Genomic DNA, 144179 nt, shown 5'->3' with positions numbered 1-144179 from the left:
TTGAGGGAATGACAACCGCCAGCACAACTAAGACAATCGGGGTGGCCACGGTCACCAGCACGCCAAGCACTCCACATGTGGCCATGCAGACCAAGAAGTCCAACAGCCTCTACGTCATTTGGGCAACCACAAGTCGCAAGGCCCCAGGCTGGAGGTCCTTCTGCGGGGGGTCAAGGCCACCGCAGAGATCTTGGTGAACTGCCCATAGTCGACCTAAGGCAGAAAATCAACAAGGGCCATGACGCTCGAGACATAATTGACTTCAGACACTTCGAGCGCGGAGGTGACCTCGATGACATCAACGATAGTGACCCGCTTCCCAGCTTTCTGTGGCAGAACCGCTCGAATTATTCCGGCTCAAGTGCGCTATTGATCGCCGTACAACTGCAATCAGCTTAACGCACTTCAAACGGAACAATCCTTTGGTCTGTCGGGTCTCCGCCCGATTCAACCACGGTTCAGCAGGATCGAAGCAGGTTTACCTCGCACGAAGGCGAGTTCACATCACAGAATAGCTCATCCACTTTTAATTTACAGCCATACATACATTATTACAAACCGAGTTCAAAGATAAGTACATTTTATACAAACCATGTTCAAACCGACAAGCATAACAGCTTGTCCAAACTCACAGCGGAAGAAAAAGTTTTACGCGACTACACACGTCGCGAAGACGGACACCAAGCTTAGCCCAGGGCCTGGTGTCACTCTGGAGGGTCAGTGCCGACCGGGGACGGGTCCCACTCCACGGACCAGCCAAAAGGAACGGACGTTGGCCACACAAGGTTGTCCGTGGGATTCTCGTAGGTTATACCGAAAACAAATATTGGCAAGGCTGAGTATTCTAATACTCAGCAAGGCTTACCCGGGGTTGGGTATACTTAGCCCATAACTAGACTCATGAAGGCATTGCAAAGGCTTTGGGTTTATTTTCAGCTGAAAAGTAACAAAGAGTATGAACTATTTTCAAGTTTTAGCTTTCATTTTCTAGTTGAGTATTTATTCTAGATTAGCACCTACACTAAGCAAGCAAGGTAGTGATTATCATTCATCAAGATTATCCATCATTAGTTCCACTTCTTACTCAATGTGGTAAAAGGGATAAGCAATCTCAATCTTCGTGAGAGGCGGACGATTCGAATCGAATTTAACCTTGCAAGGTAAACCTAACACACACGCTTGGAAGATCCAACGATCATTCCGAAGCAACCGTTTGCCTTTCATTCCGGTTCATGGATCAGGTCCACCACAAGCGACTGCAGGACCGTACGCACACCCAATGTGTACAGGACATACGTCTGTAGCGCGACTACAAAACCCGTATTCCTGTCTGCCTTGCAGAACGTACTCCCGCACATCGGTGCGTGTAAACATAACATAAAATCGAGTGGTGGGAGGTATGTCCACTTGCCGGGCCGATTGGTTACTAGGCTTACCGCTTACCATATTTCGCGGCATGTGGCTAGTACTTTCAAAAACTTAGCCACCACTACCACACATTTCGACCTTAAAGCTTTTATCAAAACAGACAGGGTAAAACCTCAGGTCATGATACAACACATGACCCTGTCCGTCATCCTTATAGTTGTTGCAGAAATGTAAACATGCAACTCCTATATCGCGCGAGTGACAGGAAATCACTCGACTTCTACCGGTCCTATTAGCGGAGCATCTATCCGATAAGGACTCGGGAGCATTACATTGGATTCCTAGGATTCATGCATCTAGGGTTTCACTTCAATTCCTAGACTTAATGCAAGATATAATATAGATAAACATAGATTGCAGTGTAAATAAAGTAGTGGGATATGTCCGGGGCTTGCCTTCTGGAGTGGGGGTGAGGGCAGGAGTGTCAGAGGTTTCCGAACTCGGGTTCGGAGCTTCAGTTAGTCCTTCGACGACTTGCGCTGGATCTTCTGGAAAGCCTTGGTCTTGTCCTAAAACCAGTTCGTAATCCCCGTCGTCGAGTATCGTTGATTCTATATGAGATGCAATAAAGTAAATAAGGTGGAATTTAAATTTAGAATTTCATATTTCAAATATTATAACTCATTCAATTAACACACAAACATACATAAAATATAGAGGTTTTAGATTTAAAACACTATTTATAAAGATATGGTAGAGTTTATTGTAATACAAATTAAATATTTGTATTAAATTTGAAATGAACTAAATTTGAATTCAAAACTTTAAATAAAAGATCATAGAAATTTGATTATACCTTAAGCATTATAAAATATCACATTAGGGGATGATGAAAGATTCCAATTAGAGAAAGGTTATATATTGGGTTTGTTTTAAATTTAAATGTTTCAAAATAAAAGAGGTTATGTTTAAACCAAAGTTAAGTTTGTAATTTGCACAAAGCTATTCAGAGTTCATAGAATATTTTATGCAAAATTTCATAAGTAACCAAACATGAAATGACAATGTTAAGTGTACATTACCCCTTAATCTTGGATTTACAATACAGGTAGAATTATTTTGTTTCAAACTAAACTCTATTAACAAAAGTCATAGAGTTTGAAATCTATTTTCTAACAGAACTAGTTTTTCTATTTTTGGATTTTTCTATGATTTGTTACGGATTTTACAAGACAGAACATACATACACATGAAATAATAGAAGCTTTAAGGGGGGGTCTCGGTAAAATTGCATTAGGGCCCTTAGACTAAAATGCCTAATTGCAAAAGGGCCCTTGCCCGGCCTCGACATGGCTGGAGGCTCGGCCTCCGGTGTGTTCCCACCGGCGGCGAGGTCGCCGGCGGTAAGGGGCCGGTCAAGCACGACCATTCGGGGGTGAGGAACGCAAAGAGCCAAGAAGAACCCCTCTGGTAGAAAGAAATTCCCACCGACGGCGAGGAGAGGCGGCGGCCGTGGCGGCGCGACGCCGTTCCCGGCGAACGGCCGGCGAACATGGAGACTTAAAGCACGCACGAGCAACACTGGAGCACGGGGAAACTGTTTCCATACATGGCTTGATCGGAGAGGCGGCGAGACGGGCTGCCGACGGTAGAGCCGAGCTCGGCGGCGCCAATGGAGGGGCGGCTCGGGGTGGAGCAATTCCGGCGGGAGAAGAGGTCGGGGCTGGGCGGGATCAGGATGTAGGACAAGGGGAGGAGGTGGGGAGTCTCTGGGTCAGCGGGATTTGGGCAAGGTGGAGTGTTTGCGGCGTATGCCGGTGAGGAAAGCGGGCGGCTCCGGTGACGCAGGGAAGAAGAAAAGGGGAGAGACAGCCGTGGACCGGGGTTTGGTAAGCGATTGAGCGAGGGAAACAAAGCAATGTAGAGTTGCGAATCCCACTGAGTAGAAGAGAGGGAAGGATAGGGCAAGCCGGTGGAGAAATTGCGGCGGCGGCAGACACTCCGGCGTGCAGTGCTGGCAGTCGGGGAGAACGTGGCGCTCGGGTGGGGCGCCAGCAGCAGAGGGCTAGGGCTGTGAGGAGCAGGAAAGCAACGCGTGGACGGGGAGGCTCAGGAGATGGCCGGCGGTGAGCCAGAGCGGCGCGTTACTCCGGTGGCAGAGGAACCAGGGGAGGCAGAGCAGGGGGAGCAGAGGCGCCTGGAGGAAGAAAAGGGGATGAACTGATTTGTGGACTGATCTGTAAAATCAGAGAAAGGCAGGGACCTTACTGTAAAGGACTTGCAACTTTTAAGCCAATGCTCAAATGAAGATGGTCCAAAAAGCAAAAGTGCATGGTTTTTCAAACTCTACAACTTCTCTTTAAGGTTCATCTGCATTTGAGCAATAGTTTTTAGAAATAAAATAGACTTAGTAATAATTTCATATTTTATGTAAATCCATAAGTAAAGTTACTTTTACACATATACCCTATTGTAGTTTCATATATATTTTTGAAATTTTACCACAGATATCACTTTTGCAAACTAACCCATATGCTTTTTAAACTCTTACCCCATCTCCATCTATTTTGCATAAAAGGACCTTTCGTTAATATTAATTACATAAACATCCCTTCTTCCATAGCATTGCATACATAATATACACATTTACCATACTTAAAACATACAAGCATACCAAAACTCTAATGTGTGACCCAGCTAATTACCTGAGTGTCACAGCCTTCCCCCCTAAAAAGAATCTCGTCCCGAGATTCCGAAGCAGGATAGGATAAGAAGATCAAGCTCGAGGTTGGCTCGGAAGAAGTCGGGAAAATTATGTTGGAGATAAGATTCAGTTTCCCATGTTGCTTCTTCTTCTGTGTGATGGCTCCACTGAATCTTGTACATTCTGATGGTTTCTCTTCAGGTACTTCTCTCTTTAGTGTCTAGGATTCTGATTGGATGCTCTGTATAGGTCAGATCTGGTTCGATTTCGATAGCTTGGGAATCGATGATTTTGGTGGGGATCTTAATACACTTTTTGAGTTGGGATACATGAAAGATATTATGGATAGCTGCTAATTGAGGAGGAAGTTGGAGACGATAAGCTACAGATCCACAGATTTCAAGGATCTCAAAGGGTCCGATGTATCGAGGAGCAAGTTTTCCTTTTACACCGAATCTTTGAACACCTCGGGTGGGAGATACTCGAAGATATACGAAGTCTCCGACGTGAAACTGTAATGGTCTTCTTCGTATATCAGCGTAGCTTTTCTGTCGAGATTGGGTGGCCTTTAAATTGTTCCGGATAAGCCTAACTTTATCCTCTGTTTCCATAACTAGATCGGGTCCAAAAATTTTTTGCTCGCCGGTTTGTGACCAACTCAAAGGAGTTCGGCATCGGCGACCGTACAATACTTCAAATGGGGCCATCTTAATACTTGTCTGATAGCTATTATTGTAAGAGAATTCTGCTAATGACAAGTATTTATCCCAGTTTTTGTCAAATTGGAGTACACAAGCTCGGAGCATATCTTCCAGAATCTGGTTTACTCGCTCAGTTTGCCCATCCGTCTGAGGATGATAGGCAGAGCTTCGAATTAATTTAGTTCCGAGAGCATCATGAAGCTGCTCCCAGAACCTAGCAACAAATTGTGCTCCACGATCAGAAATGATCGTTTTAGGTACTCCATGAAGACGAACAATTTGATCTAAATAGATCTCGGCATACTTCTTGGCAATATACGTAGTATGCACGGGAAGGAAATGTGCAGTCTTGGTTAATCGATCAACGATTACCCAAATAGAGTCATGCCTCCGAGAAGTGTTGGGCAAGCCAACAATAAAGTCCATACTGATATCCTCCCACTTCCACGAGGGAATGGGTAGAGGTTGAAGGATACCAGCAGTCTTCAAATGACTGGCTTTGACTCTTTGGCAGATATCACATTCTGACACATATTTGGCAATCTCTCGTCTCATACGAGTCCACCAAAAGTTCTGTTTCAGATCCTGATACATCTTCGTACTGCCAGGATGTATAGAGAATTTGGACAAGTGGGCCTCGTCCATTATTTGCCTACGGAGCCTATGGTCCTTGGGTACAACAATACGTTCGTTGAACCATAAAACCCCTTTAGGATCAACTCGGAAGCATTTATACTTCCCTTCTCCTTGTTTTATCTTCTGTTTAATGATTTTGATCCCTTTATTACGCTGTTGCGCTAGAACAATACTATCTCTAAGTGTGGCTTCAACCGAAAGATGGTTTAAGTCACCTTGGGAAATGATCTCTAAGTTGAGCTTACTCATTTCCCAACAGAGAGTTTCGTCGAATGCTTCAATGGATAGGCAAGAACAATGCGCCTTGCGACTAAGGGCATCTGCAACGACATTGGCCTTGCCCGGATGATAATGCATTTCCAAATCATAATCCTTGATAAGTTCTAGCCAGCGTCTTTGCCTCATATTCAGATCTGCCTGGGTAAAGATATACTTGAGGCTTTTATGATCAGTATAAATATGACATTTCGTACCCATCAGATGATGTCTCCAGATCTTTAGGGCATGAATAACTGCTGCGAGTTCGAGATCATGGGTGGGATAATTTTGTTCATGAACCCTAAGTGCTCGTGATGCATATGCAATTACTCGGTTGTCTTGCATAAGTACACAACCAAGTCCAGTTCCCGATGCATCACAGTAGATGTCAAAAGGTTTTGAGACATCTGGTTGAGCTAAGACTGGAGCAGTCGTAAGATGATTTCTGAGAATATGAAATGCATCTTCGCATTTTTGATCCCAGGAAAATTTTACACCTTTCTTTGGTAGTTCAGTCATAGGTTTGGCTATTCTGGAAAAGTCAGGAATAAAACGGCGATAATAGCCAGCTAGACCGAGAAAACTACGAATTTGATGGACGGAGGTCGGAGGTTTCCAGTCCATCACTTCTTGTACTTTACTGGGATCGACGGATATTCCGTCACCAGAAATGGTATGGCCCAGGAATTTGACTGTATCTAGCCAAAATTCACATTTAGAGAATTTGGCATACAGGTGGTGGTCTCTTAATCGCTGAAGGATGACATGGAGATGCTTAGCATGATCTTCTGGAGTTTTAGAATAGATCAAGATGTCATCAATGAAGACCACGACAAACTTGTCGAGCTCTTGCATGAAGACGGAATTCATAAGGTACATGAAGTATGCTGGAGCATTAGTGAGACCAAATGACATGACAAGATACTCGTATAGACCATATCGAGTGGAGAAGGCTGTTTTTGGAATATCACTAGGCCGAATCTTAATTTGGTGGTAGCCGGAACGAAGATCTATTTTAGAAAACACCTTGGCTCCGGCTAGCTGATCGAAGAGAATATCAATGCGGGGTAGGGGATACTTATTTTTAATAGTCACCGCATTGAGAGGACGATAATCCACACATAGCCTTAAGCTATTATCTTTCTTTTTCACAAATAGGGCTGGACAACCCCATGGTGATGCACTTGGACGAATAAAGCCTTTGTCTAAGAGATCTTGGAGTTGGGTTTTTAACTCGGCTAACTCATTAGGAGGCATTCGGTAGGGTCTCTTAGAGATAGGGGCTGTACCAGGTTGGAGTTCTATGATGAACTCGATATCCCTGTCTGGGGGCATTCCAGGTAAGTCATCTGGAAAAACATCTGGATATTCACAAACGACTGGAATATCCTCAAGCTTGACCTTAGATGCAGCATAGGTGCAAGAGTTAAAGGATTTTGGTTGTGGAAGATAGAGGATGGTAGGTTCGTGTTCGAGTGAATCTATCTCCACAGTGCGAGAAGAGATATCCAAAGACACATGGTGCTGCGCCATCCAGTTCATTCCTAAAAGGACATCCATTTCCTTTAGGTCTAACAGAAGTAAATCTGCTTTTATCACCTGACTACCCAATAGAAGTGGTACTTTCATACAGATTTGATTTGATAGGGTTTTCCCACCAGGAGTGATTATCTTATAATCTTCTTTAGTAGGGTAAATATCCAATCCTACTTTACTTCCACATTCTTTACTGATAAAACTATGGGTAGCACCGGAATCAAAAAGAACAATAACGGGATGATGGTTAATAGAAAATGTACCCGTCATTATCGGTGCCCCTTCAGGGAGTTCGGAGAGTGTCGTAGGTTCACCCTCCCTTGACGGACCTGCACCACTTGCTTCTTACCCTTGCCCTTGTAGTTTGGATTAGATGTTTGCCCTTGGAACGATTTCCTAGGTTGAGGGCAATCCTTAATGAAGTGGGACGGGCTTCCGCAATTGAAACAACGATTATTGTTGTTTCCTGGAGTAGCTGGCGGAAAGCTCGGCCGCAGACCTTGTTGGGGTTGTTGTTGAGTTTGGGGCAGAGGTGGTCGGTTGAATTGTGCTTGCTGGGGAGGTCGGGCTACCCATCTGCCAGGTAAATTGCCTCGAGGCGGAGCTCGAGGAGTGTTGCTTGGAACCAACCAATACCGTGGCGACTGTGGAGTTGCAGGCCCTGTGGGTGCTTTTCGTTTCTTTTCCGCTCTATGGGCGGCGATGCAATCTTCCTGAGTAATGGCCATGTTGACCAACTCATTGAAATCGTTGGCCTTCACTAAATTCAACCTACTCATTCGGATGCAAGAAGATAAAGGAAGATAACAGACACAAGATTTGGGTTACTACATAAGCACTGGTGATCCTTATGTCTTACATTAGTACCCCTAGACTACTACAAGCTATCACTTAATTATATATGCCACATATACAACAAGTGGCTCCAGACCTAGACAAACTACAAACTACCTATTTTACACTTTTACTACATTAAGTACAACTGGACTGGCACCCTCTCAACTTAAAAGTCTTCTAAGTTACCTACTGATGACTGGCTACCAGAAGAGATATGATGGGGACTGATAACAGGGTCTCTGTGCTTAGAGTCCATTTCGGAGACTCTTTACTTTGCTGAGAAATCACAAGATAAATGGAATAAGATAGTCAAGTCTGATAACAACAAAGGCTAGAAATCAGATGGATACCTAAGATTCTATATAAGATACCCAACTTAAAACTATCATTAGAACTCCATTAGCCTATTCCTAAGGCAAACAACATATCCTTTATTCATGAAAATTCTTTTGTTAACAGATGATGCATGCACGCACTACTCGTCCTCACAACCAAAACAACTGCCGAATATGTTCGGACTTACGTAATTAGTTTCGGTGGCATAACCATACGGCACTCCCTATATATAACTAATCGATAACCCTACGCATCCTAATAGCGTAAGCGTGGTCAGTGTACCTTCAAAAGAATACACAGATATATATATATCTCATGAACCTTTCATGGCAGCACGACATGAAAGCGTCCCCAAGCATTATTGTTCACTATAGAAACAGCATCTGTACAATTACCGCCATACAGACAACGTTAACATACGTCATCGAAACAACGTATTCACGGGGGGTACCGCAAAATGCGGGGGTATGAACAGCGATCGCCATACCCTGCGCCGAACCATATACTCCCAATATAATCAACCTAAGTTGGTATATTGGCAGCATCTCAAGTAGGCCACTGCTTGAGAAACAGCGTTCGGTTCGCATCACTGACGGGAAGGCCAAGCTCCCTCAGTTGGCTGAGGATCCTTACCTTCTTACCTCCGTACGTAGATGTCGTTACAGGAAGTAAGGTTGGATTGTGCAGGAATTTAAGTTTTGACGGAAAGTAGTGCTGCAAGTCAGATCTATATATATATATATAGATACTATTAGCCACCTGATACTTTCCCATATAAACCCCTAGGGCTTTACGTTCTAATCATCAACCTTAACGGATCCAACGTACTTTATAAATTCATTTGTTGGCAAACTTTTATCCAGAAAACACTTTTTAAGAGCTATTCTAGATGTAAAGATAAACCTACAGCTCTGATACCAGCTGTGGCAGAACCGCTCGAATTATTCCGGCTCAAGTGCGCTATTGATCGCCGTACAACTGCAATCAGCTTAACGCACTTCAAACGGAACAATCCTTTGGTCTGTCGGGTCTCCGCCCGATTCAACCACGGTTCAGCAGGATCGAAGCAGGTTTACCTCGCACGAAGGCGAGTTCACATCACAGAATAGCTCATCCACTTTTAATTTACAGCCATACATACATTATTACAAACCGAGTTCAAAGATAAGTACATTTTATACAAACCATGTTCAAACCGACAAGCATAACAGCTTGTCCAAACTCACAGCGGAAGAAAAAGTTTTACGCGACTACACACGTCGCGAAGACGGACACCAAGCTTAGCCCAGGGCCTGGTGTCACTCCGGAGGGTCAGTGCCGGCCGGGGACGGGTCCCACTCCACGGACCAGCCAAAAGGAACGGACGTTGGCCACACAAGGTTGTCCGTGGGATTCTCGTAGGTTATACCGGAAACAAATATTGGCAAGGCTGAGTATTCTAATACTCAGCAAGGCTTACCCGGGGTTGGGTATACTTAGCCCATAACTAGACTCATGAAGGCATTGCAAAGGCTTTGGGTTTATTTTCAGCTGAAAAGTAACAAAGAGTATGAACTATTTTCAAGTTTTAGCTTTCATTTTCTAGTTGAGTATTTATTCTAGATTAGCACCTACACTAAGCAAGCAAGGTAGTGATTATCATTCATCAAGATTATCCATCATTAGTTCCACTTCTTACTCAATGTGGTAAAAGGGATAAGCAATCTCAATCTTTGTGAGAGGCGGACGATTCGAATCGAATTTAACCTTGCAAGGTAAACCTAACACACACGCTTGGAAGATCCAACGATCGTTCCGAAGCAACCGTTTGCCTTTCATTCCGGGTCATGGATCAGGTCCACCACAAGCGACTGCAGGACCGTACGCACACCCAATGTGTACAGGACATACGTCTGTAGCGCGACTACAAAACCCGTATTCCTGTCTGCCTTGCAGAACGTACTCCCGCACATCGGTGCGTGTAAACATAACATAAAATCGAGTGGTGGGAGGTATGTCCACTTGCCGGGCCGATTGGTTACTAGGCTTACCGCTTACCATATTTCGCGGCATGTGGCTAGTACTTTCAAAAACTTAGCCACCACTACCACACATTTCGACCTTAAAGCTTTTATCAAAACAGATAGGGTAAAACCTCAGGTCATGATACAACACATGACCCTGTCCGTCATCCTTATAGTTGTTGCAGAAATGTAAACATGCAACTCCTATATCGCGCGAGTGACAGGAAATCACTCGACTTCTACCGGTCCTATTAGCGGAGCATCTATCCGATAAGGACTCGGGAGCATTACATTGGATTCCTAGGATTCATGCATCTAGGGTTTCACTTCAATTCCTAGACTTAATGCAAGATATAATATAGATAAACATAGATTGCAGTGTAAATAAAGTAGTGGGATATGTCTGGGGCTTGCCTTCTGGAGTGGGGGTGAGGGCAGGAGTGTCAGAGGTTTCCGAACTCGGGTTCGGAGCTTCAGTTAGTCCTTCGACGACTTGCGCTGGATCTTCTGGAAAGCCTTGGTCTTGTCCTAAAACCAGTTCGTAATCCCCGTCATCGAGTATCGTTGATTCTATATGAGATGCAATAAAGTAAATAAGGTGGAATTTAAATTTAGAATTTCATATTTCAAATATTATAACTCATTCAATTAACACACAAACATACATAAAATATAGAGGTTTTAGATTTAAAACACTATTTATAAAGATATGGTAGAGTTTATTGTAATACAAATTAAATATTTGTATTAAATTTGAAATGAACTAAATTTGAATTCAAAACTTTAAATAAAAGATCATAGAAATTTGATTATACCTTAAGCATTATAAAATATCACATTAGGGGATGATGAAAGATTCCAATTAGAGAAAGGTTATATATTGGGTTTGTTTTAAATTTAAATGTTTCAAAATAAAAGAGGTTATGTTTAAACCAAAGTTAAGTTTGTAATTTGCACAAAGCTATTCAGAGTTCATAGAATATTTTATGCAAAATTTCATAAGTAACCAAACATGAAATGACAATGTTAAGTGTACATTACCCCTTAATCTTGGATTTACAATACAGGTAGAATTATTTTGTTTCAAACTAAACTCTATTAACAAAAGTCATAGAGTTTGAAATCTATTTTCTAACAGAACTAGTTTTGCTATTTTTGGATTTTTCTATGATTTGTTACGGATTTTACAAGACAGAACATACATACACATGAAATAATAGAAGCTTTAAGGGGGCGGTCTCAGTAAAATTGCATTAGGGCCCTTAGACTAAAATGCCTAATTGCAAAAGGGCCCTTGCCCGGCCTCGACATGGCTGGAGGCTCGGCCTCCGGTGTGTTCCCACCGGCGGCGAGGTCGCCGGCGGTAAGGGGCCGGTCAAGCACGACCATTCGGGGGTGAGGAACGCAAAGAGCCAAGAAGAACCCCTCTGGTAGAAAGAAATTCCCACCGACGGCGAGGAGAGGCGGCGGCCGTGGCGGCGCGACGCCGTTCCCGGCGAACGGCCGGCGAACATGGAGACTTAAAGCACGCACGAGCAACACTGGAGCACGGGGAAACTATTTCCATACATGGCTTGATCGGAGAGGCGGCGAGACGGGCTGCCGACGGTAGAGCCGAGCTCGGCGGCGCCAATGGAGGGGCGGCTCGGGGTGGAGCAATTTCGGCAGGAGAAGAGGTCGGGGCTGGGCGGGATCAGGATGTAGGACAAGGGGAGGAGGTGGGGAGTCTCTGGGTCAGTGGGATTTGGGCGAGGTGGAGTGTTTGCGGCGTATGCCGGTGAGGAAAGCGGGCGGCTCCGGTGACGCAGGGAAGAAGAAAAGGGGAGAGACAGCCGTGGACCGGGGTTTGGTAAGCGATTGAGCGAGGGAAACAAAGCAATGTAGAGTTGCGAATCCCACTGAGTAGAAGAGAGGGAAGGATAGGGCAAGCCGGTGGAGAAATTGCGGCGGCGGCAGACACTCCGGCGTGCAGTGCTGGTAGTCGGGGAGAACGTGGCGCTCGGTTGGGGCGCCAGCAGCAGAGGGCTAGGGCGGTGAGGAGCAGGAAAGCAACGCGTGGACGGGGAGGCTCAGGAGATGGCCGGCGGTGAGCCAGAGCGGCGCGTTACTCCGGCGGCAGAGGAACCAGGGGAGGCAGAGCAGGGGGAGCAGAGGCGCCTGGAGGAAGAAAAGGGGATGAACTGATTTGTGGACTGATCTGTAAAATCAGAGAAAGGCAGGGACCTTACTGTAAAGGACTTGCAACTTTTAAGCCAATGCTCAAATGAAGATGGTCCAAAAAGCAAAAGTGCATGGTTTTTCAAACTCTACAACTTCTCTTTAAGGTTCATCTGCATTTGAGCAATAGTTTTTAGAAATAAAATAGACTTAGTAATAATTTCATATTTTATGTAAATCCATAAGTAAAGTTACTTTTACACATATACCCTATGGTAGTTTCATATATATTTTTGAAATTTTACCACAGATATCACTTTTGCAAACTAACCCTTATGCTTTTTAAACTCTTACCCCATCTCCATCTATTTTGCATAAAAGGACCTTTAGTTAATATTAATTACATAAACATCCCTTCTTCCATAGCATTGCATACATAATATACACATTTACCATACTTAAAACATACAAGCATACCAAAACTCTAATGTGTGACCCAGCTAATTACCTGAGTGTCACACTTTCATCCGCAACATCACCTCCCGCGACTGCACAAGGGAGTTCAAGCCAGTTAGCATCACCAAATACGACGGCAAACAAGACCCACGGCAGTGGATTCGCTACTACTCCACCGCCATTGAAGTGTCGGGCGGCTCCAACACAACCAAGGTTATCTACGTCTTGATGCCGCTAGAATCCGCACCGTTCACCTAGCTTGAAAGCCTCAAGCCAGACTCCATCAACTCCTGGGAGGACCTAAAGAAAACCTTCATCGACAACTTCCAGGGCTCCATGCTCCGTGTAGGTATTCGTCCTGACTTGCCAAAGGTCAAGCAGGAGGAGAACGAGACTCTAAGGTCCTACACCAGTCTCTTCTTAAAGATGCGCGCCACCATCGCCAACATCACCGATGAGGACGTCATCCACTGCTTCCAGAAGAGCCTCACCATGAAGCATGTCTACCATGACTTCGGACGCAACCGCCCTAGGACTACGTAGAGCTTCGTGACGTGATGCAGCAATGGGCTGACCAGGAGGATGAGGAGGACGAACACTTCCACAAGTGCAACAACGACAAGCGCAACAACGACAACTACTCTAACTAAGGCCAGCAGAACTACTCTAGATCCTCCTAAAAGCACAAGCCAGATGACCTAATCGTGACTGTCGAGCGCAATCCGCACGGCAAGAAGTTGGGGAGCCAGCAGGACCAGTTTGAGAAGATCCTGCACAAGCAATGCCCAATGCACCCAAAGTCCAAGCATAACCTGTCAGACCCGGGGCCACCGGGCTGGGCATGTTACGAAGTTTAAGAGATTAAGCCCGTCTTATCTCTTATTCATTTTGTTTATCTCTTGTTTATCCCGTTTAAATAGGAGATAGAGCTAACCAACACGGAGAGGATCTACTCGAGATCAGTTCTGGTGTGATCCCTCGGAGGGGGTTGGTTAGCATCTTTGTAACTCTGACCCCTCGGATATATAAGGGAGGTCAGGGACCCCCCTCAAAACAGAAGATCATTAGGTCATTCTACATCAAAGGCAATACAAACCATACAGGACGTAGGGTGTTACGCTCCGTGCGGCCCGAACCTGTCTAAGTCTTGTGTTCCTTGCACCTTCGAGTTCCTGATCTCGGCGTCTCCTCACCCAAAACTTATCGCCTTGGGCATATCCCTCGGGGGGCAGCCGGTTAAACACCGACAGCTGGCGCGCCAGGTAGGGGAGCGCGTCGAAGATCCACCGGCGAGCTCGATGGCATTTTTCAATTTCGCCAGGTCAGTTCCCTCTCAGGGCACGACATTCGTTTTTGGTTCATGGGTCTGCGTCGCAGATGGTGCGGGCAGTTTCTGACGATTCCTCGTCGACATGAAGCCAAAGACCTCTGTTGCGGATCTCCGCAGCGACCTCGACAAGTTCGTCGGCGGGCTCGACAACTTGTCGCTCCACACTTCCGCAGCACAGATCGAGATGGAGTCCGCTCCATCCTCGACTTCTTCTGGTGTTGCGGCAATTCCCCCTGGTTTGGACTCGTTCCAATCTAGGGATCTGCATAACCGATTTCAACTCGGCTTGTGCGAATCGGCCACTGATCTTCAGGAGGCCAACGCCTCTGGGTCCCTCTCCATGTTAGAGGAGGACCTGGATTTGCTACTCCGGGTTGGAAAGCCTGAAGTCACCGCGTGTCGGGGGGCTTCGGGTTGTTCCGGTACCGGTGATTTGGTGGTCACCTCTCTGTCGGAGGGGCACGTGGCGCACTGGAGGGGCATGACGCTCCCCAATCTACTCGAGGCAGAGGTTCGACTCGTGGCCCACCTTGAGCCCTTGACTTTTCAAGAGGGCAGGCCTTTGGCCACCATGGCGGGGGGGTCGACTGAACTAGTCGACGAAAGTTCTCATGAGCTTTCCTCCCGCCAGGTGCTGATGGCCGAAGAAGGCGAGGGCGATGGGGACCTCCTCATCATCAACTTTGAAGCGATCTCTGAGGATGAGATCACAGCCGATGCTGTTGACGAGAACGACGCTGATCGTGAAGCGCGGAGGGCCAGGAACAGGGCCCGCGCGATCCGGCGGAGGAGGGCCAACGAGCGAAGGCGATCTATGCATCGCGAGCTCAACCCTGAGTTTGCCGCCGTAAGCGAGCGGGGTTTCCGGACTCCGGTGGCCAACATCGCCAGAGTAACAGCCATCCTCGAGCGCAGCCATGATCCGGAAGTGCGTCAAGTGCTCCTTTATGCACAAAGGGCCTGGATCCAGTTGGATCAGCACAACCCGGCGCCCACCATCAGGGACGAACGCGTGGGTGAGAGCCGGAGCCAGGCTCACAGCCGAACGGCTGGCGGCCGTCCTCGATACCAGCCCAGCAACGACAACGCTCGCGGGAGCCAGACCCCGGACGGGAGGCAGCAGCCACCGCGAGGGGGTCAGCCACAACAAGCCAATCATCGACTTCCTCTGGAGGATCTGCGCCAGCACATCAACGAAGGCCGCGATGCGCGGACCGTGATTTCTTCCAGGCGCAAAACCCGCGAAGAAGTCAAAAATGAAGGTACTGATTGTAGCAATCGATTCCCTGCTTTCTCTGCACGATTCAGCAGCTACAAGTACCCGGAGGGTTTCAAACCCATTGGCATCACCAAGTACGACGGCAAGCAAGCTCCTCAGCAGTGGCTCCGTTGTTACTCCACGGCTATCGAGGTAGCAGGGGGCTCCAACGTCACCAAAGTCGTCTACTTCCCGATGGCTTTGGATCCTGCACAGCTCACTTGGCTGGAGAGCCTCGGCAGCAACTCCATCGACTCCTGGGAACGACTTAAGAAGGTCTTCATCGACAATTTCCAGGGAGCGATTGCTCGTGCAGGTACTCGACATGATCTTGCCCAGTGCAAGCAAGAACGCAACAAGTTCCTGCGGTCCTACACGCGTCGCTTCTTCGACGTCCGCGCCACCATCGCGAACATCTCGGAGGAGGACATCATCGACTGTTTCTACACCGGCATCACGGACCCGAGCATATACAGAGACTTCGGGCGGAACAGGCCAAAAACTGTTGCGGGCCTTCGTGATATGATGCATGATTGGTCCGAGCAGGAGGAGAAGATGCGGGAGCGATTCCTGCGGCGCCACGATAGCAATCCGCGGCGCCCAAACGACAACCGCAGCGACAAAGGCCAGCGGGACTTTTCTAGGCCACCCCGGAAACGAAAGCCAGATGATGTCATCGCGGCTATCGATCGTCCTTCGCGGGGCCAGAAGTCGACAACTCAGGAGGAGTTCGAGAAGGTCCTGCAGAAGAAGTGCCCGTGGCACCCGGGCGCCAGCCACGCTGCCATTGACTGCTACCACCTTCGGAGGACGTTCAGCAACTCTGGTGGTGGCAAGAAGAATAAGAAGTCTGCTGACAAAGAACCCGAGGATGATGATCAGGAGGATCACGGGCGCAACCCGAAATTTCAAGGATGCGTCCAAGGTGGTCAACGTCATCTTTGGGGGGGACGAGGATTTCTGTTCTAGGCGGGATCAGAAGCTGCTCCTCCGAGAGATTTTGTCCATCGAGCCGGAGGTACCACGACCGCTCCGTTGGTCGGAGGTCCCCATCTCGTTCTCTCATGATGACCAGTGGACGAGCTTTTCCGAGCCCGGTAAGTTTCCCTTGGTCCTGGATCCTGTGGTGGCGGAAGTCAAGCTTACCAAGGTACTGATCGACGGCGGGAGCGGGCTCAATCTCATCTTCGTCAGCACTTTGAAGAAGATGGGTCTGGATTTCAAGGATATGTTGGTTCCCAGCAAGTCCCCTTTCTACGGCATCGTCCCAGGTAATGCAGCGCACCCGCTTGGTATGGTGGTCCTCCCAGTCACCTTCGGCACGCGGGAGAATTATCGTACTGAATTCATCAAGTTCGAAGTGGCTACTTTTGACTCTTCTTACCATGCAATACTGGGTCAGCCGGCACTTGCCAAGTTCATGGCAGTGCCGCATTATGTCTATCTGCTTCTTAAGATGCCAGGACTCGGTGGAGTGCTCACCCTCCACGGCGACTTGAAGAAGTCGTACGACTGCAATCAGGAGGCGATCCAATACGCCTCGACTACTCGCGTGCCAGATGCTTCGGGAGAAGTACTCGCGGCCGCACAGCAGCTTTCCCAGACCGGGCTGGAGATTCCCTCCAAGAAGGCCAACAAGTCGAGCATCCAGTCGACTGATGATGTGGCCCTCAAGACGATCCAGCTCCAGGAGGGAGATTCATCCAAAACCGCCATCATCGGCGCGGGCTTGGGTGACAAATAGGAACTCGCGCTCGTCAGCTTTCTTCGGGCTAACCGAGACATATTCGCATGGAAACCAGCGGATATGCCAGGGGTGCCCAGGGAGTTGATCGAGCATGCCTTGAATGTACACCCGAAGGCTACGCCTAAGAAGCAACGCCTGCGGAGGTTTGCCCACGACAAGCGTGAGGCCATTAAACGGGAGATAGCTAAACTTCTCGCGGCTGGATTCATTAAAGAAGTAATCCATCCAGAGTGGGTAGCGAATCCCATCCTTGTAAAGAAAAAGAACAATGAATGGAGAATGTGTGTCGACTACACCGATCTCAACAAGCATTGCCCAAAAGATCATTTTGGGCTGCCGCGCATTGACCAAGTCGTCGATTCGACGGCTGGAAGTGTCCTCCTTTGTTTTCTTGATTGTTACTCGGGGTATCATCAGATTGCGCTCAAGGAGGAGGACCAAATCAAGACTGCATTCATCACCCCGTACGGGACTTACGCCTACAAGACAATGTCCTTCGGGTTGAAGAACGCAGGAGCAACATATCAGCGTGCGATCCAGATGTGTTTCGCGGATCAACTGCATCGGAATGTCGAGGCCTATGTGGATAACGTGGTCGTCAAGACCAGGGACTCCGATAACTTGATCGTAGATTTGGAGGAAACATTTAGTAGTCTACGTAGATATCGGTGGAAACTCAATCCCACCAAGTGCGTTTTTGGAGTACCTTCAGGGAAATTGCTCGGGTTCATCGTTAGCAACCGGGGCATCAAAGCCAACCCTGTAAAGATCACTGCCATTACTGATATGGAGGCTCCGGCCACAGTCAAGGATGTGCAGAAGCTGACAGGTTGTATGGCAGCCCTGAACAGGTTCATCTCCCGACTCGGGGAGAGAGGACTACCTTTCTTCAAGCTCCTAAAACGCCAAGACGAGTTCCAATGGATGGAGGAGGCCGAGCGGGCTCTACAAGACTTGAAAACTCACCTCCAGTCGCCTCCGATCCTCACAGCTCTGCTACCGGAAGATGATCTACTACTCTACATCGCGGCGACAACCCACGTTGTCAGCAGTACTATTGTAGTCGAGCGAGGCGAAGAAGGCCATGCATTTGGAGTGCAGAGGCCTGTCTACTTCGTCAGCGAGGTCCTCTCCGAATCAAAGGTACGGTACCCAGCTGTTCAAAAGCTCTTATATGCAATTCTAATTACATTAAGAAAGTTGCATCATTACTTCGACGAGTACAAAATCACTGTGATTACGGATTTCCCGCTGGCGGATATTCTCCATAATCAAGATGCCACGGGACGCATATCTAAGTGGGCAGTGGAACTGGGGGCTTTGTCAATCGACTTCAAGCCACGCACTGCAATTAAGTCACAGGCTCTAGTCGACTTCATGGCTGAATGGAGGGAGAATCAAGTCCCAACCCCAGTGGACAAGCCAGAGCACTGGACCATGTATTTTGATGGGTCCCTCAAGCTCGGCGGCGGGGGCGCTGGTGTGTTGCTTATCTCCCCACGTGGCGAACAACTGAAGTACGTCCTTCAGATCCTATGGAAGGTATCCAATAATGAAGCCGAGTATGAAGCCTTGCTTCACGGGCTTCGTTTGGCGATATCAGTAGGGATCAAGCGACTACTCGTATATGGCGATTCTCTTCTTGTTGTTCAGCAGGTCAATAAGGAATGGAACTGCAACAAGGAGACAATGGATGCGTACGTACAGGAAGTGCGCAAGCTGGAAAGCAAGTTTTCCGGCTTGGAGGTTCACCATGTGTTACGGGAGCACAATGTTGGTGCAGACATCCTGTCCAAGTTGGGGTCAACGCGCGCTCAAGTCCCGCCGGGGGTTTTCGTCCAGGAGCTCAATCAGCCATCCATCAAGCCTTCTCCGCAGGTAACCATCGACTCGGGTCCCCAACAACCCGATCGAGAGGTTATGGTGCTGGGGGAGGACTGGCGAGCGTCCTTTATCGACTTCATTCAAGACCAACGGCTACCAGCGGGAATTGACGCCAAGAGTGCAGAAGCGGTACGCATCTTGCGAAGAAGCAAGGGCTTCGCCCTGGTCAACGGCAAGCTCTACCGGCGTGGTGCTCGGTCAGGAGTTCTCATGAAGTGCGTCACGAAGGAAGATGGTTACGACATACTGCGGGAGATCCACGAAGGCGTCTGCGGCAACCATGCGGCTTCAAGAACGCTGGTTGGGAAAGCATACAGGGCCGGCTTCTGGTGGCCCACTGCAGTCACCGACGCGGAGGATCTCGTGCGCAGGTCCCAGCTCATAGCCTCATCACCATACTGCCATCCTGGCCTTTTGCCTGTTGGAGCCTTGACATGATCGGGCCCTTCACGACGGCACCAGGCGGCTTCACCCATGTTCTGGTGGCTATCGACAAGTTCACTAAGTGGATCGAGTACAAGCCGATAGCCAAGCTCACGCCAGACCGGGTCGTCGATTTCATCTCAGATATCATGCATCGCTTCGGCTTCCCCAACTCCATCATCACGGACTTGGGGTCAAACTTCACGGTGAACCAGTTCTGGGAGTTCTGCGAGAATGCTTGCATTGAAGTCAAATATGTCTCGGTTGCACACCCCAGGGCCAACGGACAAGTCGAAAGGGCGAACGGCTTGATCATTGACGGCCTCAAGAAGAGACTGTATGATGAAAACAGCAAGAAGGGAGGCAAATAGGTGCACGAGTTGCCGCATGTCGTCTGGGGGCTTCGGACTCAGCCGTCCAAAACCACAGGACAAACACCTTTTTTCCTCGTGTATGGATCCGAAGCTATTCTACCAGCCGATATCATGTGGAAGTCGCCAAGGGTCGAAATGTACAGTGAAGGTGAGGCGGACGAGGCGCGGTAGCTAGAGCTTGATTCTGTGGAAGAAGCTCGCTGTACCGCCCTTGTTCAGTCAGCCCGGTACCTGCAGGGGATCCGGTGATACCATGATCGCAACATCAGGGAGCGGTCATTCAGCGTCGGTGATTTGGTCTTGCTCCGTATTCAGGACGAGTCCGGCCTCCACAAGCTCAATTCAAGGTGGGAGGGCCCGTTCGTCGTCAAGCAGGTCACAAGGCCAGGGTCTTATCGACTACAATTCCCCGAGGGTCGCGAAGTCCCGAACTCCTGGAACGTTCAGAACCTGCGCAAGTTCTACCCTTAAGTCGAGGCCCGGTGCTCGCTAATTCCCAGGGGGCCCAGAAGATCTCCTTCTCCCGAGTCACTTCGGGGGCCATGAGCCACACGACTCAGGTCGTACATGCCTTCTTACTTCCACGATGGCCAGTGTCACGTGCAAACATATATATATCGACTTCTTGTCACGCATGACGCGGGGGCTATGGCCACGGTCATCCCCTTTCGACATTCGTTTCCCACAGAGCCCTCGGCTCCGGCTAACTCCTCGGCATATCTGTGGCAGAACCGCTCGAATTATTCTGGCTCAAGTGCGCTATTAATCGTTGTATAACTGCAATCCGCCTAACGCACTTCAAACGGAACAATCCTTTGGTCTGTCGGGTCTCCGCCCGATACAACCACGGTTCAGCAGGATCGAAGTAGGTTTACCTCGCACGAAGGCGAGTTCACATCACAGGATAGCTCATCAACTTTTTAATTTACAACCATAAATACATTATTACAAACCGAGTTCAAAGAATAGTAAATTTATACAAACCATGTTCAAACTGACAAGCCTAACAGCTTGTCTAAACGCACAGCGGAAGAAAAAGTTTTACACGACTACACTCGTCGCGAAAACGAACACCAAGCTTAGCCCAGGGCCTGGTGTTACTCCGGAGGGTCAGTGCCGGCCGGGGACGGGTCCCACTCCACGGACCAGCCAAACGGAACGGACGTTGGCCACACAATGTTGTCCGTGGGATTCTCGAGGGTTATACCTGAAACAAACATTAGCATGGCTGAGTATTCTAATACTCAGCAAGGCTTACCCGGATTGGGTATACTTTAACCCGTAGCTAGACTCATGAAGGTTTTGTAAAGGCTCTAGGTTTATTTTCAGCTGAAAAGCAACAGAGAGTATGAACTATTTTCAAGTTTTAGCTTTCAGATTCTAGCTTGTATAATTATTCTAGATTAGCACCTATACTGAGCAAGCAAGGTAGTGATTAACATCCATCCAGATTATCCATCATTAGTTCCACTTCTTACTCAATGTGGTAAAAGGGATAAGCAGTCTCAATCCTCGTGAGAGGCGGACGATTCGAATCGAATTTAACCTTGCAAGGTAAACCTAACACACACGCTTGGGAATACCGGCAGGGCGTTCCGAAGCAACCGTTTACCTTTCATTCCGACTCGTGGGCAGGCCACCACAAGCAACTTGCAGGACCGTATGCACATCACTCATGCAGGACATACGTCTGTAGCGCGACTACAAAACCCGTATTGCTGTCTGCCATGCAGAACGTACTCCCACAGGTTGGTGCGTGTGAACATAACATAAAGTTCGAGTGGTGAAAATATACCCACTTGCCGGGCCGATCGGTTACTAAGCTTACCGCTTTACAAATTTTCACGGCATGTGGCTAGTACTGTTCAAACGCTTAGCCACCACTACCGTACATTTCGGCCTTAAAACTTTTATCAAAACAGACAGGGTAAACTTCCAGGTCATGATACAGCACATGACCCTGTCCGTCATCCTTATAGTGGTTGCAGAAATGTAAACATACAACTCCTATATCGCGCGAGTGACAGGAAATCACCCGACTTCTACCGGTCTTTAATTAGCAGAGCATCTAAACGATAAGGACTCGGGAGCATTACATTGGATTCCTAGGATTCATGCATCTAGGGTTTCATTACAACTCCTAGACTTAATGCATAAATATAGATAAATAGACATAGATTGCAGTGTAATAAAGTAGTGGGATATGTCCGGGGCTTGCCTTCTGGAGTGGGGGTGAGGGCAGGAGTGTCAGAGGTTTCCGAACTCGGGTTCGGGGCTTCAGTCAATTCCTCGACGACTTGTGCTGGGTCTTCAGGGAAGCCCTGGTCTTGTCCTAAGACCAGTTCGTAGTCCCCGTCGTCGAGTGTCGTGGACTCTATATGAGATGCAATAAGGTGAAAATTAAATTTAGAAGTTCACATTTCAAATATTATAATTCATCCCATTAGCACACAAACATGCATAAAATAAAGAGGTTTTGCATTTAAAATACTATTTATAAAGATATGGTAGAGTGTATTGCAATAAGGACTAAAATATTTAAATTAAATTTGAAATGAACCAAATTTGAATTCAAAAATTTTTACATAAAAGGTTATAGAAATTTGATTATATATTAACATTATAAAACATCACATTAGTGAATACTAAAAGATTCCAATTAGAGAAGGTTATACATTAGGTTTATTTTAAATTTGAAAGTTTCATAATAAAAGAGGTTAAGTTTAAATTAAAGTTAAGTTTGTAACTTTGCACAAAGTTATTTAGAGCTCATGAAATAATTAGGTCAAACTTCATAAGTAATCAAACATTGAATATCAAAGTTATGCATAAGTTATTCCCTAATCTTAGGTTTAAAAATAAAGATAAAAGTACATTGTTTCACACTAAACCTTATTAACCAAAGTTATAGAATTTGAAATCTAGTTTCTAACAAAACTAGTTTTACCATTTTAGGATTTTTCTGTGAATTACTACGAATTTTACAAGACAGGGAAAGCTCTCACATGAAATAACAAACATCCTTTATACAACAGCCCTGACATTTAGCAGAAAACCCCCTGGAAGAAAAACATTCCAAGCAATTGGGTTCAGGCCATGGCCGGCGGTTGGGGGGGTACGGGTCCAGCCAAATTCGGCCGTAGGGGTCGCCGGCGGTGAGGGGAAAAGAGAGGGGGAGCACGAGGAGGTCCTGTGCTACCTGTGGGTGGTCTTGGGGAGGCTTGGGGTGGCCGGAGGCGAGCTGCCCGCGGAGGGCCGGACCGGCGGCCGGAGGCACACGGCGGCGGGGTGGTTCCGGCGTGTGGGGAAGGGGAGGAACGGGCTGGGGAGGTACAGTGGGGCACGGGGGAGCTTACGGTGCGGTCAATTTAGGGAGGAAAGGAGCGGAGGGACGAGCTCCACGAGGGACCGAGCTCACGGCGGCGCAATGGGGGGGGGGGCGGCGGGGCACTGGCGCGCGCGAGGAGCCCCGGGCGGCACATTTATAGCCAAATTGAGAAGAGAGGAGGGGGCACGGCCGGGCAGGGCTTCATCTGGGAGTTGCTACGGGGGGGAAAGACTTGGAGAGCACGGCGAGCGGCCGGGACACCGGTGGCGGCGCGGCAGTGCCGCAGGCGCCGTGGCGCGCGGGCAAAACGCCAGCAGGGGAGAGCTGAAGCGGTGAGAGGGTGGGGCGGCAACGCGTGGCAAGGGGGGGGCACGGGCGGTGGCCGGCGGTGAGCCAGAGCGGCGCATTACTCTGGCGGCAGAGGAACCAGGGGAGGCAGAGCAGGGGGAGCAGAGGCGCCTGGAGGAAGAAAGGGGATGAACTGATTTGTGGACTGATCTGTAAATTCAGAGAAAGGCAGGGACCTTACTGTAAAGGACTTGCAACTTTTAAACCAGTGCTCAAATGAAGAGGGTCCAAAAAGCAAAAGTGCATGGTTTTTCAAACTCTACAACTTCTCTTTAAGGTTCATCTGCATTTGAGCAATAGTTTTAGAGATAAAATAGATCTAGTAAAAAGTTCACATTTTATGTAAATCCACAAGTAAGATTACTTTTACACATATACCCTATGGTAATTTCATATATATTTTTGTAATTTAACCACAGATATCGCTTTTTGCATACAAACCCTTAAGCTTTTAAACTCTTCCCCCATCCCCATCCATTTTGCATAAAAGGACCTTTAGTTATTATTAATTACATAAGCATCCCTTCTTCCATACTATTGCATATATAAAATACACATTTGCCAAACTTTGAACATACAAGCATACCTAAACTCTGAGGTATGACCTAGCTAATTACCTGAGTGTCACAATATCGAATCCCGCCGCGACCTTCGATGGTCGCACACGACAGCAGTCGCACTTTTTCCAACACAGTCGATCCGTTCGACTGGCCTACACCTAGTACGTTGGAACGGCTCACATAAAGAGCTACATCGACTACATTCTAAGTGGCTGCACTCAGAACAGTCTCGTTTTTGCCAAAAAAGAATGGCAATCTCGCGGCACTGCCCGCACCCGCTCCTTGCAAGTTTGATCCGTCTGTCCGGGTCTTGCCTAGCTTGCGGAGCACGCTCACAGAAGGAGCGCTCCTCGACTACACTCCGAGGTCTCGTACTCGGGGTAGTCCCCTCTTTGCCCTATGAATGGCAACCCCGCGACGTTGCTCGCGTTCTTTCCTAACAAGTCTAGACCCGCTCGATCGAGTTGTGGCTACTCTGTTAGACGAATTCTAGCTGCCCTCCGGGTCGTTGCACCCAGGGACACGCCTACTACTTGAGTCTCGTAAGCCTGGATCCCAATTCAGCTCAGATATGCAAGCAAGTAGAGTTGTCGAGGGAAGCATTTACATACGAGAATGATTAAGTGTTTCATATACCCTAATCCTGTAGTACATTATGTACAATTTGTTCTGCTACAGGTTGGGCCTCTAGTAAGTACTCTTCGAACCGCTCGTCCGTGCAGTCCGCCGCCATCCCTTGCGCGAAGATGCTCAGCTGCGCGTTCGGCACGAAGGACTTGACATAGGCGAGCGCATTGCTCACGCACGCGACCGGAGCCTCGGATAGGAACTTGAGCACCTTCTTCGGGGCTTCGCGGAGTCACCCCAGCAGGGGCCGCGGGCCTGCATCGCCTTCTTCTGGCGGATCCACCATGTCCACCAGCTCCTGGGCGGCCCCCCGGAGGTCCTCCAGCTCCTTGCGCTGCTGCTCGTCCTTCTCGCTCAACGCTTTGACTTGCTGAAGGCAGTCGACGAACTGACGTTCAGTGTCGCCGATCACCTTCTGCAGCCTTTCGACATCATCTGTACGTCGATACAGCATATTCTTCACATCAGTAAGCAACTCCTCTTTGTGTTTCGTTATTTTCCTAAGCTCTGTGATAAGGGTACTTCAGCATCTAATGGGGAATTACTGAGGGAAAGTACTCGAGTGGAGCCAGGGCCTACCTTGGTGCGCTTTCTTCTCTGCCTTGAGCTGCTCCTGGTACTCCGCTTTTTGCTCCGTGAGCTGTTGTTGGAGCTCGGAGTTGGCCTTCTCCATGTTTTTCAGGTCGTTCTTAAGCAGCCAGGTCTCTCGAGTCCTTTCTTGCTTCAATATATCAAGCTCTCGCTGCAGATAGCAATTCTTCGTGATTTCCTCGGAGACGCGCTTGTCCAGGGCAGCTAGCTCTCGTGCGTCACTCACGACCGCGCGGAGTTTCTCCGACTTCTTCTGGGATTTGGTGATCACATGCTGCGCAAAAGGGGGAGAATGAGTCCTCAACAACTCTCTAACGTGCACATCTGGAGCATTACCCGAGTATTACCATGGAGAAGTCGTATAGCTCCTTGAAGGTGCTCTTGAAGGTCTTCAGGTTCTCTGCCGACAGCAGGAGGTCATCCACCAGGTCGGTGGTGATGATGTTCTGGTGCCCTGGCCCGGCCCTCAACACCTCACGGGGGCCCCCGAGGGTCCGGCGGCATCTCCGAACGGCGGCGGCTGGACACCTGCAAGCACACAACGTGGTCAACACATTATGCCCAGACCTCGGCAACCAGCCGCGGGCGGGTAAGCGCGTACCTGTACCATCAGTATGAGCGGCATCAGGGATTTCGACTTGTTCCCCGCCACTGGGCCCAGCTCCCTCTCGTCGGGGCTCGGGAGGCGGCAAGTCGGAGAGCGCCGCATCTGCTTCAGGGGCCACCTCCGCGGGTACCGGCTCCTCAGGCGCTGGGGGCTCGGGGGCTGCAGCAGCCGAGGCAGGCGCCGCAGCCGTGCCTGGTTCCAGCTGGAGTTGCACGGTGCTCGCAGCCCTGGTGACATCGACAACATTGTTATCCAAGTGAGCACGAGCAGGATCTTCAAGCGATCGAAAGAAAACTCACAGTGTCGACTTCTTCTTGGCAGCCTTCTTCACCCGCCAGGCCCGTCGGGGAACGCCCGTTGCTGATGGCGAGGCCTAGTCGGCCGATGGAGGGGTCCCTGCCACGGCGATTGTCACCGCCGCGGCGGCAGAAGGGCCTGCCTCCACCACTTCGGACTCAGTCCCGGGTGGCAGAGCAGGGAGACTGCAAGGGGACGCTGTCAGTACTCAGCATTATGGAAACTTTGCAACTGGCCAAAACAGCAACTCAGTACCTGGAGGACTCGACTTCTTGGGCCTTGTGTTTGCGCACTTGTCGCTGGCCCTTTGGCACCGGAGGTAGAGCGCCGGCCAACTCCACGCTCTGGTCGGAGGAGTTGTCCCGGTGCGGTTCGCCTTCGGCTCCTTCTTCCGCATGTGAGTCCACGCATTCGGCGGACTCGCTGCTACCTTGGGCCGCGGCAAGGCGAGCCTTCTTGGCCGCCGTGGCTGCAGCAGGGCGCGGCCCTTCTTCGGCTTCTCCTCCCGCCTGCGAGTCCACGCGCTCGGCGGACTCGCTGCTGCCTTGAGCTGCAGCAAGGCGAGCTTCCTTAACGTATCACTGTTTAGCCCGTATGCCACGATTTTTGGACCCTTATCTCCAATTTTGTGGGATTTGGATTCAAGGCTCGGGGGCTGCGGGGTACGTGGCATCGACTACTTATTTTTCAAATTTCTTTGAAGGATAAGGAGGGTTACAGATTAATGGGACCCTCAGCCTAATTCTTCAATTCAACCTAAGGCTCGAGGGCTACTCCATATGGAGTGTGATTTTGCAATCGCACACCATAGCAGGAATGAAATTCGGGGCATGAGCACCTTGTAGCTTTGATGCAGCCAAAGGAGTACTCGAAGAAGGGCTTCAAGACGAATCATCAGAGGAAGTTGAAGACTGCTTCGAAAAGTACTCGATAAGCCTGCAGTACTCAGCTACGAAGAGCTCGGGGGCTTGTCAGACCCGGGGCCACCGGGCTGGGCATGTTACGAAGTTTAAGAGATTAAGCCCGTCTTATCTCTTATTCATTTTGTTTATCTCTTGTTTATCCCATTTAAATAGGAGATAGAGCTAACCAACACGGAGAGGATCTACTCGAGATCCGTTCTGGTGTGATCCCTCGGAGGGGGTTGGTTAGCATCTTTGTAACTCTGACCCCTCGGATATATAAGGGAGGTCAGGGACCCCCCTCAAAACAGAAGATCATTAGGTCATTCTACATCAAAGGCAATACAAACCATACAGGACGTAGGGTGTTACGCTCTGTGCGGCCCGAACCTGTCTAAGTCTTGTGTTCCTTGCACCTTCGAGTTCCTGATCTCGGCGTCTCCTCACCCAAAACTTACCGCCTTGGGCATATCCCTCGGTGGGCAGCCAGTTAAACACCAACATAACCTTTTCTAGTGCATTAGCCTCCACAAGTCCCTCAACACTCCAGTTCCTGACCTAGATGAAAAGGGGAAGGTCAAAGAAGATGAGGACGGAGACAAGTCGGGGTGCAAGGTTAGCAACACCCGGCCAATGTCATCAATGTCATCTTCGACGGTGATGGCGTCTTCCCAACCAAACATGCACAGAAGCTTTCTCTGCGCAAGATCCTGTCTGTTGAGCCATCCATATCGCGGCCCTTGAGATAAAGTGAGGTCCCGATCTCCTTCTCTAGAGAGGATCAGTGGACCAGCTTCTCTGAGCTGGGAAAATTCCCACTTGTTTTGGACCCTGTGGTGGCCGTTCACAGCTTACCCCTATCCTCATCAATGGCGGAAGCGGTCTCAACCGGCACTTCACCAATACACTAAAGAAGATGGGGCTCGACATCTCCAAGATGCTCACCCTAATGTAGCACTAGCTTGATCTTCCAATTGGTATGGTAAATTCAATTGGTGGAGTCTCGACGTTGGTGATCCGGGCTTCTAATCAGTCACGATTCGAACCCTTGCAACAGTCACACTACTGCTCCGTTGGTTATCAAACAAGCACAATTTGATTGACCTCACCAAAAACGCTATTCCCTGCAAGCGAATCAAAAAACACAAGCAACAAAGTATAAACACGCAATCTGAAATTGTAGATGAGTATGAAGCAAAGACAACTATGGGGTTCAAGCTCAGATCACAAAAGGACTACTCGCCACAGTGGTGAAGAACAAGAATGGAGGCCCTAATTCACAGCAAAAGGACTCGACGTCACATATACAATAAAAAAAGTTTATTTCTCATTGGAAAACTAGAACTAAACAAAATCCAAATCCTAATATAGTTTTGGCTACTGAGTTTATAGCAGAAAGGGAATGACCTAGGGTTGGGGGCGACCAGGGGGGTTGCCCACAACATGGGCTTAAGGCCCGACACGATACAAAGGCCAACTTGGCTCAAAATAGGTGATGCAGCACATTGTCATGGTCACATAGAATGATCCGCAAATGTTCTGGAGCTAGGACTAGAACCAGAAGAAAGTTTTCATCGTTAGCTTTCCAACGCATCAAAGAAAACCTCTGTCGAAGGAAATCTCCAACCGAGTGGCCGAATGCACCTGCCTAATCCTAGTTTAGGATGAGTTTGGGGGAGACTTAGGAATGCTTGATCAAAGGGTGGATGAACACAGAAAAGGCACAGGGATTTGGAGTGGTTCGGGCCGCCGGAGCGTAATACCCTATGTCCACTTGTATGTTGTATTGCCTGAGAAAGCTTGAGAAAGCTTGTGAGTCCTGTCAGTCCCTCAGAACTTGTGTTCTAACGAGCGCACTCTCCTTTTTATAGACTAAGGGGAGTGCAAACACTGAGCGGGGCCCCGACAGGTGGGCCACACCGACTGGAGCCTGTAATACGAGAGATATGGAGATCTTCCTCTCCAGCTCTTCCCTGTAGTCCTCTCGATCGAGAAGTTGATGTGTGTATCTACAGCCAGGATATGATCATGTGCCGCCTTACCGGCATAGTGCCTGCTGTCAGTGCTACGCACAGTGGAAGACGTGCTATCACTATTGGGCTAGTACCCTCTTACAGGCGAAGGGGCTGCGCTGACCCGCCGTGCCGTCGACTCCACGCACACTGTGTTAGCGCACGCCTCAGCTCTCCTGCAGCAGACCATCATCACCCCTTGCTCACACGCGCGGCACTATGACTTGACTGTGCGCCGCCTACCCGCGCACAGTGCGCAGTGATGCGACACGCCACCTTGGAAACAGGCGGGCTTACCGTGGTGTCAGTATACCTGCCTAGTGTGTCAGTGGGCAGGCCATGCCCTGTCTTGGGTGCGCGCAGCCCACCTATCCGTATTTAATGCGGTAGTTGGGCTGGCGACCCACGGAGGGCCTTCTACCATGGGCACGTGGCAGGGCTGGCCCTGCAGTCGCCTCTTTGGCCGCTTGAGGCGGCATGTGGTGGCTCCGGACCCCTTCCCGGGGAAAAAAGAGGTCCGGGCCCCCGAGGCCAGTTCGGATGGACAGGCCCATTGGGGTCTGGCTCCCACGCGTGGCGGCGCCGAACCCCCCTGGGGGGTCCGGGCCCGTGGAGGCCATTCCAGAGCACCCTGCCCTAGTGGGTACATGGAGACACCGGACCTATAACAGCACGGGGTGAGGTCCGGAGACCATGATCATAGCTGTCAGGCCCGGGCCGTACGACTCGTCATCCAAAGGGCAAGGGTGAGGTCACGGATAACCTTGCGCCCATCTAGTTGGACACTCTGTCAGACGACTTACTGACAGACGAGACCCGCGGAGAGGCAGATCTCCTCGTAGCGGACTACCATGACCTTCTGGTCGTTGAGTAGCTCCTTAGCTATGATCAAGGAAAGGTGGCCGAGCATGTGGTGGCGTGTGTCCACCACGGCTTAGCGCACACGCCGAAGCCGGACACCATCGCGCCCTTACCTATGAGGCAGCAGCGGCGTGCAAAGGGTTTGGAGGTGAACACCCTAGTAGGAGGTACCCTTGTCCGTATGTACCGACAGAGGCCCCCCAAGCCCACCTCGGGTGAGGAACGAACCCGCAGGGGGCCATATCCTAGCGTTGCGCCAGGTGGACAACTTGTGCCCGTCGTGTAGGGGCAAGAAGGACAAATCCCCCAGCAGGATCTCTGATGGGTCATCCTCCATCCGCGTTCTGCGCGTCAGACGGTTTCAGCTTCTTGTCTTATTCGAGCCCGTCCCGCGGCACTGGCGGTTCGGATTCCGCCTTTCCCCCCGCCTCCAGCGACCGCTCCTTTGACTAGCGGGCCTGGGCCCATCGATCATAGAGGGTGAGAGACGGGGGCCTGGTGTAGGCAACCCTTCGGCTTCTCCTCGGTCGCCGTAAAGTTTGAAGAGGTGACCAGCTTTACTTAAAGGCACGCGCCGTAGAGATCAGCTACCTTTTTGCACTTGCCTTCTCCACACGCCACAGCGCCCCTTCGTCTTCGCACGCACATTTGCGATCTGCTTTTTGCACTCGGCATTTTTTCTTCCATCCACATCCTTGCAATCTGACCCTAGGCAATCACGGCAACCATCATGATGTCTTCTCTTTGTCATCCCCGCCGCTTCCAGCGAGAGAGCCAGCTTGACTCGGTGTGCCGTCTCCTGTGGTGGACCACGCCGGAGCTCATCGGGAAGATCTGGGCAGGCTCGACTCCCCTCAACAACCTGGTCGCGGGGAGTTCGTTCTCTTCAACTCGTATGTTATGTGTGGGCTGGTGCCGCCGATCTCTTCCTTCTTCCTCCTGCTCCTGGAGGAGTTCGGCCTTCAGCTGCAGCACCTCACCCCCCACTCCGTCCTCCTCGTGGCCGTCTTCGCCCACTTCATGGAGATGTTCGTGGGCGTCCATCCCTGCATCACAATCTTCAGGCACTTCTATGCCCTGGTCGGATCAGGGAGGAGCAAGCGCAAGATCGGCGACTACTACTTCCAGCTCCGGCAAGGGACGGCCGTCTCCTACATCAGCGGCTTCTCCAGTGCCAAGTGGGAGGACTGGCGTGATGGCTGGGTCATCGCCACAACCGATGCCAATGACCGCCTGGAGCTGCTGACAAAAGGGCCCCTCAGCGATCGCAACAGCTAGAAGGCCAAGCCATCGCTGCTGGAGGAGCTCGACCCGATCCTGAACCGGGTCAAAACTCTGGCGAGGGGCGGCCTGATGTCCATGATGGTGTTGGGCGATTTCCTGAGGCGTCGCATTGCTCCCCTGCAGCAGCGGTCCAGGATGGCCTGCATGTACACGGGGTCGAACGACTGCTGCAGGATCGTGTGCGGGCCCAGCACAGATCTGACCCATGCTAAGTTGGAGGTTTCAATCCGGGCGATGACTGGCGAGACATACACCCCGGAGTCGCTGGTGCTCCCGAGGGGAATCAAGGCCCTATGTGAGGACTAGGCAATGCGGTTGGCGGTCCCGGCGTCGATGCCGAACCTCGACGAGGGCGGCCTGGCGGTCCGGCAGGTGGGAGGTGACCCCAATCATGGGATCTAGATCCCCGGCACCTCACCCGACCGCCAACAACGCCCCTACCAGGGTCCCGGCGGGTCCAGCCACGGAGGTCCGGCCCCCACCGGGAAGGGGAAAGGAAAGCACAGCATGGGCTCCACCCCGACCCGGAAGGGCGACAAGGCCCAGGGAGCGGCCACCACCCAGCGTAGCCAGGCAGAGGAGGCCGGGTCATGGAGCCTCCACCGCGGCGACAGGTCCTTCGTGGGGGAGCCAGCCCCCAAGCGCCAGAAGACGGCAGAGCCAGGGAGCAGAGTAGCACCCAGGCACCACCTCCTTCGTCACAACGCGTGCAGCCACAGGGGAGGCTGGAGGAGGCGCGGCGGTCTCCACTGCAGCAACACACTCCACCACCGTGGCCGACACCGCAGCACCAGGCGACGCCGCCAGCACCACCAAGACAGCCAAGGCCGCAGACCCAACCTCCGCCGCCAGAAGAGCCCTCAATGGGGGGACCCCACCAGACGTCCGAGACATCTTCCTCAGGAAGGAAGGGTACCCCGGTCACCTAGTGGAAATGGGGGTGGCGCGACTTTGAGTAAGCAGCTATCTCCTCATGCTTTCCTTTGTTCTATTTTATTTTTGGATTCTAACCTCGTTGGTATATGCCAGGACCCCTTGCCCTAACACGACCTATGCCAGGACCCCTTGCCCTAACATGACCTCTGCGCCCACCAGTGAACCACCAGCCGGGGGGTCCGGCCCCTAGCCAGCTCCATCAACCGCCACCGGAGGTCCGGTGGCAGCACCAGCAACTCCAATTGCCCCATCATCCTTGCCTACATCTATTGGGGCCCAACCCGGAGGTCCGGAGCCCGAAGCGACGCCCCGGGAGGTCGAGCCTGTACCCCAGGAGTCCGGGAACGCACCTCAGGGTGAGGCAGCCCCTTCCGACTGGCGGAGAGCCGGAGGCCTTCGCTGCACCCGGTGCCATGGTGGAGCCCTCCTCGACTGGGCCGACAGTAAAGGAGGCTGCGGCAACAGTGGAGGCAGCCACAGTAGAGGTCGCAGAGGCCCCCAGCTCCGACCCGCAGCTCGCGCAGGAGGACAAACCAGAGGTGGTGTACGGGAGGCGCCTCCTCCCGAAGCCAGTGAAGGTTCCATTATTCCGCCTCATGGCCAAGGGCCAACGGGTGATGGAGGAGATCGAGGAGGGCCTCCTCCAGGAGTGGAGGAGCTGGAGGTAGAGCGCCTCCGACTCTCCGACTGGGAGCACCGCCTGGGGGACCGCATCGAGATGGTCACCTCCCGCTACGCCGAGGAGCAAGCCCAGCTTGACCGGGAGCGTGACGACCTGCAGGAGCAACCGCATAGGACCCTCGAGCGAGAGGCTGCGGTTGCCCGGCGGGAGAAGGCGGCCGTCCAGCGAGAGAAGGTGGCGATCGAGAGGAAGCTCATGATGGAGGAGAGGTCGAAGGCTGCTCATGACATGGTCGAACACACCAAGGCTGTGTTGAAACTGATCGAAGAGCAGCGCGCCGACCTCCAAGAATGGGAGTTGGCCGTGGCGTAGGAGAAGTCCAGCCTCGCCAACTACCGGATGGACCTGGCGAAGCGGGCATAGGGCCTCAAGGAGCGGGAAACTGCCCTCCAGGAGAGAGGGACAACGCTCCACGAGAGGGAGATGGCGCTCCAGGAGAGGGAGGCCAAGATGGAGGAACTCCTGGCGGAGCGGAGTGCCGGGATCAACCGAGATGTGAGGTGGGTTAGTGAAGCGAACCCCTCCCTGGATGTCCTCGGGCTAAGTCCCATCCAGGTCACCGAGGGCCCTCCATCACTTGGCGCCGTCCTCCCGGTGCTGGACTCCACCGCAGAGCGGCTGCGACACATGGAGTCCACCGTCCATGACCTCCTAGAGACCGAAGGGTGAGCGGTTGCCCGGGCGATGGCGGAGTACATCCTTACCTGCTACCGGAGCCGCGACCCCGCCATTCCGCTGACTCCAGTCATGGTTGGTCCCGTTCGAGCAACGGCAGCCGCCGCATGGGAAGGAGTGCAAGAGGCGGCGGATATCGTGGTGTCCCGCATCGAGCGCTGCCCCGGCCCTGGACCTGCAAGCGGAAGGGACCCCTCCGGACCACCAGAAAAATAGGAGTAGTTCCTTCTTTTTTAAGTAATGTAATGTTTTGTACATGATAAGTAATGTATTTGCTTTGCAAAAAACAAGACTTAGCCATTTTATGTATCTGTTTTGCGAGAAAACTTAGCTGTTTTTCCGATTGCCGATTCTGTCATGTCCTTTTAGGCCTACCAAGGTCCCTTGGACCTCTGGGAGGTAGTCGCGATGGATCGGGACTAGCTACCATCAAACCAAGGTGCGACCCTACACATGGCTTAGAATCGTTGCTTAGCAATCTTTCCCACGGGGTCCCAGACCTTGCCAGCGAGGGGTCTCTAAGGTGCTTAGTGAATCTGGGCACCAGGGCCTATGCTTAAGGATCAGAGGGGTCCGGGCTTCCGTGGGCATGGTCCAAGGTACTACGGCGCTTATCCTAGGGAGGTAGAGCGTGTAGGCTTAGGGTACGGAACCAGGATAAGCGGCTACACAACTCTGGACCCCGCAAAGGACGAGTGCGTTTCCCTGAAGCCAGTTCCCGGAAGGCCGGACCCTTCCTTCCTGTGAACATAGGTCCTGGGTGAAGATACAATGTAGCAGCTCAAAGCTGGCCTCGAGTACGGTATGGGAATAAGGGATCACGAGGGTTTTAGCAAAGCAAGAAACAAGGGAAAAACAAAATCACATAAGCCTTAAGGACATACTGAGAATAAATTCTTCCTTAATAAATTGGTACAGACAGAACATGCGATGGACGATAGGGGCCGGGTTTACAAGGACGGACCTCCACCGCCCTGGTCCGCACATGGATGCTACCATTTACAAAGGAAAGAATTTTCTCTCAGCTAGACCCCTAAGGGTAGAACTTACGGAGGTGCTCAATATTCCATGGATTGGGTAGCTGCATGCCTTCCTCTGTAGCCAAGCGAACAGATCCGAGTCGGCACACCTTCGTTACCTTCAAGGGACCCTCCCAGCTGGGGGAGAGTTTGTGTAGACCTTCTCGGTTCAAGATTCGCCTTAGGGCTAGGTCCCCGACCCGGAGCTCCCTACTATGCACGAACCGTTGATGGTAACGCCGGAGCACTTGGTTGTACCGTGCATTTTGGACTGCTGCTCACCATCTTCGCTCGTCGACGAGGTCCACATCTTGACGACGCTGCTGCTCCTGCAAATCCTCATCGAAAGCTTGGACTCGTAGCGAGCCCAAGGTGATCTCCGGGGGAAGGCATGCTTCGGCCCTGTAGACCAGGAAGAAAAGAGTCTTCCTAGTTGCTCGGCTGGGTGTGGTCCAGTTCCCCCACAGCACACTTGGAAGCTGGTCAAAGCATTTTGCGCCATATTTCTCAAGATCATTGTAGGTTCGGATCTTGTGCCCTTTGAGGATCTCAGCATTAGCCCGCTCAACTTGGCCATTGCTCCTAGGATGCACCACGGAGGCGAAACAGAGCTGGATACCAATATCTTTGCAGTACTCTTGGAAGTATTGGCTTGTGAACTGAGTCCCGTTGTTAGTAATGATCCGGTTCGGGACCTCGAACCGACACACAATTGACTTGAGAAAGGTAGTTGTTGATGCCTTGGTAATGTTGACCACAAGGGTTGCTTCCGGCCACTTGGTGAACTTGTCGATGGTGACGTAGAGGTACCAGTACCCGCCGACGGCCCTAGGGAAAGGTTCCAAGATATCCAACCCCCATACAGCGAAGGGCCCTGAGGGTGGAATCATCTGTAGTGCCTGAGCTGGAGTGTGTATCTACTTTGCATGGAACTGGCATGCTTTGCAGGACCTTACCAGCTCAGCTACATCCTGGAGCACTGTCGGCCAGTAAAAGCCATGCCGGAAGACCTTACCAACCAACGTGCGGGATGAAGAATGACTTCCGCACTCGCCTCCATGGATCTCTGCGAGCAAGTCACAGCCCTCTTCCCGGGTGATGCACCGCATGAGGATGCCGTTGGCTCCACGGCGGTAGAGATCCCCTTCTACCACTGTGTATCGTTTAGCCATCCGAACTATACGCTCAACAGATGCCTGATCTTCAGGAAGAAAATTGTCTTTTAGGTAGTCCCGGATATTGGAGATCCATGCATCGGGAAAATCCTGAGAAATTGGGTGCGGCTCCCGGAGGTCTTCGGGACCCTCGAGGGTGCACAGAACCCTTGGCGGGCTCGACGGATGGAGCGCCACCAGGACCGCTAGCTTCGAGATGCTAGACTGACCCCCTTCGCCCAGTCCGGTAGGGTGGGCGAAAGGCTTCAGCAGCCATATTTGGAAGATGCCCTATGGCTTGGGTGCCTGAGTCGATGCCTTCGCGGAGAGTGCATCCGCCGCTGAGTTACCCTCACGTGGAACGTGTTGCAGTTCCAGCACATCGAAGTCCTTCTCCAGCATCCTCACGTGGATGAGGTATGCTGCGAGCTGGGGATTGTTGCAGCAACACTCCCCCCGGACCTGCCTGATGACGAGTTGGGAGTCTCCTTTAACTAGGAGTTCCCGGACCCCCAGGGACAGGGCCACCGTGAGTCCGAAGATTAAGGCCTCATACTCTGCCATGTTATTGGTGGCCTCAAAGTCAAGGTACACCATGTACTTCACCTGCTCGTTGTTTGGGTCAATGAGGACCACGCCAGCCCTAGCCTTCTTGTTGCGTGTGGACCCGTCGAAGAAGAGCATCCAGTAGGGTCCAGTGAACACCGGAGCCCTAGCTTCTGGAGGTGGGGGGTCCGACCCATGGTCCGGACCCCCTAGGACACTTGGTGCTGGTATCCACTCTGCAACAAAGTCAGCAAGGACCTGGCTCTTGATGGCGTGGCGTGGCTGGAAGTCGAGTTGAAATCCAGCAAGCTCTGCTGCCCACTTGGCGATATTGCCTGTGGCGTTGAAATTGTGGAGTATGGCCCTCGGAGGATAGGAGGTCACCACCACAATCTTGTGGGCCTAGAAATAATGACGGAGCTTTCTGGACGCAATGAGTATAGCATAAAGGAGCTTATGCGTCTCAGGATACCTGGCCTTTGCTTTATGAAGGACCTCGCTGATGTAGTAAACCGACCTCTAGACAGTCTTGACTTTGCCAACGTGACTGGGTCCTTCTGCTTGAACTGGAGACTCGTCAGACCCTAGGCCACCTGGTTCTTTCCTGGGTCTGGACCCGGCCAGACCCTCCGAAGCAGGGTCGGTTGTCACACTGGTGGAGGCCGGTCCTCCACCTCCTACAAGGGGACCACGGGGGCCCCCTGCAGGAGGTGCTGTCACACCCTAAAGTATTTAATTTTAGGATGTGACTATCTCTTACAATATGTTCATCGATCAATAGGATTTTCCGAGAATTTTAAAGATTTTTCTGGCAATTATTTTATTTATCCAAGAGCTAGATCCATTTTTTTTACTTGGAAAGCTCTAAAATTCCTTTTCATCAGCTCCAAATATTTTATTTGGAATCCTCATGACCCAAATTAACTCCCGAGTTTTTCCTCAGAAAATTTTGGGATTCTTCCGGATATATATTTTTGATTTGAAATATTTATCTGGACTTTTCTAGATTTATTTTAAACTTGAAAATGTGTTCTGGAAAATATTTCTATTTTTGATTTTCATCGCAGTCGGACCGAGCCATATCTTTGTTGTATGTCCTTTTAACCTTATCCTCTCTGAATCATTAAGAAGTTCCGTCGAGCTCCCGATCCTCTAACCGTTTCCCCCGATCAAGTCATGCTTGAAAACGATGCCTCGTGGCTCGTCTTCAGTATTTTTTCGACGATGTTTGATCACCATCAGCTCCATCGACTCGGCCTGATCCTTTCCTTGTCTTTTCGCGCTCCTGAATAAATGGTTCACGTTCAATCAGCTCTGTCAGCTCATTTTCATGTTCAGCCCTCACCCGATCCTGTCTCAGTCCATAACCGAATCCCTCGGCCTCGCACCCACTTGCTGCCGCACCGCCTCCCTCCTGTAGCCGCAGTCCCGCCCCTGCAAGTCCCCAGGTGCGTAGCATGTAGCCGGCCCTACCCTTCGTGACCCCGTATCCTTTTCTGCTGTGCCCTATAAAGGGCAAGCGCTCGAGCCCTGTTCCAATTCGTTCCTGCTGCACAGCCGCCATCACTCCCTGCACACCCAGTCTCGTCTCCCGTGGACAATCCGGACTCAAGAACGAGCCCTAGTCCGATGCGCCACCTCATCCCAGCCTGCCAAATCCCACATCTCCATGTTCCTATAAATTGTGTGGCCTCCTTTTTCCCTGTTGCCCGCTCCCACCTGCAGCCAGCCGCCACCGTGCGCCAGGCCTGCCCAGCGCCACCCCTGCCCAGAGCGTCACCATCAGAACGTCTCCATCCCCCCTGTGTGCCAGCCTTGCCCAGCCCCCAGGCGCCCAAGCCCCTGCCCTGCTACAGCCAGCGCCGCCCCTTCCTCCTGCACCTTCACGCGCCACCAGAACGTCGCCAGCTCCCTGTGCGCGCGCCCCGCACCTTCTGCGCGCCTGCCCTTGCCCCTGCCCGCTCTTCCCCCTACAGCGCCGCCCCTCTCCTGCAGGCCGCCGCTAGGAATAGGAGAAGAACCACCAGGAACAGGAGCAGAACCGCCTGGAACAGAACAGACCCGTACTTGCATCTTCCTCCACGAAATTCGATCTCTACGATGCATCCCCGTGGTAAGTTAGGTATGAAATCGAATCCTCTCGTCGTCCTCTTTCATTTGCACCGCTCCTTGCGCTCTCCCATGCCCTAAATCGACGGGAATTTGAGAAATTGCAGCCGCCGGCCACCATTGGGGCTGTTTCAAGTTTTTTTGCAGATTGGTCCCTAGAAGATTGTGTAATTATCGTGTAAATTTTTGTGTCTAGTGAAAATTTCAGAAAACCCCCTAGATCTTTTCCATCTTTTCAATCCAGCCCCACCATGGAATTTTTCAGATCTAACCCTAATCTTTTCCTGTTTTGCAAGCACTATTTTCTGTGTCTTGTATTTCTTTTCTGCTAACCCCTAAAGTGTATAGTTAATTACGTATAGGTCCTTGCAGCCTTGTTTTATGCGTAGTTTCCGCGTTTTAGATCCGTTTTGATCCGTTCTTTTTGCGTTAGTCATCTAAAACCCTAAGCTATCATTTAGTAGCATTGTTGTGCCATAATTCCTGTTTTTAAAATTAGATATCAATTTAATTTGAATAATATCCTCTCATCTAGTTTCCCGACATAAAATCCAATTAAGTCTTTACTCCGGTTTTCATAATTAATTTTAATTTGATTAATATCAACTTAAATGTATCTGTAATTTAATTTGTTTAGTTCAATTCGAATCATAAAGTTATGGATTTAGATTTTCTCACAAGTTTTCTTTTCTAATTAATTATTTAATTAGTGTAATTTATACATAGAGAATTGTATATAAAATTTAACTAAGTGCTATTTCGTCTTTATAAATGCAAATATAATATGTGTCAATTATAATTAGGGATATTCTCGTTTGAATATCTTTTACATTAGTTTTCTAAATTAAAATAAATGGAAGCCTACAGTTCTTTTATTTCTTTTATAATATAAATCTTCCGATAGCTGTATCTTTTCAACCCTAGCTCCGTTTTCCGCATTTCTTTCTTTCTCGTGACCGTAGCAACGAGCCCTATCCTTTAGTACATTCTTTTAAAGCTTTTCTTTTATTTGTTGTATCGTTCTTAGTCGTTCTTGTTTGTTTGCTTGTTTGTATGCTTGGGCCCGATGCTTGTGTGACGTTAGAAGGAGCGTGATTGAAGAGTTTTGAAGATTTAGAGTTTCAAGAACAAGAGTTGAAGACTCTGAGCAGCTATTCTCTAAAAGAAAGGCAAGTGTTTCCTTGATCATGCTTTTGTTCTAATAATCACAATAAATACAACATTTTCTTTATATGCATGCATGTGTCCTAATTTTGATGGATCCTAATTAAGGATATGCTTAGTCTTTATGATCATTCCTTGTCAACCTGGGTTTTATCTTTATTGCTGGGTAGCTATTGCTTAGTTGCTTCAACTGGTTATGGTTTGGGAATAATATATAATCATGATGACAACAATGATGATGTTACACCCGTTTTATCCATGCTCACGCGCTATGTGTTGTTAATACAAGATTATATGTTTACTCGGAACATGGAGAACCACCCAGGAAAACAGTGCAACCATAATACTATCTGGCTCTGGTCTTGGCTAATTAATTAGAAACTTGAGCTTGTGATGATCTTACCGAAAGGGCAAGAGGGGAGTGCGTTGATGGGGTATAGCCCGGTCCTCTTGAGGCGTAGATATGTTCCTGGGTAAGGCATCTTCCTCATTAGGGAGGGTTATGACCACGGCGGCCTGAAACCTTAGCGGATTATCATAAGTTAGGGAATCTTTGTAAAGGCCTCGTAGTGAATCCCTTGCCACTCACCTCGGAAGTGTTTAAGAGGCTAGCTACCTCGGGCAAATCGGGAGACACGAATTGTGGGTAAAGTGTACAACCTCTGCAGAGTGAAAACTGATATATCAGCTGTGCTCACGGTTATGAGCGGCTTGGACCCTCACATGATAATTGAACTTGAAGATGAATTAAATCGTGGACCATGGTTATGGTTATGGTTATCGTGGACCATGTTTATGGTTGTGGTTATGTTTATGCTATATCTCTTCTCTCTCTTTTAATGTGGATTTTGGTATGAACTTATACGTTAGTAATTAGGTGCTAATAAAACTTGACCAACTAAAATTGCTTATCGCAGTAAGCCAGTCAGCCTTTTCTTGATTTTGGCCTTCATGTCATATATTTCCCAACACTTGCTGAGTACCAACCATAAGTGTACTCACACTTGTTATAATTGCTGCTCAGAGGAGAAAGTGATGTGAAGTCTTTTGAAGATGCTGCTGAGTCCTAGGCCCGCGGAACCCCTGGTCGATTGCCTGTGAAGTTTGGAGTCTTCGTTTCCAGGATAAGCTGTATAACTCTGATAATCTCTATAGTCTTTTAATTCTTTTTTCGTGATACTATTGCTGATTATTCACTGATGAAGTCACTATATGTATGGAACTTGATACTGGCATACATATAGTTATGCATTCGGTTTTGTCTTTAAAAAATGGGTGTGACAGGTGCTCTGACCTCTCAGCGACTAGCACCATGCTGATCACTTCAGTCGTCGCTGCAAGGTAAAGAAACAGCGTCTCACCTGGGTCCGGTGCGACCAGGACCGGCTGGGAGGTGACATACTGCTTCATCTCCTAAAAGGCTTGTTCTGCCTCATCAATCGATATGAATGGACCGCACCCCCTCATCAACTTGAAGAAGGGAAGGGCCCTCTCTGCCAGCCTCGAGATGAAGCGGCTGAGGGCTGCAAGGGACCCCGTCAATCTTTGCACGTCCTTGAGACGCGCAGGGGGTCTCATTGCCTCGATTGCCCGGATCTTGTCCGGGTTCGCCTCGATCCCCCGGTGCGACACCAGGAAACCGAGGAACATCCCCGCCGAAACGCCAAAGATGCATTTCTTGGGGTTAAGCTTTGTGGAGGTCGCGCATAGCTTGTCAAAGACTTGAGCTAAATTTTCCAGAAGGGAATTCGATTCTCTAGTCTTGACAACGATGTCATCAACATACACCTCAACTTTATCTCTAACCAAATCACCTAAAGTGATGTTCATTGCACGAGCAAAGGTGGATAGAGCATTAAGCAGTCTATATGGCATTACAACATAATAATAAAGACCATCCACTGTTACAAAAGTGGTATGCTTCCGATCTTCTTTAGCCATTTTGATTTGGTGAAAACCGGAATAGGCATCTATGAAGGACAACAAGTCACACCTGGAGGTGGAGTCTACAATTTGATCTATTCGAGGAAGTGGACAAGAGTCTTTTGGACATGCCTTATTAAAGGTTGGTGTAGTCGATGCACATCCAAAGCTTCCCGTTAGCCTTCGGGACGATGACCGGATTGGCCAACCACGCTGGGTGGTAGACCTCTTCGATGAAGCCAGCGCGTAGCAGCTTGCGGACCTCTTCATGGATGAAGTTCTGCCACTCGATGGACTGCTTCCGTGGCTTTTGTCACACTGGCCTGGCATCAGGGCGGATCTTCAGATGGTGCTCAATCACCTCCGTGGAGATGCCGGGCATCTGTGTTGGTTCCCAAGCGAACACGTCGACGTTTGCCCAGAGGAAGGCGATGAGCGTGCTTTTCTATTTCCCTCCAAGGTTCCCGCGGATGCGGGTGGTCTGGGAGGCCTCCGCTCCGACCTGGATGGTCTTCATGGGAACATCATTTGTATCAGACGGACGGACACTGGGTGCCTTGGTCAGTGCCTTGGCATGAGAGGATGAGGGGTCGGACCCCTCGGGGCCAGCTGTCGGGGCAAGCCCGGCTGCCAGCGCATGCAGCTTCTCAACCGACACCACGGCAGCGGTCCGGTCGCTCTACATGGTGAGGACACCTACCGGGGATGGCATCTTGAGGACCAAGTACCCGTAATGGGCAACGGCCATGAACCGGTACAGAGCCGGTCTGCCAATGATGGCATTGAAGGGGAGGTTCACTTCCACAACTTCGAACTGGACGTTCTCCGTGCGGAAGTTCACCTCCATCCCGAAGGGAAATGGTCCCCATCGGGTAAACGGGATTTGGGCCCACTCCGAAGAATGGGCGCGACGGGGCCAACTTGGACTCCAGGATTTGCAGGTGCTTGAATGCTGCATAGCTGATGACGCTCAGGCCAGCGCCTCCATCAATCAACACATGGTGGAGCCTGACGTTGGCAATGGTGGGGGCGGTGACGAGCAGTAGCACCCCAGCCCCCGCCATGTTATCAGGGCAGTCGGACGGCCCGAAGGAGATGGTAGTGCTCTTCCACTTCTGGTGGGGCGCCGCCCTTGGCGTCCCCGGCTTCACCGAGAGACGAGCTCCGAACTGCCGCCGTACATGACGAACAGCTTTTTGCGGCGCTCGTCGCCCCCGGACTCAGAGTCAGACTGGTGGAAGAGGCCCTTGAGGTCCTTGTTTGGGGTCTGATACCCCAACTCCCTCTCCGTCACAGCTGCATCAGCATCGGAGGCCTTCTCCTTGCCGGGCCGCCGCGGAGGGGAGGAGCCTTCCCTGGAGGCTTGGTCGCGCCTATTGCTAAGGCGCTCCACGAGCTTCTGGATCTCGTGGCACTTGGTGGCACTATGGCGAGCCCCAAGATTAACAAGGCACGACCCGGGGTCGGCACGCTGTTGACATGGGCGCTTGCCACGGGAGTTCTGGCCCCCAGCCGCTGCAGCTGCAGCGCCCGGACCCCCAACTCGTGGCTTGTCGAAACCACAGTTCTTCTTATTCCTTTTCTTGCCACTGCCAGGGGCAGCGACACTGGGCCCACTCATCTGTGCGGGCCCTCCTTGATGGGCAGAGTGCCATGCACGACCCTCTGCTGCCCTGGCGCATTTGTCCGCCAAGGCGAACAAGGTGGTGATGGTCTCCACCTGGTGTGTCGCCAGCTTCTCCAGCATCTTCTCGTCACGGACCCCTTGACGTGATGATAGACGCATCGGAGATACGTGGAATGGTTCCACGTACCTTGGTGAAGCGGGAGATGAAGGCCTGGAGGGTTTCCCCGTGTTGCTGCCTCACGGCGTGGAGGTGGGCCTCCACACCATGCTGCTGGTACGCACTGGCGAAGTTCGCCATGAGCTGCATGCAGAGCTCACCCCAGGACTGGATGGATCCTAGTGTGAGGTTCATGAGCCAAGTCCGGGCTGGCCCAGTCAAGGCTACATGAAAGTAACTTGCCATTAAGGTGTCGTTACCCCCAGCCGCCATGATGGCAGTGATGTAGACCTGCAGGAATTCTGACGGGTTGGTTGACCCGTCGTACTTTTCCGGCAGGTGTGGCCGAAACTTGGACGGCCAGGCCACCACACGAAGGTGGTCTGCGAGTGCTGCGCAGCCCACCCCGGCCACTGGTGCCTGGACAAGTCCCTGCAGCTTCGGTAAAACCGCATCAAGTTCGGCCCCGAGGTTACGACCCTCGATGTTGTGCTGGCGGTTGTGCACCCGCTCGATGGAGATGCGGGCATCCTATCCCGCACATCTGCGGTTGAGCTCCGCCCGCAGGTCCTCGGTCCGTGCACTCCTCACCGATGGAGAGTGCACAGAGCCGGATGCGCCGCCCTGACGACGGCGCTGCCTAGATCCAGATCACGCCATTGCCTCTGTGTGTCGGGCGAGGCCGCCGCACGTGGCGGGTTGCAGAGCAGCTCCCTGGCCACCACTAGCAGCCTGTTTGGTACGGGCTGCGATAGGGCCACGGAGTGTAACACCCTAATTTTGCAAAGTACAAAAATAATTTGAATGGCATGATAGGTTAAAGGGTTACCTGATTTTGATAAGCAATTTTCTTAAAAAGTATAAAATATATGTAAGGAAAATATATGTCATGTGCATTCATGCTCTTTGCATTGTTTCCTTGGTTGTAGTTCATTTGGATTTAAGTTTGAATTCTATTTTTTTTTGTTTCAAATTCAAAAGCAATTGTTCTCCTTCTTTCTTTTTCCCTCTCCCTCTCTTCTCCCTTGGGCCCAGCCCAGCCGGCCCTCAGCCTCCCTCCTTTCCCTTCTCTCCCCTGCGAGCGCGGCCCGCTTCCCTGGCAGGCCCAGCCGCGGCCCCTCTTCTCCCTTCTCTCTCCCCTCGCGCAGGCCGCCAATCCCCGGCCCAGCCGTTCGCGGCCTTCTCCTCTCCTCCCTCCTTCTCTCGCGCGCGCGGCCCACTCTCTTTCCTCGCCCCGGCCCAACCCGCTCCCTCCCCCCGCGGCCTCGCTCCCTTCTCCGCTCTCTCTCTCTAGCGCTGATAGGCGGGGCCCGCCTGTCAGGCCCTTCCCCTCCCCCGCGCCCGAGCCGGACCCGAGCTCGAGTCCGAGCTCGGTCCGCCCCTCCGCGCCGTCCCCGGCTTGGGCCCACACGCCCAGGTGCCCGCGGCCGCCCCCTATTTAAGCGCCGCTAGCCCTCCCGCCTACCCTAAACCCTAGCCACAGCCGCCGCCCGCTCTAACCCTAGCTGCCGCCGCCGCCGTGCCGTCCTCGCTTCGGGCCGCCGCCGCACCGCCGATCCGCTGCCGCCCGCCGACGTTTGACCGCCCCCGGAGCACCACGTGGTGGTGAGGAACTTCCCCAGCCGCTTTTCCCTCTCCCTCCCGCTCTCCCGTGCCCGCGCGAGCTCGCCGGAGTCCCCGAGCCGCCCCTCGTCGCCGGCCGCCGTCTACGGCCGCCGCCTCTCCCTCTTTTCACCCTAAATCAGTTCCCCTCGTCCCCCTCTACCTCCCCGTCCAGATCCGGACCCGAACCAAGCCGGGAAACACGTTTTCGTGTTTTCTCCGGCGAGTCGCCGCCGCCTCCAGCTCGCCGCCGGCGCCCCGCCGCCGCTCCCGTGCCGTTTCCCCCGCCAGCGTGATCCCCGCCGTCCGATCGAAATCCGACGGCCCAGAACAGATCCAACCGCGAGTCAATCAGTTAGATACCGGTCAACCCGCGCCCCTTTTGCAGTTTAGCCCTTTCAGTTTCCCGAAATCAACCCGCACTCCGTCTCAGTTCAAAAGTAATTGCGTTTCAGTCCTGATTCTTCTGTTTAGGCCCCTGAGGTTTTTCAAAATCAAACCCGCCGTCCAATATCTCTAGATTTTGCGTTCTGACCCTTCTGTCTAGGGTTTAATTACGATCTAGCCCCGAGTTTCTCTGTTTTAAGTCCTTTTAGATCCAAATCTTCGCAGATAAGCCCCTGAAACCCCGTTTTAGCCCTAATTTCTTCGTTTTAGCTCCGATTTCATCGATTCTTGCGCTCACGCGATCCTTACGACTTGTACAATGTTTTTAAAATATTATTTTGTTCTGTTTTCAATGATTGGTGTACTGTTCTAATTTTATTTTTGTTTGCTTGTTTGTATGTGCTTGTGTGCGACGTTAGACGGTGCGCAGTTCGAGGATCCGCAGGGGCAAGACTTTGAAGAATTTCCTGAGCAGCAGCAGTTTGCTAACGAAGGCAAGTGGTCCTTGATCATGTTTCCGTCCTATTAATATCACAATTATACCTTTACTTTTATGCATGCATGTGTCTAGAATATGATGGAACGCAATTAAGGATATGACTAGATTTTATTTAACTTCCTTGTTTAAACCTGGATTGTTTTATTTATGTTATAGCTACGCTAGTTGCTTATTAATAGTTTTTGGATGTTGGAAATCATGTTACCTCCTATACCTTTCATGTCCTTTGGAATACTGTTATTGCGAAGAATAAGATTATCGAATGAATTGGAACATGGAGAACCACCCAGGAAAACAGTACAACCACAGTACTATATGGCTCTGGTCTTGGCTAATTAATTAGAAACCTTGGCTTATGATGATCTTACCGCAAGGGCAAGAGGGGTTGCATCGTCGGGGTATAGCTCGGTCCTCTTGAGGGTGTGATATGATCCTGGGTAAGGCGTCCACCTCATTAGGAGGAGTTATGACCGTTTTGACTTGAAACCTTAGCGGATTGTCATAAGTTAGGGAATCTTTGTAAAGGCCTCGTAGTGAATCCCTGCCACTCACCTTGGAAGTGTTTAAGGGCCTTGCAAACCCGGGCATCAAGGGAAACACGAGCTGTGGGTAAAGTGTACAACCTCTGCAGAGTGAAAACTGATATATCAGCCGTGCTCACGGTTAAGAGCAGCTTGGACCCTCACATGATAATCGAACTTGAAGATGACTTAAGCTGATGTTCTTTATTATTGTTGTTGTTTATTTACTCAGTCTTTTATATAAGGGTTGGTATAAACTTAAACCTAGTTAATGCTTGCTAAATAAAACTTGACCAACTAAAATGCTTATCGCAGTCAAACCATGTCAGCTTATCCTTGATTTGGCCTTGCATGTCATATTGTTCCCTCCACTTGCTGAGTACCAACCATAAGTGTACTCACGCTTGCTTTATTAAAATAATGCTGCTCAGAACAAGATCATTTCCCGGAGTTTCCTGAAGACATTGGAGATTTCTAGGCGTATGTCTCCCAGTCAACTGCCTGTGAAGTTGAAGTCCGCTGCTATTTATCGACGCTTATTTATTTGCTTAAGATTAAGACTGTCGGTCATGTAATAAAGTACTATTATACTCTTATTCGTTAATGCATTGTTCGGATATTCGCTTGTGACGTCTACTGTATGTGCGGAACTTGATCCTGGCGCACATATGGGATGCATTCGGTTACTTTTTCCAAACCGGGTGTGACAGAAGTGGTATCAGAGCAGTGTTGATTGTAGGACGTTAGCCTAGCTAGTAATGGTCGAATTTTAAGTCTCATCTTGCTTAGAAACCAAGCTTCCGCCTGCTAGCTTTTGAAAACTGCTTAATTCTTTATTACATCACTATCCTTTCTCCTTGAACTCATGCTTGTCTCCCAAGTATGTTGATGTTTTACCAGAAAATGCATTCTTGCTTTAAGGTCACTCATAGCACTCTACTAAATGTCCTCTATCTTGCGCTGCCCTTACTTCTGTTGCAGATGGTCAGGACTAGGCATACTGCCCGTAAGCGCACCCGTGGACCACCGCATCCGATTCATCACTTGCAGGAGGTGTCTGACCCAGAGGATGACCACCGCTTCGATCATTCCAATGGGGGATGGGTGGAGACCGACACAGAGGAGGAGCCCATGGAGTTGCCAGACGACCATCCAGAGGTCTCAAGTGGTAGCAATGAGGGCCCTGCAGGAGGAGATGGTGGTGATTCAGGTGCCGCAGATGGAGGCAAGGATGGGGGTGCTGATGATGATTTCGATGCACCAGGGGATGATGACGACGATCCAGATGATGATCCAGAGCCAGCTGTCGCCACAAACCCACCACCACCTGAGCCTCGCTATGAGAAGCAGATACTTCACTTGGACTCAGTTGAGGGTCCATTCCCCGCGCTTCTCTGGAGGGCTATGCAGAAGATTGGCTTTCCGCGGCAGCCGCATTACGAGGCTCACTTGTTCAGGAATGCCCAGCAGGAGGAAGAGTGGTTGGTGTCAGTATTGATTTGTGTCCCAGATGAGAGACCTGGCTGCTGGGTGGAATACTCCAAGCACTTTGACGCGGTGCCTAGGAAGACCTTGGAGGCAGGGACTAGTGAAGCTGCCAGGAGGGCACTCTACTATCTCTGTCACGCTTACAAGTATGATCTTCAGGGCACGGAGTTTCAGCAGTTCCCACGGCGCAAGAGAGGAGCTACTTGTGCGCAGATTCCTGCCCCACCCTCTGGGGAAGGGAGCCTACTCATGGATACTACGCAGGAGCTGGTCGCTGCACTCAGCACGGATCTAGATGCAGCCGGGATAGAGATCCTGGAGGTCAAGGAAAAGTTGCTGAAGACTATCAGGGAGAAGGCAATTCTGGAGGCTCGGCTGAGAGGAGATCCAGTGTTACCTCCAGAGTACGACAGTGACGAGCCGAGGGAGTACCTGCCTGAGTCACCCCCTCGCAAGCGCGTGCACTACGGAGAGCCCGGCTACCGCACCAGCTATCGTTAGAGGATAGATTTAGGAATTAAGATAGGAGTGTGTTTCTTGCTAGGAAGGAGTTTCTAAGAGTCTTTTGTAATCGATAGTACGAACGATCTTAATAGTGTGCTAAATTAGAGGTGTGCTTGGTTTTGTGACAATGATATGATTTGGATCTTTGTAATGATTGTGATAGGATGTGGAGTGATGGCCACAACCATATCAAGCTATTAATATAAAAATATAGTTAGTAAGATGTTGGGGATGTCTATTTCTTTGCTATCTTTACCTTATCCTTGTTCCTGTCCTTTTTCCATGATTGAATTCATGAGTCTCCTTTTTTCTAACCCAATCAGATGGTGAACACCAGGTCCGGATCAGGAGTTGATCAACCTGCAGTGCCGCGTCAGAGGGCGCGCAACAACACCAACCCCGATCCACAACCAAGTCAACCACACCAGACGCCACCCGCAAGGATGGAGCAGTTCCTCGCCGCCCAGACTCAGCTGCTGACCAACATGGCGAACACCATCGCCAACATGCAGGCTCAGATGAACCAAGCTCCACCACCTCCACCACCACAAACAAGGGACAGACACAGGGAGTTCATGAGTCACAAGCCTCCCACATTCTCTCACTCACCGGATCCGCTTCAAGCTGATGACTGGATCAAGACCGTGGAGAAGATGCTCAATTTTGCCCAGTGCACCGACAGGGAGAAGGTCCTTTACGCCTCAGGCAGACTGGAAGGGACCGCCGCAGATTGGTGGGATGCATACACAGCAGCCCACGACAACCCCGACACCATCAATTGGCAGGAGTTCAGAAGCAGGTTCAGGGAGCAGCACATACCCAAGGGCCTGATGAAGCTCAAGAAACAAGAATTCCTTGCATTAAAACAAGGGACAATGTCCGTGAGTGAGTATCGGGATAAGTTCATTCAGCTATCTTGTTACGCCCCTGCAGATGTCGCAGATGATGAGGAGAAGCAGGATCACTTCAGGGAGGGTCTGATTGGTCCTATCAAATATCAACTAATGGTGCACACTTTCGACAGTTTCCAGAAGATGGTGGATAAAGCCATCATGGTGGAGCATGCTCGCAAGGAGATGGGTGAGCAGAAAAGGAAATACGAGTCACCATTCAGAGGATGAGGCTACCTGGGAACGAGAGGATGAGTTACAAGCAGATTTTCCCCAGCTCCTTGCTAGTCCAGCCGAATCTCGAGGACGAGATTCCTTTTAAGGGGGGTAGGTTTGTAACACCCTAATTTTGCAAAGTACAAAAATAATTTGAATGGCATGATAGGTTAAAGGGTTACCTGATTTTGATAAGCAATTTTCTTAAAAAGTATAAAATATATGTAAGGAAAATATATGTCATGTGCATTCATGCTCTTTGCATTGTTTCCTTGGTTGTAGTTCATTTGGATTTAAGTTTGAATTCTATTTTTTTGTTTCAAATTCAAAAGCAATTGTTCTCCTTCTTTCTTTTTCCCTCTCCCTCTCTTCTCCCTTGGGCCCAGCCCAGCCGGCCCTCAGCCTCCCTCCTTTCCCTTCTCTCCCCTGCGAGCGCGGCCCGCTTCCCTGGCAGGCCCAGCCGCGGCCCCTCTTCTCCCTTCTCTCTCCCCTCGCGCAGGCCGCCAATCCCCGGCCCAGCCGTTCGCGGCCTTCTCCTCTCCTCACTCCTTCTCTCGCGCGCGCGGCCCACTCTCTTTCCTCGCCCCGGCCCAACCCGCTCCCTTCTCCGCTCTCTCTCTCTGGCGCTGACAGGCGGGGCCCGCCTGTCAGGCCCTTCCCCTCCCCCGCGCCCGAGCCGGACCCGAGCTCGAGTCCGAGCTCGGTCCGCCCCTCCGCGCCGTCCCCGCCTCGGGCCCGCACACCCAGGCGCCCGCGGCCGCCCCTATTTAAGCACCGCCAGCCCCCCCGCCTACCCTAAACCCTAGCCGCAGCCGCCGCCCGCTCTAACCCTAGCTGCCGCCGCCGCCGTGCCGTCCTCACTTCGGGCCGCCGCCGCACCGCCGATCCGCCGCCGCCCGCCGACGTTTGACCGCCCCCGGAGCACCACGTGGTGGTGAGGAAGTTCCCCGGCCGCTTTTCCCTCTCCCTCCCGCTCTCCCGTGCCCGCGCGAGCTCGCCGGAGTCCCCGAGCCGCCCCTCGTCGCCGGCCGCCGTCTACGGCCCCCGCCTCTCCCTCTTTTCACCCTAAATCAGTTCCCCTCGTCCCCCTCTAGCTCCCCGTCCAGATCCGGACCCGAACCGAGCCGGGAAACACGTTTTCGTGTTTTCTCCGGCGAGTCGCCGCCGCCTCCAGCTCGCCGCCGGTGCCCCGCCGCCGCTCCCGTGCCGTTTCCCCCGCCAGCGCGATCCCCGCCGTCCGATCGAAATCCGACGGCCCAGAACAGATCCAACAGCGAGTCAATCAGTTAGATACCGGTCAACCCGCGCCCCTTTTGCAGTTTAGCCCTTCGAGTTTCCCGAAATCAACCCGCACTCCGTCTCAGTTCAAAAGTAATTGCGTTTCAGTCCTGATTCTTCTGTTTAGGCCCCTGAGGTTTTTCAAAATCAAACCCGCCGTCCAATATCTCTAGATTTTGCGTTCTAACCCTTCTGTCTAGGGTTTAATTATGATCTAGCCCCGGGTTTCTCTGTTTTAAGTCCTTTTAGATCCAAATCTTCGCAGATAAGCCCCTGAAACCCCGTTTTAGCCCTAATTTCTTCGTTTTAGCTCCGATTTCATCGATTCTTGCGCTCACGCGATCCTTACGACTTGTACAATGTTTTTAAAATATTATTTTGTTCTGTTTTCAATGATTGGTGTACTGTTCTTATTTTATTTTTTTTGCTTGTTTGTATGTGCTTGTGTGCGACGTTAGACGGTGCGCAGTTCGAGGATCCGCAGGGGCAAGACTTTGAAGAATTTCCTGAGCAGCAGCAGTTTGCTAACGAAGGCAAGTGGTCCTTGATCATGTTTCCATCCTATTAATATCACAATTATACCTTTACTTTTATGCATGCATGTGTCTAGAATATGATGGAACCCAATTAAGGATATGACTAGATTTTATTTAACTTCCTTGTTTAAACCTGGGTTGTTTTATTTATGTTATAGCTACGCTAGTTGCTTATTAATAGTTTTTGGATGTTGGAAATCATGTTACCTCCTATACCTTTGATGTCCTTTGGAATACTGTTATTGCGAAGAATAAGATTATCGAATGAATTGGAACATGGAGAACCACCCAGGAAAACAGTACAACCACAGTACTATATGGCTCTGGTCTTGGCTAATTAATTAGAAACCTTGGCTTATGATGATCTTACCGCAAGGGCAAGAGGGGTTGCATCGTCGGGGTATAGCTCGGTCCTCTTGAGGGTGTGATATGATCCTGGGTAAGGCGTCCACCTCATTAGGAGGAGTTATGACCGCTTTGACTTGAAACCTTAGCGGATTGTCATAAGTTAGGGAATCTTTGTAAAGGCCTCGTAGTGAATCCCTGCCACTCACCTTGGAAGTGTTTAAGGGCCTTGCAAACCCGGGCATCAAGGGAAACACGAGCTGTGGGTAAAGTGTACAACCTCTGCAGAGTGAAAACTGATATATCAGCCGTGCTCACGGTTAAGAGCAGCTTGGACCCTCACATGATAATCGAACTTGAAGATGACTTAAGCTGATGTTCTTTATTATTGTTGTTTATTTACTCAGTCTTTTATATAAGGGTTGGTATAAACTTAAACCTAGTTAATGCTTGCTAAATAAAACTTGACCAACTAAAATGCTTATCGCAGTCAAACCATGTCAGCTTATCCTTGATTTGGCCTTGCATGTCATATTGTTCCCTCCACTTGCTGAGTATCAACCATAAGTGTACTCACGCTTGCTTTATTAAAATAATGCTGCTCAGAACAAGATCATTTCCCGGAGTTTCCTGAAGACATTGGTGATTTCTAGGCGTATGTCTCCCAGTCAACTGCCTGTGAAGTTGAAGACTGCTGCTATTTATCGACACTTATTTATTTGCTTAAGATTAAGACTGTCGGTCATGTAATAAAGTACTATTATACTCTTATTCGTTAATGCATTGTTCGGATATTCGCTTGTGACGTCTACTGTATGTGCGGAACTTGATCCTGGCGCACATATGGGATGCATTCGGTTACTTTTTCCAAACCGGGTGTGACACGGAGGCATGCTCCGCAGCACGCCGTGGTGCAGCACGTGCCACAACCCTGGATGGGGGACAGCGTGTGGCATGTGGCGTAGATGACACCACTTCCTCATCCATGAGGTGATCGTGATGCTAGACCTCCTGCGCCATCGTGGTCTTGAACTTTGACCAAGCGCAAACCAAACCTAAGCCCCCTATCTGGTGCGCCAAATGTCGGAGGAAATCTCCAGCCGGGTGGCGGAATGCATCCGCCTAATACTAGTTTAGGATGAGTTTGGGGGAGACTTAGAAACGCTTGATCAAAGGGTGGATGAACACGGAAAAGGCACAGGGATTTAGAGTGATTCGGGCTGCCGGAGCGTAATACCCTACATCCACTTGTATGTTGTATTGCCTGAGAAAGCTTGAGAAAGCTTATGAGTCCTGTCAGTCCCTTAGAACTTGTGTTCTAACGAGCGCACTCTCCCATTTATAGACTAAGGGGAGTGCATACACTGAGCGGGGCCCCGACAGGTGGGCCGCACCGACTGGAGCCTGTAATACGAGAAATATGGAGATCTTCCTCTCTAGCTCTTCCTTGTAGTCCTCTCGATCAAGAAGTTGATGTGCATATCTACAGCCAGGATATGGTCGTGTGCCGCCTTACCGGCACAGTGCCTGTTGGCAGTGCTATGCATAGTGGAAGACATGCTGTCACTGTTGGGCTAGTATCCTCTGACAGGCGAAGGGGCTGCGGTGACCCGCCGTGCCATCATCTCCACGCACATTGTGGCAGTGCACGCCTCAGCTCTCCTACAGCAGACCATCATCACCCCTTGCTCACACGCACGACGCTGTGAGTTGACTGTACGACGCCTGCCCGCACACAGTGCGCAGTGATGCGACGCGCCACCTTGGAAATAGGCGGGCTTACTGTGGTGTCAGCATACCTGCCCAGTGTGTCAGTGGGCAGGCCATGCCCTGTCTTGGGCGCACGCAGCCCACCCATCCGTATTTAATGCGGTAGTTGGGCTGGCGACCCACGGAGGGCCTTTTGCCATGGGCACGTGGCAGGGTTGGCCCTATAGTTGTCTCTTTGGCAGCTTGAGGCGGCACATGGTGGCTCCGTACCCCTTCCCCGGGGAAAGGGAGGTCCGGGCCCCCGAGGCCAGTTCGGATGGACAGGCCCATTCACTAGAGCATGGCCTTTTTCTTGCAGTTTAATAGTTGTGAAAATCCATTCCACGCGTGGCGGCGCCAGACCCACCTGTGGGGTCCGGGCCCGTGGAGGCCATTCCAGAGCACCCTACCTTAGTGGGTGCGTGGAGATGCCGGACCTAAAAGAGTACGGGGGGAGGTCCAGAGACCATGATCCCAGCTGTCAGGCCCGGGCCGTACGCCTCGTCACCCAAAGGGCAAGGGTGAGGTCACGGATAACCTTGCGCCCATCTGGTTGGACACTCTGTCAGACGACTTACTGACACACGAGGCCCACGGAGAGGCAGATCTCCTCGCAGCGGACTACCACGACCTTCTGGTCGTTGAGGAGCTCCTTGGCTATGATTGAGGAAAGGTGGCCGAGCAGGTGGTGGCATGTGTCCACCACGATGCACTTGGAGCACACGCCGGAGCCGGACACCATCGCGCCCTTACTTGTGAGGCGGCAGTGGCACGCAAAGGGTTTGGAGGTGGACACCCTAGTAGGAGGTACCCCTATCCGTATGTACCGACAACCTCATTTCGATGTCATATGAGGGAGTTGTGGCCGATTCCGTTGAGGATGGTTTGATGAATCCGAACCGAATGCGGGGTCCAAGTTGGTGATGACTTGTAACTTGGCGAAGGCCATGGCTCATGCATATTCACCTTGGTGATGTCCTCATCACACCCCCAGCAAGGCTCCATTTTATGGTATCATCCTAGGGAACGCGGCTACACCGCTCGGTTCGGTGACCCTGCCAGTTACCTTCAGGACCTAAGAAAACTACCGCACGGAGTACATCAAGTTCGAGGTGGCGGATTTTGAGTCATCATACCACGCCATCCTTGGCAGACCCGCCTTGGCCAAGTTCATGACCATGCCCCACTACGTCTATCTACTCCTCAAGATGCTGGGAAAGATGGGGGTACTCACCTTCCCCGGCAATTCGAAGAAGTCGTACGACTGCAACCAAGAGGCAATTGAGTTTGCCTCAACTACATGCGTGCTAGAACCTTCAACCGAAGTCTTCGCGGCCGCACAACAGCACTCCCGGTCGGAGATGACGATTCCAGCTATCCCCCATAGAAGAAGCTGTGCCAGTCAATGGTAAAGCCCAACACCAACAACGTTGGCGTGAAGACCATCCAACTTCAGGAGGGTGACCTGTCAAAGACAACACTCATCAGCGTCGGGTTGGATGACAAATAGGAACTCATGCTCATCAACTTTCTTAGGGCCAACCGAGACATATTTGCTTGGAAACCAGCAAATATGCCAGTGGTGCCCAAGGAGTAGATCGAGCACTGCCGAAAAGTCGACCCAAAAGCCACCCTGAAGAAACAACGACTACGTCGTTTCTCCCCCAACAAGAGGGAGGCCATAAAAAAGGAGTTAGCAAAACTACTCACGGCTGGTTTCATTAAAAAAGTGTATCACCTAGAGTGGCTCACTAACCCTGTACTTGTCTTGAAATAAAATAATAATGAATGTGTGTGGACTATACTGATCTCAACAGGCACTGCCCAAAAGACCCCTTTGCGCTCCCACGCATCGACCAAGTCATCGACTCAACTGCGGGCTTTGTCCTTCTCCCTTTCCTTGATTGCTGCTCACGCTACCGTCAGATTGCCCTCAAGGAAGAAGACCAAATCAAGACAGCGTTCATCACCCCGTTTGAAGCATACGCATACAAGACTATGTACTTCGGGCTAAAGAACGCATGAGCTATACATCAGCGAGCCATCTATCTATACCTCACTGATCAGCTACAATGCAATGTTGAAGCCTACGTGGATGACGTGGTCATTAAGACCATAAACCATGAAAAGTTCATCTTTAACCTCAAGGAAACTTCAACAGCTTGCGCAAGTTCTGGTGGAAGCTCAACCCAACCAATTGCATCTTCGGCGTACCGCAAGGGAATCTACTCAATTTCATGGTCAGTCACCAAGGAATTGAAGCCAACCTGGAGAAAATTACCACCATCACGGACATGGGAGCCCCGTAGACGATCAAAGACATCCAAAAGCTCAGAGGGTGCATGGCGGCCCTTAACAGATTCATCTCACGACATTGGGAAAGAGGATTACCTTTCTTCAAGCTTCTAAAGCGGCAAGACAAGTTCCAGTGGACAGAGGAGGCCGCACAGGCACTGGATGATCTCTAGCATCATCTACAATCAACCCCATCCTCACGGCTCCATTACGAGGCGAGAACCTGCTTCTGTACATTGCCGCGACTACTCACGTCATCAGCACAGCTATCGTAGTGGAATTCTCCGAGGAGGGCCATGCCTTTATTGTGCAGCAGCCAGTGTATTTTGTTACTGAAGTCCTCTCTGAATCTAAGGTTCATTACCTATCAATTCAGACACTTCTCTACGCTATACTCATCACATCCAGGAAGCTTCGCCACTACTTCAACGAATACAATATATGAGTCATCATTGATTTCCCAATGGGGGATATACTCCACAATAGGGATGCCACTGGATGTATTTCTAAATGGGCAGTGGAACTGGGGGCCCTCAGCATCGACTTCAAGCCTTGCACCACCATCAAATCGCAAGCACTAGTCGATTTTATGGTGGAGTGGTGAGAAAATCAAGTTGCTGCTCCAGCGAACATGCCCGAGCATTGGGTCATGTAATTTGATGGTTCTCTCAATTTCGGAGGCGGCGGTGCAGGAGTTCTCTTCATATCCCGAACAGGCAAACAGCTCAAATATGTTTTTCAAAAACTATTAGAGGTCTCTAACAACGAAGCCGAGTATGAGGCATTATTGCATGGGCTCCGCCTGGCAGTCCAACAAGTCAACAAGGAATGGGACATCAACAAAGAAACCATGGATGCGTATGTTGCTGAGATACGCAAGTTGGAGAACAAGTGTCACACCCGATTTATAAAGACATAAACCGAGCAATCATATATGCGCAGGATCAAGTCACGCATATATACAACGAAATAAAAGCGTATATATTGTAAATGAATTTTTTTATTACAACCGAATCAAGAATTGGTTCAAGAAGTGCGGAAGCGTAAAATAGACACATGAAGAGCAGGGCACCATAGGGATGTCGGCTGGGAGACAAATGCCTAGAAGTCGTCAAGTCCGCTGATGTAGTCCTCCACGTCGCCTGGTACTAAGCAGCAGTCGAAGATATCCCAAAGAGAACAGAAGAGTAGAGAAGGCAAGTGTGAGTACACAACTTGTACTCCACAAGTATAACACGAATTATGAGACTCTACGGTTAGCTGACTTAACTGCATTAGCTTTTAATCTTGGCAAATTTTATTAAAGCTATTTACTACAAGTGGATGAATTACCATGAACCCAAGTTATAGAATAATTAATTAAACTTTCTCATGGGTCTACTGAAATCCAAGCCAAACCACCAAAGTTAAACCCCACTAATCAGATGGAGGATCTGGGCCGCTCATGACTGTGAGCACGGCTAGTATACCAGTTTTACACTCTCGAGAGGTTGCACAACTTTACCCACAAGTCGTGAGCTACGCTAGTTGTTTATCACACTTCCTTAGGTGAGATGACTAGCAAGCGCACTACGAGACCATTACAAAGGATCATGTTAGTAAGGTGTAACTGTCACACCCAATTTATAAGAACAATCATATATGCGCCAGGATCAAGTCACGCATATATACAACAGAATCATCAAGATATCACAACACGTATCTCGAAATAAAAATATATAAATTATAAATGATTATCTTTATTACAACTGAATCAAGAATCAGTTCAAGGAATGCGGAAGCGTAAATAAATACATGAAGATCAGGGCGCCACAGGGACGTTGGCTGGGAGACAACGCCTAGAAATTGTCAAGTCCGCTGATGTAGTCCTCCACGTTACCTGGTACTGAGCAGCAGTCGAAGATATCCCAAAAGAGAACAGAAGAATAGAAGAGGCATGTGAGTACACAACTTGTACTCAACAAGTATAACATGAATTATGAGGCTCTAAGGTTAGCTGACTCAACTGCTTTAGCTTTTAATCTTGGCAAATTTTATTAAAGCTATTTGCTACAAATGGATGAATTACCATGGCCCAAGTTACATAATAATTAATCAAGATTAAACATGAGACTACTGATAAACCAAGCCAAACCACCAAAGGTAAACCCCACTAATCAGACGGAGGATCTAGGCTGCTCATAACCGTGAGCACGGCTAGTATACCAGTTTTACACTCTCGAGAGGTTGCACAACTTTACCCACAAGTCATGAGCTACGCTAGTGGTTCATCACACTTCCTTAGGTGAGATGACTAGCAAGCGCACTACGAGACCGTTACAAAGGATCACGTTAATAAGGTGTAACCGCTAAGGTTCCTGGATCAGCGACGATGGGGCCCACCTCATGGGGGTACAAGCACATAGCATAGACCAAGCCGGAGGAGCAGGGACCATTGAAGCTTACCACCCCTCTTGCCCCGCAGGTAAGTTACTCCCGAACCAAAATGACCTAATTAGTAAGTCAAGACCGTCCCATTCCAGTCTTGTGGTTGCGCGGTTGTCCCAGGTTGTCGCTCTATGAACTGGTCCTTATGGAGAGTGGCCAACCAAGCACTAAGCACCGTGCTGGCCCCCTAAACCATGTTTCTAACAAAAACATATTTTAACGAGACGTGAGCCGCTCAAGCACACAGCACGGACGGCCACTCTCAGGATTAAGTTGCATATAACCATTAATCAAATTTAATTACAAAGGACCATTATATGTGAGAGCGCAGCACCTAGCACAACTAACCAAAATGCAACCCAAGGTATTTATATAAGGGATAAAAGTGGCTAGGAAATCCTTATAGGTATACAGTATTAAAATGCAGTATGAAATTGTATTTAAAAGTGATAGGATGTTCATGTTATACTTGCCTTCCTCAAAGTTCTCCTGCTGCTGCTCAAACTGCTCTGCAGAAAGGGGCTCCTGGTACTCGTCCAAAGGCTCAACGTCTACTCACGATCGCAACGCCAAAACATGGTCCAGCACATACACATACATGCAAACAAAGACAAAAGATAAGAAACAGTACAACATTACATAAAAACAGCACACAAAACTATGATAGAACTATTCTATGCATTACAACAATCGTGTGAGCGCGAAAACCAACTAAATCGGAGCTAAGACGCGAAAACTAGAGCTAAAACAAGGTCCAGGGACTTTTCTGCGAGAAAACAGAACTTCCAGGGGGTTCTGGGCAAAAACCTGGGACCTAAACCTAATTAAAGGTTAGACACAGGGTCTAACACGCAAAACTACCGGCGCTAGACTACGGGTTCGATTTCCAAAGAGCTCAGGGGCCTAAACAAATAAAACAGGACCTAACTGGAATTACTTTTAAACTATAGGTGGACTGCGGGTTGATTTCTAAGAACTCCAGGGACTCTTTAGCAAAAGCGCGAGCGTTGACCGGTATCTTCGGTCGTAGGCCATCGGATCTGGATCCAACGATCCGGACCCCTACTTGTTCTAGATCTAATCCTGCGCGTTGAACACGGATCGGGCGGCTCACGAGGTTTGGGCGCGCGGGGCGGCGGCGCTTGGTCGCTGGCGACCTAACTCCGTGGCGGCGCGGCTCGGGGCTCACCAGAGTTCATCGCATTCAATGCTCCGGGGGTCAAATCAACCGGGTTTTGGGTCCGAGAGGTTCATCACGCCACGTGTGATTCACCTGAGCACTAAACTGGGCTTGGGAATGCCCTGGGACACGGATGCGATGGCGGTGGCGGCACTGCGCGGCGGCGCTCGCTGGCATGCAGCGTTCCGGCTGCAGGAATGACCTACGGTCCACTGGAACTAGCTTAAAAGGACCAGGGAGGTAACGCGGTGCTCACCGAGGGCTCGGGTCAGGCGGAGCTGCAGCGTGGGGTGGCCGGCGTCGAGGGCGGGCGGCTGCGCACAGATGGCACCAGGGAAGAAGGTCGCTGAGGGGCTGCTCAAAGCTTCTGGGCTCCACGGTCTGGCTCGGGGAAGACCTGCGAAGCTGGTGGAAAGGTCAGCATGGCCTGAGGAGCACTGGTGGCAAGCAATTGCACGGAGGCGGGGCTCACCGGCTGTGATGGTTCGGGGCCAAATCCGGCGGGCGCAAGGGCGGAGGCCGCGAACAGGGGCTCGAGGTCGACCCTGGGCTTGGGGTGGAGCTCCTGCAGTGGTCCTGGGCGGCGAGGGTGCAGCGGAACGGCCGGCCCACGGTGGAGCAGAAGCTCGGTGCAGCGGTGCGGAACGTGGCAGCGGCGCTAGGGTTTGGGGCAGCTGCGGGGTAGGGGATGAGGCGCCGAAGGGTCACGGGGTGGTTTAAAGGGGAAGATGGGAATCTCGAGGGGGGGCGCTAGGGAGGAACGGCCAGTGAGGTTCGCGGCGAACTTGGCGCGGCCGGTGGCGAGAGGAGGAAGAAGGAAAGGGGAGGACTGGCGCCGACAGGTGGGGCCAAGCGGTCAGAGAGAGGGAGAGGGAGGGGGCGCGCACTGCTGGGCCGGGGTGGGGAGAGAAAGGAAAACGGTCCGCGCGGGGTGTTACAGTAACCGCTAAGGTTTCTGGATCAGCGACGATGGGGCCCACCTCATGGGGGTACAAGCACACAGCACAGACCAAACCGGAGGAGTAGGGACCATTGAAGCTTACCACCCCTCTTGCCCCGCAGGTAAGTTACTCCCAAACCAAAATGACCTAATTAGTAAGTCAAGACCGTCCTATTCCAGTCTTGTGGTTGCGCGGTTGTCCCAGGTTGTCAGTCTATGAACCGGTACTTAGGGAGAGTGGCCAACCAAGCACTAAGCACCGTGCTGGCCCCCTAAACCATGTTTCTATAAAAACATATTTTAACGAGACGTGACCCGCTCAAGCACACAGCACAGAGGGCCACTCTCAGAATCAAGTTGCATATACCATTAATCAAATTTAATTAAAAAAGACGATAATGTGTGAGAGCGCAGCACCTAGCACCACTAACCAAAATGCAACCCAAGGTATATATATAAAGGATAAAAGTGGCTAGGAAATCCTTATAGGCATACAGTATTAAAATGCAGTATGAAATTGTATTTAAAAGTGATAGGATGTTCATGTTATACTTGCCTTCCTTAAACTCTCCCGGCTGCTGCTCAAAAGCGTCTGAAGAAGATGGCTCCTGGTACTCCTCTGGTGGTTCAACGTCCACTCACGATTGCAACGCCAAAACATGATCTACACAGGCACATACATGCAAACAATGGCAAAAGATAAGAAACAGTACATCAATACTGAAGTTCCAGGGGGTTCTGCGTAAAACCAAGGGCCTAAACATAACTAAAGGGTAGATCTAGGGTCTAACACGCAAAAGCACAGTGGATGGACGGCGGACCCAAAATCTAGAAAGCTCAGGGGCTTCAGTGTAAAAATAGGGGCTCAACTGGAATTATTTTTGAACTAACGTGGACTGCGGGTTGATTCCAAGGAAACTCAAGGGCTCTTTAGCAAAACCACACGGCTGAAGCGGTACCTTCTAATCTGGGCTGTCAGATCTAGATCGGACGGTTCGGACCCGATTTGGATCGGACGGTCCGATCTGGATGATGGAATCTGGTCTGTTGGATCTAGATCGGAGGGCTAGGATTGAAGGGGTACGCGGGATCTGATCTCGACCGCGGGCTCTGGATCGGACGGCCAACACTTAATGCGAGCGAGGGGCGGTGGCGCTGGATCGTCGGAGCGGTTTCCCGCGGCGGTGCTCGGTTCGGGATCGCCGGACTTCACCATACGCGGCGCACCGGGGGTCAAATCGACCGGGCTCTGGGTCTGGCGTGATCAGCGCGTCATGCGTGATCTTCCTGGGGCCAAAGCCGGGCTCGAGGGTGCTCTGGGAGGCGCGTGCGGCGGCGGAGGCGGATCTGTACGGTGGCGCACGCTGGCGTGTGCACGTTCGCTCAGTTTTGGGCACAGGAGCGGTGGCAAACGGTCGTGTGCGCGTGCGCAGTGCACAGGCAAGGTAGAACGGGCATCGGGTGGGGTCGTGCTGCGCTGCAAAGGTGCTGCCACGGCGGAGCGGCGGTGGCGGAACGTCGGCGACGGTGTTTCGGTCTCTGCGGTGACCTAGATGCTACGACACCTAGCGCAACAGGAAGAGCAGGACCACATGGTGCTCACCGAGGGCTCGAACTGACCGGAGAGGCAGCGCAGGATGGCCGGCGGCGAGGTCCGAGCGGCGGGTCGGCGTGGAGCTCGCGGAGGGATCCGATGCAGGTCATCTCCAGGCTTCTGATCACCACGGGTCGACTCGTGGTGTTCCTGCGGAGATGCTACGGGGGTCAAGAAGGTCGAGGAGCTACCGGTGGCGAGGAATTGAGGGTGCAGAGCAACTCACCGGCGACGGTCCTTGTGTGAAATTCTAGCGCTACACGGGTCGGGGTTGTGAATGGCAGGCTTGTGAAGCTTCCCGGCGGTGAGGCGAAGCTGATGCGGGCCTTGGGCGGGGCTAGGGTGCAGCGGGGCGACCGGTTCACGGTGGAGCAGTGAGCTCAGTGCGGCGGAGCAAGACGGGCAGAGGCTTAGGGTTTAGGGCGGTGGCCATAGGTAGGGGATAAGGGTGTAGGGGGTTTGCGGGTGCGTTTAAAGGGGAATGCCGGGGATCTTGGGGAGGTGCGCTCGGGGAAGGCCGGCGAGGATCACGGGCCGGTCGTTGCACAGCCGGTGGAGCGAGGAGGAAGAAAGGAAAGGAGGAGATAGGTGCCGACAAGTGGGGTCGGGGTGTTAGAGGAAGAGAGGAAGAGCGCAGGCTGTGCTGGAGGCGGGGTGCTGGGCTGAGCGCGGGAGGAGGAGGTGGGCCGATCGGAGCAGGCCGCGTGCGGGATAGGGAAGGAGAATGGGCCGCAAGGGAAAGGGAGCCGGCCTGAGGGAAAGAAAAGAAGCAGGCCGGGCTGGGCTGCCTGGGCTGTTTTCCTATTTCCTGGGTTTTCTAACCCTTTTCTATTTCTTTTCCTGGTTTTCAACTTCAAACCTACTTGGATTCAAATCAATTTTGAATTCAACTCCTATGCACTCAACCAAATAAAACTCATGCACCAGCATGAATGCACAAACATGTTGAACCTAAAATAAATTTTAATTCTTTGTGGAATTTAATTAAATCAAATGCAAGCTAGGCAAGATAAATCTTTAGAAAATTATTGGAGCTAGTTTAAATTCATTATAAATCTTGAAATTTTACATTAGGGTGTTACGACAAGTTCTCAGGCCTGGAGATCATCCATGTGATCCGGAATAATAACATGGGGCTTGACGCGCTCTCGAAGTGGGGTTCCAATCGAGCAAAAGTCCCACCAGGAGTGTTCATTCATGAACTACATCACCCGTCCATCAGGAAACTAGATCCTATGATCGTCGATCAAGGTTCATCAGAGCCTAGTCGAGAGGTCATGATGATCGAGGTCGATTGGCGGGTACTGTTCATCGACTTCATCAAAGATCAGAAGCAACCCCCAGGCGTTGATGAAAAGAGCATCGAGGCCGCATGCATCATCAAGTGAAGTAAGGGTTATGTTCTGGTCGGCAACAAGCTATACAAGTGTGGTTCAGGAACAGGCGTCCTTATGAAGTGCATTCTCATTGAGCAAGGCAAAGAAATATTACAAGAAATTCATAATGGAGCCTGTGGCACTCATGTAACATCCAAAACACTAGTCGGGAAAGCTTTCAGATCAGGATATTACTGGTCAACGGCTATGGCCGATGCTGAAGACCTGGTTCGTCGTTATACCAGTTGCCAGTTCTTCGGCAGGCAAGTTAACATCCCGGCGCACAACCTCATCACCATACCACCGTCGTGGCCATTTGCTTGCTTGGGCCTGGACATGATTGGGCCTTTGACAACAGCACCAGGAGGTTTTACCCACGTGTTAGTGGTCATCGACAAGTTTACCAAGTGGATCGAGTATAAGCCGATTACAAAGATCTCGGCGGATTGAATAGTCAGCTTCATCTGCGACATCTTGCTTCGTTTTGGCTTCCCCAACACCATCATTACAGTCTGGGATCGGATCTAATTTCCACTCACACAGGTTCTGGTAATTCTATGAGCGAAGTTCCATTAAGGCCAAGTACGTCTCGGTGGCTCACCCGCGGGCCAACAGCCAGGTTGAGCATGCCAATGGTTTGATCCTTGATGGTTTGAAGAAGAGACTCTACAACGAGAATAACAAAAAAGGGGGCAAATGGATTCACAAGCTCTCCTCAGTTGTCTGGGGGCTTCGCACTCAACCAAGCAAAGCCACAAGTCAATCACTGTTTTTCCTCATCTACGGGTCGGAAGCTATACTCCCTGTGGACGTGATGTGGCAATCTCCAAGACTGGAGATGTACGAAGAAGGCGAAGCTGATCAGGCAAGGCATCTGGAGCTAGATTCGGTGGAAGAAATCAGGTGCAATGCCCTATTGCAATTAGCCCGCTACTTACAAGGAATTCTACGCTACCATGACCGTTATGTGCAGGAGAGATCCTTTAGCATTGGTGACCTGGTACTCCATCGCATTCAAGATGAGATGGGGCTTCACAAACTCAACTCATGATGGGAAGGGCCTTTCGTTGTCACCAAGGTCACACGGCCAGGGTCATACCGACTACAAGACTCTTATGGTCAAGAGGTCCCAAATTTTCTGAACATCGAGCGTCTACGTCGTTTCTATCCCTAGATAACTTGTACTCAAAGTTGTTAGCTACACTACAACATTAATAAAGAGTTGTTTTGGTCTACAACGACTACTTTTTGCTTCACGCTACATTGTAGACCTTGGGGGCTACGGCCATGAGTACCTACAATATGCTAACTACATTGTCTCAAAAAGTACTCAAGGGCTGCTGCCACAAGTCCCGTCTACACGACTACCTTTTATCATAGCCGTCAAGGTTACGTCGCAAGGGCTACTTGCATGCTTTCCGACTACTTCGAGCACTAACCTACATGGTTCAATAGAATCACTTATACAAGTTGTTACGAAAATGTCGAAGACGTTCCCACACCTGATCAACACGAGCAATCCAAAGTTTTGCATGATGCGAGTAAAACCTGATTCGCTCGTATCCCTAAGGGTTTTCACTTTCGAATACCATGACATCGACTACTTCCAGAAGCGTTGCCTTCGGTGCGGGCATTTCGAGTCAGTGTTTCGAACACATCAACAGGATATGACATAAATATATGTACACTTATACATAGCTAGAAAGACTAGTCAGTGGTTTGACCATTATTTCTTAGTCTTGCTCCAAGCTATCAACTAACTTATGAGCTACTGGTTACACTTCTTCGACAAACTCTGAGAATCTCTCTTTAGAACAGTCAGCAAACATCAAGTCGGAGAGTGGATTCCTATTGGCCTTGGGCCAATAGGACTTTACAAGTCCTAGGATGTGTGCCAGATAGGTCTTGGTGGTATCCAAGATGTAGCAAGTAATCTTCTAAGGGGCTTCGCGAAGTCATTCCAGCAGCGTCTTGTTGCTAATCACCCCTTCTTTGGGAGGATCCACCATGTCGACTACTATCTGGGCAGCACCCCTGAGCTCTTCAAGTTACATTTCTCTTATTTCTTTCTCTTTGGCCATGTTCTTGATCTACTGCAGGCACTCTCCGAGTTGTGCATCAGCATCTTCAAGCTTCTTCACCATACGCTCTACATCATCTGTACAACGGTATAGCAAATTCTTCATGTCAGTCAGGAGATCGTCTTTATATCTTATTATATTATTGAGTTCTGTCATGTCAGTCCCATCTCGATTGATTGGCCAAGGTCTATATGATAGGAAAAAAGATCAGAACACCAAATACTAGTCGACAAAGTTAGGTTTCATCAGTACATGATACTTACCATGGAAAATGTCGGTGTTTTACCGCCATGCCCACCGAGGTATACCCCCGAGATGGTATTTTGTAGGTAGGGTGTCACCAAGATCAGGAACTCGAAGGTGCAAGGAACACAAAGTTTAGATAGGTTCAGGCCGCCGAGAGCGTAATACCCTACATCCTGTGTGATTTGTATTGCCTTAGGTGGTGATCAGGTGATCTGATGTTTGGAGGGGGTCCCTGTCTACCCTTATATAGTTTGGGAGGATAAGGTTACATGGAAGTCCTATTCAGATACGAGCCTAGGAGTCCTACCCGAGTACTTTTCAAGTAGTTTCCTACTGTCTCCGACTAGTTTTACTACTGTATGAGTAATTCTACTATGCTACGAGTAGTTACAACTGGTGTAGGGCGTGGGCCATGTCCTATCCCTTATCCTAGGATATGTACACTATGTGCACAGTCCCATGGGCTCGGGTTTAATAGCAAATTTATACAATTCCTTGAAAGTATTTTGAAACTCCATCTAGGTCGCCAATGACAGCATTGGATCTTCAATGAGGTCAGTCGGGATGGCATACTGCCACTTAGGGGGAGTCACCAGGATTCCACCTGAGGAAGAACCCGTAGCACCTTGATCTCCAGGGCCAGGATGTTGCTACGGGTTATCTGTGACCTTGCAACTAGTAAGTAGTTGTGCGATAGGTAGATTGCTACTCGCAGGAGGAGGTGGCATAATGGGCTCACCTGCAAGCATCTCCGGGGATGCATCTTCGGCTCCTATTTCAGTCCTGCCGACTTCAATGCCGAAAGGGAAATTCGACGTATATCAGGAACTGCAGCATCAAATACCCTCTCTAGCTCGGGGGCTGGAGCCTCCGCGGCATCATCAGGCTGCTCCAAGCCTAGAGCAGAGGATGGCCTACACACAAGAAAACAACAATGAGATTTGTTTGTTACGATAACAAACCTCACTCAGATACTTATAGTGCAGACTTCTTTACTGCTAACTTCTTCTTTTTGAGTGGTCTGAGTGCTGCGGCAGCACCTAAAGCACCCGCTAACACCGTTGTGCTAGTCATAGGCAATGTCTGCTTCGATGAGGCAACCATGACGGCCACCATCGCTGTGGTGCCAGCCGAGAGCAGTGTTTGCCCCGACATGGCTTTAGCAAGACCTATTGACGGGTCCACTGTGATGGGGGGCATATCTTGTCTCTTCATAGTATCATCCCCAAATGCTTCCCCGACCTTTTGCTTGGCATGCTTGGGGTTTAGGGAGCTAGAATTGAAGATTCAAGAAAGGGAAAAAAAACTCAGTCAAAATCATCACGAGAAAGCAACCAAAAACACTAGTAAGGTCGAGGAAGAGCACTCATATGGGTGTCTCATCTTCAGCGCCGCCTGGCGAAGCACTAGCCCTACGCTTCCGAGTGGCGGCCCTTGGTCCCTGTGGGTGACTAGGTCAAGGATCACCACCAGGAGAGCTCTGACTTTCCTGGGCTCTTCATTTTCTTGCCCTTTATCACCTCTGCCAAGGTGCGGTTGTCATTGATGCCTTCATCATCCTCCATGCTCTTTGAATCAATAGTGGGCTGAGAAGGCATCAGGTGGCTCGGACGGTCAATGTCACACATTGGAGGCATGGTCCTATATACATTTATATCATCCTACAGTAATATTCCAAGATTTGTCTGTACAAAAATAGATTAAAGGATATCAGAAGTACTTGACAGAATGATAGGACTACTTACCCCTACCTGTTTGGGAGGATTCTTCACCGAGTATAGGCTTGGCACATATGGACGGTTTCAGCGCCCATGAGCACCCGGCCTACTTGTAGCAAGGCTTCACCTTTCTCAATACGCTCTGTAGAAAACCGAGACGGATCTGAGACGCCAAGGTATTCAAAGCCAAAGCGCGTGCGCTTCTGCAGAGGTTGGATCCGCTTGCCCAGCCACGTGTACATCACTGATACTCCAGTAAATCCTGCATCCCTATGCTTCTTGACCATTCCGAGCAGCTCCTCGATTTGGCTCATGCCACAGCATGGCATCATCCACTCGCCATGGATTCTAAGTTCTCCGGCGGTCCTTTCAGGAAGTGAGGGATGATGGTTTCCAATGTAGAACCACCGGTCCCTCCACCTAGACAAACTAGTTGGGAATTTGTATGGGATGTACTTCTTTTCCATCCCCTGCCTCAATTGGAACACAGCACCATTGACTTCATACATGGTACTCTCGTTGGGCTATGGCTTGAGATGGAAGAGGTAGCAGAAGAGGTCGAAGTGGGGTTCTATCCCCAAGAAGGCTTTACAAAAATGAACAAAGATGGAAATGTGGAGAATAGAGTTGGGATTGAGGTGATGGAGTTGGATGCCATAATAGAAGAGAAGACCATGAAAGAAATCAAACGCTGGGAGGGCCAATCCGCGCTCAACAAAATATTGAAACAAAACAATCTCCTCAGCCCCTTCATATGGTCTCTTATCAGCAGTGGCAGAGCGCCACTGGATAATCTCCTTGGGCTGCAGGAGGCATTCATCTACTAGCATTTTGAGGTCAGCCACAGGACACTTACCTGTTCTCCACCCATCGCCGGCGGTGGCGACGGATTTGGAATCCTTCCCCTTCTACTTAGTGGCACTTTTCTTGTTCACCATTCTACGAGCCGCTTCACTCACATGCCCTCGGGGGCTGAGGATTGGGGCCAAGGAGCAGCACTATAGAGGAGGAGGGAGGTCTTGTCGACTACCCCTAAGAGGAGAGGATTAACTATAATTGGCCTAGATCTGAATCTAGAGGCGGCGGTGGCTGCGAGATGGAGGAAGACGAAATGCCAAGGTAGTGAGAGTGCAAGCGAAAGGGTTGGTAAACCCTAAGTTACTGTACGGTTAAATAACTAGCAGTGGTCCCGCAATTATTGTGTGGGATGCGAAGGGTTTTTTTCCTCAAGATAAGATTTGTTTTGAGCAGTAATTTCAGGTTACTTTGGGAAAGTTTTCAGGGTTGCTATCCCAAAAAAAGAGTTTTCTAATTTCTGAACCAATTTACTCATTTTTACCATCAAGTCAAATTCTTAATTTTTTTCCACAATCCATGCCACGACTCTTTGGATCCCTTTTTCCAAACCGTGGGACTTGTTTTCAAGGCTCGGGGCTGCGGGACACGTGTCATCAATGGTTTAGTTTTCAAATTTTTGGAAGATAAGAGCTGAAGATTCAAGACTAATTTGACCCTCAGCCTGATTCTTCGATTCAACCTAAGGCTCGGGGACTACTCCATATGGAGTGCGAGTTTCATCGCACCCCGTATAAAAGAAGACTTGAAAACTACTTAGGGAATGAGCACCTCACAGTCTCGATGCAACTAAGGAAGTACTCGGAAGACACCTTTAAGATGGAGTTCGTAAGAACCAAAAGATGCCTTCGGAAGTACTCGGGAGCTTGCAATACTCGACTACGAAGAGCTTGGGGGCTTGTCAGACCCGGGACCACGGGACAGCGCACATAGTGTACATTTTCTAGGATAAGCGTTGGGACATGGCCCATGCCCTACACCAGTTGTAACTACTCCTACAGGAGTAGGACTAGTCAGAATATAAGGAAACTGCCTGAGTAGTACTCGGGTGGGACTCCTAAGCTTGTATTTGGCTAGGACTTCCATGTAACCTAGTCCCCCATACTATATAAGGGTGGGCAGGGACCCTCTCCGAAGAATCATCATCTAAGGCAATACAAACCACTACATAGGATATAGGGTATTACGCATACTGCGGCCCGAATCTATCTAAAGTTTCGTATTCCTTGCACCTTTGAGTTCCTAATCTCGGCAACACCCCACCTTCAATCTACCGCCTCGAGGGTATCCCTTGGTAGGCTTGGAGGTTAAACACCGACACTAATAATTTAATGTTTATTAAAATGCTAACCGTTGCCAGTCCACTAACATTTATCCTTGTTTAAGCCTTGTATATCATTTATTTGATTTATACACTTGCTGAGTATCAACCATAAGTGTACTCACCCTTGATAAATCAACGCTTCTCAGAGGAACTTACTTTAAAATTTTCTGAAAATGTTGCTCAGGTCTAGGCTTGCGCAGCCTAGCTCGATTGTTAGTGAAGTTTGACACCTTCGTTTATAGGATAAGTTGTATACCCCTGATAGAATTTTAAGCCTTTGCAATTCTCTTTTTCGTGACACTACTATTGATTATTCTATTATGACATCGCTATAGGTACGAATCTTGATCCTAGCATACACATAGATATGCATTCAATTTTATTTTAAAAATCGGGTGTGACACTAATGAGAACACATGAATTGCATAACTATGACATATCATTCATCGCCGGATTACAACCGAGATCATACCTTTGAGTTGTTGATCCTTGCTCCAGAACTACAGCGTAGATCTTCCTCGCAAGGTTCCCTTGCTGACCAGAGTTTAACCTAAGCTAACCCAAGACAACTACACAACCCTGACCTCTCCAGAGGGGTGTACCTCGAACTCCTTCTCCTTCTTTGTGTTGAATGAATTGGTTGTATGCCGTGGTCGATGGAGGTGGGACTATTTATATCCTGAGGAGGTTGTGGTCCAAAAGGGAAATCCTGGAGGCAAAGGAATTGCCTAGGCCAATCAGCCTAGGTGGATCCATACCGATTTGATTGACCTTCCTTTTTGCCTCCAGCGAGTCACCCTCTTCACTAAGTAATCTCCTGATGTTCTAGATGCCCCTTGTGACTTGCATGTGGACCGTAGATACAAGTTGAGCACCTTGCCTGCCACCCTGCTCCATAGTCATGCCAAGGTGGAAATCAGGGCAACACGCTTAGGGGAGATAGAAGATGGTAATTGGCCCTGGCCAAGACCGTTCACATGAAAGCTATGGAATGCTTTGGGTTGCATGGTTGTGGGGAGGTAGACGGCAAAAGCCAGAGGGGTGGTGGATGTCGGAGCAAGATAGCGGAGGTTGCAGAAGTCGAAGAGGCTATGCCTGGGGAGTTTTTGTTTCCACATGTGGTGTTGGTGAAAGAGGGTGAGAAACTGAACAACTAGAAAATTAGGACCTTTATTTCTAGCCAGCTATAATAGAAGAGGCTTTGGGTGAACTTGGACTTCACTACTTTAGGGACCCGAGTATAAAAGGGCCCATTGGAGATAGTTACCGTTGATCCACTACTACAACCACCCCCATCACCATCGGTTCCAAACCCCTTTACCACCGGTTTGAGGGGTGTTGGATTACAGGTTTAGGGTGAACTTGGACCTCGCTACTCTAAGGACCCGATTATAAAAGGGCCCATCGGAGATAGTCATCCTTGACCCACAACAACAATCACTGCCATCATCGCCGGCTCCAAACCGACGGTGATGGGGTATGGTTATCACCGTCGGTTTGAGCCGCAATCCGACGGTGGTGATCAGGTTTCACCGCCAGTTTGAGCCATGAACCTATGGTGATGAAGTTTTTAATGATAGCAAAAAAATTTTAATACCTAAGCAACCACCACACGATCAACCATCTCAACATCCAACGATCACGGTTCTTACACTTAATATGCGAAATGTGCATCAATAGTGATTCAAACCTACAATCTAGCGATCCCTTACCTCCATGCCACACAGTCATTTTGTGATAAGTGATCGGATATTATTCATTTATACTAACCTTTTTAACTCTGATATTAAATTTTTAGATGGTAAGACAATCTCAAATAAAAATATTATCAACTACAAAGTTTTGGATCTCGTTAGGCACTACAGTTTTGACATTGATCTTTTTTCCGTCTAAGGTCATTTAATTGGTCTAATAATTTATATAAGATATTTGCATATATAAATAATTTCAAAATAAAAAAATTGTCAACTATAAAGTTTTAGATCTTGTCGAGTTCTATAATTTTATCTGCATTCAATTTTGTAGAAAAAATTATAAATTATTTCATATGAATCGGTAGGTTTTCAACTTAGAAAGGCGTGGGAAATGTACTGTTCACTTATCACGGTTGGTTCATATTACGAACTGACGGTGTTGGTTATTTGAACTTTTATGGCCGATTCATATCTGCAACCAGTGGTGATACGGATTTTCACCGCCAGTTCCAATAGCCACTACGGCCACTTACTTGCAAAGCGGCGGTAAAAGTCTATCACCACCGGTTAACTTAACCAGCGGTGATGGGATGCTGGAGATGACCATATGTATAGCAATGTTCCCCTGCTTTTTGTCATGAAGTTCGATGAAGCAGTGATTAGGCCACCGGACACGGTTCACTTCCGCCATGAGTGCTTGGATCATGCAGCGTGTAGACATATAACAAAGAAATGCGGAAATGCAACAGTGGTTAGATAGATGCGGATGTGCTTGGACTCGGCAAGTCAACAACGTGGTGGGAGGAATTTGTTTTTCGCTTGACGACGAGTTGCCTGAAGCTATGCCGATAGGCATGATGATGGGTACGTTCGGAATCTGTTTGCCACGTGGACTCTAAAACTGATTCATATGAGCTCAGGCGCCAAAATCGAACGGTATTCGTAGTAAGGACAAAATGGATTTATTCCATTGCTAAATGACAATAGATACCAAAAAGTACCATTGATTTGTTTAATGGTTGGTCTATACTCGGGAACCATAATCACAATTTAATTTTATTGATAGGGGCTGCTCCGCTGTGTTAGGCAATATGGCTCACAAGGAATGAAATTGTATTTAACAAATGCAAACTAAAAACCTTTTGTGCATGTTCCTTTAAGGGGACGCATTTGGCTCCAATTTTGGGCTCTGTTGTAGCGCACTGATGATAGAAAGGAGGAACTTGTCAAAGTATGTCAGTGTCTAGAGTCAAGATCCACTGAGTTCCTCACATCCCATGGATACCCGTTTATTTTAGGCATTTGTCAATAATGATGAACTATTATATGTTTATATGCGATACAATAATTTTGGACTGATGCCCCTTTTATGAAGAAGTCCGAAAAAATAACAATAGATACGAGATGAGATACATCGCAACCTTTCTTTTGTTTTTATTGAAAAATACTTTATGTACAATTATAATATAACCAATTTTGTTATAATAGAAAATCAATTATTCTGGAGAGGATACATGGGTTGTTTGATAAGTCCCCAAGGCATCTTGAGAAGGGATATGAGGTCCATTGTTAGACAAACTGTGACACCCTAGGTGTCAAAATAGTAAAATATTAGGCAAGGATGTGAAATGTATATATTGAAATGTGTGAAATTGAGTGCATGTGTGGAAATAAGGACCTAGGAGTAATTTTTCAAAAATATGAGTACTTTTATGCAAAATATTTGAATTACAAATGTAACTTCCAATTTTGACTAGGGGTCAAAGTGTAAGAGTGTTAGTCATCATTACATTGCATAAAACTTGCAATTAAGTCCAAAGTTATATGAAATTTACCGTAATAAGGACAAAAACTTTAGAAAGTTTAAAATTAGCCCAAGATTTTAAAATAAATTTCTATCCTTTGAGTTTTTGGTTTTGAGCTCTAAATAAAAGTTGTAGGGTTTGAAAAGTTCTACAACTTTTATTTTGACCATTTTCTCATTCGAGCTTTAGAATAATGGGAAATTTTGGTTTAAAGTGAGGTCCTTGGAATTTTTGAAACAGCAAATCAGCCCCCGGCGCCCCCCCCCCTCTTCTTCCTCTGCCCCCCCCCCCCTGCCGCACCGCAGTGCCGCCGCCGGCCATCGTGCCTCGCAGCCTGAGGCCCCCATCTGCCTCCCCTGACCCCCACGCGTCGCCCCCGCGCTTACCCACTGCCTCACCTCCTTCCTGCTGGCCCTCCCCGCGCACGCCACGACGCTCTGCCGTCCGCTCGAGCTGCTCCCTTTCTGCCATCACAGGCCGCCGCCGCTCACCGCCGCTGCAGCTTTGCAGTGCCATTTTCTACTCGGGTAACTCCCACGCGTCATCTCCAAGCCAGCCGCCGCCCTAGCTTCCCTGCTCTAGCTTTCTTCTGCGCGCGCCACGCCGCCCCGCCTCTGCCAGAGCTCCGCCCGCGGTCGCCACGCACGCCGTCGGCCGCCAGCAGCAGCTACTGCTCGCCGTGCCCTCTCCTGGTCTTGAAGCACTCCTTAGGATGCTCCTCGACTTCTTCTACCCCCTCACGCACCCGCTGTTGCCTTCTTCTTCCTCTGCTCGACTACTTTTGCAGGATATCCGCCACCCGACCGAGCCACCACCTAGCCATCGCCATGGTCAGCACCCTAGCAGCCTATAAAGCCCTCTCTTTTCTTGTCCCTGAGCTCACTGTTGTGCTATTACACCACTTCATAAGCGCAGAACAAGACCGCAGCCCTGGATCCACCATTGCCGCCCGTTCTTCATCCCTGGCGAGCTCTGCTCACCGTGGGCAGCCGCCGTCAGCCTGCCCCTACTCAAATTGACCCCTGAGCAAGCTTCCCCATCGGCCACCGGTGCTCCCCGAACTTACCCCAACAACAATTCCCGACTAGACTGCTCTACCAACGCTCGCCATCGCAGTTCTTCTCCGTCGCCGTTCGGCTCACCGTCGACCCGCCGCTCCCGTCGTTCTCCGCCCGAACCACATCACCCCGGCGCAGCTCCTAGACCACACCCCCACCCCTCTCCAATCTCTAGCACGCCGGAACACCACCGCCATAGTCGAGCTTCACCGCCGCCGTCTCGGGTCGTCACCGTTCCACCTACTCTGGTCAACCCCGACCTGCACATCACCTCCAGCAAGGTTCCCCCTAGTCTCCTGGTCCTCCCTGGCCGGTTTTCCCTCGCCGCCGGCGACCACCGTCTCTGTCCCAATGAACCAAGGACCCAATTGAATGGATTTAAATCTTCCTGAGGGCCTGGCTGCAAGATTCCAGTCCCTTCCCTCAATTCAAAATCAGTGATTTTAGAAATTTGTAGAAATTCATAAGAAACTCAGAAAAATGACAAACCAATTTTGTTCGAATCCTTGAAGTAAATTCTACAACTTTTGTTACTAAAGTTTAATGTGAAACCAAATGCATTTTCAGCTATTTTAAAGTTTAGCAATAGGGTATCTTATGAGTAACTTTAGCATGCTAGCTCTATTGCTTGTGATTTTTGGTGTGTCACCTGTTTAGGGTATGAGTGAGCTCATGTGCAAATTTCACTTACACTACTGAACCCTAATTTGAACTAATTTAAACTTATGCAAATCAAGCTTAAAATGGTTTAAATTTATTCAAGCCCATTACTAAGGTTTTCATGCTTAGATCTTTTTACCATGGGATGTTCTGTAATTGAGTAGTTCATAGTAAATCTTTCAAGAATTTATGGCACTGTTTTGTCTAAGGTTTGAATTTAAACTTGAAATTTAAACTTAATTCAAATGCTTCAGTTTCTATTTTCAGAAAATTATGAAAAAATCATAGTAAGCTTATCTGCTAGAAGTAAGCTTACCCACAAAACATTCAAGGCCATAACCTTTGTGGATTTCAAAATAAAAATCAAAATTGTTAACGATTTCAATTAATTCAATTGATTATAATAATTGAATCAAGATACCAATAGTAGGGTTGAATTCAACTTTCTTGTATTATGAAATTGTGTTTATCTATTGTTAGATTGCAACTTTATCGGAAAGTAAAATTCTTAACTCAAGAACCACCTAATTCAAATCATTGCATATCATGTAGAGTCAACGACAATCGACGACGGCGACTATGAACTCGTCCCAGAACACGAGCAAAGGTTTTCTGAAAACCAAGTATACTTATACAAATATTGTTTGAAAACCACAAGTTATGCAAACTTGTCTAAAGTCACAGCGGAAGAAAATTTACGCGCGACTACACACGTCGCGAGAGTTGACACCACATTCAGCCCGAAACCTGGTGTCATTCCGGAGGGTCACTGCCAGCCGGGGATGGATCCCATTCCACGGACCAGCCAAACGGAATAGAGATTGGCCATGCTGGACCATCCGTGGGGTTCTCAAAGGTTATACCTGAATAGTAGACTAGCAAGACTGAGTATACTAATACTCAGCAAGACTTGACCGGAATCGGGTATACATAGCCCATAACTAGACCATGGAGAATTTGAGAGGCTCTGGTTTTATTTTGCTGAAAAGCAACAAAGAGTATGATCTAACTTTCATGTTTTAGCTTTCAAATTCTAGTTTCATTACCCATTCTAGGTAAGCACCTATACTATACAAGCAAGGTAGAGATTAACATCCATCAAGATTGTTCCAACAATAGTTATTCTTCTTACTCTATGTGGCAGAAGGAATAAGCAGTCTCAATCTCCGCGAGAAATGGATGATTCTGAATCGAATTTCCAAACCTTGCAAGGGTAAACCTAACTCACACGCTTGGAACATTCAATGATCGTTCCGAAGCAACCGTTTGCCTTTCATTCCGACTCGTGAAACAGGGCCACCACTAGCGACTCTAGGACCATACGCACACCAATGTGCAGGACATACGTCTGTAGCGCGACTACATGACCGTACTCCTGTCCGCTGCGTGGAACGTACTCCCGCACATCGGTGCGTGTGAAAAACCAAATTATGAGTGGTGGGAGGTATGTCCACTCCTCGGGCCGATTGGTTACTAGGCTTACCGCTTTCCATATTTCACGGCATGTGGCTAGTACTTTCAAACGCTTAGCTGCCACTACCACACACTGCGACCTTATCAAATTTTATCAACACAGGCGGGGTAATCTTCCGAGTTATGATACTACACATAACCCCGTCCATCATCCTTATAGTGATTGCAGAATAGTAACATTCAATTTCTATATCGCGTGAGTGACAGGAAATCACCCGACTTCTGCCGGTCCTATTAGCAGAGCATCTATTTGATATGGACTCAGGCTCAATACATAGGTTACTAGGATTCAAGCATCTAGGGTTCCATTTCAACTCCTAGACTTAATGCAAGATATAATATATAAGCATAAAATTGTATAAATATAGTAATTGGAAATACTGGGTTATCACCGAGGCTTGCCTTCTTGAGCGGGGCTAGGGGCAGGGATGTCAAGGTCTTCTGAACTTTGGTTCGGGGCTTCAGTTAAAGTCTCGACGCTGTTCACAGGATCTTCAGAAATCCTTTGCTCGGTTTCCGGGACTAACTCGTAGTCTCCGTCATCGAGTGTCGCTGACTCTACATGATATGCAATAATTTAAATTAGGTGGTTCTTGAGTTAAGTATTTGATTTCATGATAAAGTTGCAATCCAACCAATTGATAAATACAACTTCATAAAATAGGAGATTTGAATTCAAATTTACTAGGTGTACTTTAATTCAATATCAAATTACTTGATTTAATAGAACTAGGTTAACAAGTTTGATTTTTATTTTGAAATCCACAAAGTCTCTAGCCTTGAATTTTTGTGGGTAAGCTCTCTTCTAGTGGATGAACTTACTATGAATTTTTCATAATTTTCTGACAATAGAAACTAAAGTGATTGAATTAAGTTCAAATTTCAAGTTTAAATGCAAACCTTAAGCAAAACAGTGTTGTAAATTCCCAAAATATTTACTATGGAATACTCTATTGCAGAATATCACATGGTAAAAAGATCTAAAACCTTAATAACATGCTAGAATAAATTTAAACTATTTCTAGCTTGATTTGCATAAGTTTAAATTAATTCAAACTAGGGTTCAGTACTTTAGGTGAATTTTTAACACAAGATCACTTATACCCTAAACAAGCTACTCACCAAAATTCACAGGAAATAAAGTTAACATGCAAAAGTTACACACAAGATACCCTTTTGTTAAACTTTAAAATAACTCTAAAAATATTTGGTTTCATACTGCACTTTAGTAACAAAAGTTGTAGAGCCAAACTTCTGGAACACAACAAACCTGGTTTGGTAATTTGTGGATTTGTCTACAAATTCCTATGAATTTTACAAGTTGGCTGATTTGATTTAGAGAGGGGGTACTGATTTCCTATAGAAAGGCCCTTGGAAAATTTTGAATCTTTGCAATTGGGTCCCTGGCTAGGCTACATAGGAAACCCGATCGGTGCCGATCAAATTCCGGTGAGGGGGATCACCGGCGGCGAGGGACAAGTGAGGGGAAAGGTTCAGGGGCTCACAGCGGTCACGAGGGTGGCCGGTATTGGGGAAGAGAGGGACTGTGGCGACGTATCGACGGCGAACAGAGGCGAGCAGCGGAGCTCCGAGGGACGGCGATGGCGTTCCGGTGGCCGGAGTGCCAGAGGGCGGCGGGTGAGTGGTCGGAGAGCTTCCACGCGATGATGTGGTGCTGATGGTGCAATTGGCCAGGGCTAAGAGGCAGTGGATCACCGGGACGACGGCGAGGCCGAGCGGCGGCGGAAGCTCGAGCTCACCGGCGCTGTGGTCCGGGTGATCTGGCGCGGGAGATCAAAATTGGGCGCGCTTGTGAGCTTCAGTGGGTCACGGCAGTGCTCTAGGAGCACTGGATCGAGGATGGGAGGCGGCAGCGGCGGCTGTCGACGGCGAGCAGAAGCTGCGGCGGAGGTCCGGCGAGATGGGGTGCTCGGGAAAAGGAAAAGCAGTGGAAATATGGGTGCGGGAATGCAAGAGGGAGGGCACTGGGAGCTCAAGGATGCACTTCAAGTCAAGGAGAGGGCACAGCGAGCGAGAGCTGGTGCTGGCGGCCGACAGCGTGCGTGGTGGCCGTGGGCGGAGCTCGGGCAGAGGCGGGGTAGCGTGGCGCTTGCGGGAGAAGACAGTGGGGAGAACCAGGGCGGCGACTGGCCGGGGAGCAACACGTGGGGGCTACCAGGAACAGGAGGTAGCGCCGGTCATGCTGCAACGACGGTGAGTGTAACATTCAGGTGATTAGAGATATAGACACTAGGTATTAGTGAGTTGTATGCATGCTATGGTGTATATGAGTTGTACAGAGAACTAGGGGTATATTTGTAAATTATGAATTATATAAGTCCTTATGTGCAATTGGGTAAAAATGCTATTAAATGTCAAATTCAAATAACCATAGAGATGAAAAGTACAAATGATAAGTTAAAAACCTAAGAGAAATAGACTTTGTATAAAACTAAGGACCTATGTGTAATTAACACAAATATATAAGGGTTTACATGTGAAATGAGTAAAGTATAAAAGTAAAATTCAGATTTACTTAAGGGTTAATGTGTGAAAATACAAGTAATCATGACAAACCTGAAAAATTGTAAACATGCCCAAAATTTGATCAAATTTAGGTGGGCAAAGACAAAGTTAATTTAAATTCCATCTTTGTTTCAAAATGCAATCTAAAATGCTGTAAACTTTGAGTTTCTGAACCTAGGCCCTAAAGTAATGTTGTAGAGTTTGAAAAACTCTACAACTTTCATGTTGAACATTTTCTCATTTGATCTTTGTAGCAGTGAGAAATCCTAGTTTACCGAGAGGTCCCTGCACTTTTTGGAAATCACAAGCAAGTCCCCCGGACCTCTCCCCTCTCTTCTTCCTCCTCGCGCACGTGGGACCCTGCTCTGTTCGCCTGCCGCCGGCAGCGCTGCGCCTCTCGCCGCCGCTTCACCGCTGCCGCAGCGCCACCTCCTGCTGAGATATTTTCCACGCGTCGCCCTCTTCCTCTCCCGGTCCAGTTCCTCTTCCCTAGTGGCCTCTCGCGCGAGCGCCACGACTACCCCGAGCGTCCGCTGGCCACCACCTCCTCGTCATCGTGGAGAGCTCACCACAGGGACTTAACTTTCGGTCTCTCACGTGCAATGGCATCACGCCAACCTCTACGTCCTATTGCTCCAGTTCCAGAGCCAATTCCGAGCGCTCGACCCACACTCCACCGCCGCCGTCCCCTCTTGCTCCGGCCACGCACGGCACGCCCGTGGGCAGCCAGCACCAGACCCTCTCCGCCCCCAATTAACCCATGCGCAAGCTTCCCCGTAGTTCACTAGTGCTCATCGACCAACCGTTGCCCTCCAATTTCAACCGGAGCTTCGCCTCCGACGAGCGCCGCCGTCGCCGCCTTCGGCCTCATCGTGGGCCGCACGACTCGAGCCTCTCCACACCCCCATGACCCCTTAGCCAGCACCACATCACCACCCCGAAGCTCCCCGACCCATCCATTAGCTCTCTAGTCTAGCACCTTGACTCCCCGATGCTCACCGGCGTTCCTCCTCGCCACCGCCGCTACTGTCTCCGTCGGTCACCCCTATCCCAACACGCATTCTTCCAATTGGTAGCTTCTACACCTTCCCCATGACGTGTTGGTTCTCATGCGCAGGTTCGCAGTCGACGTTCACCGCCGGAGCCTCGCCGTCGACGGTGACCCCTCCACCGCCACCTCGGGTCCTCGTCGAGATCTATCATTCCGACCACCCCAGCCCTCGACACGTGGTGCAACAGAACCCTCGTGAGCTCCTGCACCCTTCCCTCCCCTCAGACCTCGCCGCCGGTGACCGCCATTGCCGGAACAGGACCGCCCTTGCCTTGCTTTGCTTTGGTTCATAGCCCAGGGACCGCGGGTTAGAAGACTTGAAAGTCCAGGGGGCTATTTGCACACAGGTAGACTCAGATGAATAGTACCCGAAGGACCCCTTGTGTAATTTAAGCTGCCAACTTTGAAATTCTATATCAAATCGGGAAAAATCATAAAAATGCAAACTAAATTTTGTTGGAATCCTTAGTTAAAGATCTACAACTTTGCTTAAGGGATAAACTTCAGTTTCTGAATGTTTTATACTCTAATTTAAATGTTAAGTTTAGTTACTTGTAGGCTTAAGAAATGCATAATAAATAATAGAAAAATGATAAAATTATGAAACTAGTTGTGTTAATTTTCCTTTAACATGTAGAATTTAAGAAAAATAATTATCCCAATACTTAAGTACTATTTTCTTAATGTACAAGTTTAATTAGAAATAATGTATGGTTCACCTTATATAATTAATATTTATAAATTTAAATGCTCAAAAATCATGAAAATATTTTAGGGTACTGTTCTTTAATAGTATAACCTGTTATTAGATTTCCAACCAAGGATTTGGGTCAAACAAATTGGACATAGTATAATTAGTCCATAATGTAATAGTAACATAAGTTTCATATAAATAATTAATATAACAAATAACTAAAGTTATTTAATATAATTATTAGAAATACACCCCAACCTGTTACCCTATGCCACTAGTTAGATAATTAGTATAATCAACCCTGTTGTTTAATGGGTTTAGATAAAATAAGTAATACTCAATAAATGACTGCCCAGTACAGGGTAGTTAGGTTATTTGTCAAAATGTAATGTTCTTTTGTTTGGATTGCAACTTTATTGTGAAAATAACATAAAAGAATGTGCATTCCTTAACTTATAGTTTTGCATATCATGTAGACTCGACCACTCTCGCCGACGGAGATTACCAGCTAATCCCGGAACCAGAAGGAGTTTGTTCTGAAGACCCCGGGAACCTCGTTGCGGAATTCTCTGAAGCCCCGAACCAGGGTTCGGAAGATATTAACTTGACTGACCCCAGCCCCACCAGCGAAGGCAAGCCCCGGACATAACCCACTATTTTCTTACACTGTCATTTATATCTATTTACATATTCTATGCATTAAGTTCTTAGGAATTTCTTGAAACCCTAGTTGCATTTCCCTAGAAACCAATGTATTGAGTAGTAGCACTTGAGTCCGATTAGCTGCTATGCTTATAGGACCGGTAGAAGTCGGGTGATTTCCTGTCACTCGCGCGATATAGGGATTGTAATGTTTACTTTCCTGTATTCACTATAAGGATGACGGACGGGAGTTTTTGTGAGGTATCATGGTTGAGATGATACCCCGTCTGTGTTATGGAACTTGATAAGGCCGCAGTGTGTGGTAGCGGTTGTTAAGCGTTTGAAAGTACTAGCCACATGCCGTGAAATATGGTAAGCGGTAAGCCTAGTCACCAATCGGCCCGAGGAGTGGACATACCCCCCACCACATGTATTTGGTTCTTTTGGTTACTTTGTTCGACATGTAGGAATACGTGTTGCTGGGCAACCAGGAGTACGGGTTTTGTAGTCGCGGTACAGACGTACGTCCTGCACTTTGGAAGTGCGTATGATCCTGCAGTCGCTTGTGGTGGCCCTGATCCACGAGTCGGAATGAAAGGCAAACAGTTGCTTCGGAACGACCCTTTGGTGTTCCAAGCGTGTGAGTTAGGTTTACCCTTGCAAGGTTTTGAAATTCGATTCAGGAATCATCCGTTTCTCGCGGAGATTGAGACTGCTTAATCCCTTTGCCACATAGAGTAACAAGAGCAACTTTGTGACTATCAAAGAGGATGTTTGATTAAAGATTCTACCATGTGTGAGTAGTTATAGGTGCTTACCTAGAATGGTTAATCAACTAGAATCTGAAAGCTAAAAGTTGAAAATAAGGATCTACTCTTTATTGCTTTTCAGCTGAAAACCCTACCCAAAACCTGAAAAGCCTGCATAAGTCTAGATACATGGCTAAGTATACCATGAGCGGGTAAGTCTTGCTGAGTATTAGTATACTCAGCCTTGCTTTTGTTGATTTACTTCAGGTAATCTCACTGATGAGCCAGCATTCGTTACACCGTGGCCCTACCCCCTGCCTGATGGTTGGTCCGTGGAGTGGGATCCGTCCCCGGCCAACACAGATTCCGCCGAGTGATATTGTGCCAGGGCTAGCATGATATCCATAATAACGACATGTACAGTGTTCGTGTTTTCAAACTCCGCTGCTGTGACTTAAAACTTAAACTGTTTTGTAATAATGTCCCTCGTTGGACACTAATGTTACTTTTGTATGCATATGTAATATACCTGCCTGTGATGTAAAGTGTAATGGCTTTTATATCTCTGAACTCGCCTTCGTGCGAGGTACCTTGTTGGATCCTGCTTCGGTGGTTTATCGGGACGTTACCCGACAGGCCAAGGGATTATACCGTTTGAAGCACCAGATAGCCCTCAAGAGAGGACTCGCGTACTTGAGCCGGTGTAATTCAGGTTGGTTCTGCCACAGTGAGCGGCGGCGGAGAGCAGCTCGGGCGGGTGGCAGAGCGGCGTGGCATGGCGAGGAGAAGCTAGCGCAGTCGGGTGAGCGGCGGGCGGGGTGCTGGAGCAGCACGTGGCGCGCAGAGGGGCGGCGCGGGGGCAGTTAAGGCTTGGCACATGGCCAGCGAGGGCGGCGGGGGTGGCGCAGAAAAAACCAAGAGAGGAGGGAGCTGAGGGTAGACGAAGGGGGGACTTAGTTGCAAATTCCCAAAAGTGCAGGGACTCCACTGTAAAGCCTAGTTAACTTTTAAACTGTAGCTCAAATGGTAATGTGCCAAAAAGCAAAAGTGTAGAGTTCAACAAGATCTACAACTTTGCTTTAAGGTTGATCTTCAAAAGAGTTAAGTATTTTAATCTAACATAAAACTTAGCAAAATTTTTAAACTTTAAAGAAATCCTATTTAAAATCTACACTACACTTGCATCCTTTGGGTAGTTTCACCTCTATTTCCGGTTTAAAAGTAAGTTCTTGACTTTTTGCAAAACAACCTTTATATGTTTTGATTTTACCTCCCATTCTCACCCATTTTGCACTAAAAGACCTAAATTTTCTGGAATTACACAATTACCCTTTTCCCTTTGCATTCAAGTGTTAGCACACATACAAAAGATCAAACATACATACTTTCTATTAGCATCTAGTGTGTTTTAATCCTAAGTACCTGAATGTCACAATCTTATAGGGAGAGACGTATCAATTATGCCACCGTAATTAACCACGTAAGTCCAAAGATATTTGGCAGTTATTTGTGTTGTGAGGACGTTAATGCGTGCATGCATCTTTGAATTGTTTGTAAATCAGAACTTGTGCTTATGTTGTTATGAGGATACCTAGAGTATAGTTATCCACAAGTGCAGCCTAGAAATGGTCACACAAACAGCCATAGAGTTTAGTATCTCGGTCTCTTTGTTTCATCCGCCAAATCTATCGTAACTATCTAATCTCTAGTCCTTGCTGTGACCAGATTCAAATATCTTGTTCCATTTACCTTGTGAGTTCTTAGTTGGATGTATATCTTGGTGCGTTCCAACATTTTCTTGAGTTAACTGACATTTTTCCCCAGCCTTCTAACAACTTTAAGGAATTTCTATCCAATCTAATATTTGAATCCTTTTGATTCAGATGGTAGATGTTCAGAGAATTTATTGGGATGCTGAGGGGGTATGCTCACACCGCTTGTCTACATTGGAAAGGGTTTCCGAAAATCTTGTGGGATACACTTCGTATATTTCACTATCGGTACCCACCCCAATATAAGGGTCGTGAGTTTACAGAGGTCGGAGTCCCGTGATGCCGTGCTACTGTTACTGTTCCCCAACATCCTATCCTTGAGTGGCAATCCATTGAGATAGAAGTTGTCGGATATCATCTCGTGGACACCTTTGAAGCAGCAGCCCTCAAGGCTATTACCACCTTTTGTGAACAACATCCGGAGGAAGTCGCAGCATATCCCATTGGACTGTTTTTGGCAGTTTTTGCACATGATGCTGAGTGGAACTACAGAACAAACTATTTCAGACATTTACTTAGAAGTTTCGCCGAAGAAACCCTTAGGGTAGTGATCAGGTATATGAACGCTCAATATCATTTCCAGTCACTTAAGCAAAAATGTGTGGACGATATGGTGAATCTGGCCCAGGATTTTCATAGGAGTCTTACCTTGAAAGATGACCAGATTTATTTGCTTGGTCAAGGAATTGCCGGGAGAGATACTACCATTGGACATTTGGAGGTGCAGATCTTGGAGGGTGATGCTCAAATTCTCCAGCGCAACACCATAATTGACTTCTTGCAGGAACAAGTCCATGACTTGAACCAAGAGTTAGGTGATGCTCTTGGACATATTGTGATGCTTCAAGAACAGCAAATGCCTCCTCTTGTGCCAAATGAGTTAGAAGAAGAAGAGGAAGATTCAGAAGAAGAACCTGAGGAAATTGAAAGCGTGTCTGAGATAGATTCGGAACATGGGGATCTAGAACCTAATCCTTAGCCCAATCAATCTTCTTCCAGTAGCCAGTCTTCTGTGGGCAATCTTGACAACTTCTAATTCATCCTTGTCGTCGATATCCTAGATGTGTTTAGTGTAGTATAGTGTGACATAGGGAGTGAGTAATCTAGTTTGACCTAAGGGCCACTTGTTGTATTATATGTGGCAGGAGTAGGTATGGTTGAATGGTAATTGGTAGATTACCAGAATGTAATATACAGACCACCAGTTATGATCTATAACTTAGGTTCCTGTTTGGTTCTCGATCGATCTGCCAATCTGTTGTGCTATCTTTATATGTTTCTTTTCGGTGTGGTATATTCTGAAACTGGAAGCAAGGATAATCTGATGTAATGGACATCTTCCATGTTTTTCAGATGGTTGGCGCTACGCGTGGAACTCCTGAAGGTTTTAGGCCAGACCAGGCTAGCGGTTCCCAACAACCACCACCGCCACCCCCAAATCTAGCCGAGGTTATGGCTCGGCAGACCGAGCTTCTCAATCTGTTAGTACAGGCCCAACAGGACCAACATCGCCAGCAATCACGAGGAGGTCGTGATGACCTCAACCCCCAAGTGGGAAATTATCAGGATTTCCTCAGTACTTGTGACAGTTCGTGTATTTGTAATGCTAGGCATATATTTTGTTAGTGTGAAATATGTGTTTGTTTGTATAAAGCTCATGTGTGTTTAGGTGAAGCTTTTGAAAATCTAAAGTGCAAGTAAAACGCGGTATTTTATAATTACAGAAAAACCTATGGTTGTTTTTGCAAAATGTATTTGGATTAGGGTAATTTCAAAATAAGTAAAAGGTGGTTTTGTAAACAAGTTTTTCTTATTTTATCCCTTGTAAAAATATATATTTATTCAAAAGTTTCATTTAAAATGTGCGTGTTGAAGTGTGTAAAAATTTTGGGTAAAATGGTAAAAACAAGGGTGTTTGTGTAATTTTATAAAAGTACAAGTCCTTTTATGCAAATGTTTGATTTACAAAAGTAACTTTCAAATTTACTCAGGACTAAAGTGTAAAAGTGCAAGTCATCATGACATGTCTATCCAATCATTATGACGAGTCTATCCCGTCATCATGACGTGTCATAAATACTTGCATTTAGGTCCTGAATTTTATAAAGTTACGCTCTTTAGGACAAAAGCAATTTAAATCCGACTTTTGTTCAAAGATTCATGTGTAAAAATATAAGTTTCGAGTTTTTGAACTTGAGCCCTAAAGCAATGTTGTAGAATTTGAAAAATTCTCCAACTTTCGTTTTGGGCATTTCTTCATTTGGGTTTTAAATCAATGGAAAATTTTGTTTTACAAACAAGTCCCTGCAGTTTTCTGTAATTGCGTATAAGCCCTTGGGGAAGTCCATCTATCTTTCTTCTCTCTTCTTCCTTATCCTGGCGTCTCTGTTCTTTTTCCTTCCCCACCGGCGCATGCTTTGTAAAATCCCGTTTTCCCTTCCTCTTCTCCATCAGGCGTTGGGCCGAGCGAGTGTGCAGGCGGCAGAGCAAGCGGGGGAGGAGGCGCGCGCGGCGTGCGGGCCCGGCGCATGGCGCAGGCGCGTGCGCTCGCCGTGCGCACAGGCGCGCGGGACGGGGCCGGATCAGGCGCGGCTCGGCTGGCGGCAGCGGCGCTGGCGGCGCGGGAGCAGCGCGCGGCCAGGCGCGGGCGAAGCCCAAGGCGGCAGTAGCCCAGGCAGTGCGTGGGAGCAGGCGGGCCGAGTGGCGCAAGGCGCGGGGCGGCTTAGCGCGGAGGCCAGTGGCGCTGGCGGGCGGCACCAGGTCGCGGCACGGGCGGTGCGGAAGCGGCCCAGGAGAGCTGGGCCCAGGCGGGTGAGGCGCGCGGCAGGCGTGGCTCGGAGCAAGCGGAGGCAGGCCGGCAGCACGCGAAGGAAGGCGCGGTGCGGTAGCTCGCGAGCGGGCACACAGTGGTGAATGGAGCAGGAACTGCTCAGGCGTGGTGCTGGCGGTGGACGTGGAGCTGGGCAGGAACGTGTGGGGCGCGTGCACGGGCAGTGCAGGCGCTGGGCGTGAGCACACGACGCGGACAGGCCCTGGCGCGCGAGCAGGTGTGGAGGCGCGCGGGAACGAGCCGGCGCGGGGGCGGTTCGGGTGGCATTGAAGTATGGACTCGTGAACGCGGGCGCTGTGCAGGTACGGCGCGAGCGTGCGCGCGGTGGCGTACGGGAGCTAGTGGAGCGCGACATGGCGGCGCGTGCGGGAGCGAGCGGCACGTAGCGCACTGGAGTGCAAGCACTGGGCGGCCGGAGGACAGGTGGCGCGAGCAGCGCTGGAATGCATGTGCGAGCATGGGAGTGACGCGACAAGGCCGGGCAAACACGAGTTCGGCAACAGGAAGCGGAGGAGCAGCTGCACAACGTGCAGGACGATGATGTGCAGGGAGGTCACGCGCGAGGCGAGAGAAGTTGCAATGCGGCGACTGCAGGCGGACCTGCCCAGGGAGCAGTAGAGTCGCGCGTGGAGAACGTCTGGGGTCATTGAGGAGGAAGCCGCGGACGAAGTCAAGTGGCACTACAGACTGCTCGTGGAGAACGGAGGTGGCCTGGCGCGGACGGCAGCGGAAGATGTGATCCTGATGCAGGCAGGCCTCGATCCTCGCGAAGGCGGAAGTGTGAGTATGGCGTGGCAAATCAGAAAGAGAAGTCGCAAAGCAAAGACAGTGGTCAGGCGTGACGAGCTCGGAAGAGATGCGGTGCAGTCAGGTCAAGGAGGATTTCTACTTGTACGAGCAGAGGTGTTCGGTCGGCCAGGCTTTGGCATCGCATGTGCGTGGGCAGAGGAAGTTCAACCGTGAGCAGGAAAACCCTGGAGGTTCGCGGAGGAGATGGCATAGCGAACCCATTCGGCTCCATTGTTTCGTCCCAGGAATTCATGACATCCAGCAGCTCCTATTCCTCGTCGATCACCGAGCAAGACCACGAGTCACCACGGAGACTACTCCTTCGGCCATCTTCCACCCACGGCAACCCTTCCCGGCAAACTTCTTCGTCATCCACGGGATCTTGTCATCGTTGAGCTTTTCTCTTCGCCGATCCTGTTCACCGTGGGGATTCACTTTCCGCGTGTTCCCCTTCATAACCAAGGCTATCCAAGGTTTGCCCTGTTCTACTAGATCTTCTTAATGCCGGCAATTCCTTTGCCGGAATATCGCCGTTAACTTCCTGTTATCTGTTTTCCCGGACCAGGGACTTGATTGCTATGTTTTAGAAAGTTCTAAGGTGTTCTTTGCAAGATTTCCAAAGTTTTTTTGTATTTCAAATCGATGAACTTCTACATTTCATAGATTTTCGTAGAAAGTTCATAAAAATGTAAAATCAGTTTTGTTTGAAACCCTAGGTCAAAATTTACAAGTTTACGTTGTGATCTTGAATTGAAAATCTTGATGTGTGTCAAGTGTTAGGGAATGAATGTTTTATTGTGCTTTATATTGTATGCTCGTGTTATAACTGAAAAGTAAGCCATAGAATATATGTCTTAAATAGAGATGTGTGATGTTTAGTTAATCCTGTTATGCGAATGTTTATATCCCTGCCATCAAGACTTTAACCTTATCTTGATTGCCGTTTCTTTAAGATCCTTTTCGTAAAAGGATCCCTGTTAGTTTATGTGTTTTTGCTGCTTAGCTAATACATCTCTGCGGTTATACTTCAGCGTTGGCTATCAGTTCAGCCGCTAAGCATCCGTTTTCTTTAAGTCTATGATGTTTCTGTGTAACAACTGTCAACCGATGCTTTTCTTTTAATATGTTCCTACCATCAGTTGGTTAGCTGATACGGTTGTTACCTTTCTAGTATCGGCTACCGCCGATACCACTCTTTTGTTTTGTCCTACATCGTCTGCACATAGTCGATGCATCGAAGATGCACCCACAATCTTAAGGTTCTTGCCATCGGCCGACCCAAGCCGATTTTGGTTGCTTTTCCGTATCGGTCAAATATGGCCGATCAATCCTTAGTTTCCCCATCCATATCCACACACTTCTATCAGTCGATTTATCGACTGAGAGGTCGGCTTTATACTTATCAGTCACATACTCTTAACCACACTCCATTCGGCTGTACGTCACTCAATTGTTGTGCTGACGTAATCGAGTCGATATAACCACACTTAGTTACCTAGAATAACACTTAAGCACATCTCAGTTAAGACAACTGCTTTAGGAATCATCCCTCTGCTAAGGTAATCGATGCTTTCATCAATCAACTAGGAAACCGATGCACCTATCAATCGGCTAAACCCATGTTATTCCCATCGGCTCTGTTGTAATCTTCAGCAAGTAGCCGATCCAAATTAGTTGTCCACCTAAAGCTCTACCTAAGTATAGTTTCAGATCCTTTTGATTATTATGTAAGTAATATGTTAAATGAGTGTTGAATTGCAACTTTGTTGTGACGTAAAATAGTTTTGTGTGCACACTTGACTGTAATGTTGCATTGCATGTAGATACGTCTACTTCTACAAATGGTACCTACAAGATCTCCCAGAAGTCTGCGGCGGATGTTCCTGAAGACCAAGTGAACGTCACCAAGGGATTAACTGAAGCCCCGAACCAAAGTTCGGAAGATATTGACATTTCTGACTTCAGCCCCACCAGTAAAGGCAAGCCCCGGACATAACCCCTACTTTTTCTACACTACAAATTATAATGTTTATATCTATCTATGCATTACGTCTAGGAGTTGAGATGAAACCCTAGTTGCATGATCTCTTAGGAATCCAATGTATTGAACCCGAGTCCTTATCGCTTAGATGCTCTGCTAAATAGGACCGATAAAAGTCGAGTGATTTCCTGTCACTCGTGCGATATAGGAGTTGCTTGTTTACAATTCTGCAACCACTATAAGGATGACGGACAGGGTCATGTGTTATATCATGACCTGAAGGTTTACCCTATCTGTTTTGTTAAAAGTGGTTAAGGCCGAACCATGTGGTAGTGGTGGCTAAGCGTTTGAAAGTACTAGCCACATGCCGCGAAATATGGTAAGCGGCAAGCCTAGTACCCGATTGGCCCGGCAAATGGAACGCGTCTCCACCACTCGACTTTTATTTTATGTTTACACGCACCGACGTGTGGGAGTACGTTCTGTGTGGCAGACAGGAATACGGGTTTTGTAGTCGCGCTACAGACGTATGTCCTGCACAATTGGTGTGCGTACGGTCCTGCAGTCGCTTGTGGTGGCCCCGATCCATAACCCGGAATATGAGGGAAACGGTTGCTTCAGAATGCCCTGTTGGTATTCCAAGCGTGTGTGTTAGGTTTACCTTGCAAGGTTTAAATTCGATTCGGATCGTCCGCCTCTCACGAGGATTGAGACTGCTTATCCCTTTTACCACATCGAGTAAAAAGTGTAATGCTCAATGAAATAATTTTGGTGGATGAGAATATCTACATTGCTTGCTTAGTATAAGTGCTTACCTAGAGGACTAATCAAGCTAGAATCTGAAAGCTAAAATTTGAAAGTAAGTTATACTCTTAGTTGCTTTTCAGCTGAAAATAAACCCAGAACCTTTACAATGCCTTCATGAGTCTAGTTATGGGCTAAAGTATACCCAATCCCGGGTAAGCCTTTCTGAGTATTAGTATACTCAGCCTTGCTAGTTTTATGTTTTTCAGGTATAGCCTTTGAAGACCCTACTCTTCCCCTGTCATAGCCCTGTGCTCTTCCAGATGGTTGGTTCGTGGAATGGGATCCGTCCCCGGCCAACATTGAGGATACCGAGTGATGTCGTGCCCGGGCTTAGCACGACATCCGTCTTGACGACGTGTTGTGAATAGTCGCGTATGTTTTCCGCTGCTAAAACCATAAATTCAATAGTTTGTAATGTTTCTCTAAATTTGAAACTTTGCACTATTGTTGGAAACTCTTGTAATGTAATTCCCTATGATGTAAAATATGATGGTGACTGTATCTCTGGACTCACCTTCGTGTGAGGTAACCTTATTGATCCTGTGTATCGGTGGTTTATCGGGACGTTACCCGACAGGCCAAGGGATTATACCGTTTGAAGCACGTTGGAGCCCTCAGGGATGGACTCACGTACTTGAGCCGGTATAATTCAGGTTGGTTCTGCCACAGTACTCAGCCCCCATTGTTCAGTAAAGCTGAAGAACCTCTAGATGCCGATGCCTGCCTCGGTACTATTGAATCAAAGTTCACTCTCCTTACTATACCTTATGCGGACTCAAGTAAAGCTCATTTTGTCACCCAGCAACTTCGTGGTGTCGCACGTATTTGGTGGGATAACTATTGTGCCATGCAACGTGATGGCCATGTTATCTCTTGGGAGGAATTTCGGACTGCCTTCAAGGCACACCATATTCCTGACGGACTGATGGAGCGGAAGTTGAATGAGTTCTTGGCACTCACCTAAGGCACTCGCACAGTACTGCAGTATGCACAGACTTTCAATCATCTGTGCCAATTTGCAGGCTATCATGCGGACAATGATGCCAAGAAACAGGATCGTTTTTGTCATGGCCTTAGTACCAAGCTTAAGGAACGCATGAACCTTGTGAAGGCTAATACTTTCAGTGAGCTAGTTAATATGGCCTTAACTCAGGAGGATTGCATCACGGCACATCGTGCCGAGAAGAAACGGAAGACCCCCACTGGACCCTCGAGTGCTCAGTCAACGAGGTATCGTGTTGTTCCCACTGCACAGATCAGGGCACCACAGTGGAATACCCCACCTAGCAGATTCGTTTTTCGCCTGCCCCAACGACAAGGAAGGTATAGACCTCCAGTGCCTCCGCAATAGCCGCAACAGTTTGGCATAAGGCCAAATGTTCAACAATTTCAGCAGAGAAGCAGCACTTATCATTGTTTCAACTGCGGAAGATCACTTCATCAAAGATTGTCCTCGGCCCGGGAAGCCTAATCAAGGGCAGGGTTCTAATCAGAACAACTAGGGCAAGGGCAAGAAGCGAGTGATGCAAGTTCGGCAAGAGCCAGACAACTTCACCACCCTTGCAGAACTTCCAGAAGGAGCCCCCATAATGACAGGTACATTTTCTATCGATTATAAACCCGTTATTATCCTATTTGATTCCGGTGCAACCCATAGCTTTATTAGCAACAAGTGTGGTGCCCGAGTGGGACTTGATTTTTGTCAAGCCAAAGGGTCGTACATGATCTCTACCCCTGGGGGAAAGATTGGTTCCAATCAACTGATTAGACATGTGCCAATACAGTTGGGTGGTAAGGTAGTAAAAACTGATTTGGTTTTGCTCCCTTTAGAGGATATGGATATCATACTTGGGATGGATTGGATGACAAAGCATAAGGTGTTGTTAGATACCTCTTCCCGAGTTATTGAGATTGACTCACCACGTAACGAAGCCACTACCCTCTATTTGCCCCAACAAGAGTACCGCTACTCTTGTGTTTATGCAATCACAGATATCAAATTAGAAGACATCCCCATAGTGTGTGAGTATCCCGATGTCTTTCCAGATGATTTGCCTGGAATGCCACCAGATCGGGATATCGAGTTCATTATTGAACTCCAACCTGGCACAGCTCCTATTTCCAAAAGGCCATATCGAATGACGCCTAATGAGTTAGCCGAGCTAAAAATCCAACTTCAAGATCTTCTTGACAAAGGTTTCATACGCCCAAGTGCTTCACCTTGGGGATGCCCCGCTCTCTTTGTAAAGAAAAAGGATAATAGCTTAAGGCTATGTGTCAATTATCGTCCACTCAATGCAGTCACTATCAAAAATAAGTACCCTCTTCCCCACATTGACATCTTATTTGATCAACTAGCTGGAGCCAAAGTCTTCTCTAAGATTGATCTACGCTCTAGTTATCATCAGATCAAAATCAAGCATAGTGATATTCCAAAAACAGCTTTCTCGACCAGATAGGACTTTATGAATATCTGGTTATGTCTTTTGGACTCGCTAATGCACCGGCATATTTTATGTATCTTATGAATTCAGTCTTCATGCCGGAGCTTGAGAAATTCGTCGTAGTTTTCATCGACGATATTCTGATATACTCTAAGACTGAAGAAGATCATGCAAATCATATACGTGTAGTTCTTCAATGACTACGTGATCACCGTCTTTATGCCAAATTCTCTAAATGCGAGTTCTGGCTTGATAGTGTGAAATTTCTGGGACATACTATCTCCAATGAAGGCATGTCGGTTGATCCAACTAAGGTTCACGAAGTTATGGATTGGAAGCCTCCAACTTCAGTCCATCAAATCCGTAGTTTTCCTTGGATTGGCAGGATATTATCGATGATTCATTCCGAACTTCTCCAAGATAGCCAAACCTATGACTGAGCTACTTAAGAAGGAGGTTAAATTCCATTGGAATGACAAGTGCGAAGAAGCATTTCATACATTGAGAAAGCTTCTAACCACTGTTCCAGTACTAGCTCAGCTAGATAATACCAAGCCTTTTGATGTCTATTGTGATGCTTCCGGAACCAGATTTGGTTGTGTGCTTATGCAAAACAACCGGGTTATTGCTTATGCTTCCAGAGCACTCCGGAATCATGAACAAAATTATCCAACCCATGATCTTGAGTTAGCAGCTGTTATACACGCTCTCAAGATTTGGAGACATCATCTTATGGGCGCCAAGTGTACATTTACACTGACCATAAGAGCCTCAAATATATCTTCACTCAAGCCGACTTAAATATGAGGCAAAGGCATTGGTTAGAACTAATCAAAGACTACGATCTTGAGGTACACTACCATCTTGGCAAGGCTAATGTGGTTGTGGACGCACTTAGCCGTAAGGCACATTGCCATTGCTTATCCGTAGAAATCTTCAGTAAAACTCTTTGTTATCAGATGAGAAATCTCAATCTGGAGATTATTCCTCAAGGTAGCCTGAATCTCATATCTATCAAATCTACTCTTCAAGATAGAATCATCATGTTGCAATTGCATGATGAAGGTATCAAAGTTATCAAACAGAAAGTATCTCAAGGAGAAGCAAAATATAGATTTTTCCACACAGATCATCGAGGAGTTCTATGGTTCAACAATCGTATTGTTGTACCTAAAAATCATCAGCTTCATAAAAAAATCCTTGATGAAGCACATCTATCCAAGTTTTCTATTCATCCTGGTAGTACTAAAATGTACCAAGACCTTAGGCGAAACTTTTGGTGGACCAGGATGAAAAGAGAAATTGCTAAATATGTATCCTAATGTGATACATGCCAGAGAGTCAAAGCCAGTCATCTAAAGGTATCTGGTACACTCCAACCACTACCCATTCCATCGTGGAAGTGGGAAGACATCAGTATGGATTTCATCGTTGGTCTTCCTCACACATCTCAGAAACATGATTCCATCTGGGTAATCATTGATAGACTCACCAAACCCGCACATTTTCTTCTTGTGCATACAACTTATACTGCTAAAAAGTATGCCGAAGTCTATCTTGATCAAATCATTCGTTTGCATGGTGTCCCTAAGACAATCATTTCTGATCGAGGGGCACAATTCATTGCACGCTTCTCGGAACAATTGAAGTATTCTCTCGGAACCAAGCTGATTCGAAGCTCTGCATACCATCCACAAACTGATGGATAGACTGAGCAAGTTAATCAGATCCTTGAAGACATGCTCCTAGCTTGTATCATTCACTATGGTACGAACTGGGACAAATGTGTAGCCTTAGCCGAATTTTCTTATAACAACAGCTATCAGTCTTGTCTTCAAATGGCTCCCTTTGAGGCATTGTACGGTCGAAGATGTCGAACTCCTTTGAATTGGTCTAAGACCGGTGAACGCCAAATTTTCGGACCAGACTTAGTTACCGAAGCTGAAGATAAGGTCAAGATTATCCAAGCCAATCTTAAGGCCGCCCAGTCTAGACAGAAAAATTATGCAAACCAAAGAAGAAAACCATTACAATTCCAAGTCGGAGATTATGTCTATCTTCGAGTATCTCCTACTAAGGGTGTTCAACGTTTCGGCGTAAAAGGAAAATTAGCACCCTGATATGTCGAACCTTTCGAAATCACCGAAGCCTGTGGCCTAGTAGCTTACAGACTTCATCTTCCTACTCAGTTGGCTGCCATTCATGATGTTTTTCATATATCCCAACTCAAGAAGTGCATGCCTACTGACATCATTGAACAACAAGCCATTGAGATCGAGCCTGATCTATCTTATGTCGAACGGCCTATTCAAATTCTAGATACCAAAGAGAGAGTCACTAGAAGAAAGAAGCTTAAGATGTATAAGATCTTATGGGACCACCATACCATTGATGAAGCTACCTGGGAGACTGAAGATTATCTTCAGAAAAACTTTCCCGAGATTCCTTTTAGGGGGGAAGGTTGTGACACCCTAGGTGTCAAAATAGTAAAATATTAGGTAAGGATGTGAAATGTATATATTGAAATGTGTGAAATTGAGTGCATGTGTGGAAATAAGGACCTAGGTGTAATTTTTCAAAAATATGAGTCCTTTTATGCAAAATATTTGAATTACAAATGTAACTTCCAATTTTGACTAGGGGTCAAAGTTTAAGAGTGTTAGTGATCAATACATTGCATAAAACTTGCAATTAAGTCCAAAGTTATATGAAATTTACCCTAATAAGGACAAAAACTTTAGAAAGTATGAAATTAGCCCAAGGTTTTCAAATAAAGTTCTATCCTTTGAGTTTTTAGTTTTGAGCCCTAAATAAAAGTTGTGGAGTTTGAAAAGTTCTACAACTTTTATTTTGACCATTTTCTCATTTGAGCTTTAGAATAATGGGAAACTTTTGTTTATAGTGAGGTCCTTGGAATTTTTGAAACTGCAAATCAGCCCCTAGCGCCCCCCCCCCCCCCCCCCCCCGCCCTCTGCTGCGCGGCAGCGCCGCCGCAGGCCGTCGTGCCTCGCCGCCCGAGGCCCCCATCTGCCTCCCCTGACCCCACGCGTCGCCCCCGCGCTTACCCACTGCCTCACCTCCTTCCTGCTGGCCCTCCCCGCGCACGCCACCACGCTCTGTCGTCCACCCGAGCTGCCCCCTTTCTGCCGTCACAGGCCGCCGCCGCTGCAGCTCTGCCGGTGCCATTTTCTACTCGGGTAGCTCCCACGCATCATCTCCAAGCCAGCCGCCGCCCTAGCTTCCCTCCTCTAGCTTTCTTCCGCGCGCGCCACGCCGCCCCGCCTCTGCCAGAGCTCCACCCGCGGCCGCCACGCACGTCGTCGGCCGCCAGCAGCAGCTCCTGCTCGCCGTGCCCTCTCCTGGTCTTGAAGCATGCCTTAGGACGCTCCTCGACTTCTTCTACCCCCTCACGCACCCGTTGTTGCCTTCTTCTTCCTCTGCTCGACTACTTTCGTAGGATCTCCGCCACCCGACCGAGCCGCCACCTAGCCGTCGCCATGGTAAGCACCCCAGCAACCTATAAAGCCCTCTCTTTTCTTGCCCCGGTGCTTCCTGAGCTCACTGTTGTGCTATTACACCACTTCATAAGCGCAGAACAAGACCGCAGCCCCGGATCCGCCATCGCCGCCCGTTTTTCATCCCCGGCGAGCTCTGCTCACCGTGGGCAGCCGCCGTTAGCCTGCCCCTGCTCAAATTGACCCCTGAGCAAGCTTCCCCATCGCCCACCGGTGCTCCCCGAACTTACCCCGACATCAATTCCCCACTAGACTGCTCTACCAATGCTCGCCGTCGCAATTCTTCTCCGCCGCCGTTCGGCTCACCGTCGACCCGCCGCTCCCGTCGTTCTCCGCCCTTGACAAGCGTACCACCCGAACCACATCACCCCGGCGCAGCTCCTAGACCACACCCCCACCCCTCTTCAATCTCCAGCATGCCAAAACACCACCGCCATAGTCGAGCTTCACCGCCGCCGTCTCAGGTTGTCGCCGTTCCACCTACTACGGTCAACCCCGACCTGCACATCACCTCCTGCAAGGTTCCCCATAGTCTCCTGGTCCTCCCTGGCCGGTTTCCCCTCGCCGCCGGCGACCACCGTCGCCGGAATTTGGCCGGAGAATTCCAGCTTCTCTGTCCCGATGAACCAAGGACCCAATTGCATGGATTTAAATCTTCCTGAGGGCCTAGCTGCAAGATTCCAGTCCCTCCCCTTAATTCAAAATCAGTGATCTTTAGATATTTGTAGAAATTCGTAAGAAAATCAGAAAAATGTCAAACCAGTTTTGTTTGAATCCTTGAAGTAAATTCTACAACTTTTGTTACTAAAGTTTAATGTGAAACCAAATGCATATTGAGCTATTTTAAAGCTTAGCAAATGGGTATATTATGTGTAAGTTTTTCATGCCAACTCTATTGCTTGTGATTTTTTGTGTGTGGCCTGTTTAGGGTATGAGTGAGCTTATGTGCAAATTTCACTTACAGTACTGAACCCTAGTTTGAACTAATGTAAACTTATGCAAATCAAGCTTAAAATGGTTTAAATTTATTCAAGCCCATTACTAAGGTTTTCATGCTTAGATCTTCTTACCATGGGATGTTCTGTAATTAAGTAGTTCATAGTAAATCTTTCAAGAATTTATGGCACTATTTTGTCTAAGGTTTGAATTTAAACTTGAAATTTAAACTTAATTCAAATGCTTTAGTTTCTATTTTTAGAAAATTATGAAAAATTCATAGTAAGCTTATCTGCTAGAAGTAAGCTTTCCCACAAAAAAATGCAAGGCCATAACCTTTATGGATTTGAAAATAAAAATCAAAATTATTAACCTAATTCAATTAATTCAATTGATTATAATAATTGAATCAAGATACCAATAGTAGGGTTGAATTCAAATTTCTTGTATTATGAAATTGTGTTTATCTATTGTTTGATTGCAACTTTATCATGAAGTAAAATTCTTAACTCAAGAACCACCTAATTCAATTCATTGCATATCATGTAGAGTCAACGACAATCGACGACGGGAACTATGAACTAGTCCCGGAACATGAGCAAAGGTTTTCTGAAAACCAAGTGAACATCACCGAGGAATTAACTGAAGCCCCGAACCAAGGTTCGGAAGATTTTGACATCTCTGACCCCAGCCCCACCAGCGAAGGCAAGCCCCGGACATGAACCGCTATTTTTACTACACTGCAATTTATATATCTATATATATCTACTTGTGCATCTAAGTTTTTAGGATTTGTATTGAAACCCTACTTGCATATTCCTAGAAACCCATGTACTGAATAATAGAACCTGAGTCCGACTAGCTGCTAAGCTAATAGGACCGGTAGAAGTCGAGTGATTTCCTGTCACTCGCGAGCTTTATAGGAGTTGCAATGTTTACATTCCTGCAACCACTATAAGGATGACGGACGGGATTGTGATTATGATCCATGACCTTGGCAAAAACTCCATCTGTGTTGATGAAAATTTGATAAGGTCGGAATGTGTGGTAGCGGTGGTTAAGCATTTGAAAGTACTAGCCACGTACCGCGAAATATGGTAAGAGGTAAGCCTAGTAACCAATCGGCCCGAGGAGTGGACATACCCCCCACCACTCGTATTTTGGTTTTTCGCACACGCACTGACGTGCGGGGGTACGTTCCGCACAGCGGATAGGAGTACGGTCATATAGTCGCGCTACAGACGTACGTCCTGCACATTGCATGTGTGTATGGTCCTACAGTCGCTTGTGGTGGCCCTGATCCACGAGTCGGAATGAAAGGCAAACGGTAGCTTCGGAATGACCTTTGGATGTTCCAAACATGTGAGTTAGGTTTACCCTTGCAAGGTTGTGAAATTCGATTCAGAATCGTCCGTTTCTCGCGGAGATTGAGACTGCTTGATCTCTTTGCCACATAGAGTAAAAAGAGCAACCCGATGATGATCAAAGATGATGTTTGCTTAAAAAGTTCTACCATATTTAAGTAGCTATAGTTGCTTACTTAGAATAGATAATCAACTAGAACCTGAAAGCTAAAAGTTGAAATTAAGGACCTACTCTTTGTTGCTTTTCGGCTGAAATTATACCCAGAACCATTACATGCCTTCATAGTCTAGCTACATGGCTAAGTATACCATGAAACGGGTAAGTCTTGCTGAGTATTAGAATACTCAGCCTTGCAACATAATTTTTATTCCAGGTAATCCCCCTGAGGACTCTGCTCTGCCTGTGCCATGGCCCTATGCTCTTCCCGATGGTTGGACCGTGGAGTGGGATCCGTCCTCGACCAACACAGGTCCCTCCGAGTGATGTTGAGCTTGGGCTTAGCTCAACATCCGTTGTGCGACATCTAGTAGTGTCGCGTTAAACTTTCCGCTGCAGATATTTAAAACTTTGACAGTTTTGTATAAATTTGTACTAGTCAGGTTTGCTACTACTATATTTGAATACTAATGTAATATTATGCCTGTGATGTAAAAATGATTGGTGTTTGTATCTCTGAACTCGCGTTCATACGAGGTACCTTATTTTGATCCTGTGATAGGTGGTTTTATCGGGACTTTACCCGACAGACCACGGGGTTACACTGTTTGAAATGCGGTTGAGCCTTTAATGCCTTCCGAGAAAGAATCAGCGCACTTTAACCGGTGTAATTCAGGTTAGTTCTGCCAAACAAACCAACCTGGGTCTATCTTCTTCTCTTTTGATGCGACTTCAGTGGTGGTGTTTCTGCAACTTTTAACTCTGCATCTTACTGACAAATGATCTCAAAAGGTAGAAGGTCACTTAATTTTTTTTATTGTTAAAATTTCGTTCGGCATAAAATTGAAACATTGCCGTCTGAAAGAAACAATTTCTTTTCCAAATAGAAGCAGCAGAATTGGGAATATTCGCTCATTTATTCCAGAGAAACGTTGGGCTATTGTTCCAAGAATTTGATTTGGAATAGCCCCCTAGACCTTGGGAAAACCTTTCGCACTGTGCAGTGACGCCTATGCGATGATTTGTACCATTGGCGCAGCGACTTTGCTAACCATTATTCCAATTTAATTCTAATCGATGCCACCAATGGACGCCTCCATGTTTCCATCGTCGGAAAGCATCTCGCGGCTGCCCCAACACTGACCATAAATTGCGATCGAGGAACCTCAGCTTGCAGCCAAGTACGCGCACCTACACACGACATCGCGGCCGGCAATATAATGGCCGAGAACAACGCCGCCGCCGCCGACGACTTCGTCCTGCTGATGTGCTTCGACGGCGAGGAGTTTCGCGTGCTGTCCGCGCTTGCGAGGCGTTCAGGGGTTGTCGCGGCACGCATGGATGCCGGCCACCACGCGGCAGCAGGAGCTGTGCCGGTGCCCGGTGGCATCGCTGGCCGGGTCCTCGCAGCGGTGATCGCGTACTGGATCGGCCGCCATGCCGTCAGCGCTGATGGGGATCTTGGCAGGTACGACGAGGAGCATGTCGCCGGGCTGAGCCACGACGTGCGCGTCGACATCATCAACGCGGCGTTCCACCTGAGCGAGCACGGGCTCTTTGAGCTCTTTTGGGTCGTATCGTGATGACGTCGCTCCCCGTCCCTGAGATGGTAGGTCGAAGCAAGCTGGCTATATGCTAGTTCGTATTTGCAGACATAGGTGACTGGCTGTATACGTACGTCTTGCTGTAAATTGTCCTCGAAAATTAATGGTTTTTGGTAACATGTTTAATTTGAGAAATTATTGTTCCCTCCCGATGCTTGGTAGAACATACTAGGCTATGAATGTGTTTCAAGCTTTTTTTTTTTCTTTTTTGGTCGTTCCTGCGCTTGATGTCGCGTATTTGTTTCATCAACTCCGTGTGGGAGCCGGGTATCAGTGATAAGTTTGGCGAGCAAATGAATATAAGTAAGATTAGTACAAACTTTATCTAACCTTCCCTCACAATCATGCCACTCAAAACCATAGGTAGTATATATACAATATACTAGAGTAGCAAATATCTATTCCCCTTTGTATGACATAGATGTCAATATCGACTTGTGCACAATTTTTTTCTGCAAGATGGAAAAGATGATCAAAAGCAATAATCATCTCCAAAAATAAAAACACATATTGGACATGGTTAAATAGATATCACCTAGTTAGAGCATAGTAAATCGATATTTCCTAGTTAGAACATAGTTAAATTTTCCGTGGTTTTGAAGGAGCGGCAGGAAGGATACTGTTTGGTGTAGGGTGCTCTGTTCGAGATTTGGAGGCTGTCATTGTGATTGGATGCCCATGAATATACGAGCATTATCATGCAGATTGAGATATATTCATTCCTTAATATTCCGATCCTCCATCACATTAAGGTTCAATGTCCGGGAATTGATTCCACCAAATTCACGGTAAACATGAATTGTTTGTAGTTTGATTGCTTTCGGGTTCACGGATTATATTTGACATTTGTGCGTAACTTACTTTAGGATAAGATTTGGAATTAAATTTGCAAGGAATATTTAGAGGAACGCAGCACCACGCAACGTATATACTCCAGGTTGCAATACTTATAATCAAAACTCGTCCTCTTCAGAAAATACTACTACTACAGAAGATAAAAACGGGTAACGGGGACACTAGGGAAACTATAAAATCCGCACGGTAGAAACTCGATTAACTTGGAGCGCTAGATCCTGATCCGGTGGTGGGAGCTCTTGCTCGCTCAGGCCCCGGACCTCAAGAGGTCGAAGAGCGCGGCGTCGCCCAGGTGGTGGGCGGCGTGGATGAGGTCCACCAGCGCGTCGTGCCGCAGCCCCGCCAGGAACGCGGCGTCGAACGCCGCGCCGGCGGCGCTGCCCGTCGCCGCGGCGCGGCCCTCCCAGTACGCGGCCACCCTGGCAACCACGGGGCCGTACACGTTGCCCGGCACGTCGACCACGCGCTCCCCGGCCGCGGCGGCCACCAGCTCCGACCGCCGCAGCGCGAGCGCCGTCGGCACGGGGATCTTCACGCCGTCGAAGCACCGGAGCACCACCGTCCCCTCTTGCTCCGCCTGCTTCGCATCATGTCGAGAGGCCGCCATCTTGGTTGCCGCCGCCGCCGCCGCCGCCGCGCGAGTTGCTTTCTTGCGTGGCACGGGATGAGTAGTTTGTGACGTCGTATGTTTGCGGACGGGGTGTTGGCGGCGGCGGGCGCGCACATTTATACGCGGGTAGGTTCGAGTCCGACGCGGGCGGTGTGGCGCGGGGCGCGTGTCCGGGTCGGAGCTGGAAAGTATTGCGTGCACGGCCGAGGCGCTCGCACGAACGGACGGCTCGGGACAGGCGCTTTTTTTTCACGGGGCCATGCGGGAATCGATCCAGATCGGGGTTTTGTGAGGTGCTTGGCAAGTACAGTAAGTAAGCAGCAGAGGGTTAACTCGCCCATTGTTTCTCTGCTCCTTCCCACCGTTTCCAATTCCATCAAAGCTAGCGATTCGTGTCTGTTGATCGACAGATTGCGGCTGGGAAATCAGTCGAGCACGGTCGGCTTTTTGCCACCGCGTGATTCCCTCACATGCCGACCACCCGTTCCATATTCACGAGTTCTAAATCATCCTCGCAAAAAAAAATGGAGTTCTAAATAGTTGATCCGGTGCGGGCCATAGATATGACTGGTCCCGCTGATAAAATAACCCAATGGCCCGTTTAACTAGGTTGGCTCGATGTTTTTTTGGGCGCTTGAGGTGTTTTATGGGTTAAGACGCTAAAGTTTTGCATGGTATAATTTTGGTAAGTTGAAAATAGCCGATGAAGGATTTAAAGGAGGCTGATGCTCATTCTGTCCGAGGGATAGGGGATCGAGTCAAAATCATCAGAAGCCGCGGTCAACGATGACGTATGGTCGGTCAAGGAAGCTGCTAGAATAAGTTCGAATCGGAGTAAAACACGATATCAGCAAAAGATCTTGCGGAAGTCCAGTTTCCTTTTGAAATATTTTATAAATATGGTAGATTTAGTTGCTTTCTTTCGGTACAAGTTTGTTAAGTCGTGATAAGTTAGGAGTAATAGCATGAGACTATAAATAGCAGACCTTAGAGCTTTGTAAAAGACAATCCATCCGTCAATACAACTCTTTTCCGCACTTCGCCAAAATCTTAGGAGTAGTAGTAAAGTATATCTTGGTGACATCTTCAACGTGTAGGGCTGCATAGACTCGATCTCCGATTTGTTGGTAAGCTCGTTTTATCAGATTATCTAGACTTTAATTACTGGCGCATCGCTGTAGTTTCATCTAGTTCAATCTACCAAGTTATCAATCTGTATCAAGTTCTTGTAAGGCTGCATCATTTGATCTCTTGCTAGTTCTTAACAGGTTTCACAATATATCCACTGATAATTATCGGGTCATCAGCTCTACTTAACCTTTTCTTGCAGAAATTCCATAGCCGATCTATCCTTTAGCTATCACTACAATTAGCGAGTTGTTCGATCTTGATTTCATTACGGCAGTCAGATTGGCTGGTTTGTTTGGTTTGTTGTTGTTGTTATCTCAGGCTGTCTCAGGTAAGTCTCATCCTTGAGTAATGATGCCGGGTCAAATCTTATCGATTAGATCCATCGGTCGGTCAATGATGATACGATCGGGATGGCCTGATGGTTTCAATCGGCCTCATGGCCGATCATGAGCATAATGCTAATAGTAAATCCCAGTATAATTCGATGCATCGGTTAGTTATACTCGGTTTGTCGCCCACCTATTAGCGCTGTCTCAGTTAAGTCCGAACCGACTAAAGGTGACTATAGATCTAGTTTGATTAAATGTGTGTATTTAATTATGAGGTTTTTATTTCTTAATCTTACTTCCACATAGAATCGGCTTTACTGTCGATGCGTGATTATATGTGACGGGTCCAGGGACTCGGGGTCCCTTGCGGGCCCACTTTCCACTGGCATTCTGGCTAGCCTAAGACCGCACCTGGAATGGACGATCATCCTCGTGGGCCGTGACTTCGTCCAGACCGCCTGGGCCTGTGACCCCGACCGGCCACCCAGTCAGAGAAAACCTAGCTTGCATCCCCGACCGAGGGGACGCTCGGGACTGGGTCCATACCATGGCTCCGACTTAGATCCCTGACCAGGCTCCGCCTTACACGCATCACTATCCTTGGCCGACCAGACCGAGGCTAGTCGGACCTTGTGCACTGGCGGGCTCCGGGAGCAGGTGCGGCGGATAAGGATGCATGCCGAAGTCAACTTGTCGTACGGGGCCAACCACTCCCCACCCACGGGGGTTACAGTCCCTCTTGCTGCCATAGAAGGGGGAAACTATTCGATCTGCCATCCTTGGAAGGGACGGGGAGCGACGTCATCACGATACGGCAAACACGCCTCCATCACGATGGAGTGACAGAGCATAGCACTGGGGATGGGGCGTGACTGCCATACCATACTTATCGGTGCACGCCCGCCCCCGATTGAACAGGGACAGAACAAGACGGCCATTCCGCGACACAGGACTTGGGCAGTGGCCGCACAAGGACTCCGACTGATGGATTGGTGGTCCAGACTGACAGAGCTGATGACCCTGACTAGCGGGGCAAGGAAACTCTCTCTCTCTCTCTCTCTGTTTCTTTCTTTCTACCAGCCCCTATGTAAGGAGAGCCCCCATTGGACTATAAAAGGGAGGGTCATCCGTTTAGCAAAGGGGCATCACTCCAAAAGTAGACTCATCATCCATCCTCACTCGAAAGCTTGTAACTCAATAAACCCTCACGGGCACCCGGGCTCAAGCAATACATCTGACCGACCCCCGATTGGACGTAGGGCACGATTGCCTGAACCAGTATAAATCTTTAGTCATCATGTGTGAGGGCACCTCCGATCACAACACACGACATACGCTTCGAGTAGATTAGCTACCGGCCATTTCTGAAACTGACAGTTGGGCGCCATCTGCCGGGAAGGCATCGTGTGTGCACCATCCTAGTGATCGGATGGCCTTCGTCTCTGATACCTCCAGCTTTACGAGCCTAGGCAATACAATTTGCTTCAGCTCGTTGGAGTTTCCCATGGTCCCGCGTGCTGGGCTGTGGGCACATCGCATCTTCACGCCCTTCCAAGCCTTCTATTTTGGAAGCCTGGACTTTGTTGCCGATCATCTCGGCACCCTTCACCCTCGTGAGGAGGCCACTCCACTGATGTTGCTCAGGGAAACACTCCCTCAACCGAGCCGTTGGCTCACCTCGACACTAAGGCACTCACGCTTTGCATCGAGCTCATGCTCGGTGCCAACCCCGTAGTGAGTGACATGGACTTGCTCCTATTCTCGCTGCACAACGTCTTCCACTAGCTCTCCGGAGGGACCCCGCAGTCCCCACCGTGCTCAACGCGCGGTTGATTCCTGTTTGGTCTCACGAACGCCACGAGCGTTTACACCAGTAAGTTCAAGAGGACCATACCACTACCCCTGCTTGCGACCAATTTCAAGGGCATGACGAGGTACGGTCCTGCCTCATTCCATGATCTCTTCTCTGATGACAACCTTCTGAGCAAAGGGTCAAGCGTCGGTGACCTGTCGCCCCTTGGCTATCCCGCGCTGCGGGAATGCACCATGGCGGATGTGCATGGGCAACTGCCGGTCCCGGCGGAGACTGAGGATACGCACACCCTGCCAGACCCGCGCGCACAGGCCCTGGCTAAAGCCGAGGTGCACGGCGAGGAGTTACGCCAGCCACCGCCCGCGTCGGTGCAGCCCTGGCGCAACTCCGAGATGAATGCTCATAATGTTGCGGGCGGCGCACGGGCACGCGCCTGTCAAGTCCAGCAGGCCATCATCGCAGTCTCCAACGGGCCCCCGCAGTTTGCGCAGACCGGGCAGAACATCACTGCCGCAGCGATGCTCTGGCGCAACAGCGCGGCTCATCGATGACCCAATGTTGGTAAATGAAAGGATGACAGAGTTCAATGATTCATTCTGGGATTTGTTTCGGTTCTCCACGGTTAGTGTCCTGAACTTCCTTATTTGCTATTGTCGAGTAGTATTGCTTCTCAAACTTCTCCTTAATGTCAAACAGACTATGGCCAACCGATCCCGCATCAAGTCACACAAATTGCGAGCCGTGGAAATCAAATTCCAGCAGTTGCAAACCAGAGAGCAAGAGAGTGAAGCACAAGCAGCAGAAAATGCTAAGGTGCGGTGTGAACTGGAGACCTTAAAGCTCGAGCACACCCAGGAGGTCTGTCTACTTCAGAAAAAGATTGAAAATCTGAAGCATAGGAACAGACTACAGGCTAAGTCTTACCAAGATAATACTCTGTCAACTGATTTATTGCTGCTTGCTGTTGGTGGTCGATTTCCATGATTTTTACTGCCAACATTTCCCTGGATTTCATACTTTTATGGCCAAAATCATGCTTAATTTATTTATCATGATGAGTTGTACTAGTTTTGGTGATTATTTGATTTCAAGAGCTTACTACATAAATTTCGGCCAAATTGGGAGAAAACCAAGGCTGACCAGACTCCCTTAGGATGGCCGGCCTTGCACTGAGGTGAACACATGCCAAACTTCACCTGCAAACACAAGTCCAATCAACCTTGACCAGCACTTCACCAAGTAAAACATCCTACGGTCGAAAAGCTTGAACCATGGATTGATGGGCCCACTTGCAGAGACTATCGAGGTCTTCAGGCTCAAAACCGCCTTCCTGAAGCATTTGCACATGTTGATCAACACGTCGGTGCATCAGAGGGCTGAGAGGAGCCAAAGACATGCCGGCCGGCCTCATCCAGGTTGGCCAACTTCTAACTTCCATGCCTCAAAGCGATGCAATTGTTACCGACCTCCTGAAGTGATCAGAGGTGTCCACAAGAAAGGCGGTGACATGTGGCAGCATCCCTAGGCCGGCCGGCCTAGGGGAGGCTGGCCGGCCTGGCCCTGCAACGCCACATGTCCATCTTCATATACAAGCTACGTTAACCATCATACTACTTACAAGACAAGCTAAGCAGCGAGTACTGACCTTGAGAAGCTATAAATAGCTGCCCAAACCTTCATTCACAACACACCATCCTTGCAGAGAAGTTGAGTTCTTGGTTTAGTCACTCTACCTTAGTGTAGAATAGGGAGAGAGTGAGGTGAGAGCTTGGGTGAGAGCCAAGCTAGTAGAGGAGCCGGGTTCCCTCAATCCTACTCCGACTCTATAGCCACCTTGGAGGGATAAAGCTTATTCAAGTAAGTTCCTCATTTATATTCAGTGTCTCGCTAGTTCTTCTCTTATTTTCAATAATTTGTTTATTTACTTTTGTTGATCTGCGGGATCCCTTGTCTACGTGGTTAGCAAGTTCTATCCATTTGGGGTTTCTTCTAGCCTTAACGTGAGGTGGAAGTTAGTGACTTGATAGTTTAGGCATGGTGCTTAGACTTGGTTAATTTCTTCAGGTTGTGTTCCACCCCACGAAATAGTGTGGTAGGCGGTAGGTGGCGGCGGCACTGTCCGTCCCTCGTAGTCCACCATGTTCGGGTGTTTTCATAGTAGTAGTAGCAGGTTGCTGTTGGACTCCCCTGTCACCCCTTTCTGAAGTCCTTCCTCTTCCAACCGCCAAAGCAGATCAATTAGTAGATAGCAAGTTATCTGGATAACGAGTTGGCTAACTGAAGTTAAGCGCTCTACCCTCTTACCTCTTCTCTCCTAGTGGGTCTGGTTGAATAGTTCTAGGTCTGGTTACGCTTATCGTTCCTTGGATTCGATATCCCAGGTAAACTCCCTGGTGAAAGCTACATCGGTATCCGTACGCTTGCGGATTAGATCGTATGGGCTAAGGAGTGCCAACAAGCTTTCTGGCGCCGTTGCTGGGGAACGGTAGCAACACTAGTTTTACAGCTATTTTAGTCGTACACTTTCCACAACCTTTCCACGCACCACATGAAGTTCACTCCTTGTTATCCGTCAGTTCCATCTCGCGAGCATTTGCAACTGCCACCATCTTGCCACCCCATATTATCTGATGGTTATGAGATCCATTCCAGTCGCATAGCCATGGTTCGTGCATAGTCTTTTTCTGGTAGGAAGGACGAATGTCCCTATGCTCACCTGCAGGAATTCGAGGAGAATTGCTCTGTTCTCACCATACCCAAGATGAATCAAACACACCCTACGGTGGAAGCTATTCCTGTTCTCTCTGATGGGGAAGGTGAAAATTTGGTACAACCGGAAGGCAGGAAGAGTTGGAGGAGATTGGATCGTACTGAAGGATGAATTCTGCTTATTCTTCTTCCCTATTACCAAAGTGATGCCACTTCGCATTCAACTGTTGTTATTCAAGCAAGGGCGAAGAGTCACTTGGAGCAGTGTGGGCAAGATTCATGCAGATGGCAACTTCTGGACCACCTCACAGTATTCCAGAAGAGATGCTAATGCAGCACTTCGTTGGTGGATTGAAGCTGGAGAGCATGCATTTCATGAATGTCTCCTCCGAGTGATCCATCATGTACAAGACAGTGGCTGAAGTACGGACTATTCTGGAGAAAGTCCTTGACAACACTCAGTACACAGGAGTCTTCGATGATCCACCTGAGTCATCTGATCACCCCAAGGAGAATCAGCAAGTTCACATGATATTAGTTGCATCCTCTCCACCTCCACCATACATAGAGGAGATCACTGAACCAAGCAAGTCCACAGATCCATGAGCCACTCATTGAAGATATGCCAATGTTCGTTCTTGATCTCTTCATAGAAGAAGAGTATATGGAAGTCGGCAACACATCAAACTTGTGGAAGGAGCACAAGTGCATATGCTCAAGATCTGAGGCGTTCATTCCAGATGCTACACCGCAACTTGAGGGTCTTACTATGATTATGAGCAAGGAATGGACAGATGAAGTGGAATCAAGTAGTAGTATCATACAGATCTACTAGAATTTTAGAATACTCCTCTGTAGTATTGGGGACGCTGCACCACAAGAAGTCTTTTACGACCCGAAAGTTGGGGCGAATGTGATGTCCAAGACTTTGGTAGATCACATTACACTAGAAGAACCCCTGACCGTCTCTCGTAAGCACCTGAAGTGGATCGATGGCTAGATTGTGAAGAGCACATGAATCCTCTGCGTTACGCCTTTGAAGATGGGACATAACAAGGCATTCTTGGATTTTCACATCTTCGATATCCCTGAAGGTGAAGAGTTCGTCTTGATTGGGCAGCCAATAGAGCCACTTGTCAACCCAAACAGAGACCGAGCAAGCCTCGAGGTTAGGGTTGGCAAAGATAGAATCCCGATCAGCCTAGTTTGTTCATGCAACACCATTGCAGAAGCTAGACCGGAGCAAGACCTGGTGGAGGAAGCGATGAGCATCATTCAAGAGGGGATAACTCAGCCCGATATTGAAGAAGGTGCCATTCACTTCACCCAGGAAACAGATCCGGATGGCTAGAGTAAGCTCAGCGAAGAAGAGAAACTGCAACCTCCTCTTCCTGAGTTGAAGCCACTGCCTTTTGGTCTGAAGTACGCATTCCAACACAACAACAGAAGCACGCCAGTCGTCATCAGTGATAAGCTGATAGAGAGTGAGAGTCGGTGACTCATTGCAGTCTTGGAGATGTACCGATCCATTATTGGGTATTCTCTACAAGACTTGAAGGGGATCAGCCCCAACCTATGCACCCATCGCATTCCAATGGAACTAGACCATAAGCCGTCAAGAGAGCATCAGCGACGGCTTAAGGATGCGAAGAGGGAGGTAGCAAAGAAATAGGTCTTGAAGCTACTGCACGCGGGCATTATCTACCCAATGCAGGACAGTGAGTGGGTCAGCCTAGTTCAAGTAGTTCCAAAGAAGGGAGGCATGACAATGGTCCAAAATGAGAGAAATGAGCTCATACCTCAGAGGACAGTTACTGGATGGCAGATGTGTATCGATTACCTGATGCTCAACAAGGCTACCTGGAAAGATCACTTTCCTCTCCCCTTCATTGATGAGATACTTGAACGGTTGGCAAAGCATTCATTCTTCTACTACCTTGATGGATACTCTAGTTATCATAAAATTTCTATCCATCCGGATGACCAGAGTAAGACTACCTTAACCTATCCCTACGACACGTTCACCTACACGTGAATGTCGTTTGGTCTTTGAAATGCACCTGCTTCATTTTAGAGGTGTATGATGGCGATCTTCTCCGACCTGATCGAGAATATCATGGAAGTATTTATTGATTACTTCTCAGTTCATGGCAAGAGCTTTGAGGAGTGCCTTGAGAATTTGGATAAAGTTCTCAAGAAATGCCAAGAAACACACGTAGTCCCTAGTTGGGTGAAGTTTCACTTCATTGTCAGAGAAGCAATTGTCCTTGGACAAAAAAGTGCCAAAAAAAGGGATAGAAGTGTATCAGGCAAAAATCAAGGTGATCGAGCAGTTGCCACCCCTAACGAACGTCAAGGGAGTTCAGAGTTTTCTCGGGCACGCAGGCTTTTATCGGAGGTTCATCAACGACTTCTCCCATATAGCCAGGCCTTTGACATGTCTTCTTGCTAAAGAGACCCTATTCAACTTAGATGAGGATTGCCTCATAGCCTTCTACACCGTAAAGAAGGCACTAGTGTTCGCACCTGTCATGCAACCACCAGATTGGAATCTTCCATTCGAGATCATGTGCGATGCAAGTGACTACGCTGTTGGTGCAGTGCTGGGCCAATGCAGAGACAAGTAGTATTATGCCATATCACATGCCAGTAATGTCAGACCCGGGCCTAAGGGACTATGCATATGTCGTACATCTTACAGGATAAGGGGTGGGACATGGCCCACGCCCTACACCAGTCGTAACTACTCGTATCATAGTAGAACTACTCATACAGTAGTAGAACTAGTTGGAAAAAGTAGGAAACTACCCAAAAAGTACTCGGGTAGGACTCCTAAGCTCGTATCTGGTTAGGATTTCCATGTAACCCTATCCCCCAAGACTATATAAGGGCGGGCAGGGACCCTCCTCCAAATAGGAGATCACCCCGATCAACACCTAAGGCAATACAAACCACACAGGACGTAGGGTATTACGCTCTCAGTGCTTCAAACCTGTCTAAACTTTGTGTTCCTTGCACCTTCGAGTTCCTGATCTCGGTGACACCCTACCTACAAACTCACCACCTCGGGGGTATCCTCGGTGGGCATGGCAGTAAAACACCGACAGCTGGCACGCTAGGTAGGGGTGATGAACGAAGATCCACCAGTGAGCTTGAAGGATCTCATCATCAAAATCAATCTACTTGGCACAATGTGATTATCAAAATTGAACAGCATCCCAATGCGGTCCTCTATTGAGTCCAATGCAATTTGGATTTTTGCACAACGCGATGCGTCTGAGTCACAATCCAAAGCAGAGAAGTATTCATCTGCTATTGGCCTAAGATCCGGCAGGTCGTGCGGAATTTCGTGTTGTTTTGCGCAAGGCTGATTGCCCAAGTTCGATTGCCCGAGTTCGAGTCCAAAAATGAAATTGTGAACCGGCGGCTACAATTAGAAGTCAAGCCTATTTCTCGATCTCTACAAAAGAAGGGAAGCTACGACTACTTCGACAAATCAACAACGCGAACCGGCCAACGACTACTCCGACTACTTGTCTCGATAAGAAAACTAGTCGGGAGTGGGTTTCACACCATCAACAACTAGTTGGAATCGACTCCGACTAGTCAGCTTGATCAACAAATAGTCGCGGCTCCATCGACAACTGCTATGGCTTTGTCGACAATCATCCACGAATCAAGCTAAGTCACTTATACCTTTTTGCGCAACGCGCATTTCCTTCACCAGGCCATGTCATGCCTGTTCCCGATTGCTTGCACGGTCCGCCCTGCAACTCGGGAAGTTGGGTTACACCCTATAAGTGTGCTCCACGAGCGTTCTCTTTTTCATGCAGCGCTGACTGCTCTAGTTTTCTCTTAACGGTTGCTACAATACTCGGGAAGCACATGCTTTAATCCGTGAAACCACGACTCTTCTGTACGCCTATGCTCCTACGCGTGCATGCGGCCACGCTCCCTACGCTATGGTCTACAGCTATTAGGGATCAGGTGCCTAAACGTAATAGGCTACCTATCCGTGGAAATTATGTGACCCAGCAAGAGCAAAACGCGAAAAATTTTACATGCGTTTTACAATGCTGGGATTTGCTCCCAACTTGATATCATGTATATCAGTTACAACATACTTTTATGTTTATGTGGCAGAACCAACCTGAATTACACCGGCTCAAGTACGCGAGTCCTCTCTGGAGGGCTACCTCGTGCTTCAAACGGTATAACCCTATTGGCCTGTTGGGTAACGTCCCGATAAACCACCGAACACAGGATCCAACAAGGTACCTCACACGAAGGTGAGTCCAGAGATATAATGCCAATACATTTTACACCACAGGCAGTTATAATACAAAAATATACAAAGTATCATTAACTCCCACTGAAGGAAGATTATTACAAAACAGGTTTAAGTTTTAAGTTAAAGCAGCGGAGTTTGAAAAGCGTAAACATGGTACACGTCGTATTACAAATGTCTTGCTAGCCCTGGCATGACATCACTCGGTGGATTCTGTGTTGGCCGGGGACGGATCCCACTCCACGGACCAACCATCAGGTAGGGGGTAGGGCCACGGTGTAATGAAAGCTGGCTCATCAGGGAGATTACCTGAAGTAGATCAACAAAGCAAGGCTGAGTTTACAAATACTCAGCAAGACTTACCCGGAATTGGGTATACCTTAGCCCATAACTAGACTCATGAAGGCTTTTAGCTTTAGGTAGAGTTTTTAGCTGAAAAGCAACAAAGTCTATTTCTCTTAGATTTTAACTTAATATTTGTACTTTTCTTCTCTATAGTCATTTGAATTGGACATTTAAGAGCATTTTCACACAATTGCACTTAGGTACTTATAAAATTCATAATTTACAAATACACCCCTAGTTCTCTGTACAACTCATAACATACATACAACTCACTAAAACCTAGTGTCTAGATTTCTAATTACATGAATGTTACAGCCTTCCTCCCTTAAAAAGAATCTCGTCCCGAGATTCCGAAGCTGAGCAGAATTGGATAATTAGATTTGGGGATTGGCTTGAAGGAAGTCTGGAAAATTCTGTTGAAGATAAGACTCTGTTTCCCAAGTCGCTTCTTCCTCGGTGTGATGATCCGATAAGATTTTGTACATCTTAACGGCCCTTCTTCTGGTGAGTCTTTCCTTGATATCCAGGATTCGAAGAGGTTGTTCGATGTACGATAGATCGGGTTCAATCTCAATGGCACATTTCTCAACGATTTCTATGGGTACTTTGACACACTTCTTAAGTTGAGAAACATGGAAGACATCATGGATAGCAGCCAATTGAGACGGAAGGCGAAGTTTGTAAGCCACTGGGCCACAAACATTGAGAATTTCGAAGGGTCCGACATATCGAGGTGCTAACTTCCCTTTTATACTGAAACGTTGAACACCTTTGGTAGGAGATACCCGGAGGTAGACAAAATCTCCTACTTGGAATTCCAGAGGTTTCCTCCTCTTATCTGCGTAGCTTTTCTGTCTGGACTGAGCGGTTTTAAGATTAGATTGAATAATCTTAACCTTATCTTTGGCTTCAATGACTAGATCTGGTCCGAAGATTTTGCGTTCACCGGTCTCAGACTAACTCAAAGGAGTTCGGCATCTGCAACCATATAACGCTTCAAAAGGAGCCATTTGAAGACTAGCTTGATAACTATTGTTGTAAGCAAATTCAGCTAGAGCAAGGCACTTGTCCCAACTTGTACCATAGTGAATAATACAAGCTCGGAGCATGTCTTCAAGAATTTGATTAACTCGCTCAGTCTGCCCATCAGTCTGGGGATGATACGCAGAGCTTCGAATCAACTTGGTTCCTAGAGCTAGTTGTAATTGCTCCCAAAATCGTGCAATAAATTGGGGCCCTCGATCAGAGATGATGGTTTTTGGAACCCCATGTAATCGAACGATTTGATCCAGATAGACTTCGGCATACTTCTTAGCAGAGTAAGTGGTATGCACAGGAAGAAAATGAGCTATTTTTGTGAGTCTATCAATGATTACCCATATGGAGTCATGCTTTTGAGATGTGTTGGGAAGACCAACAATAAAATCCATGCTAATGTCTTCCCATTTCCACGACGGAATAGGTTATGGCTGAAGTGTACCAGATGCCTTAAGATGACTGGCTTTGACTCTCTGGCACGTATCGCACTCGGACACATATTTAGCAATTTCTCTTTTCATTCTGGTCCACCAAAAATGTTGCCGAAGATCTTGATACATCTTGGTGCTACCAGGATGAATAGAGAACTTGGATAAATGTGCTTCATCAAGGATTTGCTTGCGAAGCTGATAATCTTTAGGTACAACAATGCGATTGTTGAACCACAGGATTCCTTGATGGTCAGTGCGAAAACATTTATATTTGGCTTCTCCTATAGATAGCTTGGATTTGATAATTTTGACACCCTCATCATGGAGTTGAGACATGATGATTTTATCTCGAAGGGTAGACTCAATGAATAGCAGATTCAGACTACCTTGAGGAATAATCTCTAGATGGAGTTTTCTCATTTGATGGCAAAGAGTGTCACTAAAGGTGGATACGGATAAGCAGTGACAATGTGACTTGCGGCTAAGTGCATCCGCAACCACATTAGCTTTGCCCGGATGATAGTGTACCTCAAGGTCATAGTCTTTAATCAATTCCAACCAACGCCTTTGCCTCATATTTAAGTCAGCTTGAGTAAAAATATACTTGAGGCTCTTATGGTCAGTGTAGATATTACACTTAGCGCCCATAAGATGATGTCTCCAGATCTTGAGAGCATGGATAACTGCTGCCAATTCAAGATCATGTGTTGGATAATTTTGCTCATGAGTCCGAAGTGCTCGGGATGCATAAGCAATAACCCGGTTGTTTTGCATAAGGACACAACCAAGGCCAATTCTGGAAGCATCGCAATAGACATCAAAAGGTTGAGTGCTATCTGGTTGAGCTAGTACTGGAGCAGTCATCAGAAGTTTTCTCAAGGTATGAAATGCTTCCTCTTCTTCTCAGCATGGTGTGCTATGATGCAATCTTCTTGAGTTAAGGCCATATTAACCAGCTCACTGAAAGTATTAGCCTTCACAAGATTCAGGCGTTCCTTGAGCTTGGTATTAAGGCCTCGACGGAAACGATCTTGTTTCTTGGCATCGTTATTTGCATGATATCCCGCATATTGACATAGATGATTGAAGTTCTGTGCATACTGCAGGACTGTACTGGTGCCTTGAGTAAGTGCCAAGAATTCATTCAGCTTTCGCTTCAGCAATCCCTCAGGAATATAGTGTGCTCTAAAGGCTGCCCAAAACTCATCCCAGGTGATAACATGCCCCGCAGGTTGCATGGCATAGAAATTGTCCCACCAGATCCGAGCAGCATCTCGGAGTTGCTGGGCGGCAAAGGAAGCTTTGCTTGAGTCCGCGCAAGGTATTGTCAATAGAGCGAACTTCGATTCAATGATATGGAGCCAAGCATCGGCATCCAAAGGTTCTTCAGCTTTACTGAAGAATGGAGGCTGGGTACTGATGAAATCCTGGTAACTGGCCACGGGAGGATTGCGGTCATCACGGCCTCCGCGGAACTGTTGATGTTGCTGGTTCTGTTGTGCTTGAACCAGCAAATTGAGCAGCTCAGTTTGCCGAGCCATAACTTCAGCAAGGTTAGGAGGTGGTGGTGGCGGTTGTTGTGAACCGCTAGCCTAATCTGCCCGAAAACCTTCCGGGGTTCTGCGCGTGGCTCCAAGCATCTGAAACAAAGGAGATGTCCATCATTAACCATATAGCCTTACTCCCAATTTCAGAAGATATATGACTTAGATAAACAATGCACATACTCCATTCAATCATCTCATTTCAGAATCATAAGGATAATGAACAGGATGATAAAATAGGAAACTTATATTACAACACTGGTTCTGATTGTTCTCCGCATCACACATCCGAAAGATCCCTACTCAGGCCATCTATGTTACAACAAATGGCATAAGATCTAGCTAAGTTACATACTACCTAAGTTATTACACTCCCCACAAGTTACATCTAGCTAGTCGACGATTTACGACACTAGAAATCATCGAAGTTGCCTATAGACGACTGACTGCCAGAGGGAGAGTGATAGGGACTAAGAACAGAATCCCCATGCTCAGAGTCAATCTCTGAAACGCCCTCAATCTCTTCTGGATCTTCTTCTTCTTCTTCAGGTATTATGGGTATAGCGTGAAGTATCGGTTGCTGCTGCAGTTCCTCAATGTGAGCCTGGGCATCATCAGCCACAAGTATCAGATCATGAATTTGTGCCTGTAGGAACTCAATAATAGTGTCACGCTGAGTGATAATATGATCACTCTCATTGATCTGATCTTCACGATGGAGGATTGTCTCATCCCTTGCTGCAATGATTTCATCTTTCTGAGTCACCAAAGCTTGTAATTCCACTATTTGGGTCACTTGGCGGTCAGCATTCCGATAGTGGCTTTGAGCCACACCAGTTATCTGATTCATACCGTGATGCAGTAGAATCTGGTAATGATGTTGCACATCCATAAACCTGGTAATGATACGGACGGTTTCTTCAGCCAGATCTCCTAGCATATGACCAAGATGCTCTGTCCGAAAATTCCATTCCGAATTATCAGGGTCAATGGTAGGAAATAAACCAATAGGATATGCGGCAACTTCAGTCGGATGCGGATTGCAGAAAAGTTTGATAGCTTCCAAGGCAGCAGTTTCAAGGGTATCAACTAGCAACCACTTCCACTTCTATGGGATGCCATGAGGAGCGGAAAGGGTGTTGAGGAATTGTCATCTTAACCCTGCACCGAGGAACTCCTTCCTCACGATATTCTACCCCATCGTATTGAGGAGGCTCTGTATAGTGGAACAGACTTAAGGATTCCCATAAGAGACGAGGAAACCCTTCCCAATGTAAAGCATTGGTGTGGAAATGCCCCTCCTGATCTCAAAAGGCATTGGAAGGAGCAGCCATCTGCGACAACATTGCAAATGGTAAGATATATTTACCCTGCGGAAAGCTTACAAGGTAACTAGATTAAGATAGATGATTCTGATAACAACAAAGGCTGGAAATCAGATGGATACTTAAGGAACTCAGCTAAAGATTGCTATTCACCCAAACTAAGAAATACCAGCAGGTTACCTATTTCTTAAAGCAACAAAATTAAAGATCCCTTTTGTTGATTAATGTATTATGCATGCACGCACTATTCGATCTCATAACCAAAAATAACTGCCGAATATCTTCGGTCTTACGTAGTTAATCTCGGTGGCATAATACATACGGCTCTCACTATTAACTAGTCGATAAGTCCTATCCGTCCTAGTTTCGTAATCGTGGTTAGTGTACCTGCAGAAAACCACAATACATATATATATCCAATAAACCTTTCATGCCAGCATGTCATGAAAGCGTCCCCATTCATTACTGCTTACTATAGAAACAACATCTGTACAATTACCGCCGTATAGACAATGTTAACATACGTTATCGAAACAACGTATTCACGGGGTACCGCAAAATGCGGGGGTATGAACAGCGATCGCCATACCCTGCGCCGAACCATATACTCCCAATGTAGTCAACCGAAGTTGGTACATTGGCAGCATCTCAAGTAGGCCACTGCTTGAGAAACAGCGTTCAGTTCGCATCACCGACAGGAAGGCCAAGCTCCCTCAGTTGGCTGAGGATCCTTACCTTCTTACCTCACGATCGAAGATGTCGTAACAGAAAGTAAGGTTGGGTTGTGCATAAATTTAAGTTTCAACAGAAAAGTAATGCTGGAAGTTAGAGTTATATATATATATATGTTACAGCCACCTCTAATTTTCCCTTAAATATCACCCTAGGGCTTTACGTACTAAGCACAACCTTAACGAATCCAACGTACCTTTTGCAAAATACTTTGTTGGTCAAATTTTATACCGAAAGTATTTTTAAGGCACTTTATATCTCCAGTGTACACTTGTTAGCTCTGATACCAGCTGTGGCAGAACCAACCTGAATTACACCGGCTCAAGTACGCGAGTCCTCTCTGGAGGGCTACCTCATGCTTCAAACGGTATAACCCTATTGGCCTGTCGGGTAACGTCCCGATAAACCACCGAACACAGGATCCAACAAGGTACCTCACACGAAGGTGAGTCCAGAGATATAATGCCAATACATTTTACACCATAGGCAGTTATAATACAAAAATATACAAAGTATCATTAACTCCCACTGAAGGAAGATTATTACAAAACAGGTTTAAGTTTTAAGTTAAAGCAGCGGAGTTTGAAAAGCGTAAACATGGTACACGTCGTATTACAAATGTCTTGCTAGCCCTGGCATGACATCACTCGGTGGATTCTGTGTTGGCCGGGGACGGATCCCACTCCACGGACCAACCATCAGGTAGAGGGTAGGGCCACGGTGTAATGAAAGCTGGCTCATCAGGGAGATTACCTGAAGTAGATCAACAAAGCAAGGCTGAGTTTACTAATACTCAGCAAGACTTACCCAGAATTGGGTATACCTTAGCCCATAACTATACTCATGAAGGCTTTTAGCTTTAGGTAGAGTTTTTAGCTAAAAAGCACCAAAGAGTAGATCCTTATTTTCAACTTTTAGCTTTCAGGTTCTAGTGGATTAACCATTCTAGGTAAGCATCTATAACTATTCAAACATGGTAGAATCTTTAATCAAAAACCATCTTTGATAATCACAAAGTTTCTCTTGTTACTCTATGTGGCAAAGGGGGTAAGCAGTCTCAATCATCATGAGAGGCGGACGATTCCTGAATCGAAATTCAAAACCTTGCAAGGGTAAACCTAACACACACGCTTGGAACACCAAAGGGTCGTTCTGAAGCAACCGTTTGCCTTTCATTTCGACTCGTGGATCAGATCCACCACAAGCGACTGCAGGACCATACGCACTTCCAAAGTGCAGGATGTACGTCTGTAGCGCGACTACAAAACCCGTTACTCCTGGTTGCCCAGCAACACGTATTCCTACACGTCGAACAAAGTAACCAAAAGAAGCAAATACATGTGGTGGGAGGTATGTCCACTCCTCGGGCCGATTGGTTACTAGGCTTACCGCTTACCATATTTCACGGCATGTGGCTAGTACTTTCAAACACTTAACCACCGCTACCACACACTGCGACCTTATCAAGTTCTACAACACAGACGGGGTATCATCTCAACCATGATACCTCATAAAACTCCCGTCCGTCATCCTTATAATGATAACAGGAATGTAAACATCACAATTTCTATATCGCGCGAGTGACAGGAAATCACTCGACTTCTACCGGTCCTATAAGCAGAGCAGCTATTCGGACTCAAGTACTAATGTTCAATACATCGGTTCCTGGAATTACGCAGCTAAGGTTTTCAAACAACTCCTAAGAACTTAATGCATAAAGACATATATAAATAGTATAGTTTGCAGTGTAATAAAGTAGGGGTTATGTCCGGGGCTTGCCTTCGCTGGTGGGGCTGGGGTTAGTCAAATTATTTTCTTCCGAACCTTGGTTCGGGGCTTCAGAGAAATCCGCGACGAGATTCCCGGGGTCTTTAGGATAATCTCCTTCTTGTTCAGGAATCAGCTGATAATCTCCTTCAGCGAGAGCGGTCGAGTCTATATGAGATGCAAAGGTACAAGTTATGGAATGCATATACTTTTATGTTATTTCACAATAAAGTTGCAATCCAAACAAAAGAACATTACATTGAAGCAAATAACCTGACTATCCTGCACTGGACAGTCATTTATCGAGTACTAACTATCTTACTTAGATACATTAAACAGCAAACTCAACTAGGTTAAGTATCTAACTAGTGGCATGGGGCAACTGGTTGGGGTGGTTCCTAACAACTAGATTAAATGGCCTTATTCATTGATTACACTAATTGTTTATATGAACTTTAAGTTACTATTATATTATGGACTACATAAACTATGTCCAATTTGTTTGACACCTAACCCTTGGTTGGAAATTTAATCACATGTTATACTATTAAGGAACAGTACCCTAAAATATTTCCATGATTTTTGAGCATTTAAATGTGTAATTATTAAATATACAAAGTGAACTACACATTATTTCTAATTAATATTTGTACATTAAGGAAATAATACTGGAATACTAGGATAATTATTTTTCTTCAATTCTACATGTTAAAAGAAAATTAACACAACTGGTTTTACAATTTTATCATTTTTCTATGAGTTACTATGCATTTCCTAAGCCTACAAGTAATTAAACTTAACAATTAAATTAGATCATCAAACATGCAGAAACTAAAGTTGACCCTTTAAGTAAAATTTTAGATCTTTATCTAAGGATTCCAACAAAATTTAGTTTACATTTTTATGATTTTTCCTCGAATTGATATAGCATTTCAAATTTGGCAACATAAATTACATAAGAGGTCCTTCGGTTACTATTTCTCTGAGTCTACTCCTTTGCACAAAACCCCCTAGACTTTTATTCCTTCTAACCCGCAGTCCTTCCCCCGGTCAAGGCAGAGGCACGGTGTTGACCGGCCTGCTCCGGCGACGGCGAGCGCCGGCGGTGAGGACAGAGTGGTGGAGAAGCATCTAGGGACCCTTGCGCACCTGTGCTAGCTCGGAATCGAGGAGAGATGGCTCGTAGTGATGGCGCGACGGAGGCTTGCGGCCGGCGGTGAGGTGGCGCGGTAGGGGCGGTACTCTGGGCATTTGGATGATGATGGAAGGGTCGAGAAGCTTCCTGGAGATGTAAGAAAGCTCGAACCGGGATCAATTTGGGCTAGGGAAGGCCGGGAGAGGGAGCTCCACGGTGAGGCCGGGGCGGCGGCGGCGGCGCTCCGTCGGGAACTGGGTTCCGACCGGAATTAAGGAGCTCTGAAGGCTTGGCGAGTATCAGCAAGGCACGGGAGAGCTATTACAAGGATCGATGGGGGCGAGGGGTGCTCGGTGAGGGCTGCCCACGGTGGTGCCGAGCGCGGCCGGAGTTGGGAGAGGGGAGCAACGCGGAATGTGGGTTGAGGGCTTGGAATTGGGCACTGGAACTGGCAGAACAAGGTGTAGGCGTTGAAGTGATACTACTACGCGCGAGAGATAGGAAAATAAGGCCCTGTGGTGAGTGCTCCACGGCGACGAGGAGGTGGCGGCCGGCGGAGGCTCTGGGTCGTCGTGGCACGCGCGCGCGAGGCCAGGAAGGGAGGGGAATAGCGGCGGGGGAAGCAAGGGGCGACGCGTGGGTACTTGCAGAGGCTGGAGGTGGAACCTAGGGCGCGGCGCCGGCGGTGAGCGGCGGGGCAGGAGCAGAGCAGAGGGTGGAAGCGGCGGTTGCAGAGGAAGAAGAAACAGGCAGGAGTCAGAAGGACTTGTTTGTGATTTCCAAAAAGTATGGGGACCTCTCGGTAAACTAAAATTTCTCACTGCTACAAAGGTCAAATGCAAAAGTGCTCAACATGAAAGTTGTAGAGTTTTTCAAACTCTACAACATTGTTTTAGGGCTTAGGTTCAGAAACTCAAAGTTTACAACTATTTAGATTACATTTTGAAACAAGATGGAATTTAAGTTAAATTTGTCTTTGCCCACCTAAATTTGACCAAATTTTGGGCATGTTTACAATTTTTCTGGCTTGTCATGATTACTTGTATTTTTACACATTAACCCTTAAGTAAATTTGAACTTTACTCTTATACTTCAATCATTTCACATGTAAACCCTTATATTTGTGTTAATTACACATAGGTCCTTAGTTTCATACAAAGTCTATTTCTCTTAGATTTTAACTTAATATTTGTACTTTTCTTCTCTATAGTCATTTGAATTGGACATTTAAGAGCATTTTCACACAATTGCACTTAGGTACTTATAAAATTCATAATTTACAAATACACCCCTAGTTCTCTGTACAACTCATAACATACATACAACTCACTAAAACCTAGTGTCTAGATTTCTAATTACATGAATGTTACAGTTTACCTTGCAGGGGACCTGACCTGGACAATGCCGCTGGGCGAGTCGGATTCAATTCCGACTAGTGGGCTTCATCAACAATCACCAACGACTAGTTCGATGTCGCCGACTACAACGACTACTCGGCAAAACTTCAGCTTGCGTCGCCTACTACGTCAACTACTCATAGCGACTCCTTCTCGCACTATCGGCACACTGATCACTTGGCTGCGATTAGTCGGATTTGATTCCGACTAGTTAGGTTCATCAACAATTGTTGGCGACTACTCGACTTCGTGAGGAATGCTCGGCGGAACGCTGGCATCTACTTCAACTTCTCGTCTCGCCTACAAAACTAGTCGGAGACGACTATGCTTGGCGACATGCTAGCGACTACTTTGACTACTCATCTAGCCTACAAAACTAGTCGGAATCGACTCTGCTTGGCAGCACGCTAGCGACTACTTTGACTACTCGTCTCGCCTACAAAACTAGATGAAATCGACTCCGACTAGTTAGCTTCGTCGACAGTTCAAGATCCAGCGGCAACTTGGCTAATACCTAGACTCGGGGGCTGGTGCCACCGACTACTAGGTATATCTTGTGCGACTCATCTAGCTCCTAGGCTCGGGGGCTGGATGCGACACGGCACTCAAGAAAAAGAGTTTGATTTGAGTGGTAATTTAGGGAGCTTTTTGGAGAAGTTATTTGTTTAACCATTTTTCATGGAATTCATCTTGAAAAAAGCGGTTTTTGAATTTCTGAACCAAATTTGCCCATCTTAACTATCAAATTCTTACCGTCATATATTGCATACCATGATTATTTGTATCCTTTATTCAAAACCTTGAGGATTTAGATTCAAGGCTCGGGGGCTGCAAGGACACGAGTCATCAGCAATTTATTTTTCAAATCTTTTGGAATATAAGGACAAAAGACTCAAGACTAAAGTCACCCTCAGCCTGATTCTACGAGTCAACCTAAGGCTCGGGAGCTACTTCATATAGACACCTACTCAGGGCATATAAAAGAAGACTTGACAACTACTCAGGGCATGAGCACCTCACAGCTTCGATGCAGCCGAGGAAGTACTCGGAAGACACCTTCAAGATGGAGTTCGGGAAAACTCGAAGATGACTTCAAAAGTACGCAAAAGCTTGCAGTACTCAACTACGAAGAGCTCGGGGGCTTGTCAGACCCGGGCCTATGGCACAGTGCACATGGCGTACATCTTATAAGATAAGGGGTGGGACATGGCCCATGCCCTACACACTCTAGCTTGTGATGATCGTACCGAAAGGGCAAGAGGGGAGTGCATTGATGGGGTATAGCCCGGTCCTCTTGGAGGCTTTGTTTATGGTCCTTGGCTAAGGTACCGCCTCATTAGGGAGGGTTATGACCACTACGGCCTGAAACCTTAGCGGATTGTCATAAGTTAGGGAATCTTTGTAAAGGCCTCGTAGTGAATCTCTTGCCACTCACCTCGAAAGTGTTTAAGAGGCTAGCTACCTTGGGCAAGTTAGGAGATATGAATTGTGAGTAAAGTGTACAACCTCTGCGGAATGAAAACTAATATATCAGCCGTGGTCACGGTTAAGAGCGGCTTGGACCCTCACATGATAATTGAACTTGAAGATGAATTAAATCATGGACCATGTTTATGGTTGTGGTTATGTTTCTGCTATATCTTTTCTATTTCTTTTAATGTGAGTTGGTATGAACTTATACCTTAGTAATCAAGTCCTAATAAAACTTGACCAACTAAAATTGCTTATCGCAGTAAGCCAGTTAGCCTTTCCTTGCTTTTAGCCTTCATGTCATATAATTCCCGATACTTGCTGAGTACCAACCATAAGTGTACTCACACTTGTTATAATTGCTGCTCAGAAGAGAAAGTTGATGTGAAGTCTTTTGAAGATGATGCTGAGTTCTAGACCTATGCAACCCCCGGTCGATTGCCTGTGAAGTTTGGAGTCTTCGTTTCTAGGATAAGCTGTATAATTCTGATAATCTTTATAATCTTTTATTCTCTTTTCGTGACTCTATTGCTGACTATTCACTGATGAAGTCAATACATATAGTTATGCATTCGGTTTTATACTTAAAACTAGGTGTGACAAATAGTGTTAGAGATCCGGAGTTTCCTACGACTCGCAGGATATTACAGGAGGTTTATAGAAGGCTTCTTTAAGATAGTGAAACCCTTACATCACTACTAGAGAAAGAAAAGAAGTTTATATGGTCAGAGGCATGTTAGAACAGCTTTGATGAGTTGAGGAAAAGGTTGACTACCGCACCAGTATTGGTTATGCCTGATATTCACAAGAGTTTCGACATCTACTGTGGTGCTTCTAAACAAGGTCTTAGGTGTGTATTGATGCAAGAGGGACACATGATTGCATATGCATCTCGTCAGTTGAGGAAATATGAGCAGAACTACCCCACACACGATTTGGAATTAGTAGTAGTGGTACATGCTCTAAAGATATGAAGGCACTATTTGTTGGGTCACAGATGTCAGATATACACTGATCACAAGAGTTTGAAGTATATTTTCACTCAGAATGACCATAACCTAAGATAGCGAAGGTGGTTAGAGCTCATAAAGGATTATGACCTGGAGATACACTATCATCCAGGTGTGGCAGAACCAACTTGAATTACACCAGCTCAAGTACGTGAGTCCGCTCCTGCAGGCTCCAACGTGCTTCAAAGGTATAATCCTTTGGCCTGTCGGGTAACGTCCTGATAAACCACCGATTTCAGGATCAAACAAGGTACCTCGCACGAAGACGAGTCCAGAGATATGAGAGCCATCACATTTTACATCACAGGCAAAGATATCACATGAGAGTTTAAAAGTAACATCAGTTTCTAACTGATGGCATTTATTACAAAACAGTCTTAAGTTTCAAGTCATAGCAGCGGAGTTTATAACACGGGCACTGTACATGTCGTCAGCTCAGATATCATGCTAGCCCTGGCATGATATCACTCGGAGGGGTCTGCGTTGGCCGGGGATGGGTCCCACTCCACGGACCAACCATCAGGCAGAGGGTAGGACCACGGTATAGGCAGAGCTGAGTCGTCAGGAGGATTACCTGAGCAAAAATTCACAAGGCAAGACTGAGTATTCTAATACTCAGCAAGGCTTACCCATTCATGGTATACTTAGCCATATAGCTAAACTTATGACGGTTTTTCGGGTTTTAGGTAAGGTTTTCAGCTGAAAAGCAACAAAGAGTAGATCCGTATTGTCAACTTTTAGCTTTCAAGTTCTATGTGATTATTCATTCTAGGTCAGCACCTATAGCTATTCAAGCATGGTAGAATCTTTAGCCAAACATCATCTTTGATAATCACAAAGTTGCTCTTGTTACTCTATGTGGTAAAGGGATCAAGCAGTCTCAATCTCCGCGAGAAACGGATGATTCCTGAATCAAATTTCAACCTTGCAAGGTAAACCTAACTCACACGCTTGGAACATCCAACGATTGTTCCAAAGCAACCGTTTGCTTTTCATTCCGACTCGTGGATCAGATCCACCACAAGCGACTGCAAGACCATACGCACATCCAATGTGCAGGATGTACGCCTGTAGAGCGACTACACGACCGTACTCCTAGTTGCCCAGCAACACGTATTGCCACACGTCGAATCGAGTAACAGGAAGAACCAAAATACGAGTGGTGGGGGGTATGTCCACTCCTCGGGCCGATTGGTTACTAGGCTTACCGCTTACCATATTTCGCGGCATGTGGCTAGTACTTTCAAACGCTTAACCACCGCTACCACACACTGCGACCTTATCAAATTCAACAACACAAACGGGGCATCATCTCAACCATGATACCTCACAAAACTCCCGTCCGTCATCCTTATAGTAATTGCAGGAATGTAAACATTACAACTCCTATAAAGCTCGCGAGTGATAGGCAATCACTCGACTTCTACCGGTCCTATTAGCATAGCTGCTATTCGGACTCAAGTTCTAGTGTTCAGTACATCGGTTCCTGGAATTATGCAACTAGGGTTCCAAGCAATTCCTAAGAACTTAATGCATGGAATTATATAAATAGATATAGATTGCAGTGTAAATAAAATAGTGGGTTATGTCCGGGGCTTGCATTCTTGTGCAGGGTTGGGGGCAGAAGTGTCAAAGTTTTCCGAACTTTGGTTCGGAGCTTCAGTTAGACCTTCGACGGCGTTCTCGGGGTCTTCAGGAACTTCTACGGTTTGATCGGAGATCAGCTCGTAGTCACCGTCGGCGAGAGTAGTCGGGTCTACATGATATGCAAAGATATAAATTAAGGGATGCATATTCTTTTATTTTATTTCACGATAAAGTTGCAATCCAAGGAGTTAACACATATGAACTCATGAAACAAAAAGGGGGTTTAGTCTTGAGTTATCATTCATATTTAAATCACGATTATAGTATTGGATTTATTGAAAATAGGAACTAAGACAATTGAATTTGAATTCAAATTTCAAGTTTAAATTCAAATCTTAGGCAAATATAATTATAAAGTTTTGAAAATTTAAATATAGACTAATTATCAACACATTAGATCATAACAAAAAGATCTAGTTAATTAAGCCTAAGAAACATGCTTAGTTAATCTCAAATCATTTCAAATTTGAATTATCCAAATTCAAAAGAATTTAAGCTACAAAATAGTACTAAGTTTGAAACTTTTACACAAGTTTATACATAATCTATAGAAATTACATACCAAAAATCGTAAGAAACAAATCTAATATGTATAAGTTATGTATAAAATACCTCTTAACCTTAGATTTAAAATAGATGCAACAGCAAACTAAGCTTCATTAATAAAAGTTGTAGGATTTGAAATCTAGTTTCCAACAAAATTAGTTTTGCAATTTTTGGATTTTTCTATAGTTTTCTACAAATTTTACAAGATAGCAACATTAATCACATGAAATAACAAAACACATAGGGGGGTCCTCGGTATTTTGCGTTTGGGTCCCTGGAATAAGTTTTCTTCTCACAGATGTGCCCCTGCCCAACCCCGACGGCGACCGGCCGATCGGCTCAAGCACGTTCTCGCCGGCGGCGAGCTTTCCGGCGGGGAGGGGCTGACCGAGCATGACCTACGGAACCTAGGGAGTGGTTTGGGAGGGAGTGTGCTCGAAGGGTGGCGGTGGGACACGGCCGGCGACGGGAAAGTGCGGCGGCTGCGTCGGGTCACCGGCGTTCCCGGTGAAGGGCCGGTGAACACAAACAAGGAAGGCGCGCACGAGCACCAGTAGGCTACGGGGAATCGACTTGTGCACCTGGACGGGCTGGAGATCAAGCGGAAGGAGCTGTCGACGGTGAGCGCGAGCTCGGGCGGCTCCGGTGAGAGGCGGCTTGGGGTGAGAGCAATTCCGGCGGAGGAAGGCCGGGGGCTGGATCGGATCAGTTTGGAGAGCTAGGGGAGAAGGTGGGGAAGCAGTTGGCCGAGGGAATTTGGACGGGGTGGCGCGGTTGAGGAGAATTCAGGTGAGGAGAAGCGGCGGCGGCTCGGTGTCACGAGGAGGAAGAAGGGGCAAAGCAGCCGGGGAGAGGGGGGTTCGGTCAGGTTTTGTAGCAGCGCACAGCTAGTAGAAGAGAGAGAGAGAGATGGAGAGAGAGAGAGGGGGCGGTTACGGCCGAGCCCAGGACGGCGGGCGGCGAAGTGGCGGCCGGCGGTGCTCGGGGAGGCCGTGGCGCGCGCGTGGCAGGACAGCAAGGCTAGGCTAGAGCGGCGGGAAAGGTCGGGGTGACTCGTGGGGAGGGGCGGCAGCAGGAGGTGGACGGCGACATCGATGGCAGAGCGGCGGCCAGGGGGGAAGCTCTGTGCCGGCGGCAGAAGGGGAAGTAGAGGAGCAGAAGGGGCTCAGAGGAAGAAGAAGGAGGAGAAAAAGTCCAAGGGCTCATGTGGAAAATTGAAAAGATCCAGGGACTTCCCTGTAAAGTGAAATTTCCCGTTGATCTAAAGCTCTAATGAGAAAGTGCCCAAAATAAAAGTTGTAGAGTTTTTCAAGCTCTACAAAATTTCTTTAGAGCTCAAGTTCAAAAACTCAAATTTTGCAGCTTTACATGATAGGTTTTGAATAAAGGTGAAATTTGAATTACCTTTGTCCTTACCAAAGTGAATTTGATCAAATTTTAAACACATTTGCAAAAGTTCATGGAAGGTCATGATGACTTGTACTCTTACATATTATCCCTCAAGTAAACATGAAAGTTACTCTTACACATCAACTATTTTGCATAAAAGACCCTATGGCTTTTGTTTTATTTACACTTGGGTCCCTATTTATACTTAAAGGCTCAGTTCCTTAGATTTTAATCTACCTTTTACACTTTCTTTCTCATAGTAATATAAATTTAACACTTAGTATTATTTTTGTCCTAGGTTTTAATGCTACCTTCCATTCCACCCAATTTACACTTAAAGGCCTATATTTTATAGAAATTACAAATATACCCCTAGTCTTTTGTACTACCCACACATACCATAGCAAGCCTACATATATCACACTAAGACCTAGTGTCTATGTCTCTAATTACCTGAATGTCACACCAGGGAAGGCAGATGTGGTTGTCGATGCCTTGAGTTGCAAGAGCTATGTGAACGTGACAATGGCTAGTCGGATGCCTCGGGAATTGTATAAAGAGTTTGAACAACTCAACCTTCGGTTCGTCCCCCATGCGGAAGGGATCACTATAGAAGTGGAGCCGACTCTCGAACAGGAGATACGGAAGGGTCAGCTTGAGGATGCTAAGATTTAGGAGATAAAGGAAATGATAGAAGCAGGCAAGGCACCTGACTTCACAGAAGATGAACATGGAATGGTGTGGTTCTAAAAGAGGATATGTGTGCCTTATGTGGATCACCTTTGTGAGAAAATTTTGCAGGAAGCTCATGACTCGGCTTATTCTATCCATCCTGGCAGTACCAAGATGTATCAGGATTTAAAGGAGAGAAATTGGTGGTATGGCATGAAGTGTGATGTTGGAGCTCATGTAGCACTGTGTGATGTGTGTCAGTGAGTCAAGGCAGAACATCAGAGACCAGCCGGTTTGTTACAGCCATTGAAGTTGCCAGAATGGAAATGGGAAGAAATTGGTATGGATTTCATCATGGGGTTGCCACGCACACGAGATGGTTTGATTCTATATGGGTCATAGTGGATCGTTTGACCAAAGTAGCTCACTTCATTCCGGTGAAGACTACCTACACAGGGGCACGATTAGCAGAGTTATCTATCTCCCGAATTGTTTGTTTGCATGGGGTACCTAAGAAGATAGTGTTAGATAGAGGTACTCAGTTCACATCTCGGTTTGGCGGAAGTTGCATGAGTCAATGGACACAAATTTGAATTTCAGCTCCGCTTATCATCTGCAGACTGATGGGCAGATAGAAAGGACAAACCAGGTATTAGAGGATATGCTTAGGGCTTGTGCCCTAAAACACAGAGGCAGCTAGGATAAGAGTTTGCCGTTTGCAGAGTTCTCTTACAACAACAATGATCAGGCCAGTTTGAAGATGGCACCATTTGAGGCATTGTATGGCAGGAAGTGCAAAACTCCGTTGTATTGGAGTGAGATAGGTGAAAGCCAGTTGTTCGGACCTGAGATCATTAAAAAGGCCGAACGACAGGTATAGGTTGTCGTGAGAATCTGAAAGTGGCTCAGTCGAGGCAAAAAAGTTACGCAGATACTCGACGATGGGAGTTGACTTTTGAAGAAGGAGAATTTGTGTATGTGAAAGTGTCACCTATCAGAGGTTTGTGGAGGTTCAAGGTCAAAGGGAAGTTGTCACCTCATTACATTGGCCCGTTCCGGATCTTGGAATGGAAAGGCGAGGTAGCTTCCCAGCTAGAGCTACCTGCGCGATTGTCAGACGTGCACAACGTGTTCCACATATCACAGTTGAAAAAGTGCTTGAGGGTACTAGAGGAACAGTTGCCCCTGGAGGAGTTGAATGTACAGGATGATTTGACTTACACAGAGTACTCGGTCAAAATCCTGGACACATTGGAGAGAATCACCCGGAGTAAGAGGGTTCAGATGTGTATGATTCAATGGAGTCACCATGCAGAGGATGAGGCTACTTGGGAACGGGAGGACGGGTTACAGGCAGAATTTCCCCAGCTCTTTGCTAGCCCAGCCGAATCTCGAGGATGAGATTCCTTTTAAGGGGGTAGGTTTGTAACACCCTAATTTTTAAATTAGGAACCTAAATAAATTTTGCTAGATTCTTTTAAGGATCCATAAGGTTTATTCAAATTATTTTTATCTTAGAGCATTTACCGTGAATTAATAGTAATTTACTTAACCATAATAAGAAATATAAGGAAATATAGGTCTTGTGCATTTCATGCCGCATTGCATTGTTTCATTGCTTGTCTTCCATTTGAATTTAAATTTCAAATTCAAATTCAAATGCATTTGAATGCATTTCCTTTTCTCTCTCTCTCCTTTTCCCACGCGGCCTAGCCCAGCCTGGCCTGCCCTTTCTCTCCCCTTCCTATCGTAGAGCCTAGCCCAGCCGGCCTTTCTTCTTTTTTCTCCCTCTCCGCATGGCCCAGCGGCCCAACTCTCTTCTCCCTTCTCTCTCTTGCTGTCAGGTGGGGCCTGCCTGTCGGGCTCGTCCTCAAGCTCGAGCCAGGCTCGGACTCACGCCTGATTATGGCCATGGCATGGTCTCCGCCCGCGTGGCATCCCGGGCCCGCATGTCGAGGCCCCCTCGGCCGCCCTATAAAGCTACCGCCCCACGCCCTCAGTCCCGCAAAACCCGCAGCCGCCGCCTAACCCCGGAAACCCTAGATGCGCGAGCTCGCCGCCGCCGCACCCCGCCCACCCGCCGCTCCGCCGCTTTCCACGTCGCACAAGTGTCCCAGGAGCTCTGCGTTGTGGTAAGGAGCATCGCCGGCCCCTTTCGCCTTTTTCGCCGCCTTCCTGCTGCGAAGCTTACTCGCCGTCGCCGCCGTGCCGCGCCTCGCCGTCGTCCGCCTTCTCCGGTCCCCGACGCCTTGTTCAAAGCCCATAAACGCGTTCCCCTTCTCGCTCTCTTTCCCCTAGGCCAAACCCGAGCCGAAATCATGGCCAGAAATGCGTTTACGTGATTCTCCGGTGAGTCCACCGCCGCCCGCCGCCGCTTGCCCCTGCCGCTGGCGTCCGGTGCTACCGCCCGAGCCGCCAGCCGCTTCCCAGCCGTCCGATCCAGACCCCACAGTCTAGATTAGATCCAGACCGGGGTCAAATAACCTGATACTGGTCAACCCTAGGATCTTTTGCACTTTAGCCCCTGAGTTCTATCGAAATTAACTCGTAGTCAACGGCAGTTCAAAAGTATTCACGAAAAGATCCTTTTTCTTCTGTTTAAGCCCCTAGCTTTTTCTAAAATAGAACCCGCTGTCCTTAGCCCCTCTGTTTTTCAATCTAAACCCTAGATTTAAGGTTTAATTATATTTTAGCTCTCAGTTTCTTTGTCCAGAGCCCTTCTAGTTTCAATTCTTCTACAAATAAGCCCCTGGAATCATGTTTTAGCCATAACTTATCCGTTTTAACTCCATTTTCATCGATTCTCGCGCTCACACGACCCTTGCAACGTATACAGTAGCTTTGTAATGTTGTTTTGCTCCGTTTATATTGTTTGATATACTATTTTTTTTTATTGTTATGACACCCTAGGTGTCAAAATTGTAAAACATTAGGAAAGAGTGTGTAATGTATGTATTGAATTGAGTGAATGTGTGGAAATAAGGACTTATGTGTGATTTTTTCAAAAATATGAGTCCTTTTATGCAAATAGTTTAATTACAAATATAACTTCCAATTTTTACTAAGGGTTAAAGTGTAAGAGTGTTAGTCATCATTGCAGTACATAAAACTTGCAATTCAATCCAAAAATACGTGAAATTTACCTTAATAAGGACAAAAACTTTAAAAAGTTTGAATTAAGTACAAGGTTTTAAAATAAAGCTCTATCCTTTGAGTTTTTGAATTTGAACCCTACGTAAAAGTTGTAGGGTTTGAAAAGTTCTACAACTTTTATTTTGACCATTTTCTCATTTGAGCTTTAGAATGGTGGGAAATTTTGTGTTACAGTGAGGTCCCTGGAGTTTTTAAAGTTTACAGCTCCGCCCCTGGCTGCCCCCCCTTTCTTCTTCCTCTGCTCCCCCTCTGCCGTGCAGCAGCGCTGCCGTTGGCCGCCGTGCCACGCCGCCCGAGGCCCCCCTTCTGCCTCTCCTGGCCTCCTCGCGTCGTCCCCGAGCTCGCCCACCGCCTCACCTCCTTCCTGCTGGCTTTCCCCGAGCACGCCATGCCGTTTTGCTGCCCGACCGAGCCGCCACCTTGCCGTCGCAGGCCGTCGCCGCTCACCGCCGCTGCAGCTCTGCTGGCGCCACCTCCTGCTCTGGCAGCTCCTATGCGTCGCCCCTAGGCCGGCCGCCGCCCTAGCTCCTCTTCTCTGGCCTTCTCCCGCGCGAGCCACGCCGCCCCGCCTCTGCCCGAGCATCGCCCGTAGCTGCCACGCACGCCGTCGGCCGCCAGCAGCTGCTACTGCTCGCCGTGCCCTCTCCTGGTCTTAAAGCATGCTCCAGGACGCTCCTCGACTTCTTTTACCCCTCACGTGCCCGCTATTGCTTTCTTCTTCCTCTGTTCGACTACTTCACCGGACCTCCGCCGCAGCCCCTGTCCGCTGTCATCAACTCGCCCCGCCACTTCTCAAGCCACACCATCACCTCCAGCAGCTTCGCCGTGATCCCGTGAAGCTCGCCAGCCCCTCCATCGCCACCCTTGAGCACCGCATCCACCTCGCCGATGAGCTCCCCCCCCTCACCGCTGTCCCAGGTTGCCGTGGGGACCCATCCTTCCGACCATCATAGCTCCCGCCCAGTAGCTCAGGAGAAGCGCCTTGACCCCCTGGAGCTATGCCTCCACCTCCGATCCACCACCGGTGAGCCCCCACGCTGGAACACCGCCGCCGTAGTCAAGCTCCATCGCCGCCGCCTCGGGTCACCGTCGTTCCACTCCCTCCGGTCAACCCCGACCATCACATCACCCCCAGCAAGGTTCCCCCTAGTCCCCTGGTCCTCCCTAGCCGGTTCCCCCTCGCCACCGGCGCTAGCTTATTCCTAATGGATGAGTTTACTATGAATTTCTCATAATTTTCTGAAAACCACTACTAAACCATTTGAATTTAGTTCAAATGTCAAGTTTAAATTCAAAGCTTAGGTAAAACAGTGCTATAAATTGTTGAAATATTTATTATGAGCTACTCAAATATAGATCATCACATGGTAAAAAGATCTAAGCATAAAACCCTTAGCAACATGCTTAATTAAATTTAAACCCTTTCAAGCTTGGTTTGTATAAGTTTAAATTAATTCAAGCTAGGGTTCAGTATTATAGGTGAATTTTTCACACAAGATTACTTGTATTCTAAACAAGCTACTCACCAAAATTCACACGAAATAAAGTTAATATGCAAAATTTATACTCAAGATACCCTTTTGCTAGACTTTAAAATAGAAGTTGTAGATTTAGATTTTAGGTTGTTTGGCCATTTTTGGATTTTTCTACAATTTTCTATGGATTTTAAAAGTTGGCTGATTTGAATAGGGGGGTTCTGATTTTCTACAGATAGGCCCCTGGAAAGTTTTGAATCGTTGCAATTGGGTCCTTGGCCGGGCTACACAGGAAACTCGATCGGTGCCGATCAAATTCCGGCGAGGGGGCTCACCGGCAGTGAGGGGCAAGTGGGGGAAAAAGTTTAGGGACTCACGGCGGTCATGGGGGTGGCTGGTGTTGGGGAAGAGAAGGGCTGAGGCGGCGTATCGACGGCAAACAAGGGCGGGCGGCAGAGGTCCGAGGGACGTCATCGGCGTTTCGGTGACCGGAGTGCCAGAGGGTGGTGGAAAAGTGGCCAGAGAGCTCCCACGCGATGATGTGGTGCTGATGGTGTGCTTGGCCGGGGCTAAGAGGCGGTGGATCGACGGGACGACGGCGAGGCCGAGCGGCAGCGGAAGCTCGAGCTCACTGGCGTAGTGGTCCGGTTGTTCCGGTGCACGAGAGCGAAATTGGGCAGGCTGGGGAGCACCAGTGGGTCGCGGTGGTGCTCTAGGAGCACTGGATCAGAGATGGGAAGCGGCAGTGGTGGCTGTCAACGGTGAGCAGAAGCTGCGGCAGAGGTCCGGCGAGGTGGAGCGGGAAGAGGAAAAGCAGTGCAAATGTGGGTGTGGGAATGCAAGAGTGGGTTTGTGGGGAACTCCAGGACGTGCTCGGGGTCCAGAAGAAGGCACAGTCGCGAGAGCAGGAGCTGGCGAGCTTGGCGGCGCGCGTGGCAGCTCGGGCGACGGCGGCGCAACGTGGAGAGGCAGGGAGGGGTGTAGCGCGGGGTGGGGAGCGGCGGCGCGGGTGATGGGGCGGCACGTGGCACCGAGGAGAGCAGCGCGGGGACGGCCGGTGCTCGGCACATGGCCGGTGAAGGTGGCGGGGGTCGGGCGCAGAGAAAATAGAGGAGGAGGGAGCTGGAGGTAGACGATGATGACTAATGTGTAATTCTCCAAAAGTACAGGGACTCCACTATAAAGCCTAGATAACTTTCAAACCATAGCTCAAATAAAAATGTGTCCAAAAGCAAAAGTGTAGAGTTCAACAAGATCTACAACTTTGCTTTAAGGTTCAGTAGCAAAAGAGCTAAGGTTTTGAATATACTTTAAAACTTGGCTAAGTTTTAAACTTTCATTAAATCCTATTTAAAATCTACACCACACTTGCATCCTTTGGGTAGTTTCACCTATATTTGCGGTTTAAAGGCAAGTTCTTGACTTTTGCAAAACAACCTTCATATATTTTGATTTTACCTCCCATTCTCACTCATTTAACACTAAAGGAACTAAATTTTTCAGAATTATATAAAAATATCCTTTTCCCTTAGCATTTAAATTTTAGCACCCATACATAAGATCAAACATGCACACTTTATAATAGAATCTAGTGTAGTTTAATCCTAAATACCTGAATGTCACAGCTTGCAATAGATCAAACTAGAAAAATAGTTTATGATCAAAATATTGTTTGATGGATTTAATTATTCTAATTGCTATGCTACATGAAATGTTCTAAAAATTGTATGATAAACTTGTTTCAATTAGACCAAATTAGTATCAATAATCACTCCTAACTTAGGGTTTAGATATTGGATTAAAAACAAAGGTTTTTAATAATAATAAACCTTTTTCTTAAAAAGACCATTAGCCTAATTGATAAAGTAAACTAATAATGTTTAAGGGAATTGATTAGATAAATTGGGATCTTTTCCAATACTACTTACTGTAATTAGCTTAGTTGCTTAGAGTAACCCCACATGTCATTTAATGCAATTAGGTAATGTAATTTAATACTCAATGAATGACTGCCCGTAGAAGAAATTCTATTAACTTGTTAGATTGCAACTTTATCGTGAAATGTAATGGAAATGTATGCATTTCCTCAACCGTGATGTTTGCATATCATATAGACTCGACAACTCTCGCTAACGGAGATTACCAGCTGATCCCGGAACCAGAAGGGGATATTTCTGAAGACCCCGGGAACATCATCGGAGATATAACTGAAGCCTCGAACCCCGGTTCGGAAACTTTTAGTGTTGACATCTCTGACCCTAGCCCCACCAGCGAAGGCAAGCCCCGGACATAAACCGCTATTTTAACTACACTGCAATTTATATATTCATGTATATCTACTTGTGCATTTAAGTTACTAGGAATTGTATTGAAACCTTAGTTGCATATTCCTAGAAAACTATGTATTGAATACTAGAACCTGAGTTCGACTAGCTGCTAAGCTAATAGGACCGGTAGAAGTCGAGTGATTATCTGTCAATCGCTTGCTTTATAGGAGTTGCAATGTTTACATTCCTGCAACCACTATAAGGATGACGGACGGGGTTGTGATTATGATTCATGACCTTGCCAAAAACCCCGTCTGTGTTGATGAAAATTTGATAAGGTCGCAGTGTGTGATAGCGGTGGTTAAGCGTTTGAAAGTACTAGCCATATGCCGCGAAATATGGTAAGTGGTAAGCCTAGTAACCAATCGGCCCGAGGAGTGGACATACCCCCCACCACTCGTAATTTTGTTTTTCGCACACGCACCAACGTGCGGGAGTACGTTCCGCACAGCAGATAGGAGTACGGTCATGTAGTCGCGCTACAGGCGTATGTCCTGCACATTGGATGTGCGTATGGTCCTATAGTCGCTTGTGGTGGCACTGATCCACGAGTCGGAATGAAAGGCAAATGGTTGCTTCGGAATGATCATTGGATGTTCCAAGCGTGTGAGTTAGGTTTGCCTTTGCAAGGTTTTGAAATTTGATTCAGAATCATCCGTTTCTCGTGGAGATTGAGACTGCTTTATCCATTTGCCACATAGAGTAATAAGAGCAACCTGATGATGATCAAAGATGATGTTTGTTTAAAAAGTTCTACCATGCTTGAGTAGCTATAGTTGCTTACTTAGAATGGATAACCAACTAGAACCTGAAAGCTAAAAGTTGAAATTAAGGATCTACTCTTTGTTGCTTTTCAGCTGAAATTATACCTAGAACCATTACAAACCTTCATAGTCTAGCTACATGGCTAAGTATACCATGAAACGGGTAAGCCTTGCTAAGTATTAGAATACTCAGCCTTGCAATGTGACTTTTGATTTAGGTAATCCCCCTGAGGACTCTACTCTGCATGTGCCCTGGCCCTATGCTCTTCCCGATGGTTGGTCCGTCGAATGGGATCCGTCCCCGGCCAACACAGGTCCCTCCGAGTGATGTTGAGCTTGGGCTTAGCTCAATATCCGTTCCGCGACGTCTAGTAGTGTCGTGTGTTACTTTCCGCTGGAGATACTCTAACTTTAAACAGTCTTGTATAAATTCATACTAGTTAGGTCTTGCTACCATATATGTTTGAATACTAATGTAATATTATGCCTGTGATGTAAAATTGTCGGTGATTGTATCTCTGGACTCACCTTCATGCGAGGTACCTTGTTTTGATCCTGAGTTAGGTGGTTTTATCAGGACTTTACCCGACAGACCCCGGGGTTACACCGTTTGAAACGATGAGGTAACGACACCTTCGATGATGAGGTAAGAAGGTAAGGATCCTCAGCTAACTGGGGAGTTAGCCTTCCCGTCGGTGATGCGAACCGAACGCAGTTTCTCAAGCAGTGGCCTACTTGAGATGCTGCCAATATATCAACTTCGGTTGGTTATATTGGGAGTATATGGTTAGGCACAGGGTATGGTGATCGCTGTTCATACCCCCGCATTTTGCGGTACCCCCGTGAATACGTTGTTTCAATAACGTATGTTAACATTGTCTGTACGGCGGTAATTGTACAGATGCTGTTTCTATAGTGAGCAGTAATGTTTGGGGATGCTTTCATGACATGCTAGCATGAAAGGTTCACGATATACAATTGTGGTTTTCTGCAGGTACGCTAACCACGATTCGATAGGTTCTGAACGGTTAGGATTTGTCGACTAGATATTATAGGGAGAGACGTATTTATAATATACCACCATAACTAACCATGTAAGCCCAAAGATATTTGGCAGTTATTTGTGTTTGTGAGGACGTAGTACGTGCATGCATCTTTGAACTATTGTTTGTGAGTTAGAATTTGTGCTCATGTTGTCCTAAGGATACCTAAAGTGTTGTTATTCACCAGTATAGTCTTGAAATGGTTATACGAACAGCCATGGGGTTAGTATCTTAGCATCTTTCGATTCATCCTTAAGATCTATAGTATCCATCTGATGTTCCCTCATTGCTATTATAAAAAAAAAATCAGATGTCTCGTTCTCTTTATCTTGTGAGCTCCTAGTGGGACGAATACTATGATGCATTCTAGCATTTTCATCAGCTTGACTCGCATCTTTCCACAGCCATTATCAAACTTTAGGAAATTTATATCCTATCTAACATTTGAATCCTTTTGATTCAGATGGCAGATGTTCAGAGGATCTATTGGGATGCTAAGGGATATGCTCACACTGACTGCCTGTACTGGGAAGGGTTTCCGAGAATTCTGTGGGATACACTTTATATCTATCACTACCCGGATCCACCCCAGTATAAGAGTCATGAGTTTACTGAGGTAGGAGTCCCTTGATGCTGTGCCACTATCACTATTCCCCCGCATCCTACCCTTGAGTGGCAATCCATGGAGATAGAGGTTATTAGATATCGTCTCGTGGATGCTTTTGAAGTAGCAGCACTCAAGGCTATCACTACTTTTTGTGAACAGCATCCGAATGCGGTAGCAGCTTACCCTATCGGGCTGTTTTCGGCAGTTTTTGCACACGATGCTGAGTGGACCTTCAGAACAACTTATCTCGGATGTTTAGTTGGAGTTATAGCCAAGGAGACCCTCAGGGCAGTGATCAGATATATGAACGCTCAGTATCGCTTCCAGTCACTTAAGCAAAGGTGTATGGACGATATGGTGAATCTGGTCTAGGATTTTCATAGGGGCCTTACCTTGAAAGATGACCAGATTCATTCGCTTGGTCAAGGAATTGCCGGGAGAAATACTACCATTGGACATTTGGAGGTGCAGATCTTGGAAGGTGGTGCTCAAATTCTCCAGCGCAACACCGTAATTGACTTTTTACAGGAACAGGTCCATGACTTGAACCAGGAATTAGGTGACGCCCTTGGACATATTGAGATGCTCCAAGAACAGCAAATGCCTCCTCTTGTGCCGAATGAACTAGAAGAAGAAGAGGAAGATTCAGAAGAAGAACCTAAGGAACCTGAGGTTATCATTTTCAATAGTAAGCATGGATTCAACAAAACTACTCATAGAGGCAGTTTCAAGGGTTTAAATTTTTATACCGAGCACATTAGTTAAGTACAAACTCACTATAAAATTTTTAGCCATTTTCATTCAGCAGATTAATCATGAAAAATACATTTATAAGTCTACTATAAGGATCAAGATCTATTTATACAGAACAAACCATGCAAGAACTAGTGCTCAACATTTTACTGAGTACTCCTAAACTTATGGTGAGTCTACTATTAATTTTTCAGATTTTATTGTGCAAGATACAGGGTATAGAAAACAAGTCAAGATACATCTATATTAATCAAGATTTTTTACTACAAGCAGTTCCATAGGGTTTCTATGTCTCAAACTTTTCTAACATGATAACCTACTTAAAGGTAGTCTCTGGTTAAAATTTCTTATTTTTCTAAGTACTAGAACTAGTTACTTTGATTTAGTGTAGTTTTTCTTAACTAAAAACATATGAGCAAGTTACACAGAAGTAAAAAGTCCGAAACTTTATCCATAGCATTTATGCATCAAAGTTACTCTACTGCAAAAGTTTCAACCCTAAAATGTCTGTAAAATAGCATAAACAAACAACTCTAGCAAAATAGCACATCAAACAAGATATCACAAAAACTACTTGTAGAGACATGAAACTTTTACACAAGTTTTAACATGTAGAGACTAGTTTACAATCCAAAAATCATTCATAGTACTATCCTAGATCAAGCGATACATTTATGGGCTATTTAAAACAAGATTCATTTTAGACCAAGTTTTAGTTTGTAAGAGCATCTCCAATAGGAGTCCTAAATTGGGTCCTATCTTGAAATATAGGGCTTAAGAGAAAAAAATAGCCTCCAACAGGAGTCCTATTTTACAAAAAACTAGCAAATCAATTTAGGACTCAGTCTCCCTGGTCCGAGATATAGGACTCAATTGTTTGGGTCCTATCTCCCTTTTGCCACGAAATCTAACTGACAGAGACTTCTTTCCCCAATGCCTCCGCTCCAATCTTTCCCTAATTAGTTGTAAATGATATGATTTGAGACCCCGCTGTTGGAGTATAAGCTTTTTTTTTTGGGCCCTAAACTCGTCAAATATGTCCCTAATACCAATTATAGGACCAAAATATAGGACTCATGGTTGGAGATGCTCTAACTAGTCATCCATCTATGCAAAAGTAGTCGGATTCATCTAGAGGGCCACAAAAAATTTTAGTTTGCATTTTTCTGATTTTAGATTGATTTTACAAGTGACACCCTCTTTAAGGTACTCGGGTTCTCGCAGAAAGGTCCCTGGATCTATCAGAAAGGACCCTAAAAAGAACTTCAAGAGTGCAATGTAGTCCCTAGGCAGGACTGGGCTGTTCCCGGCTAAAATCCGGTGAGGGAACTAGTCGACGGTGAGGGGAAAGGGGTGGGGGAGCACGAGGAGGTCGAGGGAAACCTGTTGGTGTGCTTGGTTGGGGCTGGGGTGGCCGGAGCTGGACTGTCGGCGGTGAGCAGAAGCTCCGCCGAGGTGCAGGCGACGGGCGGCGGTAGTCCCGCGAGAGAGGGCGGCATGGGGAAGTCAGGGAGAACCAGCAGGTCAAGGGCGACCCATTTAGAGCCTCGGTTTGGGTGGAGGAGGAGCGGAAAGTGGGGCTCGACGGTGAGGTCGAGTGGCGGCGCTAATGGCGGGGCGATGGTGGTACTTGGGTGCGCATGAGCAGGGGCTCGTTGCTGCCCTTTTATAGGCGTGCATGGAAGGGGAGGTGGAGCTAGGCGTGACACAATGGAGGAAGGCGCAGCCGGGGCACGATCACGGCAAGGGCACGGTGTTGCTGGCGCGTCGTGGCTCGGCCTCGGGAATCGACGGCCACGTGGCGTGTGCGCATCGGGCATGGGTGGATTCGGGGCGCGGCAAATCGCCAGCAGCAGGCCCGGTCGATGGCTGGTCAGGGCCCGTTGGGGGTCGCGCCTTGACGTGGCTCGCCGGCGCAGGGATGCCCTGCCGTGTGGTGGCGCTTCTCTGCTGGCTGGAGCAGAGCAGGGGAGGGGAGAGAAGGTAGAGGGAGGGAGAGAGAAAAGGCCCGGGATTAAAATTAAATTTTCTCAAAATTTCAAACCAAAACTTGAAAAACTTTGATCATGAAAGTTGTAGGGAATTTGAAAATCTACAACTTTTGTTTTAGCCAAACATTCATTTGAGCCTTGGTTTAAAAGTTATTTTAAATTTAAGACTACTAGAATTTGAATTACTAGTCATTTCTTGTGTTAAATATTTGAATATGCAAATGGTGTTTGCAGTACATTTTGTAAGGTACTAAAATATGAGTATGTTTTTGTCAGACCCGGGGCCACCGGGTTGGGCACGTTACGAAGTTTAAGAGATTAAGCCCGTCTTATCTCTTATTCATTTTGTTTATCTCTTGTTTATCCCGTTTAAATAGGAGATAGAGCTAACCAACACGGAGAGGATCTACTCGAGATGTGTTCTGGTGTGATCCCTCGACAGGAGTTGGTTAGCATCTTTGTAACTCTGACCTCTCGGATATATAAGGGAGGTCAGGGACCCCCCCTCAAAGGAGAAGATCATTAGGTCAGTCTACACCAAAGAGAATACAAACCACCATACAGGACGTAGGGTATTACGCTCCGTGCGGCCCGAACCTGTCTAAAGTCTTGTGTTCCTTGCACCTTCGAGTTCCTGATCTCGGCGTCCCCTCACCCAAAACTTACCACCTTGGGTATATCCCTCGATGGGCAGCCGGTTAAACACCGATAGCTGGCGCGCCAGGTAGGGGAGCGCGTCGAAGATCCACCGGCGAGCTCGATGGCATTTTTCAATTTCGCCAGGTCAGATCCCTCTCAGGGCACGACGTTCGTTTTTGGCTCGTGGGTTTGCATCGCAGATGGTGCGGGCAACTTTCGGCGATTCCTCGTCGACATGACGTCGAAAACTGTCACTGCGAATCCTCGCAGCGGCCTCGACAAGTTCGTCGACGGGCTCGACAACTTGCCGCTCCACACTTCCGCGGCACAGATCGAGATGGAATCTGTTCCAAGCTCGACTTCTTCTGGTGTCGCGACAACTTCCCCTGGTTTGGACTTGTTCCAATCTAGGGATTCGCTTGGCTGAACTCAACCCGGCTTGTGCGAACCAGCCACTGATCTTTGGGAGGCCAACGCATCTGGATCCCTCTCCATGTTAGAGAAGGACCTGGACTTGCTACTCCAGGTCGGAAAGCCTGAAGCCACCGCGTGTCGGGGGGCTTCGGGTTGCTCCGGTACCGGTGATCTGGTGGTCACCTCTCTGTCGGAGGGGCACGTGGTGCACTGGAGGGGCATGACGCTCCCCAATCTACTCGAGGCAGAGGGTCGACTCGTGGCCCACCTTGAGCCCTTGCCTTTTCAAGAGGGCAGGCCATTGGCCACCGTGGCGGAGGGGTCGACTGAACTAGTCGACGAAAGTAATCATGAGCTTTCCTCCCGCCAGGTGCTGATGGCCGAAGAAGGCGAGGGCGATGGGGACCTCGTCATCGTCAACTTTGAAGCGATCTCTGAGGATGAGATCACAGCCGACGCCGGTGACGAGAACGACGCCGATCGCGAAGCGCGGAGGGCCAGGAACAGGGCCCGCGTGATCCGGCGGAGGAGGGCCAACGAGCGAAGGCGATCTATGCATCGCGAGCTCGACCCTGAGTTTGCTGCCATAAGCGAGCGGGGTTTCCGGACTCCGGTGGCCAACATCGCCAGGGTAACGGCCATCCTCGAGCGCAGCCATGATCCGGAAGTGCGTCAAGCGCTCCTTTATGCACAGAGGGCCTGGATCCAGTTGGATCAGCACAACCCGGCGCCCACCATCAGGGAGGAGCGCGTGGGTGAGAGCCGGAGCCAGGCTCACAGCCGAACGGCTGGCGGCCGTCCTCAACACCAGCCCAGCAACGACAACGCTCACGGGAGCCAGACCCCTGGCGGGAGGCAGCAGCCACCGCAAGGGGGTCAGCCACGACAAGCCAATCATCGACTTCCTCCGGAGGATCTGCGCCAGCACATCAATGAAGGCCGCGATGCGCGGACCGTGATTTCTTCCAGGCGCAAGACCCGCGAAGAAGTTGAAAACGAAGGTACTGACTGTAGCGATCGATTTCCTGCTTTCTCTGCACGCTTCAGCAGCTACAAGTACCTAGAGGGTTTCAAACCCATTGGCATAACCAAGTACGACGGCAAGCAGGCTCCTCAGCAGTGGCTCCGTTGTTACTCCACGGCTATCGAAGTAGCAGGGGGCTCAAACATTACCAAAGTCGTCTACTTCCCGATGGCTTTGGATCCTGCACCGCTCACTTGGCTGGAGAGCCTCGGCAGCAACTCCATCGACTCCTAGGAACGACTTAAGAAGGTCTTCATTGACAATTTCCAGGGAGCGATTGCTCGTGCAGGTACTCGACATGATCTTGCCCAGTGCAAGCAAGAACGCAACGAGCTCCTGCGGTCCTACACGCGTCGCTTCTTCAACGTCCGCGCCACCATCGTGAACATTTCGGAGGAGGACATCATCGACTGTTTCTACAACGGCATCACCGACCCCGGCATCTACAGGGATTTCGGGCGGAACAGGCCAAAGACTGTTGCGGGCCTTCGTGATATGATGCATGATTGGTCCGAACAGGAGGAGAAGATGCGAGAGCGGTTCCCGCGGCATCAGGATAGCAACCTACGACGCCCAAACGACAACCGCAACGACACAAGCCAGCGGGACTTTTCGGGTTCACTCCGAAAATGAAAGCCAGATAATGTCATCGCGGCTATCGATCATCCTTCGTGGGGCAAGAAGTCGACGACGCAGGAGGAGTTCGAGAAACTCCTGCAGAAGAAGTGCCCATGGCATCCGGGCGCTAGCCATGCCGCCATTGACTGCTACCACCTTCGGAGGACGTTCAGCAACACCGGTGGTGGAAAGAAGAATAAGAAGCCTGCTGACAAAGAACCCGAGGATGACGACCACGACGACCAGGGGCGCAATCCGAAGTTTTAGGATGCCTCGAAGGTCGTCAACGTTATCTTCGGAGGAGATGAGGATTTTGGTTCCAGGCGGGACCAGAAGCTGCTTCTTCGGGAGATCTTGTCCATTGAGCTGGCGGTACCACGACCACTCCGTTGGTCGGAGGTCCCCATCTCGTTCTCTCGTGATGACCAGTGGACGAGCTTTTCCGAGCCCGGTAAGTTTCCCTTGGTCCTGGATCCTGTGGCGGCGGAGGTCAAGCTTACCAAGGTCCTGATCGATGGCGGGAGTGGGCTCAATCTCATCTTCGTCAACACTTTGAAGAAGATGGGTCTGGATTTCAAGGATATGCTGGTTCCCAGCAAGTCCCCCTTCTACGGCATCGTCCCAGGTAATGCGGCGCACCCGCTTGGTACGGTGGTCCTCCCAGTCACCTTCGGCACGCGGGAGAATTATCGTACTGAATTCATCAAGTTCGAAGTGGCTACTTTTGACTCTTCTTACCATGCAATACTGGGTCGACCGGCACTTGCCAAGTTCATGGCAGTGCCGCATTATGTCTATCTGCTTTTTAAGATGCCAGGACTCGGTGGAGTGCTCACCCTCCGCGGCGACTTGAAGAAGTCGTACGACTGCAATCAGGAGGCGATCCAGTACGCTTCGACTACTCGCGTGACAGATGCTTCGGGAGAAGTATTCGCGGCCGCGCAGCAGCTCTCCCAGACCGGGCTGGAGATTCCTTCCAAGAAGGCCAACAAGTCGAGCATCCAGTCGACTGATGATGTGGCCCTCAAGACGATCTAGCTCCAGGAGGGAGATTCATCCAAAACCGCCATCATCGGTGCGGGCTTGGGTGACAAATAGGAACTCGCGCTCGTCAGCTTTCTTCGGGCTAACCGAGATATATTCGCATGGAAACAGCGGATATGCTAGGG

At 48.1% G+C, this 144179-nt stretch overlaps 2 protein-coding genes across 2 annotated transcripts; one reads left to right on the top strand and one right to left on the bottom strand.

Annotated features, from left to right (window-relative positions):
* Positions 1 to 99635: 99635 nt before the first annotated feature.
* LOC112873061 lies at positions 99636 to 99998 on the top strand. The gene has a single exon (XM_025936091.1). It carries the CDS (start codon positions 99636 to 99638, stop codon positions 99996 to 99998), a length of 363 nt encoding a protein of 120 aa, XP_025791876.1.
* A 926-nt stretch (positions 99999 to 100924) lies between these two features.
* LOC112877358 lies at positions 100925 to 101564 on the bottom strand. Its single transcript, XM_025941654.1, has one exon. It carries the CDS (start codon positions 101479 to 101481, stop codon positions 101122 to 101124), a length of 360 nt encoding a protein of 119 aa, XP_025797439.1. The 5' UTR covers positions 101482 to 101564; the 3' UTR covers positions 100925 to 101121.
* Between the last annotated feature and the right edge of the window lie 42615 nt (positions 101565 to 144179).

Source organism: Panicum hallii, chromosome 9 (assembly GCF_002211085.1).
Source record: "Panicum hallii strain FIL2 chromosome 9, PHallii_v3.1, whole genome shotgun sequence".
NCBI lineage: Eukaryota > Viridiplantae > Streptophyta > Magnoliopsida > Poales > Poaceae > Panicum > Panicum hallii.
Note: the sequence above shows the minus strand (reverse complement) of the source record. Positions and strands in the feature narration are given on the sequence as shown.

Excerpts from the sequence above, each read along its gene's own strand:
- LOC112877358 (XM_025941654.1), bottom strand. The coding sequence starts at position 101,481 with ATGGCGGCCTCTCGACATGATGCGAAGCAGGCGGAGCAAGAGGGGACG.
- LOC112873061 (XM_025936091.1), top strand. The coding sequence starts at position 99,636 with ATGGCCGAGAACAACGCCGCCGCCGCCGACGACTTCGTCCTGCTGATG.